Source organism: Rhinichthys klamathensis, unplaced genomic scaffold, assembly GCF_029890125.1.
Source record: "Rhinichthys klamathensis goyatoka isolate OS25496 unplaced genomic scaffold, OSU_Roscu_1.1 h1tg000191l_1, whole genome shotgun sequence".
Lineage (NCBI taxonomy): Eukaryota > Metazoa > Chordata > Actinopteri > Cypriniformes > Leuciscidae > Rhinichthys > Rhinichthys klamathensis.
Genome location: NW_026606717.1, coordinates 5062967 through 5207145, shown reverse-complemented (window position 1 = coordinate 5207145; position 144179 = coordinate 5062967). Strand labels below are relative to the sequence as shown.

The following is a 144179-nucleotide window of genomic DNA, read 5'->3' as shown; positions in this document are numbered from 1 at the left end:
CCCGCGACGATAGATTTGGATCAAGAACCCCGAGAGAACCTTACCATCAAAATTTGAGCGTGCAGCGACTTTCTGTTTTCGAGTTATGAGTGAATTTGTCCTTGGGGGGCGTGGCCCAACGTTATACTTTCGTTTTCAGCCTTCCTGTGACACAATTGTAAATAGTAATAAATAAAATAAATAAATGCAGTCCATAATACTCCAATAGATGAATTTGGACAAAATGTGATTGTAAATGTTGAAATAATGATTTTAGAAATTCTAAATATGAATTATAAAACAATATTAGGGAGTAGTATGATGAAATGACAGCAAGGGGCAGTAAAATACCACTTTGGTATTTTTTTAATAAAAAAATAGCTTTAAGCATTTGTTTGTTAGCCAATGCTGAAAGCTGATTAAAAAAAAGATTAAAAATGTCGGTAACACTTTACAATAAGGTTAATTTATTAAACATTAATGTATTAATTAACATTAACTAACCATGAGCAATACATTTGTTACTGTTTTTGTTCATCTTTGTTAACGTTAGTTAATACAAATCCAGCTGTTCATTGTTAGTTCATGTTAGTTCACAGTGCATTAACTAATGTTAACAAGATTTAAATAAAGTATTTGTAAATGTTGAAATTAACATTAACAAAGATTAACAAATGCTGAAGGAGTATTGTTCATTCTTAGTTAATGTTAACTACATTAGTTAGCATTAACTAAGAATGAACAATACTCCTTCAGCATTTGTATAATACTGCTGCTCCATCTATTGGACAACAGTGGTATTACAGACTATAAACAGTTGTATAAATAAAAACTTTCGTTTTCAGCCTTCCTGTGACACAATTGTAAAGAGTAATAAATAAAATAAATAAATGCAGTCCATAATACTCCAATACATGCATTTTTACAAAATGTGATAGTAAATGTTAAAATAATGATTTTAGAAAGTCTAAATATGAACTATAACAATATTAGGGAGTAGTATGATGAAAATGACAGCAGGGGGCAGTAAAATATCACTTATTGGCTGTTAGCCATGCTTGACCTTTTTTTAAGAAGCTATGAGCATTCATTGAAAAGATATTGGCTTTCGGTCAAGGCTACATATTGAAGTGACCCTATTATAGTCATCCAAATGTTATACATTACAAGTTATACATTTTCTGATAATTATTGTTCTAGAGAGTACAGAGCAATAGATGAATTTGGACAAAATGTGATTGTAAATGTTAAAATAATGATTTAATAAAGTCTAAATTTCAATTATATATAACAATTTTAGGGAGTAGTATGATGAAATGACAGCAGGGGGCAGTAAAATACCACTTATTGGCTGTTATAGCCATCCAAAATGTTATAGCCATCCAATTTACACTATTACAGCCATTCAAATGAAGAAATTACACCTTTTCTGATAATTATTGATCTAGAGAGTCCAGATAATTGTACTGCACTGGTTTTAAACATTAAGATATGAAAATTTTACGATCATAGATGGAAAAGACCATTTACAGCCAATACAGGCAATTTACCATAGGAAATATATGGTTTTAAAGCTTTTTAACAGTTATAGCGCCACCTATGGTCCGATCTCCATGAAACTTTGCATGCTTCCTCACCATGGTATGACACATATGCTCATCAATTTTTGTCAAGTTCTGAGTTTTCATTTATGATTTATAGGCTTTTGAGTGTATTTTGACACGCCCCTTTTCTAAATGACCCTGTTACAGTGAACCAAAGGGCAAAGTTCAACTTTTTTTTGATAATTATTGATCTAGAGAGTCCAGAGAATTGTCCTAGACTGGTCTGGTTTTGATCGGGCAAAAAACCAGGGACTAGTTTGCAAAAGTAGGTTTTTAACATATTCGTGAATATTTAATGAACGATTTGATTGACAGCAATGGTTCTAGAGGCAAAGTTGTTCACCATGAGGATATCTATAAAATGATATGCATTTTGGGGGGATGTGTGCAACACCACGTGATTACAGAGCCGTAAAACTCGTTAGCGCCAACTAGTGGCCGATTTCTTTCAAAACTCTTACAGACCTCTTGGGCCATGAGTCGAACATGCCCATCGAGTTTCGTTCCGATTGGCCTCCGTTAACCTCGTCTCATAGGGGCTCAAACTTCATTGGTCAATGGCGGCCATGTTTTTTGAGATACGCCAATGTCCTCATAGACATACATGGGGCCTTGGACCAAGACACTGCATACCAATTTTCAAGTCAATCGGACTAACGGTCAGTCCTTTATATGTTTTTTTTCATGTTATAGCGCCACCTAGTGTTCGATCGTCGCGATTTTTTTACTGTGACCTCAGATTGAACTCATGCACAACTGTACCAAGTTTGGTGAACCTACCTAATTTACTTCTGGAGTTATAGTCGTTTTAGTAAAATAGGCTCCTCCCACAACGTTCTTTTTGTGCCCCCTAGCGACCGGAAATCGAAATTTCAACTTTTTTACGATTATAATTTATATTCAGACTCCACAGAACATTTGTGCACTGGTTTGGTTCCGATCGGGCAAAAAATCAGGGACTAGTTCGCAAAAGTCGTTTTTTGACAAAATTCAAAATGGCGGAAAATCTATCATGACGGAAATGAAATCGGAGATATACGTTTTTTAAGTCAGGAGTCCAGCTTTCCAATGATATAAGACACTTGAGTCTACGATTTACGGTCTAGGAGTTATGAGCAGTTTTGCGCAATTGGTTGCTATAGCGCCACCTATGGGCCAATTGGGCTCATAATTTGATAAGCTCTCCTCGATTTTTGTACTACCATCTGACAAAGTTTCAAGTCTCTAGCACTTACGGTTTGGTCTGCACGATGCGTTTTACGGCAGAAGAATAATAATAATAACAAGCAGCATTTAGCGGTGTTCAAGCAGTTAAGGCCTTTAAGGCCGTTAAGCACAAAAGCATCAAAAGACATTAAGTTTTATTTAGCATACATTTAAACACTGACATAATAGATGGAAAAGACCATTTACAGCCAATATAGGCAATTTACCATAGGAAATATATGGTTTTAAGGTTTTTAACAGTTATAGCGCCACCTATGGTCCGATCTCCATAAAACTTTGCATGCTTGTTATTGATGTTATGTCACATAAGCTCATCAATTTTTGTGAAGTTCTGAGTTTTCTTGTAGGATTTATAGGCTTTTGAATGTATTTTGCCACGCCCATTTTCTAAATGACCCTGTTACAGTGAACCAAAGGGCAAATTTCAACTTTTTTTTGATAATTATTGATCTAGAGAGTCCAGAAAATTGTCCTAGACTGGTTTGGTTTTGATCGGGCGAAAAACCAGGGACTAGTTCGCAAAAGTAGGTTTTTAACATATTCGTGAATATTTAATGAACGATTTGATTGACAGCAATGGTTCTAGAGGCAAAGTTGTTCACCATGAGGAGATCTATCAAATGATATGCATTTTGGGGGGATGTGTGCAACACCACGTGATTACAGAGCCGTAAAACTCGTTAGCGCCAACTAGTGGCCGATTTCTTTCAAAACTCTTACAGACCTCTTAGGCCATGAGTCGAACATGCCCATCGAGTTTCGTTCCGATTGGCCTCCGTTAACCTCGTCTCAAATTCATTGGTCAATGGCGGCCATGTTTTTTGAGATACGCCAATGTCCTCATACACATACATGGGGCCTTGGACCAAGACACTGCATACCAATTTTCAAGTCAATCGGACTAACGGTCAGCCCTTTATATGTTTTTTTCATGTTATAGCGCCACCTAGTGTTAGATCGACGCGATTTTTTTACTGTGACCTCAGACTGTCCTCATACACATGTGTGTCAAGTTTGCTGAAGATATCTCATTTACTTCTTGAGTTATAGCCATTTTAGTAAAATAGGCTCCTCCCACAACTTTCATTTTGCGCCCCCTAGCGACCGTGAATCGAAATTTCAACTTTTTTTCGATAATTATTGATATTCAGACTCCAGACAACATTTCTGCACTGGTTTGGTTCCGATCTGGCAAAAAACCAGGGACTAGTTCGCAAAAGTAGGTTTTGGACAAAACCGGAAATGACGGACAAATTTGCATACCTACAAAAAAATACTTGGGGCATTTTTTGTTTGGCTTGAGCCAAGGATTCCAAAAATATAAGACACTTGAGTCTGGGACAAAGGGTTACTGAGATTTAAGCAAAATAGTGAATTTTTTTAGTTTTTTGCGCTATAGCGCCACCTATGGGCCAATTTGGCTCATACTTTGATAACCTCTCCTCGATTTTTGTACTACCTACTGGCCAAGTTTCAAGTCTCTAGCACTTACGGTTTGGGCTGCACGATGCGTTTTAGCGGAGAAGAAAAATAATAATAACAAGCAGCATTTTAGCGGTGTTCAAGCAGTTAAGGCCTTTCAGGCCGTTAAGCACAAAAGCATCAAAATACATTAAGTTTTATGTAGCAAGCATGATTTACCATGATATACTACATTTCAGTGTGATTTTTCATGATTTACCATGTTCCAGTATGATTTACCATGAATCTAACATGATTTTCCATAGTTTACCTTGATATACCATGTTATATGATGATTTACCATGATATAGCACATTCTAGAATAATTTACCAGGATTCTAGCATGATTTACCTTTTTTACTATGATTTACCATGTTTCTGGCGTTATTTATCATTATTTACCACGTTGACAGCAATTATATGAAGCATAAGAACAATTGAAGTGATAAACTCTGACAAAATATGAATGTGTTATAATAGTAATTGTTATATAAGTGATTTTATAGTGTCTATATACAAAAAAAGACTATTAATAAGAAGAGTGGCCAGCAGAGGGCAGTAGAAGACCACTTATTGGCTCACTTTCATTTTCAACTACTTTTTTTCTCCAGTATTCTCCACTGAAGCAAACCATTTTTTTCATGTTAACTCCATAATGCATGCTTACACACACACACACACACACACACACACACACACACACACACACACACACACACACACACACACACACACACACACACACACACACACATTTTAGGGATATGTTATTGTGAAAATCTGTTTTAATGGTATATGAGCATTTCACATATTTCTTTGCAATGTAATAATATAAAACTAAATAAAGAAAATGCTTTGAGCATTTGTTTGTTAGCCAATGCTGAAAGCAGATAAAAAAAAGATTAAAAATATCTAATGCTGCTGCTCCATCTAGTGGACAACAGTGCTATTACAGCCTACTTATACAATAGGCCATGTTTTTCATATCATTTAATCTACACACGCTCATTCTGATGTAGATAGAGACATTTGGAACTTCAGGAGCCAATGTGACTCAATTGTCACTTCAATAGACGATTTTTGACTAAATGTTATTGTAAATGTTAAAATAGTGAATTTATAAAGTCTAAATATTACTTATAGTTGAGTAGTGTGACAAAATGACTTTTTTAAACAGCAGGGGGCAGTAAAATACCACTTATTGGCTGTTAGCCTTTTTTAAAGCAGTTATAGCTGTTCTTGACCTTTTTTTAAGAAGCTATGAGCATTTATTGAAAAGATATTGCCTTTCGGTCAAGGTTACATATTGAATTGACCCTATTATAGTCATACAAATGAAGAAGTTATACATTTTTCTATAATTATTGTTTTAGAGAGTACAGAGCACTAGATGAATTTTGACAAAATGTGATTGTAAATGTTAAAATGATTTAATAAAGTCTAAATATCAATTATATATAAAAATATTAGAGAGTAGTATGATGAAATGACAGCAGGGGGCAGTAAAATACCACTTATTGGCTGTTATAGCTATCCAAGCTGTTATAGCCATCCGATTTACACTCTATTATAGCCATCCAAATGAAGTAATTATACCTTTTCTGATAATTATTGATCTAGAGAGTCCAGATAATTGTAATGCACTGGTTTTAAACATTAAGATATGAAAATTATACGATCATAGATGGAAAAGACCATTTACAGCCAATACAGGCAATTTACCATAGGAAATACATGGTTTTAAAGCTTTTCAACAGTTATAGCGCCACCTATTGTCCGATCTCCATGAAACTTTGCATGCTACTTCACCATGGTATGACATATATGCTCATCAATTTTTGTGAAGTTCTGAGTTTTTATTTATGATTTATAGGCTTTTTAGTGTGTTTTGACACACCCCTTTTATAAATGACCCTGTTATAGCGAAGCAAAGGGCAAAGTTCAACTTTTTTTCGATAATTATTGATCTAGAGAGTCCAGAGAATTGTCCTAGACTGGCCTGGTTCCGATAGGGCGAAAAACCAGGGACTAGTTCGCAAAAGTAGGTTTTTAACATATTCGTGAATATTTAATGAACGGTTTGATTGACAGCAATGATTCTAGAGGCAAAGTTGTTCAGCATGAGGAGATCTATCAAATAATATGCATATTGTGGGGATGTATGCAACACCACGTGATTACAGAGCCGTAAAACTCGTTAGCGCCAACTAGTGGCCGATTTCTTTCAAAACTCTTACAGACCTCTTGGGCCATGAGTCGAACATGCCCATAGAGTTTCGTTCCGATTGGCCTCCGTTAACCTCGTCTCACAGGTGCTCAAACTTCATTGGCCGATGGCGGCCATGTTTTTTGAGATACGCCAATATCCTTTTACACATACATGCCACCTTGGACCAAGACACTGCATACCAATTTTCAAGTCAATCGGACTAACGGTCAGGTGGCCACACCCCCTTTTATGTTTTTTTAATGTTATAGCGCCACCTAGTGTTAGATCGACGCGGTTTTTTTACTGTGACCTCGAATTGAGCTCATACACATGTGTACCAAGTTTGGTGAAAATATTTCATTTCTCTCACGAGTTATACCCATTTTAGTAAAATTAGCTCCGCCTCCTTCGAACGTTTGGGCACTCCCTCGCAACCGTGAATCGAAATTTCAACTTTTTTTCGATAATTATTGATATTCAGTGTCCAGAGAATCTTTCTGCACTGGTTTGGTTCCAATCGGGCAAAAAACCAGGGACTAGTTCGCAAAAGTAGGTTTTAGACAAAACCGGAAATAGCGGAAAAATTTGCATACCGGAAATGAAATCCTTGAGGCCTTTTTTGTTCTGCTTGAGCCAAGGATTCCAATGATATAAGACACTTGATGCTGGGACACAGGGTTATTGAGATTTAAGGAAAATAGTGCCATTTTTTTGTTTTTTGCGCTATAGCGCCACCTATGGGCCAATCGGGCTCATATTTTGATAACCTCTCCTCGATTTCTGTGCTACCTTAATCCCAAATATCAAGTCTCTAGCTCTTACGGTTTGGTCTGCACGATGCGTTTTAGGGCGGAATAATAATAATAATAATAATTAAAGCTGCAAGCAGCATTTTAGCGGCGTTCAAGCAGTTAAGGCCTTTCAGGCCGTTAAGCACAAAAGCATGAAAAGACATTAAGTTTTATGTAGCAAGCATGATTTACCATGATATACTACATTTCAGTGTGATTTTTCATGATTTACCATGTTCCAGTATGATTTACCATGAATCTAACATGATTTTCCATAGTTTACCTTGATATACCATGTTATATGATGATTTACAATGATATAGCACATTCTAGAATAATTTACCAGGATTCTAGCATGATTTACCTTTTTTACTATGATTTACCATGTTTCTGGCGTTATTTACCATGATTTATCACGTTGACAGCAATTATATGAAGCATAAGAACAATTGAAGTGATAAACTCTGACAAAATATGAATGTGTTATAATAGTAATTGTTATATAAGTGATTTTATAGTGTCTATATACAAAAAAAGACTATTAATAAGAAGAGTGGCCAGCAGAGGGCAGTAGAAGACCACTTATTGGCTCACTTTCATTTTCAACTACTTTGTTTCTCCAGTATTCTCCACTGAAGCAAACCATTTTTTTCATGTTAACTCCATAATGCATGCTTACACACACACACACACACACACACACACACACACACACACACACACACACACACACACACACACACACACACACACACACACACACACACATTTTTGGGATATGGTATTGTGAAAATCTGTTTTAATGGTATATGAGCATTTCACATATTTCTTTGCAATGTAATAATATAAAACTAAATAAAGAAAATGCTTTGAGCATTTGTTTGTTAGCCAATGCTGAAAGCTGATAAAAAAGATTAAAAATATCTAATGCTGCTGCTCCATCTAGTGGACAACAGTGCTATTACAGCCTACTTATACAATAGGCCATGTTTTTCATATAATTTAATCTACACACTCTCATTCTGATGTAGATAGAGACATTTGGAACTTCAGGAGCCAATGTGACTCAATTGTCACTTCAATAGACGATTTTTGACTAAATGTTATTGTAAATGTTAAAATAGTGAATTTATAAAGTCTAAATATTACTTATAGTTGCGTAGTGTGACAAAATGACTTTTTAAACAGCAGGGGGCAGTAAAATACCACTTATTGGTTGTTAGCCTTTTTTCAAGCAGTTATAGCTGTTCTTGACCTTTTTTTAAGAAGCTATGAGCATTTATTGAAAAGATATTGCCTTTCGGTCAAGGTTACATATTGAATTGACCCTATTATAGTCATACAAATGAAGAAGTTATACATTTTTGTATAATTATTGTTCTAGAGAGTACAGAGCAATAGATGAATTTTGACAAAATGTGATTGTAAATGTTAAAATAATGATTTAATAAAGTCTAAATATCAATTATATATAAAAATATTAGAGAGTAGTATGATGAAATGACAGCAGGGGGCAGTAAAATACCACTTTTTGGCTGTCATAGCCATCCGATTTACACTCTATTATAGCCATCCAAATGAAGTAATTATACCTTTTCTGATAATTATTGATCTAGAGAGTCCAGATAATTGTACTGCACTGGTTTTAAACATTAAGATATGAAAATTATACGATCATAGATGGAAAAGACCATTTACAGCCAATAAAGGCAATTTACCATAGGAAATACATGGTTTTAAAGCTTTTCAACAGTTATAGCGCCACCTATTGTCCGATCTCCATGAAACTTTGCATGCTTCTTCACCATGGTATGACACATATGCTCATCAATTTTTGTGAAGTTCTGAGTTTTTATTTATGATTTATAGGCTTTTGAGTGTGTTTTGACACACCCCTTTTATAAACGACCCTGTTATAGCGAAGCAAAGGGCAAAGTTCAACTTTTTTTCAATAATTATTGATCTAGAGTGTCCAGAGAATTGTCCTAGACTGGTCTGGTTCCAATCGGGCGAAAAACCAGGGACTAGTTTGCAAAAGTAGGTTTTTAACATATTCGTGAATATTTAATGAACGGTTTGATTGACAGCAATGGTTCTAGAGGCAAAGTTGTTCAACATGAGGAGATCTATCAAATGATATGCATATTGTGGGGATGTGTGCAACACCACGTGATTACAGAGCCGTAAAACTCGTTAGCGCCAACTAGTGGCCGATTTCTTTCAAAACTCTTACAGACCTCTTGGGCCATGAGTCGAACATGCCCATAGAGTTTCGTTCTGATTGGCCTCCGTTAACCTTGTCTCACAGGTGCTCAAACTTCATTGGCCGATGGCGGCCATGTTTTTTGAGATACGCCAATATCCTTTTACACATACATGGGGCCTTGGACCAAGACACTGCATACCAATTTTCAAGTCAATCGGACAAACAGTCAGGTGGCCACACCCCCTTTTATGTTTTTTTAATGTTATAGCGCCACCTAGTGTTAGATCGACGCGGTTTTTTTACTGTGACCCCAAACTGTCCTAATACACAAGTGTGTCAAGTTTGGTGAAGATATCTCATTTACTTCTTGAGTTATAGACGTTTTAGTAAAATAGGCTCCTCCCACAACGTTCATTTTGCGCCCCCTAGCAACCGGAAATCGAAATTTCAACTTTTTTTTGATAATTATTGATATTCAGACTCCAGAGAACATTTATGCACTGGTTTGGTTCCGATCGGGCGAAAAACCAGGGACTAGTTTGCAAAAGTAGGTTTTGGACAAAACCGGAAATAGCGGAAAAATTTGCATACCGGAAATGAAATCGGAGATATACGTTTTTTAAGTCAAGAGTCCAGCTTTCCAATGATATAAGACACTTGAGTCTACGACATAGGGTCTAGGAGTTATGATCACTTTCGCGTTTTTGTTGCTATAGCGCCACCTATGGGCCAATCGGGCTCATACTCTCTCAACCTCTCCTCGAATTCTGTGCTACCTTAATCCCAAATATGAAGTCTCTAGCACTTACGGTTTGGTCTGCACGACGCGTTTTACGGCAGAATAATAATAATAATAATAATAATAATTAAAGCTGCAAGCAGCATTTAGCGGTGTTCAAGCAGTTAAGGCCTTTAAGGCCGTTGAGCACAAAAGCATTAGAAGACATTAAGTTGTATGTAGCAAGCATTTAACCACTGAGATCATAGATAGAATAGACCATGTTTTAGCATGATTTACCATGATATACCCCATTTCAGTGTGATTTTTCATTATTTACAATGTTCCAGTATGATTTACCATGAACCTAGCATGATTTACCATAGTTTACCATGATAAACCAAGTTCTAGTATGATTCACCATGATTTATCCTGTTCTAGCATGATTTACCACAATTGAACGTATTCTAGTATGATTTAATATGATTCTAGCATGATTTACCATGTTATAGGATGATTTACCATGATATACCACATTCTAGAATGATTTACCGCAGGATTGTAGCATGATTTGCCATGATACACCATGTAATAGTATTGTTTACAATGATTTACCATGTTTCTATCGTGATTTACCATGAGGCACCATATTGCTAGCATTAATGTGAAGTGTCAATAAAAATGAAGTGATAAACTTTGACAAAATATGATTGTGTTATAATAGTTAACATGGAAAAACTGGTTTGCTTTAGTGCAGAATACTGGTGAAAATCAAGTGTGTCAAAATGAAAGTGAGCCAATAAGTGGTCTTCTACTGCCCTCTGCTGGTCACTCTACTTATTAATAAAGTGTTTTCACAAGTGCTTTTGCATTCATATGCAGACATGTGCTTACACACACACACACACACACACATGGGATATGTTATTGTGAAAATCTCTTTTAATGGTGTATAAGCATGCATTTCACATATTTCTTTGTGATGTAATAATATAAAACTATATTAAAACTAATAAAAAAATAGCTTTAAGCGTTTGTTTGTTAGCCAATGCTGAAAGCTGATAAAAAAGATTAAAAATGTCGGTAACACTTTACAATAAGGTTCATTTATTAAACATTAGTTAATGTATTAATTAACATGAACTAACCATGAGCAATACATTTGTTACTGTTTTTGTTCATCTTTGTTAACACTAGAACGGCCACGACGGTCATTTTGACCGTTTTGAATTTTATATCTGCAATAACTTTGTTGAAAAAAAAAAAAAATCCTGCTGGTACCTGACTTTTCCTAAAAGTGTCTGTATTTTCATTTAAAATGTTTTTAATATAAATTACACATAAGGCAAACAAACAAATGAACATATTTACCTATTTGGGCCATAGACGGTCATATTGACCGCACTGAATTTTGCGGTATTCTTTTGTTACATTTCTCGCGGTTGACCTTTGTCTATTAGGAAATAATCAGAAGATTCAATTGCAAAATGACAGATATGTTTATTGAGAGCTGGTCAGATGCTGGGAGAGTTAAGGTGTGCAAATGTCCGGTATGAAGCCCTTGGCAGCACAGGGACGCTGGAGTGAGTGCTGAACACGGGATGACACACGGAAAACGGATACAGGCAGGGAACAAACACGCAGGAAAAATCCACAACGATCTGACAAAGGGCCTTTCTCAATCTGTGTTCTTGTCTGTACTTGTGTCCTTGTGTTCTTGTGAAACGTCATCTTTTGTGGCCCAAGTACTGTCCCAATACACAAGTTTGCATTTTGGCAAGAACAGTTAAAAATCCCGGATGTGTTCTTGACACGCCCATTTTACCGAGGATGCATCGGCTGGTAACTTGTGTGAACTTGACGGGAGAAATATCCCAGCATTCAATTCGGCATTCGAGGAAGGAGAGGCAGGTCAATACAGTATTTCGTTTTTCTACAATTACGTACACTATTTCATCACTAAATTCACTTCTGAGAACATTTGATGCGAGAAATCAACTGTGTAGATTTCAAATATTGGCATTTTACGAAAATGTATGGCTAATCGAAAATGTGCTCAAACGTTTTCGGAAGTGAGAATCTCCATAAGCGCCTGCGGGTGTAACGTTAGCTATCGAGCCAACCGGCCAGTTTGCTCACAGACTCGTTTTTCCCCACAGTCAAGAGACCATTGCAGCCTGGCTGTTATCGTCAATAATTCTCGTTATGTTTGGGTACTGCAGACGGTGTCTGTGCGGGGGTATTATTGCGCAATACCAGCAAGAACACATCGTCTCAAACTGTCAGCAGCGTTCTGTGTGCTCGTCACCTTGTGAGTTCATTCTTCCAAGAACAACTAGCAAGAGCGTTCTCCCCAAGAACACAAGTCCGTTCTTTGCATTCTTGGTTTTGAGAAACACCCAAAGACTAGGCGAGAACAGTAACACTGAAAAGGGTCGAATCGCTGATCAGTTGCAGCTGGCGCGTTGATCAGAGCGCACGTGCTGATCAGCTGCATTGATCAGCGACCACGCACACACACAACAAGACGAGAAAGGAGACAGCGAATTCATAAACCGTGACATTGTCTCTCTCACTGTCAAAAGAATATCTATATAATATACTTTTAGTTGTTATTATCTTGTTCTGAGTTATGTTGAAGGGATATGGAAATATAGCTCTGTTGTGAATAGGCCCTATGCGATAATTACGGGCTACTGATATTATTATTTATAAATGTATAATTAAACTTTTTAAAATGTACAGTTTGGTGTTGTTTTGTTTTTAAAAGATATCCTAATACAACAAATGCATTAATCTCTCAATTGGGTATTTATCATTAAAGATATAGAGTTTGCAATCTAACGGTCAAAATGACCGCTTGTGGCAGTTCTAGTAGTTATGGAATTCTGGCACTTCTAGTGTTAACGTTAGTTAATACAAATCCAGCTGTTCATTGTTAGTTCAGGCAAAGAACGTATATTGACAAGAAGTGAAAGCCAATAGAACGTTCCATTGCAACACCAGCGCCCAGCAGCAGCCCTACGCGTCCGCCATTTTGGGGTGAAAGCGACTCGGCAGTCATATATTATACATATATTTAGTCCAGTGCAGAGGTCATTTTTAGGTTGAAATAATTAGGTGATTATTTTAATTCACAACAGTTAACGTTATATCCGTTAAAAATTAGTTGCTACTAGGCTTTTCCCCCACATAACTTGAGACAGGGAAGTTCAAGGATTTAATTAATTATATTAATCTCTACATTAAGTGTGACAGGTAAGAAGAATAAAGTGATGTAAGTTCATAAAGTTATAACGTTAGACCGTTTCCCAGGGGGTACACATAACCTTACATACAAAAATAAGTTCAATGAAATAAACGAATTCAGCAAATAAATGTAATTGTAGGCTACTAAAATGTAAATGTTGGACAATAAATATATAACAGCAATAGAATAGCTTTACACTACAGTAAACTGTTTTTTTGCAGTACTATTTTATATTAATTTTCTTCTTCAGAACCGGTGCCCAGTTAACCAATTCCCTGGAACCGTTAGTATGCCTGCTTAACGATTCCGCTTATCGGTTCCGCTCGTTGCAAATGTGTCATGACGTCACACACGCGCTGCGTTATTTTGATTCAGAACGCATCAAACATAACATCGAGGCAGAAGCGCTCGTTTGGTTATATTTCACGCGAAAAGACGACAATATATGAGGTGCCGTCTAGGGCTTAATCAAACTTCATTCACGCACACATATATGAAACACTTGCATATACACGTATACTAAGTAGTCAAACATACATGTATACTGCTGAATGCTCAAACAAATACATATGAAATGCACAGCGACACACCTAAAGTCGCTCACGCATACATGCAAACTCTACACACACGAGATGCGCGAAACTCTCCACACACAAACTCATATGAGACGCGCGCGCACACACAAACTCTCCACGCACATACTCATATGAGACGCGAGCACACACACACTCAAACTCGCGCACATGCGACTTCACGAACGGGTGAACACGCGCACGCACACACACACATCACTTTTGAAGTAAAATTGAGGATGCAGTGCATGTAATGCATCGAGATATCAAATTGAACTGAATCGATGACATGATAATCGGAATCGAACCGAACCGTGAGACCATTGTAGGTTCACACCCCTAATACTCTGTGCTGTGTCAGCGAGTTAATAATAATTAACAAACAAAATAAGTTATAAGTTCAATAAGTTAATACAAACAAACAAATTTGTACTTATTCCCTCACCCAATGAGAATCGATAAGAGAATCGATAAGGAATCGAATCGATAAGCAATATCGATAATGGAATCGGAATCGTTAAATTCTTATCAATTCCCATCCCTAATCAAGTGTGTCAAAATGAAAGTGAGCCAATAAGTGGTCTTCTACTGCCCTCTGCTGGTCACACAAGTGCTTTTCCATTCATATGTAGACATATGCTTACACACACACACACGGGATATGTTATTGTGAAAATCTCTTTTAATGGTGTATAAGCATGCATTTAACATATTTCTTTGTGATGTAATAATATAAAACTATATTAAAAATAATAAAAAAATAGCTTTAAGCGTTTGTTTGTTAGCCAATGCTGAAAGCTGATAAAAAAGATTAAAAATGTCGGTAACACTTTACAATAAGGTTCATTTATTAAACAGTAGTTAATGTATTAATTAACATGAACCATGAGCAATACATTTGTTACTGTTTTTGTTCATCTTTGTTAACATTAGTTAATACAAATCCAGCTGTTCATTGTTAGTTTATGTTAGTTCACAGTGCATTAACTAATGTTAACAAGATTTTAATAAAGTATTTGTAAATGTTGAAATTAACATTAACAAAGATTAACAAATGCTGAAGGAGTATTGTTCATTCTTAGTTAATGTTAACTACATTAGTTAACATTAACTAAGAATTCGTCGCGGGGGGCGTTCCCGAGCCCCGCGACGATAGATTTGGATCAAGAACCCCGAGAGAACCTTACCTAGCGTGCAGAGACTTTCTGTTTTCGAGTTATGAGTGAATTTGTACTTGGGGGGCGTGGCCCAACGTTATACTTTCGTTTTCAGCCTTCCTGTGACACAATTGTAAATAGTAATAAATAAAATAAATAAATGCAGTCCATAATACTCCAATAGATGAATTTGGACAAAATGTGATTGTAAATGTTAAAATAATGATTTAATAAAGTCTACATTTCAATTATATATAACAATATTAGGGAGTAGTATGATGAAATGACAGCAGGGGGCAGTAAAATACCACTTATTGGCTGTTATAGCCATCCAAAATCTTATAGCCATCCAATTTACACTATTATAGCCATTCAAATGAAGAAATGATACCTTTTCTGATAATTATTGATCTAGAGAGTCCAGATAATTGTACTGCACTGGTTTTAAACATTAAGATATGACAATTTTATAATCATAGATGGAAAAGGCCATTTACAGCCAATACAGGCAATTGACCATAGGAAATGCATGGTTTTAAAGCTTTTCAACAGTTATAGCGCCACCTATTGTCCGATCTCCATGAAACTTTGCATGCTTCTTCACCATGGTATGACACATATGCTCATCAATTTTTGTCAAGTTCTGAGTTTTTATTTATGATTTATAGGCTTTTGAGTGTATTTTGACATGCCCCTTTTCTAAATGACCCTATTATAGCCATACGAAAAATGCAAAAGTTCAACTTTTTTTCAATAATTATTGATCTAGAGAGTCCAGAGAATTGACCTAGACTGGTTTGGTTCCGATTGGGCGAAAAACCAGGGACTAGTTCGCAAAAGTAGGTTTTTAACATATTCGTGAATATTTAATGAACGATTTGATTGACAGCAATGGTTCTAGAGGCAAAGTTGTTTAGCATGAGGAGATCTATCAAATGATATGCATATTGTGGGGATGTGTGCAACACCACGTGATTACAGAGCCGTAAAACTCGTTAGCTCCAACTAGTGGCCGATTTCTTTCAAAACTCTTACAGACCTCTTGGGCCATGATTCGAACATGCCCATCGAGTTTCGTTCCGATCGGCCTTCGTTAACCTCGTCTCATAGGTGCTCAAATTCATTGGCCAATGGCGGCCATGTTTTTTGAGTTACGCCAATTTCCTCATACACATACATGGGGCCTTGGACCAAGACACTGCATACCAATTTTCAAGTCAATCGGACTAACGGTCAGGTGGTCATAGCCCTTTTTATGTTTTTTTAATGTTATAGCGCCAACTAGTGTTCGATCGTCGCGATCTTTTTACTGTGACCTCAGACTGTCCTCATACACATGTCTCTTGAGTTTGGTGAAGATATCTCATTTACTTTTCGAGTTATAGCCATTTTAGTAAAATAGGCTCCTCCCACAACGATCATTTTACTCCCCCTAGCGACCGTGAATCGAAAATTCAACTTTTTTTCAATAATTATTGATATTCAGACTCCAGAGAACATGTATGCATTTTTTTTATTTTGATCGGGCGAAAAACCAGGGACTAGTTCGCAAAATTAGGTTTTTGACAAAATTCAAAATGGCGGAAAAATTTGCATACCGGAAATGAAATCGGAGATATACGTTTTTTACTTCAGGCCTCCAGCTTTCCAATGATATAAGACACTTGAGTCTACGACATACGGTTTAGAAGTTATGAGCAGTTTTGCGCAATTGATCGCTGTAGCGCCACCTATAGGCCAATCGGGCTCATACTTTGATAACCTCTCCTCGATTTTTGTACTACCATCTGACAAAGTTTCAACTCTCCAGCACTTACGGTTTGGGCTGCACGATGCGTTTTACAGGAGAATAATAATAATAATAATAATAATAATAATAAAAATCAGTACAAATACAATAGGTTTTCAGCACTTCGTGCTTGAACACCTAATAATAAAAATCAGTACAAATACAATAGGTTTTCAGCACTTCGTGCTTGAACACCTAAAAATCAGCACAATTACAATAGGTTTTCAGCACTTCGTGCTTGAACACCTAATAATAATAATCCTAAGGAAAACAATAGGGCCTTCGCCTTTTCAAGGCTTGGGCCCTAAAAAGAAAAAGCAACCCAGAAAAAAGGGCACTTTCTCCCCAGGAATAAAAAGGGCAGGTGCTCAAGCCTCTTTTGATGTCTATGTGTGCACGTGCCTGAATCACGCTAATGACTGCAAAACAATAATTTGTGGTCCATACCCACCCTAGCTCTCTCAGCACTGGCCTCATCGAGATTGTTCTTTAAATGGTGAATATACCTATTTTAATGAGCACCCACTGTTTATTTGCCATTTGTGTATGTTGTTAAATTATTGTTAACATTTAGAAAGAAAAGAAAGTCAATTGACCACCCAGCACCAGACGTCATTAAGACGTTGTTTTTTGGGCTAAATCAAGTCGGCCAGTCATAGCCTTCATTTAGCCTAAAAATAGACGTTGAAAATTGGGCTTTGTTTGGTCCGTCTGATTTGGTCCAAATTTAGCCCAAACAAAGACGTTGAAAATCGGTCTTTGTTTGGTCCGTCTGATTTGGTCCAAATTTAGCCCGAAAATAGTCGTTGAAAATTGGTCTCTGTTTGGTCTGTCTGATTTGGTCCAAATGTAGCACAAAAAAATAGACTTTTGAAAAATTGACTGTTTGGTCCGTCTGATTTCGTCCCAAAACACGGTCTAGGGCGGCACCAGAGAATTTTAACGCAGGTGCTGAGGGGGTGCTAGATCATTGACAGCTGCGCAATTATATAGCCTATGGTGCGAACTACGGGGGAGCTAGGGGGAGTGATTAACTCAGAAAACTTTGCCTCTTTTGAATCTCAAATGCTTAAAGTGGGCTCTTCTAATGCTTTTTACAGTGTGTTGATTTACCACCCTCCTGGCCCGGCAGGTGTCTTTCTTACTGATTTTACTGACTTTTTATCATCTATCATCAAACTCGAGAAGGTTTTAATTATTGGTGACTTTAACTTTCATATTGATGATTCTACATGCAATACAGCTGCCAACCTTCTTTCTATTACAGACTCTTTTAATTCCATTCAGCACGTTACTGGACCCACGCACATTAAGGGTCACACCCTGCCTGGACCTTGTTTTTTCTCTTGAGCTAGATATTGTAAATACACATGTGGAAGATGTACATGTGAGTGATCATAGTTGTGTGTTTTTTTAATATTAACTTTTCTCAAGATCCTCCGCCCCAGAGAATTATGACGCAAAGGCGGATTATTAATCAAGACACAGAGAGGTTCTCTGCCTTGTTTGACCCATGTTCTCTGTTAGTTGTACTGATGTTGATGAATTTATCCAGTCTTTTAATGGTCAGTGCTTATCGATTCTAGATAAAGTAGCACCAATTAAATTGAGCGCTGTCTCCCACAATAAAACCTGTCCATGGATTGATGAAGCTATCTTAAGTTTTAGGAGAAATTGTAGAAAAGTGGAGCGTCTTTGGAAATCTTCTAAACTCGAGGTTCACAGGCTACATCTTAAAGATCTAATGGTCACCTTGAATAAAATGTTGAAAAAGGCGAGAATGTACTTTTTTCTCAACTTATTTCCTCGAATAAGCACAATCCCAAAATCCTATTCGACACCATTAATACAATAGTTTCTCCAACTAGCTCTCAATCAACTGTGTTATCTAGATCTGACTGTAATGAATTCCTCAACTTTTTTGTTAATAAGATCAGAGATGTTAGGGCTAACATTGAACCACCTATGCCTGCAACTTGTCCCCTCCGAATTGTTGGTCCACGTTTACACCTGTGACATTACTTGACATCACTCTCTGTTACATTCTATGAAACTATCATTTTGTGCTATGGATGTTGTTCCTACTGTGCTATTTGTACAAGTTTTTGATTACATTGGCCCCTGTATTGTTGAGATGCTCAACTCCTCACTCTTAAATGGTGTTGTTCCTGCTTTTTTTAAACATGCCGTTGTTAAGCCTGTACTTAAAAAAACTAATCTGGACCCGCTACAACCGAAAAACTATAGACCAATTTCGAAGCTTCCTTTCATGTCAAAAATTCTAGATAAGATAAAGATAAAGTTGTAGCTGAAAAACTCACTCTTTTTCTAGAGAATCATGATTTATTTGACAAATTCCAGTCTGGTTTTCGCAAAAAACATTCCACAGAAACGGCGTTACTTAAAGTTTCAAGTGATATTATGATGTCAGCTGACTCTAAAAAATACACAGTGTTGGTCTTATTGGACCTCTCATCAGCTTTTGACACAATTGATCATAATATTATGATAAATAGACTTCGTGATCTGGTTGGCATGTCGGGATCAGTTTTAAAATGGTTTTCATCCTACCTGTCTGGTAGAAGCTTTAGTGTTGATATGAATCAGACTATGTCTGAAACTGCAGAGTTGTCGTGTGGGGTACCACAGGGTTCTGTCTTGGGTCCTATCTTGTTCCTCTTGTATATATTTCCTCTCGGTAAGGTTATTAGTCAGTTTAGCGACATATCTTATCAGCTGTATACGGATGATATCCAACTGTATTGCTCCTTTAAGGAAACGGAGTTGTTTAAATTGTCCTCTTTAATTAACTGTCTGGTTAGTATTAAAAAGTGGTTATGTGAGAACTTTTTGCTTCTCAATTCTGACAAAACAGAAACACTAATCATCGCTCCTGAAAGTAAAATCCCAAAGATATTACAACATATTGGTGACTTAGGCTCGTCTGTCCATCCGAGCCTCAGGAGCTTAGGTGTTGTCTTTGAGTCAGCTATGTCCTTGGAGCTTCATTCGAAACAATTAGTTAGAAACTACTTTTTTCAACTGAGGAACATTTCAAAATTAAGATCATCTGTGACTAAAAGTGAGTTAGAGATGATTATTCATGCGTTCATCTCCTCCCGTTTAGACTATTGTAACAGTCTTTTTACGTGTTTGAGTAAGAAGGAGCTTTATCGTCTCCAGGTTGTTCAGAACTCTGCTGCAAGGCTTTTAACCCGTGTTAAAAAAAGAGAACACATCACACCTGTATTAGCATCACTTCACTGGCTACCAGTCCAGTATAGAATTCATTTTAAAATTGTGGTTCTTACTTTTAGAGCCTTGCTTGGCCAAGTCCCTACCTACATCACTGACCTGATACAGCTGCACACTCCTACCCGGAGTCTCAGGTCTTTAGATCAGATGTTATTAGCTGTTCCCCGTACTCATTTTAAAACTAGAGGGGACCAGTCATTCCAGGCAGTTGCTCCCAGGCTGTGGAATGCAACTTGTCTTTCGAAAATCATGTTTCATATGTTACAAGAACAGCCTTTTTCCACCTTAGAAACATTGCTAAGCTACGTAACATGCTATCTGTTTCTCATGCAGAAAAGTTAGTTCATGCATTCATGACCTCGAGACTAGATTACTGTAATGCTTTATTAGCTGGTTGTCCTGCATCCTCAATAAACAAGCTACAGTTAGTGCAAAATGCAGCTGCTAGAGTTCTTACTAGGTCAAGAAAACATGATCATATAACACCAATTTTATCATCTCTACACTGGTAGGGCCCTATGATTTCCGCGATCACGGAATCGCGGACGGAATTACGGAATTGGCTAATTAACGCGGAATCTAGTGTTAACGCGGAATTTCATGGAATTTTACATATTTGGATTGAAATTCTGTTTTTGTGTGGGAGAAGAACGTATGTCTGGTGAAAATGCAGACCGGGGGAAGCAAATCTGGGCGACACACAACCCCTCCCGTCATTTCAGCTCCAATGACGGCATCAAAACAATGAAAGCATGGCGAAGCGGCTCTCCACGGCTCTGCTTTCCTCGGCGAAAAAGTTAAGAAACTCGACGCTATAAGCCCTCAGTACCAAGCCGAGCAGTTCGCACGGGACTTTTATGCAGTGTTTCCCACACATAGAATAATTCGCGGCCACAAAATCAACTTCGGCCGCCACATATTGCGTTTCGTCTCTCTATCACTCACGCGTCTCTCTCACATACACCCACACACACACCCACACAAACACACCGCGTCTGTCTATGAGGCGCCGGACTGGACAAAAGCGAAGCGAACTCCGCGAGCGACATTGGGAGAGAGAGAGACAGAGTGTGACTTTTATTTAAACTTTAAACTAATATAATTTATTTTACTGGACAGTTTAAAGCTCATAACCATATTTTGTTGTTACTTGAAGAGTGCAGTGTCATGTTGCATCATGGAGTATTTGTCCTGAAAAGGCTACTGAGTAAATGTCTGTAATTTAAGGTCATTCCTATTTTATTTGTATACATTTTAATCATTAACTTTAAAAGCACACTCTTTTTATGACTAAAATAACAGTAAAGGGTAAAAAAAATGAATTCCCAAAAATTTAAACGGAAAAAATAAAACGGAATTTGGGAAAAAATAAAACGGATTTCATAGGGCCCTACACTGGTTACCTATTAAGTTCTGTATCAATTACAAAGTATTACTACTGAACTATAAAGCCCAAAAAGCATTTACAGCCAATACAGTCAATTTATAGGATTTACATTTTACATTTAGGAAGTGTATGGTTTTGAAGCTTTTTAACAGTTATAGCGCCACCTATGGTCCGATCTGCATAAAATTTTGCTTGCTTGTTAATGATGTTATGTCACATGTGCTCATCAATTTTTGTGAAGTTCTGAGGCCCTACCACCTGGCCAGGTTTCAAAGGCTCTAGGCCTTATGGTTTGGGCTGCACGATGCGTTTTTTATTTTTTTATTATTTTTTTTTAAATAGCAATTACAATAGGTTTCTTCGTGCTTGAACACCTAATAATGGGCGACCTTTTTGACAGTTATAGCGCCACCTATGGTCCGATCTCCATGAAACTTTGCATGCTTCTTCACAATTTTATGACACATGTGCTCATCAATTTTTGTGAAGTTCTGAGTTTTTATTTATGATTTATAGGCTTTTGAGTGTATTTTGACACGCCCTCTTTTCTAAATGGCCCTGCTACAGTGAACCAAAGGACAAAGTTAAACTTTTTTTCGATAATTATTGATCTAGACGAGAGTCCAGAGAATTGTCCTAGACTGGTCTGGTTCCGATCGGGCGAAAAACCAGGGACTAGTTCGCGAAAGTAGGTTTTGGACAACATTGGCCATAACAATTTTTTTTGCTCAAATCGAGAATCCGAGATATACATCTTGTCCGTCTTGAGCCAAGGAACACAGTGGTGTAAAACGTTTGATTCTAAGTCACATGGTCTAGGAGTTATGAGCAATTTAGTACTTTTGGTTGCTGTAGCGCCACCTATGGGCCAATCGGGGTCATACTCTGATAGGTTCTCCCCGCACTGAGGCCCTACCACCTGGCCAGGTTTCAAGGCTCTAGGCCAGGGGTGCCCAATCCTGCTCCTGGCGATCGACTGTCCTGCACAGTTCATCTCCAACCCTAATCAAACACACCTGCCTTTAATTTTCAAGTGATCCTGACGTGCTCTGAAGACCTTAATTGGTTGCTTCAGGTGTGTTTGATTAGGGTTGGAGATGAACTGTGCAGGACAGTCGATCGCCAGGAGCAGGATTGGGCACCCCTGCTCTAGGCCTTACGGTTTGGGGTGCACGATGCGTTTTAGTTTTTTTTTTCAAATAGCAATTACAATAGGTTTTCAGCACTTCGTGCTTGAACACCTAATCACTCACCAAACCTATCATTTGAAGCAAATATCCATCCCTTCTTAAATATCCGCGCCAGCGAGTGCGTTGGGCCGTTTAGTGAAACTGACGCAGATGAAGTAAAACTTCATTATGAGTCCATCATAAATACAGTGCATGTTCACAATAACAGTTTAAAGGGGCATTATGCAGGAATCCCGTTTTTGTCAAACAGCGACCCCTAGAGTTACTGTGGAGTACTTGAATTTAACGTTACTGTCGTAAATACCACTCACTCAGAGCGTGACATGGCCTGTTACATAGTATACAATAGTACATTGTGTTTAATTTGTCGTTTAATGAGATATAATATATGTTGTTAGTGGTGAGAATTTTCACGTGATTAAATACATAGATCCGACAATTTTAATGGTCCAGAGGCTAGGGGTGTAACGGTACATGTATTCGTATTGAACCGTTTCGGTTCGAGGCTTCCGGTTCGGTACGCATACAAACCGAACGATTCCTTGGACCATTTTTCCTGCCGACAAAATCCGCGCTGGCGCGATCACCACAACGTTGCGCAACATCAAATGGCAAGCGGAACGAAAGCGGAACGAAACTGTGCAACTCATTATGTGCTTCACGGATCGTGTATCAGTTCGGACCAGCAGCATCTGTGCAGCGCGAGCCGATCTCGATCAAGCGACACTGTTATACACAGCGCTAAGAGATCCAGTGAAGAAAACATTTGAGTTCGCCACTGAAGTAATAACATCGCTGCGAGATCTAGTGTGAAGCATTCACATTTCTCCGTTATTAACCGCAGATCTCTATTAGATCAAACAGCGCTGACGTGGGAACCAGGAGAAACATTGTGCCGTGAATGAACTAGTAATACTTGACTTCCACAGACCAGCAACATTCACCATGGGTTTAATATAGTAATAACACTAAATGTAACCAGTTTGGCTGGAATAGTGAAATGCTTTCAAGTACTTCACACATCTTTTTCCAGCACTTCAAAACTCAAATATTATATAAATAAATGTATGAAGAGTTCAGATGCAAAAGATTTTAAGTGCCATTTGAAATTTTCTTCTAGAATTATCATTTTTATGAAGCTTGTATATTTAAGTTCAGTAATTTCACTCAAACGACAATTAATAGGTAATCTTCATTGCCATTTAAGTGAAATTACTGAACTTAAATATACAAGCTTCATAAAAATGATCATTCTAGAAGAAAATTTCAAATGGCTTTTGCATCTGAACTCTACATATATTTAAATGTTATTTTTAATGTGATGACCAAAACATTATTTGTTCATCCTTCAAAGATGACACCCACTTATAAACCTGAACGTTTCAAGATGTAGGAAAACTCACACTTATTTAAAGTAAGTGGCCCACCATTCAACCCGAAAGAAGTTATATAACCATTTCAATAACTCTGAAGCTGTTCAGTTAAGCTAAAAAAGCTGCATAGTGTCCCTTTAAATAAATAAATGAATGATTTAAACTATGTTTTACTTCTGATATAAACATTTAGATTAAATATGGCATTCTCATTAATGGTGTTAAACACTTAAACTACATGAAATCATTACTGAGAAGTTACAACATTTTTATATTCAATAAATATATTTGTTGTGGATGTGATGCTTTTGAACGCTTTTCTTCTGGCATGCTGTCTGTGTTTTAATGTGTTAACTACTTAGATAGTTGCTTATCGTGATAGCAGATTGTCTGAGAAAATGGTTTTGTGCAAATAATGCACAACAAGGTCTATCTGTTTCCATTAAAAATATAAATCAATTAAAATACTATTTGGCCAGTGGAAAACATTGAGAAAAACTTTCTCTGAAATGCATTTTGCACTATTTTATTTTATTTATTTAAAAAACAAGGGAAGGATGGGCTACTAAATGATTTTTATTAATGTAATGTGACGGCACATCCGTATTTCATATTTTCCTAATGTCTTGTACCGTTAAACATGTTATCATGTGGATGAATAATCATATGCAAATGATATGCAGATGAGGATATGCATAGTAAAACTAGGCGTTATAATCTCCATATATGGTTATTTCGGGGTGGAGACGCATGTGCGCACAATCTTCCGCTGTCTGGGATTTATAAAGTGAATTCTGCGCAGGTTCTGGCGTACGCACGGTTTTAAAAGTCTGAATATTTTTTTTCGTACGACATTTTTGACTTTCGGGCGCACGTACACTTTTAGTAAGGATTCTACGCACAGTTTTATAAATGAGGCCCCAGGCGATGCGGCGCTTCCGTTACGGGCAGCTCAGACGTGGGTTGCAGTTCTTTCAGGAAGTGGTTGCAGGGCCACTCCTTCCCCCGGTGGAGGGCCGGGGGAGAATCTCTTCTCCAAAGAGCTGCATCCCATCTCTGAGCCCCCAGAGGGCGCGGATGGCAGTTCGCACCGCTTACGAGCCTCGCCACACTCGTCCCCCTCTGTCCCAGAGCACAGGGACCTAGTGCTCTGGCACCTAGCTCGTCTGGGCATTCGGGTCAACTGGGAGAAGAGCAAACTCTGCCCCGTGCAGAGGATCTCTTTTCTCGGTATGGAAATCGACTCGGTCGCCATGTCCGCGCAGCTTACGAGCGAGCGCACGCAGTCACTGCTGACTTGCCTGAGACAATTCAAGGGCAAGAGTGCGGTTCCACTGAAACTATTTCAGAGGCTCCTGGGGCATATGGCATCTGCAGCCGGGGCAACGCCGCTTGGATTGCTTCATATGAGACCACTTCAGCTCTGGTTTCGCAACCGAGTCCCGAGGTGGGCATGGCAAAACGGCACCCTCCGAGTACCAGTTACTCCGACCTGCCGTCAGACCTTCTCCCCGTGGTCGAACCTCAGTTTTCTACGGGCTGGAGTGCCCCTGGAACGAGCTTCCCGGCATGTTGTTGTCTCAACAGATGCCTCCACCACGGGTTGGGGCACCATGTGCAATGGACATGCTGCCGCGGGCTCCTGGACAGGACCCCAGCGCCTATGGCACGTCAATTGCCTCAAGTTGCTGGCAGTACGTCTTGCTCTGCACCACTTCCGGGCGTTGCTCAAGGGTCAACACGTACTAGTCCGATCAGACAATACCGCCACTGTAGTGTACATCAATGTACATGGTCTACACTCCCGCCGTATGTCGCAACTCGCCCGCCACCTCCTCATATGGAGTCAAAAGCATCTGAGGTCGCTTCGAGCCATTTATATTCCCGGAGCCCTGAACTGTGCAGCCAACGAGCTCTCACCTGCAAGCGCTGCCCCTGGAGGAGGCAGACCCAGCCTTGGCACTGCTCTGTCCAGTACGCGCCCTCCGTGCCTATGTAGACAGAACGCAGTGTTTCAGGACCTCAGACCAGCTCTTTGTCTGTTATGGTGGGAAGCTGAAGGGAATTAATTGCATATTCTCTGAGATATGAGATATGCTCCCCAGTGTACCATGGTATTCCTGTGCTAAATAGGAGTCCTTCGTCCATGCTAGCCTCACAACAGGGATCTCAGATTTATGCAGAGCACTGGAAGACAGCTGTGAAGGTGGCGTGATTAGACTGGTAACCCCATTCGTCGCCATCCGACGTAACTCGGAGTGACAACGAAAGGGAACGTCTCGGTTACGGATGTAATCCTCGTTCCCTGAGTAGGAGTCTTGGCTCCTCAGCGAAGAAACATATCTGCATATTGCCGGCATTCCCCTTTTATACCCACGCGGTGGGGCGGAGTTACGCCATGCAAATTCCGCAGATCCATGGCATTTCCTTGACATTGGCTCGTTTTATTTCTTTCGAAGATAAGAGGCTTCTAAGCGAACCCCATTCGTCGTCATCCGACGTAATGTCTCCGTTCCCTAATCAGGGAACGAGGGTTACATCCGTAACCGAGACGTTTTCCATGACAGTGTATGGTACAATGGTTTGAACGTTTTGACTAGTGACTAGAGCACAATTATGAGACAGCTGTCATTTGCTCATGTGACAGTCAGTTGCCGTCCAGAGATGCTTCCTGACATAATATTCTAAGTCAAGCCACAATATCTAATATGTACAAGCATGTATGTACTCTTTACAAATTTATTTTACAAAGTTATAAATAAAACAAAGATTATTGGAGTATGTTTTACAAGAAAATACTATTTCAGTCTTTTAACTTCAAAATTAATTGAAAAAAATTAATTCAACATGTAGCTTGCTGGGTATTTGTAAATAAAAAGAAAAAAAGACAAGCAATTTCAGAATGAAAATTGTTTGTGTGTGTTTGTATACCTCAAGAGACCCATATGCAGACAGAGTCAGTCTGTCTAGAGCAGGGGTCTCAAACTCAACTTAACTGGGGGCCGCTGGAGGTAGAGTCTGGGTCAGGCTGGGCCGCATCAAGTATTCCACAAAAAATAGTATTCAAGTATTCCAAAAAAGGAGCACAACTGATCCAATCTTCTCAATATTTATTATTAACTTTTCTTCTGAACTGTTCCTCTGAATTTGAACATTCCTTTCTGTACACGATTGGTTCTTCATGAGCTGTCCTTCTGACAGTTGAAGTTCATTTTTACAGTTCATTTTTAACTTTCTTTGTCTATTACACATATTTGTGATATTTATATTTGCTTATGTCCTTTTTATTTTCTTTATACAACACATTAATGATATTGAATGTTTTTTTTTTTGGAAGGCACATTTCCTTTTATTATACTTAGAAAAACAATTATTGCTTTTGAAATACAAATATTTGCAGTCATGTCTGCCCGTCTTATTGAATTCTTTCTACACATGTATAGTGTCTGACTTTGCACAAATCAAAGCAAACCGTCTTATCAACCTGTTGGACACATATTACAAGCTCAAAATGATTATTCTCACATTGTTTTAGAGCAGGGTCTCTCTCCAACACGTCGCTCGCGAGCTACCAGTAGCTCGTGGCCTGATTGGTGGTAGCTCGACAAGGGGCCGTTCACATATCGCGCTCACATATTTTGCGCGCTCAAGTTCGTTATTTCAAATGTAGGCACGCGGCAAGCGCGCTCATAATTGAAGCGACGCGCTCATTTTTTCCAGGCGCAGGATGTTTGTACTTCGTGGTTGTCATTGACAACTATTGACAACAAACCCACCGTAAGCTGTCACGAAACTATCTATGGTAGCCCATAAGGGATAAAAATATATATATTTTTTTTTTAAACGCGGCACACGCAACGACGGGCCGCACTAACATTAAACTTTAATGTCAAGTAGGGGGCCACAAAATATCACCCCGCGGGCCATTTGCGGCCCGAGTTTGAGACCACTGGTCTAGAGCATGCTTCTCAAACCTGTCATGGGGACCCCCACCCAGGGACGTGCACAGGGGGGTTGCTCAGGTTGCCCGGTCAACTGCCCATATGCCCTTCTCGACTCACGTTGCCCTTGCGAGAAAAAAATAAATATATATATATCGTACAATGGATGCAGAATTTCACGTAGGCCTATATTAAAATAACAATAAAATAAAATAAAATCGCAAAGCCTCATTCACTTCCATTCGGGCACCGAAAGTGAAAGTCAGTAAGAGAAGGGCAAACTGTTTACGTGACTGCAGCGCTGCACGCGACCATAGACTGCACGCGACCGGCGTAGGGCCACGCAAATTACTTAAGGCCCCGCCTCCATCTCGTGTCATAGCGCGTCAATTAATGTGTACAACATCCATGACAAAATGAAGCGAAACTATCCTTCTGGTCACGAAAAGAGGAAGAAGAAAAAAACCATGAGAGTGAATTGCGGGAACAACAATCAGGTAAACTTGTGTTCTCTCCTCTCTAAGTTTGATGTTGACCAGCAAAGTTTGATGTTTTTCGGTCTTGCTAACCTAGCTGGGCAGGCAGTGCATCTCTTGCATCACTTTGTGCCTGACAAAAGTGAGAGTAAAATACAATTATTTATTACGTTTGTTTTTGATAAACGACAAAGTGCAACGGTGTTTGTTTACTGCAGCTCGAAAAACATAACCGCGTTGCGTGTGTTATCGTGTGTTCATATGCGCGTGCACGAAATAAAACGCGCATTTTTCAAGCAGAAATATGTGGAGACCAGACATACTGTAGGCCTACAATACACGCACGTGAATGATGGCACTCCCAATCAAAGTACACATTATACTTTTAAAACAAGACACTGATTATCTAGTCTCAGTGTTAAAAACTTTAAACAACTAGGCCTACACTAATTATGCAAGATAGAAAGCAATGTATTGACAATTTGACATTGATTGACTATTGATTTATAGGCTATATTGAATTTAAAATGTTGATTAGCTGGACATACTGGTCAATATGGATGCACATCCCTCAGTAAATAATAACCATAAATCAAGAATTGCTTCAACATGCATAATAATAATAAAAAAATCATACTGATGCCGAAAATGCCCAGGCTGTAGAGAGAACCAAAGTTAATCCCAAAAGCCAAAGCTCAGGGTTATAATTTATTATTTTCTTCTTATTTATGTTTACGTTGATATTCACTTACTTAATAATATTAGCTTGTTATCTTAACATTCTATAGAAAATACTCTATTCAATAAATTTTGTTTGTTTGAACCTCATTCTGTTCTATACTATTGTTGTACCTATTCTTTGACTGTTTTGTTTAAAGGAGGGAGGATTGTATTGGGAGCACTGAAGTGTCAGGTGTGACTGTGTGGCAATGACAAATGGTTTACATAGCTCACGGCGTCACGGGTCAGGTAGAGGGCCCCTTAGCAGGATAGGGCTTAGGGCCCCAGGGGGAGGTCAGGATCGGCACTGGGTTTAGCAGTCGATTCTGTTCCCTACCGGAATTCCTGTTCCCTTTACGCAATCATACTACAAATCATGCTTAGTTGCCCGTAGCCTACCATCACAACTGAATACGAGCAAGAAGCACAACTGAATGTACGGGAAGCCAAAAGGTTAAAAAAGGATTGTATTTTTTCCCGAAATCTAAGCGTTTTTTCATTTTCCCCATCTGTCAATTCAATGCAGATTATTTATTTTCAAATTAAAAAATAAATAAATAATAATAATAAAAAAAGACAATAAACAATAATATGAGGAACTCTTTTTCTCATGTGTATTTTGGTGAAATTTAACATATTGTTAATACATTTTGTATACTGTTTACAAAGTTGTATATCATAAACCTGTCATCTCTGACGTGTTGCAATCTTTATAAATAATAATAAGGCATAAGGCATAAGGCATAAGGCATAATATGAGGCATTGCGTTTGGACATAAACACGATCAGATAAGGCAATTTGTATGGGCAAAATTCAATTTAATATATTCCTTCATATTAGCCCGTGAGTTTTTTTTTGGGGGGGGGGGGGGGGGGTTGTTCCCCTTTTTCAGGTCAGAGCAACTGCCCCACAAACTTCCTGTGCATGTCCCTGCCCCCACCATTGCACATTTTGGATGTCTCCCTCACCAGACAGAGCAATTCAAGTCTTGCAGTCTGTACTAATGAGCTGATGAGTTGTTTCAGGTGTGTTAGATGAGGAACAAATTCAAAATGTGCAGTGGTGTGGGGTCGCCAGAACAGGTTTGAGAGGACAGACACAAGTTCCCACAGTCTTCAGATATCTATTTGTTTACCTGTGGCGCCCTCTAGACTCTTACGCAGTGCATAACATTTTCATAATTTTACTATTCTGAAGCATCTAGCTAAAATCACACAGCTATTGGGCATTAGTGCTATTGGACATAAGTTGCATTACTATTGTATGGTGGGTTCTGAAAGTGACCTGTGGATGAACATTGTTCATTTAAGCATCAATGACGGATCATTAAGATTCTCTCATTTATTTTGTATACTGTAATATTATACGTATATTTAAAATGGTACAGAAATATGTTTGTGATAATTTCAAGATCTTATTTGTCATCATTAATATAACTACCAAAAGTTACAAATAATTTAATAACTATTAATGACTTTTTGCAGGTTGAGGCCTTGTTCTAAATTAGTATGGTGGGCATTGAGTCTAACGGGGCGGGAGTAAGAATTCAAGGTTTTGTGTAGGTGGACAGCTGGAACAGTACAGGGTACACTGGACAAATAAAGTCCATCTGAGGCTTTTGAAACTACACTGTAAAAATAAAAGGTGCCTGGAGGAACCTTTTGGGGTTCTTCACTTTGCCACACCGGCGGAACCGTCTAGATCCTCTAGGCACCCTTTAAAAAGGGGCGGTTCTCTGAGGAACCACACAGGTTTCCTGATGAACTCTTATAAGGCACTGTGTGGGACCGTTTTGGGTGCCTCCAGGAACCAATTTTAATTTATTTATTATTTCATGTTGTTACTATGGTTACCATTAACTTATATTATAATAAACAAACTGAACCAAATACAAAATAAGAATTGTTTATTACATATTTTAGATCCATTTTAATAGATACACTTCCATGCGCTTGGGAAAAGAAGCTAGCAATAGATTCATATCAATGAATAGAATACACAAACAAATAGTATAACCACAGTTCGAATTACGGGGGACCCGTAATACCCGTATTGGGGGGGGGGGGGGTTGGGGGGGGGGGGGGGGGGGGACTAGCCCCCTAGATGAGACTTGGACCCTCCCAAAATGGATGAAAATAATAGTTTGGGGGGTACTGAAAAGAATTGAATAAAATATAATGTAAGCCTATCTAAAATTGAATGTATTTAAATGCAGTATTACCATCACATACCAACAATGCAGGAAATATACGATTTTAAAACATTCTTTCCCGATTGGGCTGTACAATTTCTCTGGTACGTTCAGACTGTGTTATTTGCTATGGTTCTTTGATATCCTACATGTACTCGTCACTGCCCTGAAGTGCGAAAATCAGACTTTTAAATTGTCTCAGTCTTCATCGAGCAAGGATACGTGAGTATTGCGTTTAATTTACCTCAGCTAAATAAGATATGTAATTATTCAAACACAACCTACAACTTTCATTTTCTAATGTGACTAATGTGGCAGTGTCGTGCTATGGAGCCCGGGAAGTCTGTGGGGGAAAAAAAAACAATCCGTGTCGACAGTTTTGGAATCCGTCCGCTCAGTTTATATAAACCGTACTCACGAATTCTCAAACTGTTCCCTCGGTTTAACAAATCGTGCTCACCAGGGGCGGAGCTAGACTCTCAGTACAGTGGGGGCGGAGCTTCATCATGGGCCCTCTGCTACCATTCATTTTAAAATTAAAACTGTAAAAAATAACCTAAAATATCTGATGAATGCATATGAAATAATGTGTCACTTGTTGAGCCAAGTAAGCTTATATGTTAAATAAAACACAAAGACTATCTCCTTCTTTTCAGAGAACAGTCTGTTTTTTTTTTTTCCGTTTTGAATTGTTCTGTAAAAGTACACATTTCAAGCTTTCTATAGATATATTTCTCAGGTGTGTGAGGCAAGTCTTACTCTGTGTTTCGGTTCATTTATGACAAGATGAGCTCCAGTTCACGCGCCGGCGCCTCCGTGTCGTGATTATCTATTGTCTGCTATATTTACTTCTTATTTATTAAATCCAGGCAATTGGTTGATGAAACATTGATTACAATTAAAATACAATTTATACAAAATGCAATTCGCCTTAATGAATGGCTTTGTACTTTATGTTTGATGTCTCTGGGAAAGTTTTAAAGCAGTCTTTCAGTGCCGCTTTCAGAGCGCTCACGTCCGTAACGGGGAACTGCATTGTTTTTCCCTCATAAATCCGAACACGAAAAATAAGACAAAATTAATATTTTATGTTCTGTGGAGAGCCAACCCTCTCCTGAGTCATTCATGAATGAGTCATTCATGAATGAGACAGATGTTTATGGATTGGTCATTGAATCTTTGAGTCAACCGATTCATTCAAAATGCTGAATCATTCAGTAATGAGAAAACACATTGCTGTGAGGTGCGCGATGGTTCTGCTGTGATCTTTGTTTAACTATTTTCGCTGCTGAAACAGAAAAAAGTCAATATTGCATCTAAAATGTAAGTGACTTGACTTGTGTGTGTGTGTGTGTGTGTGTGTGTGTGTGTGTGTGTGTGATTGTGTCTGTTACAGTGACAAGAGTTTAACCCTTGTTAAAGTTTAAGGCCTTGTCTTTTTGGATATATATCTTTTTTTTATTGCAAAATATGCATACAACCCACATATTTTAAATGTATTGTTTGCTTTAAATTAAATTAAGATTGTATGTTTGGTAATTGAACCTGAATAAATTTAAAATGAATGTGCTATATTTCAGATCAATATATTTGTTTTCCTTAAAATTTGAACTAACACTAACTTTATTCTCATCTGAATTATAAATAATTTATTTCTGTATAAAATAAAAACACATTTGATTTTTCTTTTTTAATCAATGTAGAATGTGTAACTGAAAAATAAACAGATTAGGGCTCTGTTCAGGACAAGAAATGAAAACCAATGCAATATGATGTATGTCCAAAAGATGGCACCGACAGACTGTTTTTAAATGAGGTTGGATAAATATTTTTTGATTTTAAACTGTGTGTGTGTGTGTGTGTAAGAGATTTTGGTTGGGTGACAGTTGTAGGTTACAGTTTGACAAGAGTTTATAGTTTGACAAAAGCACAATGTTGTGTTTTATTGTGAGTGTACTCAAATATAAGTAAGCGATGAAAGGGCCAAAGCCGGCGGCACCGCCACCCTTGTGCCTTTAGGTAACTGTTGTGGCAAAAATTCATCTCTAACAAACATCACTGCGTAAGAGACACTCAGAGTCAAATTATATAAAATAGCAACATGACATCATGACTTTGCGTAAACATACACGCCACTTTCAATTCAAGTGGCGTGCTATCTATACGCATTTTGAGCTATCCGCGTGTATGTCCACGCCGAAATCTTTTGCGTGTATGTCTACGCCATTAAATGTCCGAGTGTTTCCGCGTGTATGTGTACGCCGTTAAATGTCCGAGCGAAACGAAGCAAAATCTATATCTACATCTGTGGAGCGATATTTCTTTTCCTAGGATGGTAGGAGAAGACTCATAAATGGTATTAACCCCAGTGACGGGTAGGTTTAGGGACGGGGTTGGGGTAGGTCATATATTTATATATACATAATACAGTAATATAACGTTAAGTCAAAGGCGTTGATAAACACGCTGAAAAGCGATTATGCGTGTTAATAGCACGCCAAAAATGGAAATACGAATTGGCGTGTCATACATACGCCATTTCATGAGATCAGTCTGAAAATAGAAGTATTTATTCTTGCAAGAATAGGAGCAGTCTAATACACAGTTGTTACCCTGTGCAGAAGAGTGACACACCCCCAGACAGACTAAACTAGCTTTTATCTTAGTTTCAAGGCCTTCTTCCCCCAGAGCCTTCCTCCCAGTAGTTTTCCATAGGCGTCCCTAGTTGGCCCACTAAGCTCCCCTGCACCAAATGGCCTTCTGACATCTAGGTCAGAGGTCCTTGTTCGTCTGTTCTCTGGAGTGTCTCCCCCTTCTGCCTCCCCAGGTACATAAACAGAATCTTCTCTCACTACAAGTGAGAGACACACATGTGACATTCTTTGAATCATCTATATTTAACTAAAGATCAATGAATATCATTAAAATTGCCACCACATAACTAAAGGCACCGGGGGTTGCGGTGCCACCGGCTTGGGCCCGTCATCGCTGCTCATCGCTATATTTTTATTCTTGAAATTCAATAAAACTTTCACAATGCCAGTGTGATACAATTAACAAAACTAATATCAGAGAACTCAAAAAGGCTACTATGAATTAAAGAATAAATAGAAAAATAAATAAAACAATCATCTACTTATCAAATATGATTAAATTTGCATAGGCACTGGTGGATCTTTTAAAATTTGCATTGAAGATAAAGCTCTGTATTTATTATGCTCATCTGAGAAATCTAGTGAGCACTTCATTTAAACCAATCCCTCCAGCTAGTATAAGCAGCATGAAGAAAACCGCTAGTCCTCGATGAACAACCAGCTGTTTGGTGGTCAAAACCACCCCAACTGTGTTCTTTGTGCCAGCGTCTGTTACTCTTTCTTCTCCTTTACTGAGTCCTTCCAGGTCTGTGCTTGAATCTGTCTGGCCGCCTTCAGTGTGCTGGGAATCTTCTGGCACTTCTGTACAATAATTGGTCAACATAAGCGAAAGTCCATGATGAAAGAAACGTTTTTTTTTGTTCATCATTAAGGTCATCATATACCACAGACAGAAAGTACCTTCTGTGCAGCCCTTATTTTCCATAGCGTAAGATTCATCTTTGGTCTCAGGGGCTTGAACACCTGCTCTGATCAAGGCCTGAAAATAAGAAGATAAAGACTAAAATAATCATCTGTACAAATAGACTATGGATGAGGAAAAATGGCCCACCTCTTGAGTCGCCTTTTTCCAGTCAAGTTTGTAAATGAGGATGATGAAGAACAAAGACTGCATGAAGAGACACCCAAAAATCCCAATCCACAGACCTAACAACAGAGAGAAAAGACGTGAGGAGATTGATTGACTTGTTCAGTGGGGCACTTGAGTTTTAACTCTCTGGTGCTCCTAACATTTGGGTCACACTTGTACTCCTACATAGGTCGTAAAAAGTGGCTTTGAGTGTTTTTTTCTCAATGAAATGAATGCACTATTTTAGTTGACATAGACTTTTGTTTAATTTACTATTTTATAAGACCACTTAGCCTTTTTGAATCATGTAAATTTTTTTGAGTTCACTTTGCAAGTTCCACAAAAGTTTGTAGCATTCCAATGAAGTAAACTATTTTTTGGTCAAAAGTGGCAGAGTAGCATCAGAGGGTTAATAAAGTGTTTTGGTTATTTCAGCAAAGCTGCTGAGAATGTTTCCATTTCACCACATGTTTGCAAGTCACCTACCAACTATGCCCATGCTGAGAGCAAACATCAGTGACACTCCTATTGGTAATCCCACAAAATAATATCCCACAATGTTACAAAGAGCACCAAGCAGCTGCTTTCCTGCACCTCTGACAATGCCACCTGTAATGCACTTCAGACAGAAAAACAAACCTTAGTTTGACAATTATCAAGAGGACATTGACAGACATTCACAATATCTGAAGTGATCTAAAAGACTGAAAGCACCGCACACTTGTTTATTTTTCTTATCTTTTTCAGTTTATTTAAACTGTTCAAGACTATTGTGTTAAAACGGAATAAAAATTTGTTTTGCTTTTCACCAAAATATTAAAAAACCTTCCCAAAATATAATTAGATTTATGCTTTAAACAAGAGAAAACAATATACCAGTGGGTTAATAGATATGAAGAATGTAGAACATTTTTCTGGAATTAAGTTAATGCAATTTTGCTCCTCAAAGTAATTGTATATTTACAAACGTTCAGATATTTGTATTGGAAAATGATCAATGAAGATTTTTTAAAATGTAGATTTTAGTTAAAAATAAAGACTCTTACCGAAATGGCATCAAATAGATGAAAGAAGCCATACATGATCATGACCTCTGATACTCTGAACACAATTTCCCTGTGTGAGAGAGAGTTCAGTACACAGATCATCAGATATTAATGACTTAAAAGTTTCAACATACATGTTTACATGCACCCAATGTAATAACGATTCATATTTATATAGTTCTTTAATTTTTTATTATTTACTACAGCTGCCATACTGCCCGTTGAAGTTTCTCCCATTCAATAAGTGAATCTTTGTAAATACCCAATCTAAAATGTTGTATTGCTTTTTAGCAAAGTTGATCTACTTTGTAGGTACTTACTCTTCCGTGGTAAATATGTACCCAATAACATCTTTGGTACTTCCAATAATGGTTGCAACCACACAAGAAACAAGTACTAGAAAAAAAAAACACCAGGGAAACCAAATAACATTTAACTTTACAATGATAATAAAACATAGTCATAAGTGAGATTTTTATAATTAATAATGCATGCAAATATTCTTAGAAGCTATTAGGCATCTTATAGCAAAGGTGTTGATGAATAGATCACATACGTCCACAGATTAAAGAAACTTTGGCAGACAGCTTGGCTTGTTCAGTGTTTCCAGCTCCAAGAGCATTTCCCACCCTCACACTGGCTGCCACTGCAAATCCCAGTGGAAACTGAATGACAAAAAGAAAACAATGACTCGTGCTCAAGCTAATTGATCTACTTTGACCAAAGGATTCAAATATAATTTATCTAATAATAATAAACGGCTCTGTGGGGTTAATAAAGGCCTTCTGAAGTGAAGTGGTGTGTTCGTGTAAGAAAATATCCATATTTAAAACTTTAACTTTATGGACTAAAATAACTAGCTTCCGGCAAGTCGACTTGCCCCAAAAGAGTAACACTTTGACGTAACGTCGACGTGGCGACGTAATTGGGATCACTTCAGGGAGCCCTATCATCTTAGAGTGTCTACTCTACAGAACGAGCCAATGAACGTTGGTGTGCGTGAATCGCATCACGCGCCCCGCCCCACAGTGTGTGTATAAACAGGAAGCGGGCGCACGCACACATTGTATTTCGCTTCGGAGCCGAGCTTCCTGTTTGACTGCAGATCTACAAGACTCTAACAACGTTGAAGACTCTGCAGATTCTCTCCCTCAGTGTTGGTGTTGACGGCTCTCAATTGCTGTTTTCACAGCACTGCATTGTGTGTGTGTGTGTGTCGGTTTTGGTGGGCGTTCATACTGAGTGTGTAAACCTCGTTACACCACGGCTATCCCTGGGTGCCTCAGCACTGAAAGAGTTTTTTATTATGTTTTTTTGTTTTCTACTAAAAGAGCAACACACGCGTGACACTGCGTCCTTTTCAGGATGTTATTCCGCCTGTGCGTTTCTGGATGCGGTCGTTCCCTGGCACCAGCAGACGGCCACAATAGTTGCCTCTCGTGTTTGGGCATTCAGCACGCTGAGGCAGCTTTTGTGAATAGCTGATGTTCCCATTGCAGGAATATGACTATGGCAGCGTTGAGATCGAGACTCGCTTACCTTAAGGAAAGTGCAGTCCCCTCACCTATGCCCGATCTAGTGCTTATTCTGGACCTCAGAATAGGCCTACTTCGGTGATTAGCCAGGGTGATCTGAGGGTTACCATGAGGGCTTCCCCGCCGAGGCAATCTCCGCGGGCCCCTCACGCCTCACTAACGCTGCCGCCGACAGAGCCTCGTGCAGGTCTTTCGCATGAACGACCAGTCGTGTCTTTTGGAGCTTCAGTCCTCTGGAGATGAGGATTCGGCTGCGTTCGGGGAGTGTAGTGTTGCCCGAGTCCGATCCAGAATGTCGGGCTTGCGTGGAACCATCCACCACGTCCCGAACCATCCCGGTTGGACGATTGGTTATTCGGCGACGCGGTCTAGAGCTTTGCCCAGCAGTTCTTGGTCGCCCAGAAGTAGACAGAGTCCATCCGGCACATCCTGCCCTGGCGGACCGCTGCTCCTCCCACCCGTCCACCGGCCGCAGACCCTCCGTCCACTCGTCGCCGAGGCCGACCTCCTGCGGCATCCTCCGCTCCCGCTAAGCCTCAGCAGCAGCCTTCACCCTAGGCTTCAGCATGGAGCAAGCCATAGGAAGTCGGCCGCACCCGTCCAGGCCGCTGCCAAACCAGCAGACAAGTGGAGGTGCAAAAGACCCTGAGATGGGCGACCCAGAGGTGTATCAGACTGCTCTTTAGAAGATGGTGAATGCGCCACTCCTTCCCCCGGTGGAGGGCCGGGTGGAGAATCTTTTGCTTCCTTTTGTTTTTGTTCCACTACTGGCCCCCGGGCCAATACAATTTCAATAAAAGAACAGTTTCTGAAACCTCTGGGTCCCAAGAGGGGGAGTTTGGCGGTCGCCAATGCTATGCCTTGTCACCCTCAGGCCCCACTTTCATAGCCAGCTAACAGCAGTGGCTGTGTCCCAGACGCTCTTCCCAGTCCGTCTCGCTGGCTCATCCGTACTATCAGACTCGGCTATGCAATTCAGTTCGCCCGGCGTCCCCCAGCCTTCAGGGGCATTCAGTTCACACATGTTCTGCCGGACAATGCTCAGGGCAGAGATCGCAGTCCTACTCTTTTCTTGGTATGGAGTTGGACTTGATCAACATTACAGCGCGCCTGACAGAGGCCCGTGTCCAGTCAGTGTTGAACTGCGTGAGCTTGCTCAGATGCAGAACAGTGGCAGCACTGAAACTTTTTCAGAGGCTCCTGCAGCATATGGCATCTGCAGCCACGGTACGTCGCTCGGATTGCTTCATATGAGGCCGCTCCAACGCTGGCTCCACGATTGAGTTCCGAGATGGGAGTGGCAGAGTGGCTTGTGGCGGGTCCAAATTACCCCGCACTGTCGCCAAACTCTCAGCCTATGGTCGGACACTTCGTTCCTGCGGGCAGGTGTTACCCTAGAACAAGTATCCAGGCATTCTGTGGTCACCACGGATGCCTCTGCCACTGGCTGGGGGGCCACGTATAATGGGCATGCAGCTTCAGGTCTGTGGACAACTGTTTGAAACACACTGTTACTGGCACACAGCAGGCCATGCAAGTATGCGCTTCCCCCAGTGAGCCTTCTTGCACAGACCTTGTGCAAAGTCAGGGAGGACGAGGAGCAGGTCTTGCTCGTTGCACCATATTGGCCCAACCGGACCTGGTTTCCAGAACTAGTGCTCCTTACGACAGCCCCTCCCTAGCCCATTCCTCTGACAGAGGACCTGCTCTCTCAGAGATGGGGCACCCTATGGCACCCGCGTCCAGACTTCTGGAAACTCCATGTCTGGTCCCTGGATGGGACGCGGAGGTTCTAGGTGACCTACCCCAAGCGGTAGTTGACACCATCATTTTCGCTAGAGCCCCCTCTACGAGGCGTCTCTATGAGTTGAAGTGGAACCTGTTTGTTAAGTAGTGTTTTTCTCACAAGGCGAAACCCCCGAACTTGCTCGATCAGAGCCGTGCTTTCCTTCCTGCAAGATGGATTGGAGCGAACGCTGTCTCCCTCCACCCTTAAAGTGTATGTTGCCGTTATCGCCGCACATCACGATGCAGTTAAAGGTAAGTCACTGGGAAAGCACGACCTGATCGTCAGGTTCCAGAGGGGGGCGATGAGACTAAATCCGCCTAACCCGCTCTCTATACCCTCTTGGGATTTGTCTCTGGTCCTTTCGGCACTTCAGAGACCACCCTTTGAGCCTTTGAAGTCAGCGGAGTTAAAAATTATTTCCTGTAAAACAGTACTCCTGGTTGCATTGGCATCCATCAAGAGGGTAGGGGACCTGCATGCATTTGTGGTCGAAGAATCGTGCTTAGAATTCGGCCCGGCTAACTCTCAAGTGATCCTGAGACCCCGGCCCGGATAAGTGCCCAAGGTTCCCACCACTCCCTTCCGGGACTAGGCCTAGTGCTCCTATGCTTGTGTAACTTGTGCTAGGCTGGGTTCCATATGTGGTGATCCCTGCGGCGATCCAAAATGCGTATTATTCCACGACCAGCTCCCTGCGGTGAGCCCGTGTCTTTCCCTTGGCAGAGTCCCCTCTGCCGTCACTGTCTGGTGTAGCCTCCCCCTTCTCAGGCTGGAGCCACCCCAGTGATATTACATATGTTGCACTGCCCCTACCGGCCAGTCCATATGTGTATTCTCCACATGTTACCTCCCTTCGGGCAGGATGTGGCTTCCGGAGCGTCCCTCTCCCCTGGAAAGGCATGCTTTCCCAGTGTTATCTAAAGAGTTCCACTGTTTGGGGTATATCGGAACAGCAGTTGAACTCCCTCTACGCAGGCCTTCCGCCCCAGCCAGTTGGGGGTCTGAGAGTCTTGCGTAGGGCGCTAGAAGTGGCAGCAACCGTGGCGTTTTCCATAGGGATCCCAATAACGTCGTCACGGTGACGTTACGTCAAACGTGAGCGACTGATAGGGAACGTCTCGGTTACTAATTTAACCCCCGTTCCCTGAAGGAGGAAACGGGAGACGTAACGTCCCGTCGCCACCGTTGCTGACCATCACTGTAATGGCCGTCACGATCTCGACTCTTCAGCGAAAAACAATATGTGTGTGCGCTCTGTAGACACTTGAAGATGATAGGGCTCCCTTAAGTGATCTGTAATGGAAAAATTTGATTTTCATTGATCTTCAGTAGATATTAAAAAGTAATGTGAGTCACATGTTTCTATTGTTTGTATTGTGGTATTTGAACGGGATATATGTGACCAAACACGGAAACTAGGGACACAAGTCGGTTCTGGGGCATTTTGAGGTATTCATAGATTCTAAAAGTGTAGTCTCCAAGCTTTCCAACGATGTGTAACACGTGGAAATCTGATAATATTTGGAGATGTTGTGGCCATTTGAATGTAGGCACTTAAAAAAACTAAAAGGTTAGATAACGGCCTCGAAAGATTGTGCAGTTCTCACCTCTCTCTGCTGCTAGGAGTGACAATAGGGCTCATTAACATCTCATTTAGATAAGCCATACCCCCTGTAATGTCCCCCCCTGTGCTTACAGCTTTTTTTTCTTTCCTGAGCTAGCTAATAACAATAGTTAGGTATGGGAAGGTCTAAACAGACTAAACATGAGATAACTACGCGTTCTTAGAATGAAAACAAAACGACAAACTTTAATGTTTATGGAAACTCACCCCCAGGACCGGCGAATGCACTTCTGCCGCTCTAGGCGAAAAACAATTGTGCTGCCCCTCTATTTGCAACGTATACCAGCAATAACACACAAAGACCAATATGCCATACATATAACGCAAAACCAGCAACAACACACACAAAGACCAATATGCCATACATTTAACGCAAAACCAGCATCAACACAAAAAGACCAATATGCCATATACATATAACGCAAAACGAATCGGTTACCTAACGTAACCTCGGTTCTCTCTAGAAGAGGGAACGAGTATTGCGTAAGCTAGCTTACGCTGCGGGAAAGATTCATCTTTGCTGAGATATTGAAGCCAAAAATTATTTCATAATTTGTATCCATACACAACGCAGTTCCTCTGCGGCAGACCTAGAGCAGGCTAGCTAGCAGCTCATTGGTTCGCTCAGAGAGAACTGCTTAAGCCTATGGGAGAGCGGGGCTGAGCCCGCGCGCTCATTGCGTCATGGCCCGCCAGAATGGGCGTGGCCATGGTGTATATAACAGTCTCTCCCAGGCTTATATGTTGATTTATTTCAGCGTGAAGCGAAACGCTAGTAGCGCAAGCACGGCCGGGAACGCAATACTCGTTCCCTCTTCTAGAGAGAACCGAGGTTACGTTAGGTAACCGATTCGTTCTCTTACGAGAGGCTCTCTCGTATTGCGTAAGCTAGCTTACGCTGCGGGAACACCTGGTCAACGCCGTGCGCGCTATGAATCCACTCATGAATCCCAGGGAGATACCGGGGGATTTTAACGTGGAGTGAATGTATTATGAGGCCGGCAGAGCGGGCACATGAAGTGTATACATAAGCATGTATGAGGCCGGCAGAGCGGGCACATGAAGAGTATAAGCATTTAAAGAGAGCACAAGGGGCGAACCGGTTGTGTGAGGGACTCCCAGTAATGCAGCTTCTTAGGGAGTGGAGTGAATGTATTATGAGGCCGGCAGAGCGGGCACATGAAGTGTATACATAAGCATGTATGAGGCCGGCAGAGCGGGCACATGAAGAGTATAAGCATTTAAAGAGAGCACAAGGGGCGAACCGGTTGTGTGAGGGACTCCCAGTAATGCAGCTTCTTAGGGAGCTGGTCGTTTAGACAGCTAGTAATTTTGCCTGCAAGGCGGGAACTTCCAAGTTGTAAAATCTGACAAAAGTGGACGGGGAGGCCCATCCCTTGGCCACACAAATGTCATGAATGGAAATTCCACAGGACCATGCCCACGATGAGGCCATGCCTCTAGTGGAGTGCGCCCTGATGCCCAGAGGGCAGGGCAGGCATTTAGATGCGTAAGCAGAGGCGATAGCGTCTACTATCCATCTAGACAGTGTCTGTTTAGAGGCGGCCAGACCTTTGGTGCGCCCCCCAAACGACACGAAAAGCTGCTCAGCGCGTCTGAACGCGGCAGCGCGCGTAGTGTACAATCTCAGAGCCCGCACCGGGCAGAGGAGATTGGCGTCGCGCTCACTATCGGATGAAGGCAGAGCCGATAGGGAAATAATCTGAGCCCTGAACGGGGTACCAATCGCCTTCGGGACATAGCCATGTCTAGGTTTGAGAATGACAACAGAATCATTCGGACCAAACTCGAGACACGCGGCGCTGGATGAGAGCGCGTGAAGATCCCCCACGCGTTTTACTGAGGACAGAGCCGTCAGAAAAACGGTTTTGAGCGAGAGGTATTTTAGGTCCACAGACTCGAGCGGTTCGAACGGGGGTGCTTTCATAGCTTCGAGAACTATAGAAAGATCCCAGATAGGAACCGAAGGGGGGCGCGGAGGGTTCATCCTCTTAGCTCCCCTGAGGAAGCGGATGACTAACTCGTCTTTGCCCAGGGACTGAGCGCGTCGGGGTTCAGAGAACGCCGCGACGGCTGCCACGTAAACCTTGAGAGTGGAGGGGGACCTGCCCTTGTCCAGCATCTCTTGAAGGAAAACGAGCAAAGACGGCACCTCGCATGACCGTGGGTCCAGATGTTTGTCGGTGCACCATTTTGAGAACACAGACCATTTAGACGCATAGAGCCTTCTCGTGGAAGGTGCTCTAGCCTGTATGATAGTGTTTCTTACTCCTTCTGGCAAATCAACGAATAGTCGTTGATCACCCATGCATGTAGCGCCCAGCGCCGTGGATGGGGGTGCCAGATCGTGCCGCGAGCCTGAGAGAGGAGATCTGCTCTGACTGGGATGGGCCACGGGGCTGTCTGCGACAGCTGAGTGAGCTCCGGAACCCAATTCTGACTCTCCCAACGCGGGGCTATGAGGAGCACCGAGTGGCGTGTGTCCCTGATCCTCTGAATTACCTGTGGTAGCAGAGCGATCGGAGGGAATGCATAGAGCGGGCGGCGAGGCCATTCCTGGGCTAGCGTATCCTCGCTCCTTGAGAAAAATATTGGGCAGTGAGCGTTCTCTTCTGACGCGAAGAGGTCCACCTCTGCTCTGCCGAATAGCCGCCACAGTATTTGGACCGTTTGTGTGTTCAGTGACCATTCTCCTGAGGAGATGAGGTTCCTGGACAGTATGTCTGGACCGTCGTTCAGATGGCCCGGCACATGCGTCGCTCTGAGCGAGAGCAGGCGGCTCTGAGACCAAACTAAAATGCGGTGTGTCAGTAGGAAGAGATTCCTGGACCTGACACCGCCCTGACGGTTGAGATAGGAGACCACAGCCATGTTGTCCGAACGGATCAGGACGTGGTGTCCCCGAATGAGCGGGAGGAAGCGCGAAAGCGCGTTCTCGACCGCAAGCATTTCCAGACAGTTTATGTGTAAGGGGCTTTCCTGTGTCGACCAATGGCCGAAGGCCGGTGAGCCCTCGCAGACTGCACCCCAACCCGTGTTGGATGCATCTGTCGAGATGACTTTTCGGCGAGAAAAGTTCCCCATCGTGACGCCCTGTCGAAACCATTCTGCTACTGTCCATGGCTGCAGCGCCGTGAGACATGTCTGCGTAACTGATCAGCTGGCGGCCCGTGTTCCACGCGCGGTGGGGTACACGGCTGTTTAACCAAAGCTGAAGCGGACGCATGTGCAGAAGGCCCAGCTGAAGCACAGCGGAGGCTGAGGCCATGTAACCCAGCATCCTCTGAAAAGTTTTCAGAGGTGAGCGGGTGCCCATCTGAAACGAGGCGGCCAGTCACTGTACACTGCGCGCGCGCTGTGTAGACAGGCGAGCCGTCATCGTGACCGAGTTCAAATCTATTCCTAGAAAGGAAATCGATTGACTGGGTTGAAGGGAGCTCTTTGTCCAGTTGACAGAGAGGCCCAGCGTTTTCAGATGGCCGAGGAGAACTGCGCGGTGCGACAGAAGCTCCGTCTGTGATTGGGCCAAAATCAGCCAGTCGTCCAGATAATTCAATATGCGCAGCCCCTGGCTCCGCAGGGGGGCGAGCGCCGTATCCATGCACTTCGTAAATGTGCGGGGCGCCAGAGATAAGCCGAACGGGAGAACGGCGTATTGATAAACATGACCCTCGAAGGCGAAACGTAAGAATGGCCTGTGACAGGGATTTATCTGGATCTGAAAATAGGCGTCTTTCAGGTCTAGAGAGATGAACCAGTCCCCCTGGCGCACATGCGCGAGGAGTTTCCTGGTAGTGAGCATCTTGAACGGTCTCTTCATGAGCACTTTGTTCAAAGACCTGAGATCTAAAATCGGTCTGAGGCCGCCGTCTTTCTTGGGAACCAGAAAATAACGGCCGTAAAACCCCGACTCGGTCATAGATGGTGGGACTCTCTCTATGGCGCCCTTTTGCAACAGCGTCGCAATTTCTGAGCGGAGCGTGCCGGCGGCCAGCGGGCTGACAGTAGATTCGAGCCGCGCGCGCGCACGAGGCGGGCGGTGGCGAATCTGTAGCAGATAGCCGTTCTAATAATGCTTAGTACCCACGGGGAAATGCCTGGAATGGCTTCCCACGCTTTGGAGCATGCGGCTAGTGGCCGAATGGCTATATCGCCCTGATTGCTGCACATAGCGGGCTGGACACAGTGTGTGGGCGCGCTTTGAATGTGTGTGGCAACGGGATTTGCACTCAGAGAGGAGTCTATGGGCCGTGAAACAGAGCGAGCAGAGAGGGGACACGCGCACGAGCTCGTGGGCGTGTTTATGTTCTCTGATATTAGAGCGGGCTGTGCCCGTTTCATGTGATGGGGCTCTGATAGAGACACGGGGTATGTTATGCTTGTGTGTATGGGTGAGCACATGATTGTGGGCACATTTTCTACACAACTGGCAAATTTTCTCTTTTTGAGATTTCTCTGGGTAGCCGTAAAAACGGCTTTTTGTCGCTCGCAAGCGGGCTGGAACACCGGCTTGTTTGTGGCGGTCAACACTACAGCAGTCGGCGAAATAACGGGGACTGGCAGAGGGCGAAGCTTTGACGGCGGTCCGGCCGCAGCGGGAGAGCACCGTCGTTTTCTTGACTTTGCTAGGCAGACTTCTGATGATCAGGCTTCAGCGTGATCTTAGGTCGCGGGCCTCGTGGGGGCGGCGGTCTGCGGCGGCTGTCAGAGCGAGAGCGAGGGCGGCCGTCCTGTCTGCGCTGGGCTGTTTGAGTCTGCGGAGGGGGGCGCTGTGGTGGAGCTCTGGCAGGAGGCTCGCGAGAGCGGCCCGCGGAAGAGCTAGCGCGGCGGGGCAGAAACAAATTCATCGCCTGAGTAGCTTTCTGGACCTCAGAAAAGCGATCGACGATTCCCGTGACAGCAGATCCAAAAAGGCCCGTCGGGGAGAGGGGTGCGTTAAGAAACGCGGCGCGCTCAGAATCTCCCATGTCGGCGAGCGTGAGCCATAAGTGTCTCTCGGCAACACAAAGGCTGGCCATGCATCTCCCCAGAGCTTGTGCGGCGGCTTTAGTGGCGCGAAGGGCGAGGTCCGTAGCACTTCTCAGATCCGTGACAGCGGGGGAGGGGTTTCTACCGCCTTCGGCCCACTCACGGAGAATATCGCTCTGTAATACTTGGAGGACAGACATCGAATGTAGCGCTGCGGCGGCCTGACCGGCGGCGGCGTAGGCGCGAGCATGAAAGCTCGAGGTCGCTCTGCAAGCTTTCGAAGGAAGCGTGGGGGAAGAGCGCCATCTAGCAGAGGGCGGGCAGAGGTGTGCGGCGACCAAGTCCTCGACGGGCGGCATGGCTGAGTAGCCTTTCTCGGCGGCTCCGTCCACCGAGCGCAGCGAGGCGGATATATCAGAGCGGTTTCTAGCCGAGAGCGGGGCATTCCAGGACTTCGTCAGCTCTGCGTGAAGTTCAGGCAGGAATGGAGCGGCCCGGTTGCACGCGGGGGTCGAGCGCCGATGAAAAAAGCTGCCGTCCATCCGGTTCGGGGCCTGCTCGGGTGGAGGAGACCACTCGAGACCGAGGCGTTCGACGGCCTGTGAGAGGAGGCGCATTAGTTCCTCCTCTATCCCGGCGCGGATCCCCGCCGATTCTCTCGTGGATCCGAGAGATGACCATTCTTCACTGTCTGATGCGAGCAGTGAACAGGAGTCCTTCTCCTCCGCGGCGTCATCGGAAGCGACAGAGCGGCCACTCGGCGGCAACTGTATGTCCGGCAGGGGCGGGGAGGGAGAGCGGGAAGCGGGAGGCGGCGGCGGCGGCCCGCATTGTTCCGCTGGGGGCTCCGGCGGCCTCTGGGAGCGGCGTTTTTTCTTACGCGGCGAAGAGGAAGGCGGCGCGGGAGCGGATTTTGCTGCCAGAAGTCGTGCCCGCAGGGACGACAACGGCAGGCTCTCACAGAAGCCGCATCCTCCATCCGCGAGGGCGAGTTCTGCGTGCTCGAGTCCCAGGCAGAGAGCGCAGATGACATGGCGGTCTCCGTCCTCGAGACGAGCGCGGCAAGAGCCGCAGGAAAAACGAGACATCTTTAAAAAGACGCTCGGCTCTTTTAGATATAATAGAGAAGGATACAGTCGTCGGATGGCGCTAGCTTGCAGGGCGGCTGAAGGTGGCGAAGACGGCCGGCTTCTTCAGGGTCCGGGAGCTCGCTAGAGTGATGCCTTCTCGACGGCGACGGCTTTTCTCACGACAGCAGAAGCGTGCAGCTTGCTGAAGATGAAATGAATCAACATATAAGCCTGGGAGAGACTGTTATATACACCATGGCCACGCCCATTCTGGCGGGCCATGACGCAATGAGCGCGCGGGCGCCTCTCATTGGAAGCGGGTTCAGCCCCGCTCTCCCATAGGCTTAAGCAGTTCTCTCTGAGCGAACCAATGAGCTGCTAGCTAGCCTGCTCTAGGTCTGCCGCAGAGAAACTGCGTTGTGTATGGATACAAATTATGAAATAATTTTTGGCTTCAATATCTCAGCAAAGATGAATCTTTCCCGCAGCGTAAGCTAGCTTACGCAATACGAGAGAACCTCTCGTAAGAGAACCAGCAACAACACACAAAGACCAATATAGGCCTACATATAACATACATATAATAGGCCTACATATAACGCAAATAGTGTGCAACGCGCGTGTGCCCAAAATGTCAACAATATTAAAGTTTATGCAGGAGGTAAATGCCTGCTGGCATTTTTCTTTAAGCAGTCATGACAGGAATTTTCCAAATAATCATATTTCACCTCCTCAAATTACTGTTGCAAATCTCTTTACACCACTTTCTTATGTGCGTAACTTATACACACACACAAATGAAAAGTCCGCAAGCACATTATATCATCAGCAGGTTCAGCATCTTAAATAACGACTAAAGAGCAAATGAAGCTTAACTTACGTTACAGAAACGCGCACGGCAGGCCTTCATCGCAGCAAAGGTCTTAACTGCATCCTCTATTTCGATTCTCTGTGCCAGTTCATGTTCTATGGAGATTGTTGCCAGTCCATTAAGTATGTTCCCTGTTCACAAAACGTTCCCCATTCAAAGCAATCGGGACATATTATGCCACCACTGTCAGCGAGCCGAGCCGCCGTATGCAAGCACAGAGGGCGCGCGCGCCGCGCCCATACCTCCGGTTCAGTTTCCCGAGCCCACAAAGTGCGGCGACAACATTTTCAGCTCGTCTGCGACAATCTTTGCGGCGTCCATCTTCATTGAATTTTGATATCATATAGAGCCGACCAGAGCACAGCATAAGTAGCCACGCTGTTGGGGGGCGGGGGCAAAAGCGCCGGCGGCTATTCAGTATGGAAATACACACAGACAATTACACGCCCCTACTGCATGCTAGAATCTCCGAAAAAAAAGCCGATTTCAACCTCAAAATGTACGCTTTTAAATATACCAATACTGTTATCTCAAACATGGAGAGGTTAGGATCTCAACTAACAGATTCTGCAAAAAAGCTGAAATCACCAATTTTGAAAAAAAAAACGCTTCTTTCTCAATTTGCTCGCAAGTTGTGCTGCCGACTTGTGTCCCTGGTTTCTGTGACGGGTCACATATATGTATGTTCGTGTATCTGTGAATGTGCAGGAGTGAGACACCTTGGGAACAGCTGGAAAGGGACCTTTGGTCCTAGAGGTCAGGATACATCTAAATTCGATGGTCCGCTAGTGATGAATAGAAGCATGCAACAGTGTATCCCTTATTTGGCAATGTGCACAGTAAAAAAAACCCTGCTTCATAGGACCTTGAGACGAGTATAAAGGTGGCCCAGCTCTTCCTGTTTTTTTGTCGGAGTCACTCTACAGAGTAATGTCTGTGCAGTGACTGGGCCTTCTTGCAAGAATAAATACCTTTTAAAAGACAATTTGAAATAGAATTTTTTGCCACAACAGATCCCAATTACGTCGTCACATCGACGATACGTCTCCCATTCCCTCCTTCAGGGAACGAGGGTTACATTAGTAACCGAGACGTTTTCACCACCCATGCAGAGACTAACAAAAGACTATTTGCTAATGGAAAATGAGACCAAGTACTGAACGTGGAATAACAGAAATGTAACATTAGTTACACAGTTCTGTCAACAGGTTCCAATTTCAGTTTATCTTTTGTATAAATGTAATGCTAATATCTTGACCTGTTGACCAGCAAACAGCTGGTGCTGCTGGGTCTGAGAAGATCTTGAAACCAGAACATGTGTACAGTTTTGTTTTTGTTACAAGTTAGACCGAATTACCTTTGTAAACCTACCAAATATGCAATAGTGGCCAGCTCACACACAACAGACTGGGCTCCCAGTTCGGCCTCACTGATGAGCCCTACAATGATAAAATACAATACATGAAGATCTTAAATTTATGCCACAAGGCAAATTGAATTACATAAAAACACAGGAAGTTTGCAAACCTGCCAGGAATCCACCAATCTCATATGTCCACCACTCCACACAAAGCATGACCATGCTGGGAAAAGCCAAGCGAATGAAGGCGCCCCATTCCTGCAGACAGTCACTAGACCAGCCTAATGTGAGACAGAGATGGAGATCAGCAGAAAGATATGACAGTTTCAACATTGAGTATCTATGGCAGTATGTTATAAAATTAACTTTAAATTTAAACATTCCTTGAATGTTTTAATGTTTTAATGTAATTTTGTTATTGCGCAGTCTTTGTGTCTCAGAATATAAACAGTACACTCTCTTGAAAACCAAGGGTTCTGTTGACATGGATAGACACTCACCATCCCAGGTGGCTTCATGCAGGCCCTTCCAGCGGATGTAGACATAGAGAAACACAGCCAATGAATACTGGGAAATGGTGTTTGCAGCAGCAGATCCACTGTTAGTAAGAAAGAAGGACTCCATGGAGTCATTTGGACCTTTAATTATTTTTAAGCATTGGGTTCTTTTTTTTAAATTACAACAAACTAAAGGTGTGTCCCAATTTGCATGCGTATGCACTTTATGCCATTTTATAGTATAAATAGTGCAAGTAGTGTTTTCAGACTGATCCGGATGATGCACTTAATTAACTGGGGGAAAAAATCTATTTTAGAATGTTGGACACGTTATGCACTCAATTATCACAGCTTTCCTTACATTGTGTCTATCAGACTCCAAAGCTGGATGACAAAAATCGCATTATAAACTTCATACACTAGATGGTAGAGTACATTGTGCATAGTATAAGTGCAAAGCGTATAGTATGTCATTTGGGACCCAACATAAGATCCCATGAAATGTGATAGACAGAATCTAGACAGGTTCTTACGGCACACCAAGATCTAGCAGATGAAGGAAGATGTAGTTTATTAAAGCGTTGAGGATGTTCCCTGCTACTCCTGTGATGACCTGAGGCCAAATAATACCCTAAACAAATATACAATCAAAAACAGACCCTTGTATATGCTATATGAACAATAAGCTCAGGCAAAATAATAATGGAGACACATTGCTTGGGTTTACCTGATTTTGAAGATACCGTCCCTGCAGCTGATACATAAAGGCAGCCTGAAAAAATATATATTTTTAAAGTTATTACATAGAATAGTTATTTTTACTGTATAGTTACATACAGTAAACACATTTAATGTTTAATGTCACTCACAGGCAGAGCAGGCATGAATATTTTTACATAGAGTTGTGACAGACTGTTGAGAGAGAGACAAATCATTTTTACACTCCTTTAATAACACTTTTTCTTTTAGAAGTCCAACTCTTTTTTTTATTATAACCCATTTACACATTTTTACTCCAAATTAAAAACCTTTTAGAAATAAAAAAAGAAAAGAAAAGAAAAAATTACAAAAGAAAAATAAATGTTCCTCTTCATCAACTCTACACAAAATGTTTCCAATTCCCCAAATTTCATTAAAAAACATGAAATTATTTGTTATTGTATTATAAACAAAGTCTGCTCTAATTTTTGCTGTTATTAGGGCTTTAAAATTCAAATCAGGGTCCACTGAACATTCACCTTTTAATTTCCGCTTTCTTGTCAAACATATTGCCAACTTTGCTTCAGCCACTATACAATTTATCAAATAAATATTATTCCTCTTTGCAGCAATATATTTCAGACCAAATATAAAAATCATTGTGATAAACACTTCTAATTTTTTGAACCAATCTTCCAAGGTCTGAAAAAATCTTCTTAATCCAAAGCAGTGCAAAAAAACCATGATCTATTGACTCCTCAGCACCACTGGAGATCTGCAGTCCTTTCTCTATGGGAGGTTTATATAGGTTCAATTTAATTTGGCTTATTTAAGTTGCTCTGATCAGTGGATCTCTAAAAAAATATTTGAACAATGCTGAAAAAAAGACCATTTAGTCAAATATTGGTAGAATTATCTATAAGGCGATTTAGCAATTTGCTTGATCATGAGGAGGTTTAGATGTGGCGAGTCTGCAAAGAAAAAAGGGTCGAATAAACTAAAACATTTAAACACACTGAGGAGGTGTGACAACCGGTGATTAAAGCGGTTTAAAGTGACGGGTCTGTGCTTTAAGGTAGTGCTGTATAGACAACATGACATCATGACTTTGCGTAAACATACACGCCACTTTCAATTCAAGTGGCGTGTTATCTATACGCATTTTGAGCTATCCGCGTGTATGTCCACGCCGAAATCTTTTGCGTGTATGTCTACGCCATTAAATGTCCGAGTGATTCCGCGTGTATGCGTACGCCGTTAAATGTCCGAGCGAAACGAAGCAAAATCTGTATCTACATCTGTGGAGCGATATTTCTTTTCCTAGGATGGTAGGAGAAGACTCATAAATGGTATTAACCCCAGTGACGGGTAGGTTTAGGGACGAGGTTGGGGTAGGTCATATATTTATATACATAATACAGTAATATAACGTTAAGTCAAAGGCGTTGATAAACACGCTGAAAAGCGATTATGCGTGTTGATAGCACGCCAAAAATGGAAATACGAATTGGCGTGTCATACATACGCCATTTCATGAGATCAGAAGAATCCTAAAACGTTTAAACACGCTGAGGATTTAACCCTTAGAAGAATGGTATCAATGGAATTATAGGAGCTAGAATCGCATGCATTCTGATTTTGACAGTGAAGCTGTTCAATATTTGAGGAAGAATCTGATCTGAGATAAATTGAAAAAAATAATAATAAACTGATCTGAGATAAAATGAATTTTAGAAAAACAACAAAAAAAGACAACAGAAAATATAAGGGTTAACTTTGTTTTTTAACTTTTCTTTTTCTTTTCCTCGAGTTCTTAGAGTGTTTAGAGAAGGGAGAGTGAAGCAGCCCATTCCTTCGGAATCTATACCCTCCTCTACACACACACACACACACACAGCCTGTTGCTTCTCCAATACAAATAGAGAGTGGCAAAAAGTAATAGAATGGCAAAACAATGTCTTCGGTATTTGAAGAGAAACAGAAGCAAGCTAAGCTTTAAAAGCTGCAGTCCGCAGTTTTTCCTCTTTGTCGCCATCTCTGTTCGAAATCTGCAATTGCATTTATTCACGGAATTATCAACTTTACGTGAGTTGTACCTAGGCACGGCACAGCGCGGATGAATCCAATGTTTGAGGAGAATGTGCGGCTGTCAGTCAACGCGTGGATACTGTCATTCAGAATCACAGATTATTCATTTTGGAAGTATGACCAACATAATAATTTTCACCGGAAAATGTCATCTGAACAAGTAAGTAACATACACTTTTGTTCTGGTTCTGACATTGCAGTAAATCGCGCTGATTAACCCTTTCACGCGTACGATCACACCGGTGTGATCAGTCTTGGCTGGTCCCTGGAGCGTACGATCACATCGGTGTGATTAGAACGGTCAGTGCATCACGTGATCAACTGCTAAATTCAAACGTGCTTTCGCGCGTTGGCTGGCGCTGAGCCAGAGACGGACGCACTCAGTGCTGTCATATATCACAACTATTGAGTATTTTAAACCACATAATGTTTATTTTAGGTTTCAGACATTTAAATACACATAAGTACTAGCAAAACAGTGATTTTGAATTAGTAAAATAGACACTGATGTCTATGGAAACGGCTACAATAATCATTTCCATTATAATAAGACAAAACGTTTTATTCATATCAGATACCCATTGTGTAAGTAGCTTTACATTTTACCCTATTCTTCTCCTAGTTCACCGGCCACTTACTTTCATGTATTTCGTGAGAAACAACAGATCCGATTCTCTGAACTGTGAAACAAACTAACATGGCGCCGCCCATCGCACATCCAGCTCAACTAACGCGATCGTTATAAAGACGTTTAAACAACAAAACACATCCACTTGCACATATTTGACAATCGGAATATCAGTGTTTCATGCTATAGCTAATACATGTGTGAATATTTTGAATAGAAAAGGAAAAAAGACATAAAAGCAGATCATCACTCATTCAGCTCTGTGTTGTGATTGCGCTGTGTCACGTGACAAGAAATGACGCGTCACCATGGAAACATTAAAGTGGCAGGTTCTAAATAACGGTCGCCTTGAAAAACTCACGCTGGGGGGTCAGTTAGAATATTTTAAACGTACGTGCGAAAGGGTTAAAACTAACAATCGCTTATCATATCACGTAAAACCGTGCAAATTATACTTTGTTCTCAAATTGTTAATGTTAACAACGTCAGCATTGCGTGACTACATTTAATGTTCTTCCGATATGTATCCTTGTTTTCGCATGGGTCCGGTTGCAGTCTCTTTTTTCTGTAGCCACTCCGAAGTCTGAACGAAGTCTTTTGCATTTTACACCAGGTGAATCTCCAGTTGTCACTGGTGATTGTCGTTTGAACCTTTCTGGATCCGCCATCAAATTGATAAGTTTAATTATATCAAGTGCTGTGAGAAAAGGCTATAAATCTCCACCTCCAACATCCTCACACGCAACATAGCCTACTAGCCGAGACTTCTTCTTTATGTGTACAGATGTGACGTAATGACGCAAAGACATGCTCGAATTTCCCGCGGAAATCCACCAGTACCACTTGAGTTAAAAACATTATTACAAGCTTACCGTTTTGAATCGAGCTAAGGCAAGCAGATAGTTTTAAATTTATTTTGGATCATTTTTAACCCAAAAAAAGCTACGGACTGCAGCTTTAAACTTACATTTCTGGGGCCCTATCTTGCACCCAGCGCAATTGACTTTGTACACCGACGCATGTATCATTCGTATTTTGAATGAACTTGCGCTCCCTGGGCGGTTCAGCGCAAAAAAGGAGGCGTGTTCCGGCGCAAACAATCCTTGGAGCTATTTTGCAGTTCCAGAAAACAATTGTGCCACTGACCAGAAAAAACCTAGTCTAAAGTCAGTGGCGCGTTGCGCTTACATTCAGATGCTATTTTAAGCGCGAATGCTTGGCCATAATACACGGTGTGAACAACGCGCATACACTGTAGATGATTCTCTTATCTACACAGATGCATTTTACTTTTTGCAAATGATACATTATTATAAGGAAAAATATTAAAACACGAGGGAAATCTTTGTTGATTCCATGACGATGGGAAAAATAGGCATAAAGCTTACACATTTACCCAAATTATTATATGCATGTTTAACCGAAGCTAATTTGGGCGGGTTTATCCCTTCCCCAATGTCACTTCTCTTTCTTTTATGGCCCTGACGAGAACATCGATCTCCTTGGCTGTGAATCGATTCTGAAGCGCGCCTAAATGCGCCGGTATAATAGTATTGCGCCATGGAACAAGCGCACCTCGTTCATCGTGCTCTTAAAGGGAATGTGATATGACGCTCTTATTGGGTTGTTTCCCGTTACGCCCAAACCACATCTATGAATAATGAACCTACTTCAGACCAACCCCTTTTAGATTTGCGTCGAGCGCAAGAGTCATTTATCCCGCCGGTTAAATAGCAACAGCGCCCAAGACCCGCCCACAAAGTTACTTGCGATACTCCCGATACTTGCGTTTCAGATCGTCAAAATAGGGCCCCTGGTGTTAATGTGGATTTGAAAGTAGATCATTTATTTTTGTCTGAAAAAGAACAAGATATAAAAATAAGATCATACGATTGAAGTTAAGGAATTCCTTTGAGGAAAGATCTCCCAGGTGCAGGGCCGGATCTACCATATGGGCAATCTGGGCACGTCCCCTGGGGCCCTTGCGCACTTTAGGCCGTCACGTTAGGCCAGCGGTCCGCGAGCTGCTTAAAAGGTAGTCCGTGATAGGAGGTTAGCGGAACGCTGCGCGCCGCCCCCTAGATGATTTTTCGGGGGCCGGCCGACCGCGCCCGGCCGCAGGGGGGGACCGACGGGGCGGGCCAGAGGCGTCGCCTCGGGCCGGGGGGCCTCGGGGGCCCCGCGGGAGCCCGACGAAATTCGGCCCCCTCGCTCGCAATACGGGCATCGGCCACAGGGGGGCGACTCGCCGACCGCCTGCAGTCGTTTCGACGCGCGCCGAACAGGTTGCAGGCGGGCGCCCACGGAGCGCACGCGCCTACCCCTGACCGCCTTTTCGGGAAATTCCCTGACCACACACACCGTCCACTGAGCGCCCTTTCGTCCCAAAGACAGCCTGTGACCGCCCCCTGACCACGCCCACTGACACAAACAGCCTATTCGTCCCCCTGACCGCCTTTGTGACAGCAAACGGCCTGTTCGCCCACGGGCAATCTAAGAGACGGCCCGGGGCCCCGCCCACTGACACGAACAGCTCATTCGTCCCCCTGACCGCCTGTGTGACAGCGAACGGCCTGTTCGCCCACGGGCAATCTAAGAGACGGCCCGGGGCCCCGCCCACTGACACGAACAGCTCATTCGTCCCCCTGACCGCCTGTGTGACAACGAACGGCCTGTTCGCCCACGGGCAATCTAAGAGACGGCCCGGGGCCCCGCCCACTGACACAAACAGCTCATTCGTCCCCCTGACCGCCTGTGTGACAGCGAACGGCCTGTTCGCCCACGGGCAATCTAAGAGACGGCCCGGGGCCCCGCCCACTGACACGAACAGCTCATTCGTCCCCCTGACCTCCTGTGTGACAGCGAACGGCCTGTTGGCCAACGGGCAATCTAAGAGACGGCCCGGGGCCCCACCCACTGACACGAACAGCTCATTCGTCCCCCTGACCACCTGTGTGACAACGAACGGCCTGTTCGTCCACCACCACCACCACCGGGTGTATCTCGGGAACCAAGCCGAGTTGGAGCTCCAAACTCCGGGCCAGAGTATGGAGCCCCAAGTCGGCTTAGCTCCCGAGATACATCCGGTCAAATTCGGCATCCCACCTGTAGCTTGATAAGTTACACACTGGCCTTCAGCACATATGCTGAAATCCCCAATTCCTTACAGGGATTCACCGGCTGAAAATGTCTAACACTATGCACAATTATTGGCTGTAATGTACATGAGTGTGTTGTGGTGTGTCCCCTGAGTTGTGTACAGTAGGTTTGACCACATAAAACCACTGTCCTATAGGGCCTCTGTCAAATAAGTTGAAGGTGGGCAAAGTAAGGGCCCACCTGTAACTGATTTGACAGGGTCCCTTTGTGCACTCCGTGGTCAATGCATTAATAGGTCATATTTCATAATTATACATGTTTTATTACTCTAAACAGCCAGTACAGTGCACAGGGAAGACAATCCAACATGTTGGGGTACTTTACAGTTCACAATTATGCATTATTAGACTTAAATGGACATGTCCACGGAGTGCACAAAGGGGCCCTGTCAAATAAGTTACAGTTGGTATGTTTTTTTATATTTTGAGGTCATGGTTGATAAAAATGAATAAAATTGATTAAATATCAATTTTAGGTTCATCTTTGGGCCCCCCTGAGCAATTAGCAGCCTTCAGAACCCAGAAATTCCACTGTCCATGAACAGCCTGAATTTTTGAATGGTATAAGTTGCAGGTGGAACGTCCAGATCTCAGCCTCTGGACAGAATTGGGAGATGAAACCTGCACTCCTGTGCTCATCTGGGCACGCCCTGTCCATGGTGTGAATTTCAAAGAGATTGGAGAAACTTGAAAATTCGACCCAAAAAATCTCAAAGGGTATCCCTTGGAGAATTTTTCAGTCAGATTTTCAAGTTTCTCCAAACTCCCTGAAATGCACAGCACTGTCGGGGCACGTCCAGACAAGGGCAGGAGTGCAGGTTTCAGCTCCCAATTCTGTCCAGAGGCTGAGATCTGGACGTTCCACCTGCAACTTATACCATTCAAAAATTCAGGCTGTTCATGGACAGTGGAATTTCTGGGTTCTGAAGGCTGCAAATCGCTCAGGGGGGCCCACAGATGAACCTAAAATTGATATTTAATCAATTTTATTCATTTTTATCAACCATGACCTCAAAATATAAAAAAACATACCAACTGTAACTTATTTGACAGGGCCCCTTTGTGCACTCCGTGGTCAATGCATTAATAGGTCATAATTCGTGATTTTTAATGTTTTTATTACTTAAAAATAGAGTACAGTGCACAGGGAATACAATCCAACACATTGGGGTACTTTAGAGTTCACAATTATGCATTATTAGCCTTAAATGGGCATGTCCACGGAGTAAACAAAGGGGCCCTGTCAAATAAGTTACAGGTGTCAGGTCCCACTTGTAACTTGTTTGACAGGGCCCCTTAGCTCCCGAGATACATCCGGTCAAATTCGGCATCCCACCTGTAGCTTGATAAGTTACACACTGGCCTTCAGCACATATGCTGAAATCCCCAATTCCTTACAGGGATTCACCGGCTGAAAATGTCTAACACTATGCACAATTATTGGCTGTAATGTACATGAGTGTGTTGTGGTGTGTCCCCTGAGTTGTGTACAGTAGGTTTGACCACATAAAACCACTGTCCTATAGGGCCTCTGTCAAATAAGTTGAAGGTGGGCAAAGTAAGGGCCCACCTGTAACTGATTTGACAGGGTCCCTTTGTGCACTCCGTGGTCAATGCATTAATAGGTCATATTTCATAATTATACATGTTTTATTACTCTAAACAGCCAGTACAGTGCACAGGGAAGACAATCCAACATGTTGGGGTACTTTACAGTTCACAATTATGCATTATTAGACTTAAATGGACATGTCCACGGAGTGCACAAAGGGGCCCTGTCGAACAAGTTACAGGTGGGCCCTTACTTTGCCCACCTGTAACTTATTCGACAGGGCCCCTTTGTGCACTCCGTGGTCAATGCATTAATAGGTCATGTTTCGTAATTATAAATGTTTTATTACTCTAAACAGCCAGTACAGTGCACAGGGAAGACAATCCAACATGTTGGGGTACTTTACAGTTCACAATTATGCATTATTAGACTTAAATGGACATGTCCACGGAGTGCACAAAGGGGCCCTGTCGAACAAGTCACAGGTGGGCCCTTACTTTGCCCACCTGTAACTTATTCGACAGGGCCCCTTTGTGCACTCCGTGGTCAATGCATTAAAAGGTCATATTTCATAATTATACATGTTTTATTACTCTAAACAGCCAGTACAGTGCACAGGGAAGACAATCCAACATGTTGGGGTACTTTACAGTTCATAATTATGCATTATAAGCCTTAAAACGACATGTCCACGGAGTGCACAAAGGGGCCCTGTCAAATAAGTTACAGTTGGTATGTTTTTTTATATTTTGAGGTCATGGTTGATAAAAATGAATAAAATTGATTAAATATCAATTTTAGGTTCATCTTTGGGCCCCCCTGAGCAATTAGCAGCCTTCAGAACCCAGAAATTCCACTGTCCATGAACAGCCTGAATTTTTGAATGGTATAAGTTGCAGGTGGAACGTCCAGATCTCAGCCTCTGGACAGAATTGGGAGATGAAACCTGCACTCCTGTGCTCATCTGGGCACGCCCTGTCCATGGTGTGAATTTCAAAGAGATTGGAGAAACTTGAAAATTCGACCCAAAAAATCTCAAAGGGGTATATCCCTTGGAGAATTTTTCAGTCAGATTTTCAAGTTTCTCCAAACTCCCTGAAATGCACAGCACTGTCGGGGCACGTCCAGACAAGGGCAGGAGTGCAGGTTTCATCTCCCAATTCTGTCCAGAGGCTGAGATCTGGACGTTCCACCTGCAACTTATACCATTCAAAAATTCAGGCTGTTCATGGACAGTGGAATTTCTGGGTTCTGAAGGCTGCAAATCGCTCAGGGGGGCCCACAGATGAACCTAAAATTGATATTTAATCAATTTTATTCATTTTTATCAACCTTGACCTCAAAATATAAAAAAACATACCAACTGTAACTTATTTGACAGGGCCCCTTTGTGCACTCCGTGGTCAATGCATTAATAGGTCATAATTCGTGATTTTTAATGTTTTTATTACTTAAAAATAGAGTACAGTGCACAGGGAATACAATCCAACACGTTGGGGTACTTTAGAGTTCACAATTATGCATTATTAGCCTTAAATGGGCATGTCCACGGAGTGCACAAAGGGGCCCTGTCGAATAAGTTACAGGTGTCAGGTCCCACTTGTAACTTGTTTGACAGGGCCCCTTAATGCACTCCGTGGTCAATGCATTAATAGGTCATATTTCATAATTATACATGTTTTATTTCTCTAAACAGCCAGTACAGTGCACAGGGAAGACAATCCAACATGTTGGGGTACTTTACAGGGCCAGAGTATGGAGCCCCAAGTCGGCTTAGCTCCCGAGATACATCCGGTCAAATTCGGCATCCCACCTGTAGCTTGATAAGTTACACACTGGCCTTCAGCACATATGCGGAAATCCCCAATTCCTTACAGGGATTCACCGGCTGAAAATGTCTAACACTATGCACAATTATTGGCTGTAATGTACATGAGTGTGTTGTGCTGTGTCCCCTGAGGGGTGTACAGTAGGCTTGACCACAAATAACCACCTTATTTATGAAATATGACCTTTTAACGCAATTTCCACGGGGAGCCTACAGGGGCTCTGTCGAATGAGTTGCAGGTGGGCTCCAAACTTTAAACGGCTATAACTCGGGGACCCAGCCGCCTAGAGACACCAAACTCGGGTCAAAGTAGGGTCCCGAGGGGCCCTCTCCAACGCGCCCTAGCCCGTGCTTCTAGCGCCCCCACGGTCCGAGATATGGGGCCCAACAGGAAAGGGTTCACTTCAGAAGGAAGGGTCCTAGAGGCTCGGGACTCTGGGGTCTGAGAGGGCCCCTAGGGACCCCTCACTGCCCCGAAGTACGATCCGCTGGGGCCCGTCATTTCCGAGATATAGATCGTTTTGTCCAAAAGTCCCTTATGTATAACCGGGTGTATCTCGGGAGTTAAGCCGAGTTGGAGCTCCAAACTCCGGGCATGATGGGGGCCCATTGGGCCCCTTCAGACCCCACCGTCCCCAGCTCGTGGGACCTTCCGTTTCCGAGATACGGCCACTTCCTGTCCAGGTTTGACCGGGTGTATCTCGGAAACCAAGCCGACTTGGAGCTCCATACTCCGGGCATGGGTAGGCACCCATGGGCCCCCCTTCACCCCTGAGAATGGAGCCCAAAGTCGGCTTGGCTTTGGAGTTATGCCCGGTTAAAAATGGGACTTTGACCGGGTGTATCTCGGAAACCAAGCCGACTTGGAGGTCCATACTCCGGGCACGGGGAGGCACCCGTGGGACTTCCACACATGTGTTGAAATCGCCTCGTAATTACGGGGATTCACCCGCAGTCAGATTTTCAAGTTTCTCCAATCTCTTTGAAATTCACACCATGGACAGGGCGTGCCCAGATGAGCACAGGAGTGCAGGTTTCAGCTCCCAATTCTGTCCAGAGGCTGAGATCTGGACGTTCCACCTGCAACTTATACCATTCAAAAATTCAGGCTGTTCATGGACAGTGGAATTTCTGGGTTCTGAAGGCTGCAAATCGCTCAGGGGGGCCCACAGATGAACCTAAAATTGATATTTAATCAATTTTATTCATTTTTATCAACCATGATCTCAAAATATAAAAAAACATACCAACTGTAACTTATTTGACAGGGCCCCTTTGTGCACTCCGTGGTCAATGCATTAATAGGTCATAATTCGTGATTTTTAATGTTTTTATTACTTAAAAATAGAGTACAGTGCACAGGGAATACAATCCAACACGTTGGGGTACTTTAGAGTTCACAATTATGCATTATTAGCCTTAAATGGGCATGTCCACGGAGTGCACAAAGGGGCCCTGTCAAATAAGTTACAGGTGTCAGGTTCCACTTGTAACTTGTTTGACAGGGCCCCTTAATGCACTCCGTGGTCAATGCATTAATAGGTCATATTTCGTAAATATAAATATATTATTACTTACAATATCCAGTAAAGTGCACAGGAAAGACATTCAAACACGTTGGGGTACTTTACAGTTCATAATTATGCATTAATAGCCTTAAAACGACATGTCCACGGAGTGCACAAAGGGGCCCTGTCAAATAAGTTACAGGTGTCAGGTTCCACTTGTAACTTGTTTGACAGGGCCCCTTAATGCACTCCGTGGTCAATGCATTAATAGGTCATATTTCATAATTATACATGTTTTATTTCTCTAAACAGCCAGTACAGTGCACAGGGAAGACAATCCAACATGTTGGGGTACTTTACAGTTTATAATTATGCAATATTAGCCATAAAATGACATGTCCACGGAGTGCACAAAGGGGCCCTGTCAAATAAGTTACAGGTGGAAGGTTCACCAAACGCCTATGAAAATGAATGGGATAAGTTGCACGTGTCAGTGGCTCCCGTGCGGCCCCCGGGGGTCCGAGGGGCCCCAAACTCGTCAAAAAGTTGCGTCACGTGGCCCTCTGCGACATACCGAGCGGGCGAGGTCGAGACGCGCCAAGTTTATTTTTAGCTATTTTTTATGCACCTCTCTGTCTCACATTGATCTCTATAGGAGCACATGTCTGCTAGGGTCAATTCAGCAGTTAGAATCAGAGGGCCTATTAGGCTCAGGAAGCATCTAGAGCCACGAAACTCTGGGGCCCGATTCGGGGGCCCGTGGCGGTCGTCCGTGGCGAATCTCGAGGTCCTGCGACCTTTTGACCCCCTTGAGCGGCTGTTTGTTTGACGTCCCACGTGCGACTTGTTCCATGGGGCTGTTGGTGGCCAATTAGCGTGAAAAAAAGTCAGAGGGACACGGAACTTTAGAACCCGTCCCCGGGGCCCGTGACGAGACGCGTGTGTCAGTTTCGGGCCGATCGGGCCTTTCCAACAAGCCGCTTTGCTGGAACCCACACTTGGAACCGATCTAGAACCACCAAATCCAGGATCTAGAACCGGGGGCCCCCGGACTACCGCCGTGCCGAGTTTGGGGCCGCTGCGACCTTTCGACCCCTTTTGGCCCCCGTTTGTTTGACGGCCCACGTGCAACTTGTTCCATGGGGCTGTTGGTGGCCAATTAGCGCCAAAAAAGGTCAGAGGGACGCGGAACTCTAGGGCCCGTCCCAGGGGCCCGTGACGGGACGCATACGTCAGTTTCGGGCCGATCGGACCTTTCTGTCCACCCTTCGGCGAGCACATGGTCCGATTAATGGCCGCCCTCTCTCACACATAGACATACATGCAGTCAGAGTGAACCAAAGTGAGGAGATTTTTGCACTGCAAAAACACACACTTGGAACCGATCTAGAACCCTGCGACCCGGGATCTAGAACCGGGGGCCCCTCGACTACCAGGGCGGGGAATTTGGAGGCGGTGCGACCTTTCGACCCCTGCATTTCCGCCCGCCCACGTGCAACTTGTTCAATGCAAACTTCACAGGCGCTTCCCGGTCAAGGGGGTCTTTTTTCGGGCAAACGAGCTGTTTCGGACACGGAACTCTAGAACCCGTCCCCGGGGCCCGTGGTGGGACGCATACGTCAGTTTCGGGACAATCGGGCGTTTCCTTCAAACCGTTTGGCCGAAACACATACCTAGAACCGATCTAGAACCGCGCGACCCGTGATCTAGAACCGGGGGCCCCCGGACTAGCGCCGTGCCGAATTTGGGGCCCCTGCGACCTTTCGACCCCTTTTGGCCCCCCTTTGTTTGACGGCCCACGTGCAACTTGTTCCATGGGGCTGTTGGTGGCCAATTAGCGCGAAAAAAGGTCAGAGGGACACGGAACTCTAGAACCCGTCCCAGGGGCCCGTGAGGGGACACATAAGTCAGTTTCGGGTCGATCGGACCTTTCTGTCACACGTTCCACGAAACACCTGTGAAAATGAATGGGATAAGTTGCAAGTGTCAGTGGCCCCTGTTCGGCCCCCGGGGGTCCAACGGGCCCCAAACACTGCGTGCCGGGCCCCCTCGGGCCCCCGAACGACATATCAGGAGGACGGGTCTCTAGAACTCAGGGCTCATTTTTTTTCCACACTTGTTCAAGTTTCTCTCAAAAGCATCTTGCACTCATAGTGAGCTCATAGACTGACATTCCCTCTCGAAGGGTCAAACTGAAAACACACTCGGAACCGATCTAGAACCCGGCGACCCGGGATCTAGAACCGGGGGCCCCCGGACTACCACCGTGTCGAGTTTGGGGCCGCTGCGACCTTTCGACCCCTTTTGGCCCCCGTTTGTTTGACGGCCCACGTGCAACTTGTTCCATGGGGCTGTTCGTGGCCAATTAGCGCGAAAAAAAGTCCGAGGGACGCGGAACTCTAGAACCCGTCCCCGGGGCCCGTGGCGGGACGCATACGTCAGTTTCGGGACAATCGGGCGTTTCCTTCAAACCGTTTGGCCGAAACACATACCTAGAACCGATCTAGAACCGCGCGACCCGTGATCTAGAACCGGGGGCCCCCGGACTAGCGCCGTGCCGAATTTGGGGCCCCTGCGACCTTTCGACCCCTTTTGGCCCCCCTTTGTTTGACGGCCCACGTGCAACTTGTTCCATGGGGCTGTTGGTGGCCAATTAGCGCGAAAAAAGGTCAGAGGGACACGGAACTCTAGAACCCGTCCCAGGGGCCCGTGAGGGGACACATAAGTCAGTTTCGGGTCGATCGGACCTTTCTGTCACACGTTCCACGAAACACCTGTGAAAATGAATGGGATAAGTCGCAAGTGTCAGTGGCCCCTGTTCGGCCCCCCGAGGTCCCACGGGCCCCAAACGCTGCGTGCCGGGCCCCCTCGGGCCCCCGAACGACATATCAGGGGGACGGGTCTCCAGAACTCAGGGCTCATTTTTTTCCCTCCCTTGTTCAAGTTTCTCTCAAAAGCATCTTGCACTCATAGTGAGCTCATAGACTGACATTCCCTCTCGAAGGGTCAAACTGAAAACACACTCGGAACCGATCTAGAACCCGGCGACCCGGGATCTAGAACCGGGGGCCCCCGGACTACCACCGTGTCGAGTTTGGGGCCGCTGCGACCTTTCGACCCCTTTTGGCCCCCGTTTGTTTGACGGCCCACGTGCAACTTGTTCCATGGGGCTGTTGGTGGCCAATTAGCGCGAAAAAAAGTCAGAGGGACGCGGAACTCTAGAACCCGTCCCCGGGGCCCGTGACGAGACGCATGTATCAGTTTCGGGCCGATCGGGCCTTTCCAACAAGCCGTTTTGCTGAAACCCATACTTAGAACCGATCTAGAACCACCAAATCCATTATCTAGAACCGGGGGCCCCCGGACTACCGCCGTGCCGAGTTTGGGGCCGCTGCGACCTTTCGACCCCTTTTGGCCCCCGTTTGTTTGACGGCCCACGTGCAACTTGTTCCATGGGGCTGTTGGTGGCCAATTAGCGCCAAAAAAGGTCAGAGGGACGCGGAACTCTAGGGCCCGTCCCAGGGGCCCGTGACGGGACGCATACGTCAGTTTCGGGCCGATCGGACCTTTCTGTCCACCCTTCAGCGAGCACATGGTCCGATTAATGGCCGCCCTCTCTCACACATAGACATACATGCAGTCAGAGTGAACCAAAGTGAGGAGATTTTTGCACTGCAAAAACACACACTTGGAACCGATCTAGAACCCTGCGACCCGGGATCTAGAACCGGGGGCCCCTCGACTACCAGGGCGGGGAATTTGGAGGCGGTGCGACCTTTCGACCCCTGCATTTCCGCCCGCCCACGTGCAACTTGTTCAATGCAAACTTCACAGGCGCTTCCCGGTCAAGGGGGTCTTTTTTCGGGCAAACGAGCTGTTTCGGACGCGGAACTCTAGAACCCGTCCCCGGGGCCCGTGGCGGGACGCATACGTCAGTTTCGGGACAATCGGGCGTTTCCTTCAAACCGTTTGGCCGAAACACATACCTAGAACCGATCTAGAACCGCGCGACCCGTGATCTAGAACCGGGGGCCCCCGGACTACCGCCGTGCCGAGTTTGGGGCCCCTGCGACCTTTCGACCCCTTTTGGCCCCCCTTTGTTTGACGGCCCACGTGCAACTTGTTCCATGGGGCTGTTGGTGGCCAATTAGCGCGAAAAAAGGTCAGAGGGACACGGAACTCTAGAACCCGTCCCAGGGGCCCGTGAGGGGACACATAAGTCAGTTTCGGGCCGATCGGACCTTTCTGTCACACGTTCCACGAAACACCTGTGAAAATGAATGGGATAAGTCGCACGTGTCAGTGGCCCCTGTTCGGCCCCCCGAGGTCCCACGGGCCCCAAACGCTGCGTGCCGGGCCCCCTCGGGCCCCCGAACGACATATCAGGGGGACGAGTCTCTAGAACTCAGGGCTCATTTTTTTGCCTCCCTTGTTCAAGTTTCTCTCAAAAGCATCTTGCACTCATAGTGAGCTCATAGACTGACATTCCCTCTCGAAGGGTCAAACTGAAAACACACTCGGAACCGATCTAGAACCCTGCGACCCGGGATCTAGAACCGGGGGCCCCCGGACTACCACCGTGTCGAGTTTGGGGCCGCTGCGACCTTTCGACCCCTTTTGGCCCCTGTTTATGTGACTTCCCACGTGCAACTTGTTCCATGGGGCTGTTGGTGGCCAATTAGCGCGAAAAAAGGTCCGAGGGACGCGGAACTTTAGAACCCGTCCCCGGGGCCCGTGACGAGACGCGTGTGTCAGTTTCGGGCCGATCGGGCCTTTCCAACAAGCCGCTTTGCTGGAACCCACACTTAGAACCGATCTAGAACCACCAAATCCAGGATCTAGAACCGGGGGCCCCCGGACTACCGCCGTGCCGAGTTTGGGGCCGCTGCGACCTTTCGACCCCTTTTGGCCCCCGTTTGTTTGACGGCCCACGTGCAACTTGTTCCATGGGGCTGTTGGTGGCCAATTAGCGCGAATAAAGGTCCGAGGGACGCGGAACTTTAGAACCCGTCCCCGGGGCCCGTGACGAGACGCGTGTGTCAGTTTCGGGCCGATCGGGCCTTTCCAACAAGCCGCTTTGCTGGAACCCACACTTAGAACCGATCTAGAACCACCAAATCCAGGATCTAGAACCGGGGGCCCCCGGACTACCGCCGTGCCGAGTTTGGGGCCGCTGCGACCTTTCGACCCCTTTTGGCCCCCGTTTGTTTGACGGCCCACGTGCAACTTGTTCCATGGGGCTGTTGGTGGCCAATTAGCGCGAAAAAAGGTCAGAGGGACGCGGAACTCTAGAACCCGTCCCAGGGGCCCGTGACGGGACGCATACGTCAGTTTCAGGCCGATCGGACCTCTCTGTCCACCCTTCGAGGAGCACGTGGCCTGAGACTAAGACCATGGTGAAGTTCGGGTGGTCAGGGGACCCCCCAGGCACTCCGTGGCAATGAAGAAGAGGATAGGTTGTTAGGGGTCAAAAAAGGCTCCTCGTGGTACTGAGGAAGACTGTGGTGAAGTTCAGGTGGTTAGGGGACCCCCCAGGCACTCCGTGGCAATGAAGAAGAGGACAGGTGGTTAGGGGTCGAAAAAGGCTCCCCGTGGCACTGAGGAAGACTGTGGTGAAGTTCAGGTGGTTAGGGGACCCCATAGGCACTCCGTAGCAATGAAGAAGAGGACAGGCGGTTAGGGGTCGAAACAGGCACTTCGTGGACCACGAGGAAGACTATGGTGAAGTTTGGGTGGTTAGGGGACCCCACAGGCACTTCGTGGCGATGAAGGAGAGAAAAGGTAGTTAGGGGTCGAAATAGGCCCTCCGTGGCACTGAGGAGGACTATGGTGAAGAGCAGGTAGTTGGCGGACCCCAAAAGCACTTGGTGGACCACCCAGTAGTGCACTGGCACCCCTATAGGCTACCACACAGAGCCTATGCTAATTTATGCTGATTTTGGCTACTTTATATGCGATTTCGGAAAGAGTACCACTCACCATCCGAATAAGCAGGATCTGGCGTCCTTTTCGAGCACGCGGACTTCGGAGTGCCTACGATGACAATGGCAACTTAAATGAATGGGAAAATTCCCACAGACAGCCTGGGTTCCCTTACGCAGAGAAGGGCCCTCCGTGATCGGAGTTTTTTTTTTTTTTTTTTGCTATAAAAATAGTATACACAAGGCTTGGCCTCGATCTTAATAATTATCCAATCAGAATAAAAAATAAAGGCCAGCGGGTAGGGATGGGAATCGAGAACCGGTTCTTCTTCAGAAGTGAACCAATTCCTTGGAACCGTTAGAATGCCTGCTTAACGATTCCGCTTATCGGTTCCGCACTTGCAAATGTGTCATGACGTCACACGCGCTGCGTTATATTGATTCAGAACGCAGCAAACATGGCATCGAGGCAGAAGCGCTCGTTTGGTTATATTTCACGCGAAAAGACGACAATATATGAGATGCCGTCTAGGGCTTAAATCAAACTTCATTCACGCACACATATGAAACACTTGCATACACGTATACTAAGTAGTCAAACATACATGTATACTGCTGAATGCTCAAACAAATGCATATGAAATGCACAACGACACACCTAAAGTCGCTCACGCATACACGCAAACTCTACACACACGAGATGCGCGAAACTCTCCACGCACATACTCATATGAGACGCGCGCGCGCACACACAAACTCTCCACGCACATACTTCTATGAGACGCGCGCGCACACACACAAACTCTCCACGCACATAGTCATATGAGACGCGAGCACACACAAACTCTCCAGACACATACTCATATGAGACGCGCGCGCGCACACACAAACTCTCCACGCACATACTTATATGAGACGGGCGCGCGCACACACAAACTCTCCACGCACATACTTATATGAGACGCGCGCGCGCACACACAAACTCTCCACGCACATAGTCATATGAGACGCAAGCACACACAAACTCAAACTCGCGCACATACTCAATGAGAGTGTGACGGCGCCTCATAACAATATGGTCACTTGTTGCAATTCAGTGAGTTCATTTCGTCGGGGGGGTGGGGGACCTCCAATATGCAGAAACATTTGGCCACACATCATGAACAGACTTTAGTCCCATGAAACTTAAACTGGAATGTCTCTGTTTCTGTCACTGCGACTTCACGAACAGGTGAACACGCGCACGCACACATCACTTTTGAAGTAAAATTGAGGATGCAGTGCATGTAATACATCGATATATCGAATTGTACTGAATCAATGACATGATAATCGTAATCGAACCGAACCGTGAGACCAGTGTAGGTTCACACCCCTAATACTCTGTGCTGTGTCAGCGAGTTAATAATAATTAACAAACAAATAAGTTATTCATATAATAAGTTAATACAAACAAACAAATTTGTACTTATTCCCTCACCCAATGAAAATCGATAAGAGAATCGATAAGGAATCGAATCGATAAGCAATATCGATAATGGAATCGGAATCGTTAAATTCTTATCAATTCCCATCCCTACCAGCGGGGCTGCCAAGAGAAAAAAAAGAAGGAAGAGAAAGAATCGGCTGCTATTAAAAATGTCCCGCGAATAAATAGCTTTTTTAAAAGAGCTAAGAATGACGAAGAGGAGGGTGTCAAGGAGCTTACCACCGTTAGCTATGCCGCCTACGCTCAGCCTCAGCTAACGGTAGGAAACGTTAGATTTAGCGAAGAAGTTGTGGAAAAAGACAGAGATGAGGCCGGTCATCATCATCAGCAAACAGAACAAAGTAATGACACCTCAGCAGAGGAGGGTAGTAACGAAGTAGGCCTACATTCCTCTGCCCTGTCTTCAGCTGATGCTAGTTCACACTCTCGTAAACCTTAATGTTCTTTTGGTTCGGAATTCAAGATGGCGGCAGGCAGAACAGGCGCGATCACAACTCTCTTAGTATATGGATTATTTTTTAACGTTGTAAGATCAAATAACATCAATTCACTTAAAAAACCTGTTGGCATCAACCCACTTCCGAACTTTTATAGATACGGAAAGTATGCTAACAATGCTGATCTGTTAGGCCAACAAACAAACAATGGCATGGCAAACTTTGGATATGGAAAACACACTCTGACTGTGACATTCATCTTTCCATCTCTGTACAATCCAGTGAAGAAGCGCAGAAAGACACCAACACGACTTCTATATAGTGACGCACTGATCATGATGATTTGTTTGATGTTATCTGGAGATATTCATCCCTGCCCTGGACCCCTCCATACTAATCCAGGGAAGGAAGTTAACACAACAGTGGATGTAACCCGCAATACATCTATCTCACAGGTACGCACTTATTGTAGTGACAAATCATTATTGGGTCATGTTCAACAATCTAACCTTGCTCGTCGTCTCTCCACGTCGGGCCATGTTGGGGTCTTACCGCCTGCTCGGAGTGTTGTTCTCGGTGCGGGGGTGGCGGCGGCTGGGGTGCTGGGGGCTAACGTTGCCCAGACCGAGGCGGATGGATGCCGGGAGGCCGAGCCGGGGAACTCCGGGGGACGGACTGTGGAGATGGCAAGCCTGCAAGCCGGGCGCGCCGCGGTTGTGTCGGCGGGTCCTCGCACTTTGATTGGTACGGGAGACAGAGCTGCGCTGACCAGAGCGTTGAATGTTCCAGCCATGGTTGATTCTGGGTTAACTAAACCACGATTAATTGAAAAAACTGTGCTCAATGTAAACAGGAAAGTGGTAAATCCAGCGATTTCAAAGAACAGGAAGTGGGATGTATTTCAGACTGTCAATCATTCAAGGACAGTTTGGGATCCTAAAGTTAAACCAAGGGGCATTTTAGGTGGTCATTTGAATATAAGAAGTATTAAAATGAAAAGTCTTCAAGTCCATCTTCTTCTAACGGATTCTAATTTATGCGGAGCTGGTGGAGGAGTGTCGGAGATGGGGGTGGCGTGCTCAGTGCTTGCCCATCGAGGTCGGGGGAAGGGGCTCCCCCTTTTTTTGCAGGAAAGTCACTCTGCAGGGCCTACATCCTCCTGGGAATCACAGGAGCACGCAAGAGAAGAGCCATCAGTGCAGCTTCAGAGGCTGCGGAAAAAGCCTCAAGATGGCTGTGGATCAGGAGGGACAAACTGTGGGCGAACGCTTCTTGGACACAGGCCGGGAACTGATCAATCCCGGTCGGGTCGCCTGGGTGAGGAGGTCTGAAGTTGAAAGACCCGAAACCCCCTATGACCCCAGGTACTATCACTGATGATGTGTCCAAGAGTGCATCACAAGGTGTATGTAACAATCATGTTAGTCTGGATAGGCCAGTGACTGCCAGGAACAGGCTGGTTGACGACCACGAACAGAGTGGCGACAGCTGGAGAGACAGCGGACAGCACGGAGAGACGGCAATCGGGGCGGGAAGGGCCAGCAACCCGACCGGCATCTTCTGTGAGGAAGAACCCAAACATAGCTACGAAGAGTCCCAGAGGAAAATACCCCCAGGGGAGCCTGAGAGGGGGGGGAGAATGAGCACCCCGAACGGACGGTCAACCAGGTAACGAACCATGCAAACGGACAATCGACGACGAACACCATCTGTGTATGTGGAAAGAGCTGCAAAAACCCACGAGGTCTGAAGATCCACCAGACCAAAATGGGATGTTTGGTGAAAGTGCAGCCAGAGCAGCGCTCAAGGAATTACCTCGTTGTGACGCAGGAGGAACTATGCCGGGAGACATCCCAAAGTGCCCAGAACCTTCACACTCCAGAGGAACTTGGTGAGACGCAGGAGGAGCCGAGCCCGGAGTCACCCCACAGCACTCAGAACCTCCATGTTCCGGAAGCCCAAGAACCAGGCATCCCACAACACCAAAGGCGGATTAAGTGGCCTCCAGCCAGCAAAGAAAGTGAGTGGCAGCAATTTGATGATGATGTGGATGGTATCCTGGAAGCTACGATGAAGGGAATGGCAGACAGGAAACTCCAAACAATGACGACCATGATAACCAGCATCGCCACCGAAAGGTTTGGCTTGGCAGAGAAGCACACTGCTACAAACCAGTCCTCCAAGAACCGCAGGGCAGAGAAGATTGCACAGCTGAGACAGGAACTCCGACTCCTGAAGAGGCAGTTCAAGGGGGCAACCGAGGACATGAAGCCAGGGCTGGTAGAACTACGGGGCATCCTCAGGAAGAAGCTGCTGACCCTACGCCGAGCAGAGTGGCATAGGAGGCGGGCTAAGGAGAGAGCCAAAAGACGAGCTGCCTTCCTTGTAAACCCTTTTGGGTTTACCAAACAGCTGCTAGGCCAGAAGCGCAGTGGCCAACTCACTTGCTCGAAAGAGGAGATAGACGCCTATTTGCATGACACCTATAGCGATGCAGCACGGGAAATTGACCTTGGCGAATGCAGACACCTCATTAATCCACCTATACCAACCATTGACTTCAACATCAGAGTACCCAGTTGGAAAGAAATTCAAGCTGTTGTTAAGGCTGCCAGAACCAGCTCAACACCAGGACCTAATGGTGTGCCATATCTTGTGTATAAGAGGTGCCCCAAGCTCTTGCATCGTCTGTGGAAGATCCTGAGGGCCATCTGGAGGAGGGGTAAAGTTGCCCAACAATGGAGATCTGCAGAAGGGGTGTGGGTTCCAAAGGAAGATAAGTCAACCACCATAGAGCAGTTTAGGACCATCTCGCTGCTAAACGTCGAGGGGAAGATATTCTTTAGTATCCTTTCACAACGGCTGTCAGACTACCTCCTAAAGAACCAGTACATCGACCCCTCAGTGCAAAAGGGAGGGATCCCAGGGGTTCCCGGGTGCCTTGAACATAGTGGAGTGGTGACACAACTGATTAGAGAGGCTTGTGAGGGGAAAGGAAACCTGGCTGTACTATGGCTGGACTTAGCCAATGCATATGGCTCCATACCCCACAAGCTAGTGGAGGTGGCATTGGGGAGACATCATGTTCCGAGCAGCATCAAGATCCTCATAATGGATTATTATAACAACTTTAATCTGAGATTCACTTCCGGCAAAGTTACATCTGAGCGTCAACGTCTGGAAAAGGGGATTATCACTGGATGCACTGTTTCAGTGATTCTCTTTTCCTTGGCCATGAACATGCTGGTCAAATCCGCTGAGCCGGAATGCAGAGGCCCCAAAACCAAGTCCGGAATCCGTCAGCCCCCCATTAGGGCATTCATGGACGATCTGACAGTAACAACTGTAACAGTCCCAGGATGCAGATGGATTCTTCAGGGCTTAGAGAGGTTAACCACCTGGGCGAGGATGCGTTTCAAGCCGGAAAAATCCAGATCCATGGTACTGAAGAGAGGGAAGGTAACAGACCAGTTCCACTTCTCCTTAGGAAGTACCCAAATCCCATCAGTCACAGAGAAGCCTGTGAAGAGCCTTGGGAAAACCTTTGACTGCTCTCTAAAGGATGCCGCTTCCATCAGGGCAACAAATGAACAACTGGAGAGCTGGCTAACTACAGTTGACAAGTCAGGCTTACCGGGGAAATTCAAAGCTTGGTTATACCAACATGGAATCTTACCCAGGATATTGTGGCCACTGTTGGTGTATGAATTTCCAATTTCCACCGTGGAAGGATTTGAGAGGAGGGTGAGCAATCACCTGCGACGGTGGTTGGGCTTGCCAAGAAGTCTGAGCAGCATTGCCCTTTACGGGAAAAAGAACAAACTAACGCTACCAATCAACAGCCTTAGCGAGGAGTTCATGGTTACCAGAGCAAGGGAGGTGCTTCAGTACAGGGATTCCAAGGACCTAAGAGTATCTCAAGCTGGTATTGAGGTCAGGACTGGCAGAAAGTGGAGGGCACATGAGGCGGTGGACCAGGCAGAATCACGACTGCGTCTTAAGGAACTGGTGGGTCCTGTAGCTATTGGTCGTGCAGGACTGGGAAGTACTCCAACAACCCATTACAACAAACTGAAGGGTAAGGAAAGGCGGGACCTGGTCCAAAAAGAAGTGAGGGCTGGGATCGAGGAGCAGCGTGCAAGTCAGATGGTGGGAATGAGGCAACAGGGTGCATGGACCAGATGGGAAGATGCCATGGAGAGAAAGATTTCATGGGCAGAGCTGTGGAGGGCTGATCCCTATCGCATCAAATTTCTCATTCAGTCTGTCTATGACACCCTGCCCAGTCCATCCAATCTCTTTTGTTGGGGCAAGGTTGAGACTCCGGCATGTACCTTGTGCCAGGGAAGAGGATCGCTGGAACACATCCTCAGTAGCTGTCCTAAAGCACTTGGGGAAGGTCGCTACCGCTGGCGCCATGACCAGGTGCTGAAGGTGGTTGCTGAGTCCATCACTACTGCCATCAATCAGAGCAACCGTTTAAAACCACCAAGGCGCAAAATTTCATTCTTAAGAGCAGGATAACCTCCCCCTTCCCGACCAACAGTTCAGACAGGCCTGCTGGGAACAACGAATGACTGGCAGCTAAGGGTCGACCTGGGAAAACAACTCAAGTTCCCCCGAGACATCGTGGAGACCAGCCTTAGACCCGACATGGTTCTGTTCTCAGTAACATCGAAACAGGTTATCTTGATGGAGCTAACAGTGCCCTGGGAGGAAAGGATTGAGGAAGCGAGTGAAAGAAAAAGGGAGAAATATGCGGAGCTGGTGGAGGAGTGTCGGAGATGGGGGTGGCGTGCTCAGTGCTTGCCCATCGAGGTTGGGGGAAGGGGCTTTGCAGGAAAGTCACTCTGCAGGGCCTACAGCCTCCTGGGAATCACAGGAGCACGCAAGAGAAGAGCCATCAGTGCAGCTTCAGAGGCTGCGGAAAAAGCCTCACGATGGCTGTGGATCAGGAGGGACAAACTGTGGGCGAACGCTTCTTGGACACAGGCCGGGAACTGATCACTCCCGGTCGGGTCGCCTGGGTGAGGAGGTCTGAAGTTGAAAGACCCGAAACCCCCTATGACCCCAGGTACTATCACTGATGATGTGTCCAAGAGTGCATCACAAGGTGTATGTAACAATCAGACTTTCTTTGTTTATCTGATACATGGCTAAAGAAAAGTGCCTGGTTTCAAAAGTTTCAGGAGGGATAGAGTGGGCTCAAAGGGAGGCGGTGTTATGATTTATGTGAAAGATAATATCCAGTGCAATGAAATCTGTTGGTCAAACTGTAAAGAGCTGGAATGTATTGGTCTAAATATTATTCTCTCACCACAAATGTCATTCGTTCTTATTGTAATCTACCGGCCACCTTCCTCTAATAGTAGTTTCTATGAAAATTTTCAGAACCTTTTAAGAGAATGTAATTTCAATAAAGAGGTCATCATAATGGGAGATTTTAATATAAATTGGATGGATAAAGCAATTAGAAAGAATCTCAAACAGATAACTGATCAGTTTGATCTCACACAGCTTGTAAATGGGCCAACAAAAATAACTAACTCCACTAGGACACAGATTGATTTAATATTTAGTAACAGACCTGAAATAATTTTTAAATCTTTTAATATGTTAACTGGACTGTCTGATCATAATCTGACCCTTGTGGCCAGAAAACTAACCAATAAGCGATTCAGCTCTTTTGACACTGAATATGAATCTTTTAGAATCCCTAAAAACAAACAGGAGGACTTTAAAAATACTGTTCAGCAAATTAAATGGGATGATCTACTGATGGAAATAGATAGTGAGGAAGACAGTCAAACTTTCTCAAAAGTAATGGAGAGCACTATTAAAGATTTTAACGGTACATTTAGGCGCAAAAGAATCAAAAACACTGTTCCTTGGATGAACTCAGATATTTTAAAACTTATGAAGGAAAGGGATCTTGCCTTAAAAAACTGCAGTTAAAACTAAATCCATACATGACAGACAGCACTTTGCTGCATTACGGAACAATGTGGTAAAGATGAGGATATCTAAGGCAAATTTTTTCTTGTCAATAATTGAAAGAGCAAAGGGAAACTCTAAAATCATTTGGAATCAGCTAAAAAAATTAACAGGAAATTACCGTAAAGACGTGAAGCTGCTTGAACTTAAAGTAAATGACAAGCTCACAAATAATCCAGCAGAAGTAGCTCAGGCTTTCAACCACCACTTTATTGATTCTGTAGCTACTATTACACAGTGTTTTTCACCTGAGTACACGGATATATGTCCTGTTAAAACAACGGAGCCGACCTTCAACATAAGAAGTGTTAATGAATCAGACGTTATGAGAATAATTAGATCTCTTAAACCATCTTGTTACCGGTACGTGTGGTGGTTGGAAGCACAAGAAAGCCGGATAATAGGAATTAACAGGATTTAATATAACACTCATTAACACAGGATAACTTTTACACACCATACACAAACGAGAACCGACCAGGAATGAGGGAGAACACAAGGTTAAAATACACAGAGAACAGAATTAGGAAACAAGGCACAGGTGGGGCAAATCAACCCAACACAGGTGAATAAACTGAACACAAACGAGGAGCGGGAAAACTGGAACACAGGACTGAACCAAAAACACTAAGCAGGGGGAAACACAGGACACACATGTAACATTACGCCCCCTCCCAAAAAGGAGTGTCCCCACGCCGTATAAACATCAAATAGGGGCGGGAGGATGACGAGGGCGTGGCTTTCCCGGAACAGGAAGCCTCCAGGGCGGAGCAGGTTGTGCAGGTGGCCAGGGTGGAGACGCCCCTTCAGGTGGCCAGGGTGGAGACGCCCCTTCAGGTGGCCAGGGTGGAGATGCCCCTTCAGGTGGCCAGGGTGGAGACGCCCCTTCAGGTGGGCCAGGGTGGAGACGCCCCTTCGGGTGGCCATGGCGGAGGACCAGCAGTGAAGACCTGGAGCTGGCTGGGACCGGCAGTGAAGACCTGGAGCTGGCTGGGACCGGAAGTGAAGACTTGGAGCTGGGCTGGACCAGCGGTGAAGACTTGGGGCTGGCCGGGGCCAGCAGTGAAGACTCGGGGCTGGCCGGGACCAGCAGTGAAGACTCGGGGCTGGCCGGGACCAGCAGCGAAGACTTAGGGCAGGGCTGGATCAGCGATGATGGCTCAGGGCTGGCCGGGACCAGCAGTGAAGACTTGGAGCTGGGTTGGATCAGCGATGATGACTCGGGGCTGGCTGGGATCAGTGGCGGAAGCTCTGTGTCCCAGTCAATAAGCGCATCCTCCTCTTCAAGCACTACCAAGATCCCCACTGGTACGGTGGGTATGGCGCGATGCATAAGCTTGGGACTGGACGGGACCAGCGGCGTTGGTTCGGAGCTGGATGGGACCAGCGATGAATGCTTGGCCATCTTGGGTGAAGCGGGGGACACGGAGCTCTTGGAGAGGTATGTAGAGAGTTCCGGATCGATGTGAACTGGGCCTACATCGCCTACATACTTCCGGATAGGGACTGAATGATGATTTTGACTATCTTCTGCATAGTCAACGAGGAAATCAGAGCCATGTAATTCAAGGACATAATTAATAAAGTCCGGGACGGACTTATAACAATCATCAACGGAGATGAAACGGAATAAATTATCATCATCCAGTCCAATCCAGAAGCAGGCATTAATTGTGGAATTACCCCAGTTCAATAGATGGGAAACATCCAGGAACTCCTCAACATACCTCTCCAAAGAACGGCCATTCTGCTGAATGGTGAGGAGCTTGTCTTCAGCCATCACGTTCATCTTTTGGTCGGTTCTTCTGTTACCGGTACGTGTGGTGGTTGGAAGCACAAGAATGCCGGAGAATAGGAATTAACAGGATTTAATATAACACTCATTAACACAGGATAACTTTTACACACCATACACAAACGAGAACCGACCAGGAATGAGGGAGAACACAGGGTTAAAATACGCAGAGAACAGAATAGGGAAACAAGGCACAGGTGGGGCAAATCAACTCAACACAGGTGAATAAACTGAACACAAATTAGGGCTGTGCAATATGAACAAAATAATCACATTGCGATTTTTTTATGAATATTGCAATTGCGATTTTATTTGCGATTTTGGCAATTGTTTTTGCTTTTTCAAACATGCTACATTCTAAATGTATTCCGTGCACAAGAAGTGCATGAAAAAACATTTCACAATGAAATAACATTAGTATTAACAGTTTGATAAACAAAACGGTAATATTTAAAACGGGCAACAAAATAAATTAATGTTAACTAACCTAAATTCCAGTCATAAAAATAGAGTTAAATAAATAAAATATTTTTCAGTGCACACATTTCACAATGAATAAACATACTGTGTACAGTAGTATTAACTGCTTGATAAACGAAATTGTCATAAATTGTGTCAGACAACAGACAATTAAGATTAACTAACCTAAACTCCTGTCATAACAATAAATAAAAACTAACAGAATTCAAAACCAAAACCTCTTAAAGGTTTTTTGCAAGGAAAACCAGCATGTCCACCATTTCTGGTTTTAAGCATGAACGGTGACATGTCACCACATTTCCCCCAGTACTAAACACTCTCTCTGAAGGTGAGCTGGTGGCAGGAATACAAAGATACTTTTGTGCAACCCTGCTCATTCTTGGGAAATTTATCTGATGGAGTCTCCACCATTTCAGAGGATCTTCCTCACTGTCAATGGATGGAGAAAGTAGGTAGCTATTTAGCTCAGAGTCTATAGCTTCTTCAAGTTGCAGAGCTGCTGGCATGGCTGATGTCGTTTTAAAGAAGCTTCCTAAGGACTTCCTTGCTTTTTTGCCTGGTGGAGGTAGATCGATGTCAGGATTCTCTCTGCTTGTGCTACTCCCAGAATCAGATTCAGATGTATCCTTTGACATACAGAGCAGAAATAATATTACAGGTAAATATTAAAAAGTCATAAAAAGAGTGTTTATCTTAAGAGATGACAGTTTCATCCAGTTTACATAAATTAACTCACCTTGTGGGAACTCATATCCATATCAGACATGACCCTGGCCTTAATGTTTGGAAGTTTATCCTCATCAGTGTAGCTGGTTTTGAATCTTGGATCCAAAAATGTTGCTATGTCCAGAAGCTCTTGGGTAGTTTCATCCTCATAATGTTTGTTGATGTAGTTAAGAATTTTTGATTTTATAGTCTTTGTCAGGTCAGTATCTTCATCCTTCACTGCAAGTATCTTGGTGTTCAACAGATGAAGAACTGGTTTAACGTAGGATACACTGATGTTGTTTTCACTGGAAAGGGCATCGGTGAACTCCTGAAGTGGACCCAGTGCCTTACTTACAGATTCTAGAACATCTGTGTCTTGCCATTGTGGTACTAGGTGTCTTGTTTTACGGTCAGCTGAAAGGACCTGAGACAATGCCTTCTGTTGCTCCAAAACCCTGTCTATCATTTGTTGCATTGAGTCCAATCTTGTCGGGCATGATGTTATGAGGGCATGTTGGGGGAGCTGAAGTTCTTCCTGGGCTTCGGCTAACATCATCTTTTTTTTCCAACTGTGGGAAAAATTTCCCACAATCTTTTTGCACAAGCCGTTGGCTCGGGAAATGCGAGGTTCATCCTTGATAGCATTTTCTAAAAAGAAATAGTTGCAAAACATGATGAAAATGTGTAATATTGTAAGTATTGCATGCATTTAAATACAACTATTGGGTAATACTTTACAATAAGGTGCTATTTGTCAACAATTAGTTAAAGGTGCAATGTGTATTATTTCTGAGGATCTATTGACAGAAATGCAATATAAGATCCATAACTATGTTTTCAGTGGTGTAGAAAGACCTTACTTAATGAACCGTTATGCTTTTATTACCTTAGAATGAGTCATTTATATCTACATAAGCGCGGGCACCCCCTTAAATGAAGGTCGACGACATATTGTGACGTCATGTTTCTACCGTAGCCGACAGCGAACACACAACGCTACAGAGTTTGCTATGTGGGGAGATATGTGCTGCTGGTTACGTCGGCCACCGTAGCTTCTCCTTAGATTTTGAGAAGGGAGGGATAGGCCGTAAGTGGCTTTCTGTTTGCAATTCGCAAATCTCACCACTAGATAGATGCCGCTAAAAATCACACACTGCACCTTTAATGCATTAGCTAAAATGAACTAACAATGAACAATACTAATACAGCATTTATTAATGTTAATTAATGTTAATTTTAGGATTTACTAATACATTATTAAAATCAAACGTTGTCACTGTTAACATTAGTTAATGCACCATGAACTAACATGAATAACTAGTGTGATTTTGTATTTAATGTATTAGTATGCTAAAATGAACATGAACTAACATTAATAAATGCTGTATTAGTTGTTACATACTATGTATTGACACGAACTAACATTAACAATAATTAATAAATGCTGAAAAACGTCTCGGTTACGTATGGTAACCCTCGTTCCCTGAGTAGGGAACGGAGACGTCTCGTGGGAGTAGTTTCCAACGAATTGGGATCACGCTAGGGAGACCAATTGCCTTCGAGTGAATTAAAACGAGCCAATGAACATTGGCATGCAAGACTTGCATTCCGCGCCCCGCCTGTCAGTGCGGGTAAAAAGCGGAAGCAAGTGCATAGACAAAATGCTTTACGCTGAGGAGCCGAACGGAGTCCAGTCCTCCGCGAGGGTACAGCACGCATGGCGACGGGACGAGACGTCTCCGTTCCCTACTCAGGGAACGAGGGTTACCATACGTAACCGAGACGTTCCCTTTCGTTAGGGAACTCCTACGTCTCGTCGGAGGAGTTTCCAACGAATTGGGATCCCTAATAAAACGCCATGGTGCTGGCCCCTTCCAGCGCCCAGCCTAGCTACCCGCCTAAGCAGTTTCTTAGTTTCTTTACGGCGGGAGCTAGCTAGGAAGAGTCACACTGCTGTTCCGCAAGACCCGCTCAGTGGACTTTGGATAACACTGGGGAAGCGTGCCCCGAAGAAGGGGACGCAGCGGAGCCCCTGCCCGCCCGAAGGGAGGCACTGGAATACACGTATGTACTAACCCGTAGGGTAGTGAAACATACGGCAGTCCTTGTGGTAGTCCCAGCCCGAGGGGTGGGAGCGTACTCACCAAGGACGACAGAACGGGTCTGTCGAGGGGAAGACACGGAGCTAACCCGGAGGGTAGCTGGAACGTGGAAAAAATGGGTCACCGAAGGGACCACTGTAAGATCACCCAGTCTAATAACAACTCACACGAGAGGTAGTAGACCTGGCGCCGGGCGATCCGCCTCGCCTGGCGCCGGAGGGGTGATGGAAGAACTCACGAGGTTAACCGTTGGTTGGGGAACCAACGGAGCAAGAAAGACGCACGTATCCGGCCCCTGGGGCGGGAATGGCGTAGCAAGCCGACATACCTAATTCCTCGCGCTACTGGTCGTAGCGAGTACACGGGAGGAAACTGGTACAACACGGAGGCTATAAAATTTAGCGAACGTGTTAGGTGTCGCCCAGCCCGCAGCTCTACAGATGTCTGTCAGCGAAGCGCCTTGAGCCAAAGCCCAGGAAGCGGCAACACCTCTAGTAGAGTGAGCGCGCAACCTGGGAGGACAAGGCTCACCTAGAGACTCATACGCTCTGGTGATAGCATCCACTAGCCAGTGGGCTAACCTCTGCTTGGAGACGGCCTTCCCCTTCTGCTGGCCTCCGTAACAGACAAAGAGCTGATCTGAGGTTCTGAAGCTTTGCGTTCTGTTGATATAAACCCGCAGAGCGCGGACGGGACAGAGAAAAGCTAGGGCTGGGTCTGCCTCCTCCAGGGGCAGCGCTTGCAGGTTCACTACCTGGTCCGCGAAGGGAGTGGTAGGAACCTTGGGCACATATCCAAGCCGGGGTCTCAATACAACGTGAGAAAAAGCCGGCCCGAACTCCAGGCACGATTCGTCGACCGAAAAAGCATGCAGATCCCCGACCCTCTTGAAAGAAGCCAATGCTAACAGGAGCGCTGTCTTATGGCGCTTTTCCACTGCATAGTACGGTACGGTTCGGTTCGGTACGGCACGTTTTAAATAACACGATTTAAATAACCAGTAGACAACAGCCAACGCGGTAGCATCTGTTTTTTAAACTTTAAAAAGAAATGGCTGAATCGTGGTCAGTGGACGAGGTGCAGACGTTCCTCTCGTTGGTTGCCGAGGAGCGGATCCAGCGAGAGCTATCACCGGACCTACAAACAGTGTAGGGACAAAATAACGATCAGTCCCACCCACTTTGAAGAGGTACTAACTGCGGTGGAAAAGCAACCGAGCTAAAGCGAACCGAACCGTGCCGTACCGAGTCGAGGCGTACCACGCAGTGGAAAAGCGAAGCGAGCCGAACCGTTCCGCGCCGAGTCGAACCGTACCGAGCCGAACCGAGCCGTACCAGCAGTGGAAAAGCGCCATTAATGGACAGGATATTCAGCTCTACTGTCGACAGGGGCTCAAAGGGAGGACTCTGAAGAGCTCTAAGTACCAGAGCTAGGTCCCAAGAGGGTACAGAGTGCAAAACACGAGGTGGATTCAACCTCCTAGCACCCTTAAGGAATCTAATGATCAGGTCGTGCTTTCCCAAAGACTTACCTTCTACTGCATCGTGATGTGCGGCTACTGCGGCGACATACACTTTGAGGGTGGAGGGAGACAGCCTTCGCTCCAACCCATCTTGCAGGAAGGAAAGCACGACTCTGACCGACAAGTTCGGGGGTCCTCCTGACGGGAGGAACACCATTCGACGAACAGGTTCCACTTCAACGCATAGAGGCGCCTCGTAGAGGGGGCTCTAGCGGAAGTGATGGTGTCTACCACTGCCTGTGGTAGCCCACCTAGAACCTCCGCGTCCCGTCCAGGGACCAGACATGGAGTCTCCAGAGGTCTAGACGCGGGTGCCATAGAGTGCCCCGTCTCTGAGAAAGCAAGTCCTTCCTCAGAGGAATGGGCCAAGGAGGTGCTGTCGCGAGGAGCATAAGTTCTGGGAACCAGGTCCGGTTGGGCCAATACGGCGCAACTAGCAAGACCTGCTCCTCGTCCTCCCTGACTTTACACAGTGTCTGTGCGAGAAGGCTCACTGGGGGAAACGCATATTTGCGAAGGCCCCGGGGCCAGCTGTGCGCCAGTGCATCTGTACCGAGAGACCCTTCGGTCAGAGAATAAAACCACTGGCAATGGGTCGTGTCCGGAGAGGCAAACAGATCTATCTGAGCGGCTCCGAAGATTCCCCAAATCAGCTGGACCGCCTGGGGATGGAGTCGCCATTCTCCCGGAAGAGGCGGCTGCCGTGAAAGCTCGTCGGCTGCACGGTTGAGCACACCCGGGATGTGAATGGCCCGAAGCGCCTCAGATGCTTCTGACTCCATAGGAGGAGATGGCGGGCGAGTCGCGACATACGACGGGAGCGTAGACCACCTTGATGGTTGATGTACGCAACAGTCGCAGTGCTGTCCGTACGGACCAGTACATCTTTGTGCAGAAGGAGCCCCTTGAGGCGGCACAAAGCCAAGCGTACTGCTTGCAACTCTAGGCAGTTGATGTGCCAATGCAGTTGAGGCCCCGTCCACAGACCTGAAACTGCATGCCCGTTGTACGTGGCCCCCCATCCGTTGGCAGAGGCATCTGTGAAAACCACAGCGTGCCTGGACACCTGGACTAAGGACACTCCGGCCCGTAGAAACGCAGGGTCCGACCAAGGACCGAAGGTTTGGCGACAGTGCGGGGTAATGTTGACCCGGAACGTGTCGCTCTGCCACGCCCATCTCGGGACTCGATCGTGAAGCCAGCGTTGAAGCGGTCTCATATGTAACAGGCCGAGCGGCGTTACTGTGGCTGCGGCTGCCATATGCCCCAGGAGCCTCTGAAATTGTTTCAGTGGAACCGCTGTCCTGCCTCGAAAAGACCTGAGGCAGGTGAGCACTGACTGGACGTGCTCCTCCGTGAGGCGCGCGGTCTGGGCGACCGAGTCCAACTCCATACCGAGATAAGAGATCCTCTGCATGGGGCAGAGTTTGCTCTTGTCCCAGTTGACCTGAAGCCCCAACCGGCTGAGGTGCTGGAGCACCATGTCCCTGTGATCGCACAACACATCTCGTGAGAGAGCCAGAATGAGCCAGTCGTCGAGATAGTTGAGAATGCGAACGCCTTGTTCTCTCATGGGAACAATGGCCGCCTCCGCGACTTTCGTGAAAACGCGGGGCGACAGGGCCAGCCCGAAGGGTAGGACTTTGTACTGATACGCTCGACCCTCGAAAGCAAACCGTAGAAATGGTCTGTGTCGAGGAAGAATCGAGACGTGAAAGTACGCGTCCTTCAGGTCGATCGCTGCAAACCAATCCTGGGGACGAATGCATTCGAAAATGCGCTTCTGCGTGAGCATTTTGAACGGGAGTTTGTGCAGGGCCCGATTCAAAACTCGCAGGTCCAGGATTGGTCGTAACCCACCGCCTTTCTTGGGTACAATGAAGTAGGGGCTGTAAAACCCAGACCTCATCTCGGCAGGAGGGACCGGCTCGATCGCGTCCTTCGCCAGCAGGACATCGATCTCTTTCCGCAGGACAGGGGCATCCAGGAACGAGGAACGAGGCCCGGGGGCATCGAGTCCTGGTTTCCCCTCACCCAGCGAGAGACGAGAGTGACAAGGCCGCAGCCCTCACTGCCATCTGAGCGCTGGGGCCCGTGAACGACTCAGAGGAAGTGGACTGCTCAAACTTTGGGTACCGCTGATTACAGGATAACCAGCGGCGGAACAGAAACGAAATTCTCCACCCGGCCCTCCCCCGGGGGAAGGAGTGGTGATGACACGCACTCCCAAAGAGCAGATCGACACATACTCTGGGTCGCTCCTCTCAGGGTTGTTTCCCTTCCCTTTGCTGAGGGAAAACAAACTCCGAGCGGGCTGGTTTTGAGGTGCTTCTGGACCACCAGTGTGGACATCGTCTAACCGAGGGCCAGCGCTGTGACTAATCACGGTCAGTCACTAAGCACAGCTCAACCCCGAGTTAGAACTACGCACGTGCAGTGGTAGTGAGAGAGGAAAAACTTCTGCAGATTTAGGCATGTTTGGCTTGCCATATTGGCACCAAAATGCTTCCATACTGCCAAAATTCTTCACACACATCCAGGCACTTTAGAACAGCCCAGGAAAGTGTGGCTGTTAAGTCTGAATCTTCAGCATGAGCACACCCCATTATAGTAGGAACTCAGCATCATTTTCAGAGTATAACAGCCCTCTCTCCGATGTAGCGATCGACATCTGTCCTCCCTGGGGCCCCGAATGAAATGCCTGGTCCCTCATGAGAAGGACCAGAGACCCATCCGAAAGCCTCGACGGCACACGGCACGCTGAACGGCTCCAGCCTTTACGAGAAAGGGGAGACGAACAACGTGCCGATGTGGTCATGCACTCCTGAGAGAACATGAACCACCCACGAACGCAGTCTCAACACACTGATTAGGCATGTGAAACCGTGATCGTGGCCGTCAACCAGGCATGCAAGATAGTGAACGTGGCCATCGCTTTGATGACACACGGCACGCTGGACGCTAAAGCCTTCAGGCAGGCGAACAACGTGCCGACGTGGTCATGCTCTCATAAGAAAGCATATACCACCCACGAACACAATCTCAGCATGTTTGCGATGCGCTAGAGGAGTGAGTGGTTCGTGCTCACTGAAACCCTCAGATCACCAATGTTATTCGCCAAAGCAGCCCTCCTCTGGTGCACCAGAAGAGAAACTAGATCGGGAAATAAGCAAAGGGACTCACCTCATAGAGGCACGCAAGTCTTGATCTTGACCGCGCATCTTGAGCGCCGAATGACGCGCGCTGGGTTGCCGTGACAACCCGCGCTGTCAGCCGGCGCTCGACGGCACACGGCACGCTGAGCGGCTCAAGCCTTTACGAGAAAGGGGAGACGGACAACGTGCCGACGTGGTCATGCACTCCTGAGAGAACATGAACCACCCACGAACGTAGTCTCACACACTGATTAGGCATGTGAAACAATGAACGTGGCCGTCAAATAAGGACAGGAAACGATCGCATCCAGAAACACACAAGTAAAACGTCATCCTGAAAAGGACGCGATCTTCACCCGTGTTGCTCTTTCACAGAAAAACACTCTCTTAATTGTGCTGAAGCACACAGGGATAACCGCGGCAACACAGCGGGGAAACTGCAAGCCCATTGTGCGCACTCAACCGAATACCAGCTGTGACAACAGCTCTTTGAAAAAAAGGCAGATCGCGTGAAGCAGCAGCTGGTACCCGGGAGATCGCAAAGATCGCTGAAGCGCCGTCACACCAACACAGAGAGGTCTCGGAGAAACAGCAGACTCGTTGAGCGTGAAGACAAACACAATCTTGAAGCTCATCACTCAGAGGACACTACCGGTCGGCTCCGAAGGTAAAAGCATTTTGTCTATGCGCTTGCTTCCGCTTTTTACCCGCACTGACAGGCGGGGGCGCGGAATGCAAGTCTTGCATGCCAATGTTCATTGGCTCGTTTTAATTCACTCGAAGGCAATTGGTCTCCCAAGCGTGATCCCAATTCGTTGGAAACTCCTCCGACGAGACGTAGGAGTTCCCTAACGAAAGGGAACTAAAATGTTCATTGTTAGCTAATGTATTTAATTACTACTGTTAACAAATATCACCTTATTGTAAAGTTTTCCCAACTATTGTCAAGTTAAAAATACTACAGTACATAACATTATAATAAATTTTTATATTAAACATCTTTGCACAATTTGTTTCTTAATAAAAAATATGCCCTACAAAGTGTCCTAATATTCTTAATATGTAAAGTATAAATATATAATGTACAATAAACTCTAACTTACCAATTGCCAAATGTAGTCTGTGTCCGAAGCACTGCAATCGTGTCCAGTTGTTCAAAGTGACAGCCTTCACTATATTAGATCCATTGTCTGTGGTGATAGACACTTGTTGATCTTCACAAAGTCCCCATGAGGCTAAAGCTTCTTTTAAACCGTGAGAGATATTTTCTCCAGTGTGATTTTCTGGAAAGTATGCTGTTTGCAAGCATCGACTTTTTATTTCATAGTTGTCATTGATATAATGGACCGTTAATCTCATATACGGCTCCATCGTTCTGCTGGACCACATATCTGTGGTCGTGGCGTAGAATTTCACCTTTTTAAGCTCGTATTCAACGCCCGCCTTACATTTCTCATACATTTCGGGAATAGCAACCCGTGTGAAATGAGTGCGAGACGGCAGCTGGTATCTTTTGTCCAGTGTTTGATTTAGTCTTTGGAAGCCGTCTTTACTGACGATGTACGCAGGCACCATGTCTTTGCATATATGATTTGTGATTGCGTCTGTGATTTCTTTGTGCCGTTTTGATCCTTTCTCATAAGGCGTGACGCTTGCAAATGCTTGAACGATGGATACTTGTTCAGTTGGCTGGCTTTGAGGTGTGCTTTTGTCAGTTTCGCTGGACTTTGTCGACATGCATTGATCATAGAGCTTTTTATGGCTCTGTTTTAAGTGTTGAAACAGGTTTGTAGTATTGCCCCGTTTCGTCGCAATAATCGTTTCACAGGTCTTGCAAATTACCTTGCTCTGTGACACATCCTCTCTCCTGAATCCAAAATACTCCCAAACGATTGATGTTGAATTTCTCTTTGGCACCAAATCATTTTTATTCTGACCCACATCCATATTTTACATTCTTTTCTCCCGCTCGCCTATTCTGTTCTCCTGCTCGCCTATTCTGTTCTCCCGCTCAGCTCAGTCGTAATTTGAGCGGTGCGCTGAGTGGGCTCTGATTGGTTAACATCTTGCGCACAAGAATGTAAATATAAATTAATTAATAAAATCGCAGCCTTATGCGGTTTAGAAATCGCATGTGCTCAAATCGCGATTGTTTTGCGTTTGCGATTAATTGCACAGCCCTAACACAAATGAGGAGCGGGAAAACTGGAACACAGGACTGAACCAAAAACACTAAGCAGGGGGAAACACAGGACACACATGTAACACATCTAGGGCTAAGGACATTTTTGGCATGGATGCAGTCATGCTCAAGGAACTTGGTATAACACTAAATAGTCCCATTACCAGAATTATTAACCTCTTGATTTGCCAGGCAAAGTTCCCGAGTGTTTGGAAGTCGGCTATTGTTATTCCAATTCACAAGAGTGGAGATTCCTTTTCTACCTGTAATTACAGGCCTATCAGTATCCTACCCACAGTGTCCAAGGTTGCAGAGAAACTGGTGGTGGAGCAAATCATTTGTTATTTGAATACTAGTTCTTTTGTCCTGCACCCAATGCAGTTCGGCTCCAGATCTAATTATTCAACTGAAACAGCTAACTACTTTTTTTTTGTTGAAAAAATCAAATCCTTATTAGATAAAGGTGGTGTTGTTGGAGCTGTATTTCTTGACCTTAAGAAGGCTTTGACACTGTCAATCACAAAATTCTCATGTCCAAGTTATGCAGCATCAATTTTTCTTCAACGGCACTCAAGTGGTTAGAATCTTATCTATTAAATCGATCTCAGTCCGTCCAAGTACAGAATCATCGCTCAGCTCCCCTTCATTTGTCGACGGGTGTCCCACAAGGATCTATTTTGGGTCCATTACTATTTACATTATATATTAATGATCTTCCATCTGTATGTTCTGACACCAACATCAAAATGTATGCGGATGATACTGTAATTTATTTATATGGTAGCAGTAGGACACAAGTAGCTAATGGACTTACAAATTCCATGGCTCATGTAACAGCGGGGTTGCAGCGATGCTGTTTGCAGCTAAATGTGGAAAAAACAATGTGCATGTTTTTCTCTAAGACAAACAGTGCATGTGAAGAGCCAGATGTCTTCGTTTTAGGGGAAAGACTACAGGTTGCATCTAAATACAAGTATCTTGAAATTCTGATTGATTCCACACTATCCTTCAAACCTCAAGTGAAAAGGGTATGTAACAGGGTCAAATTCAATCTTTCTGATTTTAGGTTCATAAGAGATCACGTCAACAGAGGCGGCTAAAATGTACATGTACTCCATGGTCATTTCACACATTACTTATTGTCTAACAACTTGGTCACAGGCTAGCGCCACTACGCTACTACCATTACAGTCACTGTATAAAAAAACACTTAAAGTTCTGGACAAAAAATCAGTACATTTTCATCATTGCCCAATATTAGTAAAATATAACTTGCTTAGCTGGAAAAATCTGATTAAATATGTTAAAGGGGTCATATAATGCCATTTTTCTACAAGCTAATATGATTCTTTAGGGTCTAAATTAAAAGTTTGTAACATACTTTAATTAAAAATTCTCATTAGTATTGTAAGAAAACACTTATTTTACCTGGTCAAAAACAGCTCTGTTTTCAGCACGCCGTTTCAGTGCATATGACTTTAAATGATAATGAGCTTTGCTCACCCCGCCTCTCTGTGCTGTGCGTACACCGTTTGTAACACAATAACAGAATAACCATAACGCGTTGTTCATTATAAACGTGGGATTATGAATTATATTGAGAACGTCGTACATAGAAAACATGCCGTAATGTACCCTGAGTGTTATCCTTAGACGCATTCATCGTGAAGCATGCAAGCGATTTGCAAAGATTAATATAAATATTAATATAAAGGTTGAAAAAACGTTACACTAACTTCAGTTCTTATGGAGGGTCAGTAGGAAACACGAATAGTTGGTACCGATCCTTTATTCAGGAGCAGCTTCTTAGCAAAACCAGCTTAATACTGACCCTCCTTTATAAAGCAGTCTGGTAGTGAGAAATGATTCGCGCAAACATGAGAGCATTGACGTTGCTCGTGGGGAATATTCCCTTCGAAAACAAAACTCAGCCACTGCGTCTTCAGCGGTTTGGATTTAGGAACATTAAAATGACTGCTGTGTTCGTTATTACACCCAAGAACAGAACACCACAATCGCTTAGACGCCATTCTGCTCATAGACAGTGCTCCAGCATATCAACAATGACCGCGCCGGTCCGCGCGGACTATGATTGACAGCTCGCTCACGAGCGAGGGCAGGTCTGTGTTGAAACGCTGCTGTCAATTAACAATCGTGGGAGGGGCGTCCGACCGTGTGACGTCACATGGTCGAACAGCTTGATTTGAGACGGGGGAAAACATATAAGGAGATAAAAAAAAACACTGGATGGATTTTTTATCATTATATGATGGTTGTGTACAGGCACTGCCAACACACATTTCAGTACAATCAACTTGTAAAAGTGCATGTACACACATTTCAGTACAATCAACTTGTATAAGTGCACTGGATGGATTATGACCCCTTTAATGCTTGTCTTATGTACAAGATTATACAGGGACTGACTTCTCCCCACTCAGTTTGTTACTACAAGAAGTTCACAATTGCTTATCATCGTACAAGAGGGCCAGCAAGAGGGGATTGTATCCCTTTTAGAAAAAGCAATTTCAGTCAGTCTGCATTTTCAGTTAGAGCTGCATCAGAATGGAATTCCATCCCAATTGCTATCAGATAATTTGATAGGCCTACATACAGCTCATTTAAAATTAATTTAAAGATATGGTTAATTAGTACACAGCTCTGTCAACACTGAAATTGAAATTGCATGTTGCTGGCATAAAAATGTCTGATGTTACTAGTGGCATTCTTACTGCTAGTCTGCGTTTTTATCGTTGTATGTATATCTGTTATCTGTGACCTTGTTGTTCTTTTTTTTTTTATGTTTTTTTTTTTTATGTATGTATTCATTATGAGCTACGTTGTACGTTATCTCTTTTATTTATTTAATTTAATTGTAGTAACAGTATGAGATGTCCATGAAAAGCATTTCAGTATAATGTTTGTGTTACTTCTAGCTCATTTTAATGCATGTATTCATAATGTATGACTTCATTTTAAAAGATTGTTAAATTAATTTTATAATTGTTTTTTAAGTTTTATAGGTTGACTATGTAACAACTGTCCAGGGACTACAGATGAAAAATAGTATCTTGGCTAATTCTGGCGCATTTGTATTTATGCTTATTAATGTGCATTGTCCCTGCTAAATTAAACTGTTTAAATAAAATAAATAAATTTACTTCATTACATTTACTTGAGTATTTTTTTTTTTTTTTTTTTTTTTTTTTAAGAGTAACATTAGATTTAAATGTGGGTACTTTTACTTAGTTTAACTGGAGTAGGCCTACCTTTCAAATGAAAAAAACGTCTCAGGTTACGTATGTAACCCTGGTTCCCTGAGAGGGAACGAGACGCTGCATTCGAGACGCGGTGGGAACGCTCTGCGTGATTGCGTCGTAAAGCCTCTGTACAATCAATCCAATAAGAGAGCAGGACGGGATGTGACGTCATAGACCAGGAAACTATAAAGCACCCCTGAAAGCAGACCGCGACAGCTTCTGAAAAAGTCCTGAAGCAAGTCGATCAGGGCATGCAGGAGGTATGGCAGGCGAACGCAGCGTCTCGTTCCCTCTCAGGGAACCAGGGTTACATACGTAACCTGAGACGTTCCCTTTCAAGCGAACTCGAGCTGCGTTCGAGACGCCGTGGGAACCCCATACCCACTACGCCATACTGAGAAATGCCAGCCGCATTACAAACGTCCTGAAGGGAAACACCCGAAATTAAAGCCCTTTGAGGCAGCCATACTCCTAGTAGAATGGGCGCGGACGTCCATAGGTGAGGACCGTCCGACCATCTTATAAGCAATGGAGATAGTCTCAACTATCCATTTGCTCATCACTTGTCTCGATGCAGGGCAACCTTTCTTGGTTGAACCAAAGCAGACAAACAACTGCTCTGATCTACGCCACAGGGCAGCTCTGTGCACGTAAGCATCCAATGCCCGAACTGGACATAGCAGATTGAGACTTTCCTGATCTGGGGTACAAAAAGGTGGAGGACAGAAGGCCTGCAGCACAATAGGACCCATCACATTAGTAGGGACCTTAGGAATGTAACCCGGCCTAGGGTGTAGAAATGCCTTAACTATACCAGGTGCAAATTCCAGACATGAAGGAGCAACCGACAGAGCTTGTAAATCTCCCATTCTCCTCGGCTGAGTCTGCTCGGACTTAATAAAAGTTCTACGTCCGGCAGTCTCAGAAACGTTTTCAAATCGTCGAGGAAGGAACCTTTGGAACGCAGCCGACTGCTTTTTTGCATCTTGAAACCTATCGACGACACAGTTGATAGCGTCGCCGAATAAACTGGAAGGCGAAAGCGGAGCGTCCAACAGAACAGACCTATCCTTATCTTTGATATCTGACAGATTTAGGAGCTCCACCACCTCGGGGTGAAGTCTCCACTCCCCGGGCCTCAGCCCCTGTCTTGACAGGATATCTGCCCCTACATTCAGACACCCTGGGATGTATACTGCCCTGAGCGACAGCAACTTCCCCTGGGCCCATAGGAGGATCTGTTGAGCCAACTTGCACAATAATCGGGACCTCAGACCCCCCTGATGGTTGATGTAAAAGACCACCGATGTGTTGTCCGTGCGGACAAGCACATGGCGGCCTCTCAGGTCTGGCAGGAAGTACTTGAGAGCCCGAAATACTGCCATCATCTCTAGTTGGTTTATATGCCAAGACTGCTGATGGTCCTGCCATAGACCTGTCGCCGAGCGGCCACTCATGACCGCCCCCCAGCCTGTAAGGGAAGCACCCGTCGATAGTGTGACGCGTCGACAAGGAACTCCCAAAACTGGGCCCTGGGCGAGGAACCAAGGTTTCTTCCACATGACCAAGGCACGTAGGCATTGCCGCGTGACCTTGATCGTGCGAAACGGATTTCCCGTCGGAGAAAACCCCTTGGTTCTGAGCCACCACTGCAGGGGTCCCATGTACAGAAGGCCAAGAGTGATAACGTTGGACGCAGCTGCCATGAGGCCCAGCAGTCTCTGAAACTGTTTCACAGTGAGTGACTGGCCTAGTTTCACATTCTTTACTGCTGTGAGAATTGCAGAAATACGTGCTGGAGACAATCGTGCTTGCATAGTTGTCGAATCCCACACTACCCCTAGAAAAGTGGTCCTCTGTGCTGGGAGGAGCACACTCTTCTTGGTGTTTAGCCGTAACCCCAACTTCTTTATGTGTGACAGAACGACATCTCGATGCCAAACCGCCAACTGCTCGGACTGAGCTAGAATCAACCTAATCGTCGATATAATTTAATACGCGGATGCCCTGGAGTCTGAGAGGAGCCAGTGCTGCATCCACGCATTTCGTAAAAGTGCGGGGTGATAGACCTAGGCCAAATGGAAGAACCCGATATTGGTACGCTTCGCCCCCGAAAGCGAACCTCAGGAACCTCCTGTGATGAGGATGGATGGATATATGAAAATAAGCATCCTTCAAGTCTACTGTGACAAACCAGTCCTCGGACTGAATCTGTGATACGATCTGTTTGAGTGTAAGCATCTTGAACTTGAGTTTCTGGACTCTGCCGTTTAGCTGACGCAGATCTAGAAAAGGACGCAACCCCCCATCCTTCTTGGGAACGATGAAGTATCGGCTGTAAAACCCTGACTCTCTGCTGGTAGGAGGAACCCTTTCTATAGCCCCTTTTTGCAGAAGCGTCAGCACTTCCTGCTCCATAACCCGATCCTGCTCGGGGACCACCACCGTGGGGAGGACCCCGAGAAATCTGGGCGGACAAGAACTGAACTGAATTCTGTAACCCTTTTCTATCACATGCAGGACCCACTGAGAAATATCTGGCAGTAGTTTCCACGCTGCCATGAATTCCACTAAGGGAACCAGTCTCTCGAGACTGGCCTCGGGATTTGGTTGAACGGACACTTCGGCGCCCTGAAGCGGCGAACCGGCAGGGAACAACGGAACTGACCATTCTACGGCCCTCCTCGGAGGACCGTAAGGGGACGCTGACACCTCGATGCCCTGAAATGGCGAACCGGCAGGGAACAACCGATGTGGCAGCGCTGAGATACCCCTCAGAGTATCGCCCCCCTAGAGGGCGCCGAGGAGGAACGATTTCTCGAAACCGTCCCTCCCCGGAGGGGACCACCCTCAGAAGTCTGACCCCTTGCGAGTCAGGACTTCTTCTTAGTCCAGACTTTTTTAGAGATGACAGTCCTCAGATCTTGCCTACCCCTAGCTGGCCTGGACTGCGACCGCCACCCAGGTTCCCCAGATTGTGGAGGAGCCCGGGCGGCGACGCTTTTTTTTTGGCGCACTCTGCGCTGTGAGGAGCTGGTACTCGGCTGAGGCTGCTCGGACTTAATAAAAGTTCTACGTCCGGCAGTCTCAGAAACGTTTTCAAATCGTCGAGGAAGGAACCTTTGGAACGCAGCCGACTGCTTTTTTGCATCTTGAAACCTATCGACGACACAGTTGATAGCGTCGCCGAATAAACTGGAAGGCGAAAGCGGAGCGTCCAACAGAACAGACCTATCCTTATCTTTGATATCTGACAGATTTAACCATAGGTGGCGCTCCGTGGCCACCAGGGCTGCCATAGAACGGCCCACTGACTTGGCCGTCTCCTTAGTGGCCCGGAGCGATAGGTCTGTTGCACAACGTAATTCTCGAATTACATCTGCACTCACTTCCTCACGATCATCAATATCTTTCAGCAGATCAGCCTGGTACACCTGCAGGATAGACATAGGCCCTGTCCCATTTCTCCCCCCTTAAAACTTCCACTTGGTTTTGAGTGCCCTCGAAAGTAAAGTCCCCTCAACGAGGGAAGTGGAGTTGAAGATCTTTCCCTATGAAATGGGACACCACTATATGCAAATTAGCGCGGCAATCCTCAATACGTCACGCGCAGCGTCAAAGTGTCTACTACTTCTACTACTATTTTCATTCATAAAATTGCCGGTTCCAGTTGTTGTGTTGCCTGTTGTGTGGGCTGTTTTCGTTTATCTACATCTGATGAATCAACAGAGAAGACATGTGGAATATAGAAGACGCATTTCCGGTAATTTTGCCATATATTTGTTTGTATCTGATCGTTTAGAAGCGCACACAAAACCCAAAGTTTGCTTGTAACGTTAGTTGCAATCCATTTCCGAACGCGCGCGCGCCGCCATGGGAACCGGGTTTTTACCACCAACGTCCCGCAATTTAGAAACCGCAGACACTGCACTTTACAACAATCACCGATTGTGCTCAGTGCTGATTCTGACGTTAGGTTTGGGTTTAGAGAGAAATGACAGCACGCTGTGAAGGGAAGATGATGCGCTAGACGAACGCGGCTAGTTTTGAATAATTTTACCTCACATATCTTCTTTTTATAATCCTTGGAAGCCAAAATCGAAAATAAAATTAGATTAACTAACTTACCCAGATCAGATGTATATTTGATTTGCTTTTGAAGCACTCGGCAGATATCATATGAACATCGTCAGATAGCTTCGTGAAATATTTTCTAACATTAGTGTTGAAAACTCAACAGTCCATTGGATGGGCATCAAACTAACATATTCCAACATATTTCGACATTTTAACATGCGTATTTGCGAAAATATACTTAAAATAAAATTGTTCCTTTCCAGCGGTGTCCGCCATCTTAGTTGAAAAATTTGACCGGCTCGCTGAGTTCGCAAGGTATCCTGGGTAATTTCATCTTCCACTTCGTTTTAAGCCTGCATCGGACCACACTATGTTTTGAGGGTTGATTTTAAGGGGAGAATAGCACTCCCCCTTGCTCTTTGGAGTATTGGGACACCCTACCCCTACACGAGAACGCGCAAAAACAAGGGTTAGGGCAGAAATCTAGGGTAAGGGGAGGTATTGGGACGCAGCCTTAGTGTGCAGGCATGACGCAGCCTGACCTGCTGCCGAGTACGCTTTACCCACCAGAGATGATGTAGACTTTAGAGGTCTGGTGGGTAACGTCGGGGCTTTTAATGATGACGCTGACTCGGGAGAGATAGCTCGCGAGCGTCTCTTCAGCCCGAGGCACCGTCACATAACCATAATAAGCAGCACCTAACACATTGCTATAGTTAGATGTATGGGGATTAAATACTCTGAATGAAGCCGGTCTATTCCACGATCTCGACACCTCAGTGTGGAGATCAGGAAAGAACGGTAGTCCCCGACGTGGAGGTAGTGTTCTAGATTGTAGAAATCTTTCATCTAACAAACTCTTTTTAGTAACACTCTCAGATTCATCGGCTGGCCAATCGATCTTTAATCTAGCTACAGCACGAGATAATACCTCCAAAAGCTCCTCATCACCGGAGGTATGAGCTGGCGAAGACTCATAATCCCCCATGTCAACACTAGCGACATCCAGTTCCTCAGAACTGGATAGTCTCAGCATTGGTGCCTCGACCTGGGAAGGAGAAGCCGCAGCGCGGGCTCCTTCCTGGGCAGAGGCACTGGATCCAGTAGGTAAGGGCTGAGAAGCCGCACCTCGGGGACTGCAAACCGAACCGTCCTCCTCAAAGAACGCCCGGCGGGAGCAGAGCGTTCTCATAGATAGCTTCTCACAATGCTCACAGTCAGCTCCCTCGAGAACTGACTGGGCATGCTCCACTCCCAAACAAGCCACACAAAGCTGATGTGTGTCCCCACCCGTGAGAAAACGAGGGCAAGGAACAACACAACGCTTAAACTCTTGTTTCGCCATAATAATGATATATATAGTGTGCTTGACAGACAACAATAAATGGACAAAGACAGAGTACAGAGATCGCTTGCTGAAGGCAACAGAAGCTGTTGCGGTCTGCTTTCAGGGGTGCTTTATAGTTTCCTGGTCTATGACGTCACATGACGTCCTGCTCTCTCATTGGACTGATTGTACAGAGGCTTCACGACGCAATCACGCAGAGCGTTCCAACCGCGTCTCGAACGCAGCGTCTCGTTCCCCTGAAAGGGAACTGTACTTTTACCTTGTTATGTTGGGCGACGTTCCTCTCGTTATTTAATTTTAATGTAATATGTTGTTTAAATGCGCAGTTTATTCCAAGCGCGCTGTATCTTTTTTCTGGGCATGAGCGATGCTCAATTCACAAAATGAATCACTCTTTTGAGTCGATTTCAACAGGAAGATTTAAGAACATCATGAGCGTTGGATGAAGTGGCCGTGTTCAGCTGTCATGAGCGTGAGCACATGTGAAGAGTTTTAACTCTTTCTTCTCTGTGTCAATATTTCCCTTTACATGCATTTGAATGCAACACTCTGCAGATTTACTTTATTTCGACATTGATTAATAATCCAAATGTAGTTGTATAAGTTACTATTATACAAACCAAAGGACAGGCAATGATTTGTGGGCTACAGATGGCAGAAATAATGCTAGTCTCTTCTGTTTTTGTGGTAAAGATAGCCTAAATGATAATAGTAATTTAAATAAAAACAAAATCTAAATAATATGATAGATAGATAGATAGATAGATAGATAGATAGATAGATAGATAGATAGATAGATAGATGGGCCTATGATACTTGTAGCCTACTTGAACAGTTTTTGAATACTACCCACCTCTGCACCTCAGGTACCATCACCATTTGGTGAGTTTAAGTGAACACTATATTGCCATATAAATAGTCTCTTGAGCCATATACTGCCTTGGGATAATTATATGCATTGTATGTGTCTTGTGAACTAGTCATTCAGTTTTTGACCAATAGTGATTTGGCATGTCAAATCCAACACCCGGTGGGCCCTTGTGTGTGTGTGTGTGTGTGTGTGTGTGTGTTTGCATTTGTGGAGTGGGTCTGGTGGTGCGAAGGTCAGCTGTCTTTTCTGGTTGTCACTATATTTTTTATCGCCTCCTTTAGAGGGTGTGGTTGTCAGGTAGGGGAGTGGGGCCCATGAGCTTCGGTGCCCAGGGGTCCCTGGGGGTACTAATCCGGCTCTGCCCAGGTGATAAAGACGTCGTATTAAATGTATTCAAAATATACTTGAAATTCAAGTAGTATGTTTATAATACATTTGAATTTCCAACATGCTTATTTGAAGTGCATTAAAAATATATAGAAATGCATTTTTTATATATTTCTAAAAAGTACAATTGGTAATACATACTTAGTTGCACTTTTAAGAAAAATGCTTAAAACAAGCATACTTTTAATATATTTCTAAAAAGTGTACTATAAATACTTTGATAATAAATATATGCTTAGTTACACTTTTAAGAAATATGCTAAACACAAGCATACTTATAGTATACTTTTTAAAAAATATATTAAAGTACTTTGGTAATAAATATATGCTTAGTTACACTTTTAAGAAATATGCTAAACACAAACATACTTTTAGTGAAGTTGTAGTGTATTTACAGAAAACTTAAGTTACTCTTACTTTGTGTAAGAACATAGCAAAATGATTTTAGTGGGTTTAAATTATGTGTACTTTATAAACGCTTAGGCCTACAGCAATATATTTTAAATATTTATGTATTTCTCATTTTAATATTTTGAGAAACATTTTTTACATTTACAATGTACCAAAACTTAGAATGTATTATAAACATTTGTCAACTATTGTTAAGCACCGCAACAAGCATACTTAAAATTAATATGTTGTTCACTTTTGTCCATTATACGTTTGTACTACTGAAATTCCCACAAGAATTTTGTTGAACGGCTCTGATTGGTTCTTATGATAATGAGATCGCCTGGCACCTCAGAGCTTCCATTTATCAGATATGCTGTGCGTGCGTATGTTACTTGAATGTGATTAGATTTAGAAGTATCAAGGTATCAGTTAAGTGAAGGGTCAACTGGGAGAATAAAAGGGTCAACTGGGAGAAGAGCAAACTTTGGCATATGGGGCATATGGCATCCGCAGCCACCGCTACGCCACACGTCTGCTTCATATGAGACCGTTTAGCTCTGGCTTCGCAATCGAGTCCCGAGGTGGGCATGGCAACAAGGCACGCTACGCTCCGAGTACCAGTAACTCCGACCTGCCGTCAGACCTTCACCCCGTGGTCGAACCTCAGTTTTCTACGGGCCGGAGTGCCCTTAGAACCGGTTTCCAGGCATGTTGTTTTCTCAACAGATGCCTCCGCCACAGGCTTGGGTGCCATGTGCAATGGACATACCGCCGTGGGCTCCTGGACAGGACCCCAGCGCCTTTGGCACGTCAATTGCCTCGAGTTACTGGCAGTACACCTTGCTCTGCACTGCTTCCTTGCGTTGCTCAAGAACCAACACGTACTAGTCCGCTCAGACAATACCGCAACAGTAGCGTACATCAACCAACAAGGTGGTCTACGCTCTTTGCTGTATGTCGCATATCGCCCGCTACCTCCTCCTATGGAGTCAGAAGCATCTGAGGTCGCTTCGAGCCATTTATATTACGGGAATCCTGAATTCTGCAGCCGATGAGGTCTCATGGTTTCAGCCTCTTCCTGGAGAATGGCGACTCCATCCCCAGTCGGTTCAGCTGATTTGGGAACAGTTTGGCGACGCACAGATAGATCGGTTTGCCTCCCGCGACTCTTCCAACTGCAGACTGTTTATTCCCTGACCGAGGGAACGCTCGGCACAGATGCACTGGCGCACAGCTGGCCGTGGGGCCTCCGCAAGTATGCGTTTCCCCCAGTGAACCTTCTCGCACAGACCCGGTGCAAGATCAGGGAGGACGAGGAGCAGGTAACTTTGGTTGCGCCTCATTGGCCAACCCGGACCTGGTTCTCCAAACTAGTACTCCTCACGACAGCACCTCCCTGGCCAATTTCTCAGAGACGGGTCACCCTCTGGCACCCTCGTCTTCACGTGTGGTCCCTGGACGGGACGAGATAGGTTTGAGTACCCTACCAAAGGTGATAGCTGGCTACTATCACTTCTGGCAGAGCACTGTCCACTCGACAGGCCTATGCTTTGAAGTGGAAATGGAACCTCTTCGTCACCTGGTGCTCTTCTCGCCGAGAAGACCCCAGAAAATGCCCGTTCAACGTTGTGCTTTCCAAGAAGGGTTGGAGTTGCAAAACTGGAAGTCCAAGAACTGTATACATATCAATCACTGGACAAATCTTCTAATAGAGTACATCACATTAGAAAAAATAACATACACTAACAAGAATATTATATCTACATTTCTTGATATCTGGAAACCATTCCTAACTTATCTTCATATAAATCAATAACCTGGAACCGGACCAACGCATTCTCCAAACTACACGTTTATAGACAAATAATGAATAATCTCTGAGTATTACTGTACAAGTACTATAATTATTCAGTATAGATGTCCTTTATATATATATATATATAATATATATATGTAGGTACATGTATCTATTTGTATGTATGTATGTGTATGTATATTTGTATATATGTGTAGATGTATGCATGCGTGTGTATATGTATGTGTGTGTGTATGTATGTATACCTGTATATGTTCGATAAGTTGTACTTTTATTTTATTTCTGCATACTATTGCTATTTTTATTTTTATTAAAGATGGTGGTAGTAGGGATGATGATATTGACATTATTATTATTATTATTATTATAGAATGATTAGTCTTCCCTTCCTCCCTCGTTCTATATAAATGACAATTCAGAAAATATTACGTATAAATATGTATAAAATTTTGTTCAAAACATAAATGGTCTGGGTCGGGCGTCTGTTCTAGGTGCTGGTGGTGGGTACAACTGGCATATCCTGTTGGCATAATCATTACAGACTTAGTGATTGGACTGACTGGCCCCTCCCTTTCACTGCCTCTGGCCAGATCCCTCCCTCATGTTAAAGAATAATATTGATTTGATACCTGGGTTGGATGTGGTGTCTCTGGCTGGGGAGCTAACCAGTGCACACCTTGCTCAAAGCCATGAAAAAAAAAAAAAAAAAAAAAAAAGGGGGCAAGAGGGCCAACCACCCATAACATTTGGTTATGTCAGGTCACAAACAAACTAAGGGAGCTTGGTTTGGAGGTGCCTGTTATGGTGCCCCGGCGCACTTTTTAGAGGAAACCTCAATGGAGCCTTAAAACATAACTACGGGGGTTGGGTGTCGCTGGCGGCGGTGAGGGGGAATCGGATTATTGAATAGAGGAGAGGTGTCGGTGTTTGTGTGGGTAGGGGGGTGGGGATGTCTGTTGGTTGTGCTCACTGGCAGCTGTGGATCAGCCCCCTGACCTAGAGTTTAGAGCAGGTACGGTGACATCTTTTTGACTGACCTAAATGTATTGTTATTAGTACTATTGTTACTATTATTATAGATTTCTAGAGCTAATGCTCCTATTATTGTCATGAATTATCATTATAAATATTATCATTGATACTATCACCACTAATATTAATATATTGCTGTTGTTGTTGTGATTGTTGGGATAATTAATACTTCACTAAAACTATACTGATACCACCGGACTGTCCCTATCCATACTTGCATCACAGAAAGGATCTCATGTCCCTACATACACCACTTTATCGATGACTGTACTGGGCTGTTTTGTATTTTGTTGTTTTTGTTTTGTTTTTGTGCTTTTTCTCTCTTATGTATTGTATATGTGTCTCACTACCTTGTATGTATTATTCCTTTGTTAATTTGCAATAAAAAAAAAAAAAAAAAAAAAAAAAAACAAAAAAAAAACAAAAAAAACAAGAAGGGTTGGAGTGAAGGCTGTCTCCCTCCACCCTCAAAGTGTATGTTGCCGCTATCGCCACACATCATGACGCAGTTGAAGGTACCCAGCTGGCATATGACCGACCTTCAACGTTGAAATATGGTTGAAATAATGTCAGTTGTTGTTTCAACGTTGAAACAACGTTGATATAACGTTTAATGCTAAATGGTTGAAAAATGTTAACAAAACACTTCTAAATCAACGTTGAAATTTTTACAAGATCTGTACGTTGAAACAACGTAATGTTTTCAACAACATACAACAGAAATATCTGCCTTATAAAGTATTATTATGATCATTATTAGCATTTAATGATATTCTGATAATACAGCCTTTCAATGAATATGTTAAAATATAATTATTATCATCAAGACAACTCTCCAATAATTTCAACCTCAAGAGTGCAGCAGAAACTTTTTGCTTTATGTCATTTTGTGTGGATTTACAATACTTTGTGCTTACCTAACAGTTTACCATGCATTATTAATTTTTTTTATTCATACACTGTCATGAAAACACCATTTGACCAATTAATTAAATAAATACAGACTGCAAATAAAACTAAATACACTATACACATTTCACTACGTTGCCACGCTGAAACTACTGTTATTGGTTGTTTCACTGGTTTACTTTGATCATGATTGGTTAATCTTTCTGTCTTCCAGGAAACTAGCCAATGACAATATTCGCGCCTATTTTAAGTTTGAAAATAAGTCCGTTACTGTTTGAGTCGGTGTGTGAGGTGAGCAGCTGCTGATTATTACCCGGTCGGACACGGATTATTTTATAAATTCTTGTTAAATTCTTATTTTGAGCGAATGTGAGTTGTGATATGTCAATGAAGGACAAAACTTGAAATGTGAACAGAGGAAGGGGTTGTAACGTTACGTGGTCTGTAAAAATACTGGCGATATCACTTCAGGTGAGAACACATTTTTCATTCTTTAACAGTCTAACGTTAACGTTAAACGTTATGTTCCTGTCCTTAATGTATGTACGTTACCACAGTTTCATTTTAGATAAATAAATATGTTAACAAATATCAATACATGTTTAAAAGGTATTAACGTTACATTGAAATCTGTTGAATAGAGTGTAAATTTAGTTTGTGGGTAACGTTAGATTAAATAATGCTATAAGCAGATAATCACCCGTTAATGAAGATCATTATCTTCTTTTTTTTTTACTGTCTGTACACAATAGTTTTACAAACTGGTAACGGACATGGGCCTAATGCAGCCTGCAAATAAGTTACCTCTGTGAGTGTTTTTGTACTGCTTTAGTGAAGCGCGCTAGAGATATTATTAGCACTTATTCATGTATCTTAACGTTACCATCTGACACTGCTGTGTGTTGTTGTTGGTGGTTTGTGTTAGCTCAAACGCATGAGAGGTAATTAGTCTCGGAATGAATAAAGTGATAAAATCGTAATTTATTCGTTAGAACTAGAAGTACATAACCTCTTCGAACACTGATAACTGCCAATGATTATATTTGTTTACATTTTTTAGGTCAAGCATTGGAATAAGATTTTTTTGGGGGGAGAACACCCAAATAGAGACAAATCCACCAACTACAGTAAGTTGTTTTTGTTTTGTTTTGTTTGTTTGTTAATTTTACCCACTCTTTCGAAAACCTACACTGGAATTAATATAAAGTATTAAGTATGATTCTCATCATCAAAGTAAGACATTTACTGATAGAAAGTCTGAGTAACTTTTTGTACTTTTGTCTTTCTTCCTCTGAAGTGGCGCAGTGAAAGGTCATGTCACCTTCATCAGTCCTTTATTTAATTCACTGGAAAACATTAAGGGAAAGACCCTCAGACATGTCATAACAGGATAAAGGCTGCAGGTAACATTATATTATGGCTTGATTTTGGTGTACCAATTGGCTTTTTTGTGTGCTTCCCTTTCTATGATACACATTTTTCTGATGGGATTGCCATGCTTTAAGTGTACGTTTACATTTTAATCATGTAATAACTAACAGTCTCAAAGATGACAGTACTCTGTTCATGTTGTGTGAATGTGTTATAATGGCAAACGTTTGTAGTATTAAATACATTTTAAGATTGTTTATGGAATGGTAAAAAAAAAAGTGAATCATTTCTTGTTTCCCCTTCCAGACTCACCAAGGATCCAGATGATTCCTGGCAATTTGGTGGAGGATTTTTCTTCAGCTGCTGTCACTTCTGGTGGATTCATTGACCTTTTGTGATATGATTTGATTTTACTCAATTTAATAAAAATGTACACTACCATTCAAAAGTTTGGGGTCAATATGATTTTTTTTTTTTTAAGAAATTAGAAATACTTTTCTTCAGAAAGGATGCATTAAATTGATCAAAAGTGACAGTAAAGACATTTATAATAATGCAAAATATATATTTTTAAATTAAATGCTTTTCTCTTGAACTTTCAACGAATCCTGAAAAAATGAATCACAGTTTAATATTAAGCAGCAATCAATTCCACCTTGGGGCTCTGAAGAACTGCTTGTGAATAATGGTTGATATTGTAAATTTACATCTGAATACATAAGATATGTGTTTTAGAATGGATAGTGTTGTATACTTTGTTTTCAACTCGACTGTAATTGAACAGTAAAGTGAAAATCTTGTACATTATTTTGTAATCAGTTTTAACTGTTTTTGCTTTTATTTATAGGCTACAGGATCGTACAGAGAGCGGACAAGAAGTGAAGAGGGAACGAGAGGAAGCGTTGGCATCGAAACGGACCGCGAGCTGGGACTCTGCTAGAGCAATGCACAAGGCTGTCGCATTTTATTGAGATGCTAAGCTTTTTCTACTGTTACTGTACATTTTAAATATTAAATGTATTTCATCTAAGTTTTACTGTAATTGAACAAAAACTGTCTTTTAAATATTCCATTCAGATTTGTACTTTACTTTAACATTACGTTGAAAACACTGCAAGTTAAAGTTTGAGATGTAGAAAGTATTTTTAGACTTTTTTGTTTTGTTTTCCAAAATAAAACTTGTTTTACAATCTTGAGCATGTGCTAACTCTTTATTAAATGTGTTTGTAATTAAGCCATTGCTGTCAGTCATTTGACATTAAACAATTTTTTAGTGTAGGCTACAGTATGTACAGTTAATCACTAAATCAGTTAGCACTGGCATGATCGTGTTCCAAATTCAAACTACATTGTAATTGAATGTACAATTGTATTCTCCCATGTTGAAAGGTAAGACAGTGAAAAAATGTCATGATAGCAACGTTGATTCAATTTGAAAAATCGAAGCATAATTCAACGTTAGTTCAACTTCGATATACAACCTTTATTCACCCATATTGAAAGAAGAGACCGTGAAACAACGTCGCGACATCAACGGTGAAACAACATAATGATGTCAACGGTGAAACAACGTCGCAAAATCAACGTTGATTCGATTTGCAAAATCAAAACATAATTCAATGTTGATTCAACTTTGGTCCCTGACGTTGATTCACTGGTGAATCAACGTTAAAATGCCAGCTGGGTAAGTCCTTGGGGAAGAATGACCTGGTCATCAGGTTCCTGAGGGGAGCCACGAGATTAAATTCACCTCGCTCTCCCCTCGTACCCTCTTGGGACCTTGCAGTTGTCTTATCTGCCCAGTAGAGAGCTCCCTTTGAGCCTTTGCAATCAGCCGAGCTTAAGATCCTGTCCATGAAGACAGCGCTCCTGGTTGCTTTGGCCTCCATCAAGAGGGTAGGGGACCTGCAGGCATTTTCGGTTGACGAAGCGACAGGGAGCTCAGACTTACGCAGGGCACTGGAAGACAGCCGAGGTGGCGGGATTAGACTGGGAACCCTATTCGTCGTCACGGCATAACTCGTAGTGACTACGAAAGGGAATGTCTCGGTTACGTATGTAACCCTCGCATAGCGTAACTCGTTCCCTGAGTTACGTCTCCCTGCTGTACCGCGGGAATCGTCTGAGTTCAGTCTCGGCTCCTCAGCGAAGAAACATATCTGCATGTTGCCAGCGTCCTTCCTTTTATACCCACGAGGTGGGGCGGAGTTACGCTATGCAGATTCCGCAGACCCATGGCATTTTCTTGCCATTGGCTCATTTTATATTCTCGAAGTTAAGCGAAACCCCATTCGTTGTCATGACGTAATGGGATCACGCTTAGGGAGCCTGCCATCTTCAAGTACTGTTAAAACGAGCCAATGCACATTGGCGTGCAAGATCTGCATCTCACACTCCGCCCCGCGGCCCGGGTATAAATACGGAAGTGGGTGCACGCACCAGTTGTCTTTCGCTTCTGAGCCGATCGATCTTCATGTACGCAACGTGCTCATGGTGTTTTCAGCATCTCACAAACAATATGAGGACATGAATACATGAACATTTCCAGAGAGAACACCTAATGAGCATTTTCATATTTTTATTTGAGTAAAACCATTGTCAAATACACTCTGAAACAGGACTTCACAACCCGTCAAAATAAAAGTTCGGTTTAACTAGAAGTAATTATGACAGATATATATTACTATTGTAGGCCTACAATAGAATGTACTTCTTATAATAATATTAACAACAACAATAGTAATACTACAATTTATCTAAACATTATTTTAGGAATATATATTGTTTGTCCATGGTTTAATTGAGTAAATCTGTTTTGCAGCACTTTGCCAAAAAATAAAAGGATAAAATGTTTGCTAAACTTTTATTTGATTACCACCGTTTTTGAGAACAAATGTTTCTTTTATTTAACTGTCATTTTAACTGATGATAATAATAACCATAATTTAATAATACAGTTTGTATAAACCGTGATATTTTCTGAGACGGTTATCATACTCTGAAACTCTCATACCGTTACAACCCTACATGGGAGAGTCCCCCACCCCCGCTGTTAAACAAGTAACTCAGCTACTTTTACTATGAGTAAATTTTAAATTAGCTACTTTTTACTTTTACTTGAGTAGATTTTTAGACCTGTACTTTTACTTGTACTTAAGTACAATTTTATTGAAGTAATAGTACTTTTACTTGAGTCCACCTCTGCTGAAGAGTGTTGTCATATTACAACGAGCGAGTGTGTCGGCGCTTCTTCAAGAAGTCTCTCCCCGTGCTGGTGGTTCTACAGCACGAGTGCAGCGGTGGTCGTGAGCCTTCTGAGCTCTCAACTGCTTTTTTAATAGCATCACAATTGTGTTTGTGTTTGTTTGTCTGATGGCCTATTGAGGGCGAAGAAAGTGAGTTCTTCACTGGTACAGGCTGCACCATCCCTGTCAGTGTTGCCGCGATTATTCCCCTGTGTGCTCCTGCAATGCTGAGAGTTTTTCATTTCCTGAAAGAGCAACACAGGTGTGTTTGCGTCTTTTTCAAGATGTCATTCCACCCGTGCGCTTCTGGATGCTGTCATTCCCTGTCCCCCTCTGACGGTCACAATTGTTGCATCACGTGTTTGGGCTGAAGCAGCTTTTGTGGATGGTTCATGTTCCCATTGCGGGCTTGGTGTTGAGATCAAGACTCGCCTTCGTCCGCCAAGGTGGAGTCCCCATTACCATGCCCCACCCTAGAGTGCCGTGTGGGATAGGTGATCGGAGGATAGTGATGGAATACCTGCCCTGTAACCATTCCCTGTCGGCTCCTCACTCCTCCATCACACCACAGCCTGTGGAGTCCCCCGTTGAGCGTGCTGGTCCCTCTGTAATAGACCGACCAGCCGTTTCATTTGGGGCCCCTCCAGAGGAAAGGATGCCGATTCCAGCATCGGAGGGTGAGCTGGCCTCTGGAGATGATGACTCGGCTGTGTTATCTGCCTCTGGGATTGTAACGTTGTTCTTGCGGGCAGAGCTTACAAAGCCAGTGGGCAAGCCGCTTCCTCTTTGCATGCCATGGCGTTGCTACAGGTCTATCAGGCCAAGGCACTCATGGACATGCACGGGGATAGCCTCGACCGTGCACTCTTGAGTGAGCTCCGCATCGCAACCGAGTCGGCCCTTTGGGGCACGAGCGTACCGGTTGCGCGATCGATTTAGCGATGTCCACCCTGGTGGTCCAGGAGCGCCATCTTTGGCATACACATAGAAAAATTAGGTAACGCTTCCTTTCACAGTCCTTGTCACGGTTCACGAATTCATTGTGTTCTTCGTGTCTCGTGTCTTTGTTGTTATACGTGTGTGGGTGTGTGAGTAGAGGGCGTGGTCAGCCCGTCAACGCTGATCAGCGCGCAGCTGGTTTCACTTTCTGTCACCAGCTGCAGCTCATTCACTTACCTATTTATACTCACTGTTTTGTCTTCTCCTTTGTCAGATCGTTGTTTGGTGTTCTTGTTGTGTGTTCCTGAGTTCCGGTTGACGTCCCGTTCTTGTGCCTTGATTCTCGTTCCTGATTCTGGTCGTGTCTTCGTCTCCGTGTCTGGATTACCACTCAAGTCATCATCTTCACCATCTACCTTCCATCTTCACTCTGTTGGCCATCGACGTCCCTGCGCTACACCCTGTGTCTCTCCTTGTTCTGACCAATATTATTAATAAACTGAGTTACTTGCATATTGCTTCCTTGCCGTGATTGTCGTGACAGAACGATCTGACCACCTATGGAAGCAGCAGGTGAATCGCCAGCGTCTCTTCAAGACTTTGTCGACAGCAGCATGCAGAGGATGGAGTCCTGCGAGAAGAATATCAACGACACAGGGAGAGCAGTTCAAGCACTAGTAGCGCAGGTGTCCGAGCTCACCCAGCAGTTCCAACTTTTGCGTGTCCCCACTGCGCCCCCCACGCCGCCTGTTCCCCTCACACCACCAGCGAATCCTTCCCAGACGGAGCCTCGACTACCTGTGCCCGAATTATATTCAGGTGAGCCCAGTTTCTGCAGGGCGTTTCTCACTCGGTGTTCCATGCACTTTGCACTTCAACCCAGAACCTTCAGTACTGAACAGTCGAAGGTAGCGTTTGTCCTGACGCTGTTATCTGGGAAGGCGGCGCTATGGGGGACGGCGGTGTGGGAGAACCAGGATCCATGCTGTTCTTCGTTCCAGACACTCACCGCTGAAATGAGGCGAGTTTTTGATCGGGCGGTGGCCGGGAGAGAAGCGGCTAGAATTCTTGCTGATTTACGTCAAGGAGAGAGGTCCGTATCCGATTTCTCCATCGAATTCAGGACATTAGCGGCTGAGTGTCACTGGAACGAAGAGGCGCAGTGGGACATGTTCCTGCATGAGCTGGCTGACCGCATCCAGAGAGAGATTTACACGCTGGAGCTACCCACATCTCTCAACGGACTTATTGATCTGGCGTTAAGAGTTGACGCTCGTGTGACCAGAGCTGAGAGGAGAGTTCTGCCCAGTCGGTTGTCCAGTGCTGCTGAGGGTCAGCGTTTCAGCGGAGCGGATGCGGTCAGCGCCACTTACGATCATGAGCCCATGCAGGTAGGGCGAGCTCGGCTTTCCCGGGAGGAGAAGGAGAGGCGGAGATCCCAAGGACTATGCCTTTACTGTGGAGGGACTGGTCATCGTGCTTACAGCTGCCCGGTAAAAGGCCAAGCCCGATAGTAACTATGAGGCTACTATCGGGTGGGATCTCCGCCGAGAAGACCTCATCAACATCTACGCTCCTCCCGGTAAGACTTAGATGGTCAACTCACACCCAGGACTGTCGTGCACTGGTGGACTCGGGAGCCGAAGGTAATTTTATGGATTATTCGTTTGCACTTAAGTTTCATGTTCCCATCAAACCCCTCACACACAAGATATCAGTTAATGCACTCAACGGTCAGGATCTCCCCACTATCGAATTCACCACTGAGATCATCACTCTCATCACTTCTGGAAATCACACGGAAAGACTGTCATTTTACATCATGGACTCACCCCTGGCACCTATCGTTCTCGGACACCCGTGGCTCGTTCAACACAACCCCCGTGTGGATTGGCAGCAGTGCACTGTCGTGTCATGGAGCAGTCAATGTCATGAGTCTTGTCTTGTGTCTGCCTGTTCGTCTGTTTCTGTTCCTATGTTTCAGGAGGAGACAGTGGATTTGTCAAACGTGCCCGCAGAGTACCAAGACCTGAAGGAAGTTTTCAGTAAGTCTCGTGCTGCTTCTCTCCCCCCGCATCGTCCCTATGACTGTGCAATAGATTTATTGCCAGGTAAGTCTCCGCCTAAGGGCAAGTTATATTCGCTTTCTGTTCCAGAAAGGGAGGCTATGGAGAAATATATTTCTGATTCTCTAGCAGCCGAATTCATCTGCCCTTCCTCTTCTCCAGCGGGGGCGGGGTTCTTTTTTGTGGGGAAGACGGACGGATCTCTGCGACCTTGTATTGATTACCGAGGGTTGAACAGCATCACGGTAAAGAATACTTATCCTTTGCCGTTGATGTCTTCAGCTTTCGAGAGGTTGCAGGGAGCGTCGGTCTTCACAAAGTTGGACTTACGTAATGCTTATCATTTGGTCCGCATCAGGAAGGGGGATGAATGGAAAACCGCTTTTAACACCCCAAGGGGGCACTTTGAATATTTGGTTATGCCGTTCGGGCTTTCCAACTCCCCAGCGGTTTTCCAGGCACTGGTCAATGACGTGCTGCGAGATATGGTCGATCAGTTCATATATGTTTACCTGGATGACATATTGATATTTTCTTCTTCTCTCCAGGAACATGTGCAGCATGTCAGACGAGTGCTTCAGAGGCTGCTAGAGAATGGGCTTTTTGTTAAGGCGGAGAAATGCGCTTTTCATGCACAGTCTGTCCCTTTTCAAGGGTACATCGTTTCGTCTGAGGGAGTACGTATGGATCCTGAGAAGGTTAAGGCTGTGGTAGAGTGGCCAAGTCCAGATTCCCGTAAGGCCCTACAGAGCTTTCTGGGGTTCGCTAACTTTTACCGGCGTTTCATTCGCAATTTCAGCCAACTAGCCGCGCCTCTGACCGCCTTGACCTCCCCCCGAACTCCGTTCAGGTGGTCAGACGCAGCCCAGACTGCGTTTGCCAAACTCAAAGGCCGCTTTGTTTCAGCCCCAATCCTTGTTACCCCTGATTCTTCACGGCAGTTCGTGGTGGAGGTCGATGCGTCAGAGGTGGGGGTAGGTGCAGTGTTATCCCAGCGTTCTCCCTTAGACGACAGGATGCACCCATGCGCGTTTTTGTCTCATCGTTTATCTCCTGCTGAACGTAACTATGACATTGGTAACAGAGAGTTGTTGGCAGTCAAGCTAGCATTGGAGGAATGGCGTCATTGGTTGGAAGGGTCGGGGATACCTTTCATTGTCTGGACTGATCACAAGAATCTGGAATACATTCAAACTGCCAAAAGATTGAACTCCAGGCAGGCTCGGTGGGCACTTTTTTTCGGTCGTTTTGATTTTTCTCTCTCGTTCCGCCCGGGTTCCAAAAATATAAAACCCGATTCTTTGTCGCGCATTTTTGACCGTTCCGAACGCCCGTCTACTCCCGAGTGCATTTTACCCGAGACCCTATTTGTCTCCACACTCACATGGGAGCTCGAGTCGAAGGTCAGGACGGCCTTAGAAGGGGTAACGCCTCCGCCCGGGTGTCCACCAAACCGCTTATTTGTGCCGGAGGGATTACGGTCCGACGTCGTCCAGTGGGGGCATTGTTCCAATGTGGCTTGTCATCCAGGAGTCAGTCGTACTAAGTTTTTAGTCAAGCAACGATTCTGGTGGCCACTTATGGCTCGTGACATTCACAGTTTTGTTTTGGCTTGCTCAGTTTGTGCCACTGGTAAGACTTCCAATCGACCCCCTGATGGGTTACTTCAACCGCTGCCGGTCCCTTCGAGACCCTGGTCCCATATATCGCTAGATTTTATTACCGCCCTCCCACCCTCCCAGGGTAATACAGTCGTTTTGACCGTGGTGGACCGGTTCTCGAAGGCGGCCCATTTTATTCCCTTGCCCAAATTACCCTCAGCCAAGGAGACAGCGTTGACCGTCGTAAACCACGTCTTTCGCTTACATGGCCTCCCGATAGACGTGGTTTCCGACAGAGGACCCCAATTTGTGTCCAAATTTTGGCGAGAGTTTTGTAAGTTACTGGGGGCGACTGTCAGTCTGTCCTCAGGGTTTCACCCCCAGAGCAATGGTCAAACTGAGAGAGCCAACCAAGATTTGGAAAGAACGTTGCGATGTTTGGTTTCCAAGAATCCTTCTTCGTGGAGTCAGCAACTGTCAATGGTGGAGTACGCCCACAATACGTTACCAGTGTCATCCATGGGCCTATCTCCGTTTGAGTGTAGTGTAGGTTACCAGCCACCAATTTTTCCTAGTCTGGAGTCCGAAGTCGCGGTCCCCTCCGCCCACGCCTTCGTCCAGAGGTGTCACCGCACTTGGACTAGAGCCCGCGAGACTCTAATCCAAGTGAGGGCACGCACCAAGGCCAAAGCCGATCGCCACCGGCGGAGGCCTCCCGTATACGTCGTCGGTTCCAAAGTGTGGCTTTCAACCAAGAACATTCCTCTCCGATCCGTCTCGAATAAACTCGCTCCCAAATTTATTGGCCCATTTGCTGTCACCAAGATCGTTAGCCCGGTGGCAGTCCGCCTCAAACTTCCTCCTGCGTACAGGAGAATTCATCCCGTGTTCCATGTATCCAAAATCAAGCCTGTGTTTTATTCTCACATTAATCCGCCAGTCCCGGTTCCCCCACCGCCGCGACTCGTAGATGGGGAACCATCTTATTCGGTCAATCGTATTCTGGACTCTAGACGGAGGGGACGCGGAGTCCAGTACTTGGTGGACTGGGAAGGTTACGGTCCGGAGGAGAGAAGTTGGGTACCTGCTAGAGACATTCTGGATCACTCTCTTATTGATGATTACAATCACCAGGTAAGAGAGTCTGGGGACGCCAGGAGGCGTTCCTAGGAGGGAGGGTACTGTCACGGTTCACGAATTCATTGTGTTCTTCGTGTCTCGTGTCTTTGTTGTTATACGTGTGTGGGTGTGTGAGTAGAGGGCGTGGTCAGCCCGTCAACGCTGATCAGCGCGCAGCTGGTTTCACTTTCTGTCACCAGCTGCAGCTCATTCACTTACCTATTTATACTCACTGTTTTGTCTTCTCCTTTGTCAGATCGTTGTTTGGTGTTCTTGTTGTGTGTTCCTGAGTTCCGGTTGACATCCCGTTCTTGTGCCTTGATTCTCGTTCCTGATTCTGGTCGTGTCTTCGTCTCCGTGTCTGGATTACCACTCAAGTCATCATCTTCACCATCTACCTTCCATCTTCACTCTGTTGGCCATCGACGTCCCTGCGCTACACCCTGTGTCTCTCCTTGTTCTGACAAATATTATTAATAAACTGAGTTACTTGCATATTGCTTCCTTGCCATGATTGTCGTGACAGTCCTGTTACCCATGTACATACTATGTATTTATTATAGTAATTACAATTACTGGGTAATAACTAGGTACTAACCCTGAACCTACCCCTAAACCTACCCCTAACCCATGTACTTACCTTATATTAGCCAGTACTTTCTAGGTAAGTACACTGTAAGTACACATAAGTACTGTACTGTAAAAGGAAGCGTTACCGAAAATTATACATTCCTATTATTCAAATTAGTTAAATGATTATTAGGCTGCATAAATTAGGTCAGCCAGAATCGGGAACACTTCCAATAACATCCAATGTACTCGTTACATGAGAAGAATGGTATCTACGTTAATGTTAGTTTTTCTGTTTATTCTGAGGTTCACTGTAATCAGCCGGATCTGGAGCCTCATTTATAACCGTTGTGTACTCACAAAACAGGCCCTGTGAGGGGGGAGGAGCTACTCAGGTGATTTTTGGCAGAGAAAGGTGCCGTCCATGCCCTTGTCAACTCCTCATGCACTTCAGGAAAGAAAGGTACCGGAGCGGTGGGCTGAGAACCAGACCGACCCGCTCCGAGAAACCAATCATCCAACCGAGATGGTTCGGTACACGGTGGAAGGTTCCACTCGAGCCCTACTCCTTTGTTTGCACTGCACTGCACTGTAGAACAACCAGCACGGATATTCTTTTCCAGGAGAACACCGACAGTCGACATGTCGACTACGTCGAATGTGAGCAACTGAAAGGGAACCGTAAATCTTCATTATGAGTCCTAATCATAAATACAGTGCATGTTTACAATAATAGTTAAAATAAATAAAATAATGATTTAAATCGTGTTTTACTTCTGATATAAACATTTAGATTAAATATGCCATTCTCATTAATGGAATTAAACACTTAAACTACATGAAATCCTTACTGAGAAGTTACAACATTTTTTAAATTCAATAAATAGAAATATTTGTTGTGGATGCAATGCTTTTGAAAACTTGTTTTAATGTTTTAACAACAGAGATAATTGCTTATGATAATAGCAGATTGTCAGAAAAAAATGTTCGTGCAAATAATGCACAACAAGATCTATTTGTTTCCATTAACAATATAAATCAATTAAAAATACTATTTGGCCAGTGGAAAAGATTGAGAAAACTGTCTCTGAAATGTATTTTACACTATTTGATTTATTTATTCAAAAACAAGGCAAGGATAGGCTACTAAATTTTTTTTTATTAATGTAATGTGACGGCACATCCATATTTCATATTTTCCAAATGTCTTGTACAGTTAAACATGTTATCACGTGGATGAATAATCATATGCAAATGATATGCAGATGAGGACATGCATAGTAAAACTAGGCTTTGTTAGCTCCATATATGGTTATTTCGGGGAGAAGACGCATGTGCGCAAAATCTTCCGCTGACTGGGATTTATAAAGTGAATTCTGCGCAGGTTCTGTTCTTTTTTTTTTTTTTTTTACAGAACATATAACGCGGATAAAATGCTTGTTAATTGTGTAACTACGTAGTTTGTGCAACAATGCGTGCTCCATTGTTTGCTACGGGTAACCCATGTCACTGTATTGACACCAGCCAACCCTTTCACTTCAGCAAAAGGAGGTCTCTTCTTCAGACACGATGTAAGATGTGCAGATATTAGCTGTACCAGTCAAAAGTTTGTACACACGAATGGGAAAGTGTGTCCAAACATTTGCCTGGTACTGTAATATACACATAAATAAGATTTCTACTGTATTATAATATAGTACACATAAATAATATTGGCCGATATATCGATATCTGGCTTTTTTTTACTCCCTAATATCGGTATCGCCCCCCAATAATCCAATATACATCTCTAATCTCTAATCTTAACTCCACAAAAAATCCTAAAAACGGTCTTAACTTTAAGACAACCCCAATGGTGTCCTAACTTCAAAAGTATTTGAAAGCCAACTATAAAAATCTCACAACAATAGCCCTGTCTGAGAATGGCGTCACATTTATTAATGATACAAGATGAAGAAACAACGATGTTTGATGGTGGAAAGTCTTTGTGAACACCCAAATGATGTGCTGCACTTTGACGACAAAACTCTGACAAATAATTAAAGACTCCTATGAAATAAAAGGATTGGGCTTTGCCTTTTCTACTAAGCTTATCAAAACTTAATTTAATGAAAAGCATCACTGTGGCAAGCAGGGCGCGGTCGAGGGCGTTGAGAAGAACGGCGCGAGGCTGGTGCTGTGATTACTGTTGAGCGACACCTGCTCGACGCACCGCTCTCGTATCTCTCACGGAGAAGAAGCATAAAAGGAGGAGCGACGAGAGAGGACCAGGCTTGGACTATGTGACAGGTCGGGGTGGTCGACTGAGACCGCGCCCACCCCTAGGACCCAGTACCACCTCAAGGAGCTGACAGAGACCAGACAGACGAAGCAACAGACCGAGTGAAGTGCAAAGTAATCTTTTATTTATTAAAAAGGAAAAGATCCTAACTAAAATTCTCTTGGGTCTTCCAGGTCTCCTGACCAGCAGCGAAAACAGGGGGGGGGGCAGCGAAAACACACCAGCAGCGAAAACACACTCGAGCCAGACAAGGTGAGTAGGCCGGAATGGTTCCTCTTCAGACGAACTTCAAGTGACAGGACAGGGGCGTACAGCTGGATGGACACACTCAAGCCAGACAAGGTGAGTAGGCCGGTATGGTTCCTCTTCAGACGAACTTCAAGTGACAGGACAGGGGCGTACAGCTGGATGGACACACTGAAGCCAGACAAGGTGAGTAGGCCGGTATGGTTCCTCTTTAGACGAACTTCAAGTGACAGGACAGGGGCGTACAGCTGGATGGACACACTCAAGCCAGACAAGGTGAGTAGGCCGGTATGGTTCCTCTTCAGACGAACTTCAAGTGACAGGACAGGGGCGTACAGCTGGATGGACACACTGAAGCCAGACAAGGTGAGTAGGCCGGTATGGTTCCTCTTTAGACGAACTTCAAGTGACAGGACAGGGGCGTACAGCTGGATGGACACACTCAAGCCAGACGAGGTGAGTAGGCCGGTATGGTTCCTCTTTAGACGAACTTCAAGTGACAGGACAGGGGCGTACAGCTGGATAGACACACTCAAGCCAGACGAGATGAGTAGGCCGGTATGGTTCCTCTTTAGACGAACTTCAAGTGACAGGACAGGGGCGTACAGCTGGATGGACACACTCAAGCCAGACGAGGTGAGTAGGCCGGTATGGTTCCTCTTCAGACGAACTTCAAGTGACAGGACAGGGGCGTACAGCTGGATGGACACACTGAAGCCAGACAAGGTGAGTAGGCCGGTATGGTTCCTCTTTAGACGAACTTCAAGTGACAGGACAGGGGCGTACAGCTGGATGGACACACTCAAGCCAGACGAGGTGAGTAGGCCGGTATGGTTCCTCTTTAGACGAACTTCAAGTGACAGGACAGGGGCGTACAGCTGGATGGACACACTCAAGCCAGACGAGGTGAGTAGGCCGGTATGGTTCCTCTTCAGACGAACTTCAAGTGACAGGACAGGGGCGTACAGCTGGATGGACACACTGAAGCCAGACAAGGTGAGTAGGCCGGTATGGTTCCTCTTTAGACGAACTTCAAGTGACAGGACAGGGGCGTACAGCTGGATGGACACACTCAAGCCAGACGAGGTGAGTAGGCCGGTATGGTTCCTCTTTAGACGAACTTCAAGTGACAGGACAGGGGCGTACAGCTGGATAGACACACTCAAGCCAGACGAGGTGAGTAGGCCGGTATGGTTCCTCTTTAGATGAACTTCAAGTGACAGGACAGGGGCGTACAGCTGGATGGACACACTCAAGCCAGACGAGGTGAGTAGGCCGGTATGGTTCCTCTTCGGAAGAACTCCAAGTGACAGGACAGGGGCGTACAGCTGGATGGACACACTCAAGCCAGACCGAGGTGAGTAGGCCGGTATGGTTCCTCTTTAGACGAACTTCAAGTGACAGGACAGGGGCGTACAGCTGGATAGACACACTCAAGCCAGACGAGGTGAGTAGGCCGGTATGGTTCCTCTTCGGAAGAACTTCAAGTGACAGGACAGGGGCGTACAGCTGGATGGACACACTCAAGCCAGACGAGGTGAGTAGGCCTGTATGGTTCCTCTTTAGACGAACTTCAAGTGACAGGACAGGGGCGTACAGCTGAATGGACAGAGACTTACAATTGAATGGATCCGCTCCGGTCAGTGAAGGGTGGGCATTACATTGATCCTCAGCGGACACACCCTCAAGCTGGGCTGGTCCTCTCCATTCCCCTTTGACTGGACAGCACCGTAAGGGTCAGAACTGTGAGCAACAGCAAGGTTATGTTCCACACTCAATAATTCTTCACTTCAACAAAACTTCCGTGATACACATCAACTTCAACACTGCACTTCGCACACTGGGTGAAATAAGGCTGTCGCTCACGCTCTAACCTGACTCCTCTGCCACAATCCTGAACGGGGTCTGGGTGTCAGAGGGATGAACTGGAGACCCGGGAGACACACGATTAACGGGTTAATTTTCAGCACTTTGTCCAAGCACACTGAGACAGCGATCTGGGCTAGAGGTGATGCACACACATAAATACTGGGAGAAGTGAGCAAAAGATCATGAGCCAGTTATCCTCAAGACTGGATTTTACACAGTATTTCTTTCTCCATTAACACATCTTCCATTCCTCATATCCATATAACAGCAGTACTGAAGGCTTGAATAAAGTCAATGAGTACTTATCTTCCTCAAGTGCATCGATGTTTTCCAGTTCACCCAATTTCTCTCCCTCTAGTTGGAACAACACTCCTCAATTATCTTCCTTGGATGCAATGAATAAAAAGTCCAATAGCCCGCCCGTGAACAACAACTCCGACCGTATCGCCCTGTCTCTCCAGCTGAATTGAACACCCTTCAGTCTCATCGATCCCTTTTTATCAGCCGGATTCCTCATACGTGTCCCAATCATTGATCGCGGGGCTCTCGTGCACACCTGTTGTGTATTTCCTCATCAACGGCCGCTCTTCCGATGACTCGCAAGCGGCCGGAACCAGCCTGGTGTTACACCGGGGCCGTTCCGATGGGGAAACATTTGCCGCGAAATTTTAGTTCCGCTTGTTTCGGGTCACCCCGTGACAACTATTTATGTTATGTTATTTTATGTTTTGTTTAGTTTATGTGTGTGCGGCAGTCGGCTGCGATGGGCTCCCGCCTTTACTTTCGTTTTGTGTTTAATTATTTTATGATTATTAAAGCTGCAGTCCGTAGCTTTTTTGGGGTTAAAAATTATCCAAAATACATATTTGAGAAAATACATAACCAGCCAGTGTTCAAAACTATCTGCTTGCCTTAGCTCGAATCAAAACGGTAAGCTTGTAATAATGTTTTTAATTCCAGTGGTACTGGTGGATTTCCGCGGGAGATTCGAGCATGTCTTTGCGTCATTACGTCCCATCTGTACACATAAAGAAGAAGTCTCGGCTAGTAGGCTATATTGGTGTGAGGATGTTGGAGGTGGAGATTTATAGCCTTTTCTCACAGCACTTGATATAATTAAACTTATCAATTTGATGGCGGATCCAGAAAGGTTCAAACGACAATCACCAGTGACAACTGGAGATTCACCTGGTGTAAAATCCAAAAGACTTTGTTTGGAAGTGGCTACAGAAAAAAAGAGACTGCAACCGGACCCATGCGAAAACAAGGATACATATTGGAAGGACATTACATGTAGTCACGCAATGCTGACGTTGTTAACATTAACAATTTGAGAACAAAGTATAATTTGCACGGTTTTACGTGATATGATAAGCGATTTTTAGATTTAATCAGCGTGATTTACTGCAATGTCAGAACCAGAACAAAAGTGGATGTTACTTGTTCAGATGAGATTTTCCGGTTAAAATTATTATGTTGGTCATACTTCCAAAAAGAATAATCTGTGATTGTGAATGCCAGTATCCACACCGGCACGGTGATTGACAGCTGCACACTATCCTCACACATTGTGTTCATCCACGCTGTGTCATGTCAAAGTACAACCTACGTAAAGTTGATAATTCCGCGAATGACTGCAATTGCAGATTTCGAACAGAGATGGCGACAAAGAGGAAAAACTGCGGACTGCAGCTTTATAGTTGTTAAATGTTCGCCGGTTCCCGCCTATTTCTTCCCAAAACAACATACGTCTCGGTTACGTATGTAACCCTCGTTCCCTGAGTAGGGAACGGAGACGTTACGTTGAATGACGACGAAATGGGGGTTTCGCTTATAAGCCTATCACCTTCGAGTGTTAAAAAACGAGCCAATGGCAAAGAAATGCCATGGGTCTGCGGAATTTGCATAGCGTAACTCCGCCCCACCACGATGGTATATAAGGAAGAACGCTGGCAGAATGCAGACATGTTTCCCTGCTGAGGAGCCAAGACTGAGCTTGGCGTTCCAGCGGAACAGCGGAGGTGGCAGGAAGACATAACGTCTCTGTTCCCTACTCAGGGAACAAGGGTTACATACGTAACCGAGACGTTCCCTTTCGTAGTCACTTCGAGTTACGTTGAATGACGATGAAATGGGGGTACCAGTCTAATCGCGCCACCTCTCGGCTGTCTTCCAGTGCCCTGCGTAAGTGTGAGCTCCCTGTCGTGAGACTGGCACGGACGAAGGACTCCCACTTAACACAGGAATACCAAGGTACACTGGGAAGCATATCTCAGTAGAGACAAGCAACCATGCCCACCTGAAGGGAGGTCTTAGGAATACACGTATGGCCCGAGAGGGGGTAGCATACGGAAGAACACTGGAGTTTCCAGCCCGTAGGGTGGAATCTTTCAACTCCAGGAGTGGCAAGGAGGCTTACAGTGGAAATACACACGTGGGGGTAACCCATCGAGGGGACCATGCACATGGAGGCACCTAGCCAACTGCGAAAGCTGCCGGGGGCATAACCTTGGCGTTGACGTCAACAGTGCGGGAAGAACTAAGGGCTTATCAGGGAAGCTCACCTGAGGAGAATATCGCACGTATCCAGTCCATGGAGTGGAATGGCGAGCAAGCAAAGAGTCAAGTCAAGTCAAGTCATCTTCATTTATATAGCGCCTTTAACAATGGATTGTTTCAAAGCAGCTTTACAGAGATAAACATATAATTTAAGGTAACAGATTGTTTTGGCGTTATAGCGGTTCTTGAATAATGTTACTTCCAGCTAAAGTTAACTTTGATTGATTCACCTCCGTCGAAATGATCAGACTTTAAACGCGAACCTGTGATTAACGCTGACGGCGTTCACATGCTCATTCAGAATTCTATAGTTATGTGCTTTTTAAAATATGTGCGCAGGTTTGTAATTCATACAACCCAGCCTAAACAAACTACTTTTCTTGCCTATACATTTTGATACAGAATTTTGTTTTATTTTATCACTTCGGGGTACGCGAGCCGGAATTCCCAACGCTTTATCTGTAGAGTGGGAAAGGGATCCTCCATAGGGAGAGGATAGTGGATACTTCAGCACTGCATTGTCATCGGGTCCAGGCAAAGCTCCCTCGTCAGATCTGGACATGGCCCGGATCCGGCAGGCTGCGGGAAAACCTCGGGATAAACAAAGACACTAATATTAGCGTAGATGCCATTCTTCTTATGATGTAGCGAGTACATCAAGATTTAAGGGAAGTGTTCCCAGTTCCGGCTGACCTAATCTATGCAGCCTAACATTGAATTTATAGAAGTCTATAATGTATTATGTGTATGCTAGGTCAAAGAGATGTGTTTTTAGTCTAGCTTTGAACTGACAGAGTGTGTCTGCTTCCCGGACAATGGTAGGAAGACTATTCCAGAGTTTTGGTGCTAAATAGGAAAAGGATCTACCGCCTGCAGTCGATTTTGATATTCTAGGTATTATCAACTGGCCGGAATTTTGAGATCGCAATAGACGTGAAGGACTATAATGCGTTAAGAGCTCGCTCAAGTACTGCGGAGCTAAACCATTTAGTGCTTTGTAGGTAATCAACAATATTTTAAAATTAATACGATGTTTAATAGGGAGCCAATGCAGTGTTGACAGAACCGGGCTAATATGGTCATATTTCCTGGTTCTGGTAAGAACTCGAGCTGCGGCGTTTTGAACTAGCTGTAGTTTATTTATTAAGCGTGCAGGGCAACCACCCAGTAGAGCATTACAATAATCTAGCCTTGAGGTCATGAACGCATGGACTAATTGTTCCGCATTTCCCAATGAGAGCATATGGCGTATTTTAGATATATTTTTAAGATGGAAAAATGCAGTTTTACAGATACTAGACACGTGGCTTTCAAAAGAAAGGTTGGTATCAAATAGCACACCCAGGTTCCTAACCGACGACGAAGACTTGACAGAGCAGCCATTAAGTGTTAGACAGTATTCTGGGTTATTACGTGTGGAAGTTTTTTGTCCAATAATTAGAATCTCTGCCTTTTCAGAATTTAGTAGTAGGAAATTACTAGTCATCCAATTTTTTATATCAGCTATGCATTCCGTTAATTTTGTGAATTGGTAAGTTTCGTTGGGTTTTGAAGAAATATACAGCTGAGTATCATCGGCATAACAGTGAAAGCTAACTCCATGTTTCCTAATGATATCTCCTAATGGTAGCATGTACAGAGTGAACAGCAGCGGTCCTAGTACTGAGCCTTGTGGTACGCCATACTGAACTTGTGATCGATAAGACATCTCTTCATTTACTGCTACAAACTGATAACGGTCAGTTAAGTATGATTTAAACCATGCTAATGCAATTCCACTAATGCCAACATAGTTTTCTAGTTTAATAGGGAGACACCTGAGCGGATCCTGGTTACTGGCTAGTTGAAGCGAGTACACGAGAGGACACTGGCTCCCCTCTGAGATTATAGAATCTCGCGAATGTGTTAGGTGTCGCCCAGCCTGCAGCTCTGCAGATGTCTGTTAGCAAGGCGCCATACGCTAGAGTGCGCCATGCCGGGTGGAGTGGGCTTTCACACCAAGGGGGCACGGTCGACCTTGCTGCTGGTATGCAAAGCAATGGCGTCCACTATCCAGTGAGACAACCTTTGCTTGGAGAGAGCCATTCCCTTCATCTTCCCACCATGACAGACAAAGAGCTGGTCTGAGGTCCTGAAACACTGCGTCCTGTCTACGTAGGCACAGAGAGCGCATACTGGACAAAGCAGTGCCAAGGCTGGGTCTGCCTCCTCCGAGGGCAGCGCTTGCAGGTTCACCACCTGGTCCCGAAAGGGAGTGGTAGGAACCTTGGGCACATATCCAGGCCGGGGTCTCAGGATCACGTGAGAGTTAGCCGGCCCGAAATCCAGGCGCGCTTCGTCAACGGAAAATGCCTGCAGGTCCCCTACCCTCTTGATGGATGCCAATGCAACCAGGAGCGCTATCTTCATCGACAGGAACTTAAGCTCCACTGATTGCAAGGGCTCGAAGGGAGAGGGTTCGAGAGGAGGACGAGGAGGATTCAGTCTCCTCGCTCCTCTCAGGAACCTGATGACCAGGTTGTGCTTCCCAATGGACTTACCCTCAACTGCAACATGATGTGCGGCGATAGCGGCAACATAAACTTTCAGGGTGGAGGGAGACAGCCTTCGCTCCAACCCTTCTTGCAGGAAGGAAAGCTCGACACTGATCGGGCATATCGTGGGGTCTTCTCGGTGAGAAGAGCACCAGTTGACGAAGAGGTTCCACTTCAACACATAGGCATGTCTCGTGGACGATGCTCTAGCGGAAGTGATGGTAGCCACCACCGCTGGTGGTAGGGTACTCAAACCTACCTCGCCCCGTCCAGGAGCCACACGTGGAGGTTCCAAAGATCGGGACGAGGGTGCCATAGGGTGACCCGTCCCTGAGAAAGGAGGTCCTTCTTTTGGCCAATTGGCCAGGGAGGTGCTGTCGCGAGGAGTACAAGTTCGGAGAACCAGGTTTGGGTGGCCCAGTGGGGCGCAACCAAAATGACCTGCTCCTCGTCCTCCCTGATCTTGCACAGGGTCTGTGCGAGGAGGCTCACTGGGGGAAAAGCATACTTGCGGAGGCCCTGCGGCCAGCTGTTCCTCTGGACTCGATCGCGAAGCCAGTGCTGAAGCGGTCTCATATGAAGCAACCCGAGCGGTGTGGCTGCCGCTGCGGATGCCATATGCCCAAGGAGCCTCTGAAATAGTTTCAGTGGAACCGCATTCTTGCTCTGGATTTGACGCAGGCAAGTCAGCAGTGACTGCGCGCACTCGCTCGTAAGCTGCGCGGACTAGGGATGGGCGATATTATCGTTTGCGATATATCGTTAAAATTTTTCCTCACGATAAGAATTAGTCTTCCCGCGATAATAACGATAAAGCCTATGACGGGACGCATTCGCAGCTCACGCACATGGCGGAAGGCGGACGTGAAGCTGAGGTGAAGTTTATCGCTAGACGAGTAACTAACTACCTCTATGATCTGGAACTGGTACACACAGATTTTCATCCGCCCATCTCGCCGAACACTGACTGAGCGCTTGAGACTGTCGCTCTCCGTCAAGTGATCCGTAAAGCCCACTATATCAGTTCATCTCTGATATTCTGATATTATTCAGCTTTGAGCAAGCAGAAACTAATGCGCAAACGCAGACGTGATGATATTCATGAACCCAGCAGCTCATCAATCCTTAGTGTGGTTTATATTGTTATTAGTATCAGAATTCGTTGTAGTATTAGTATAACTATTCGTTGTTAGATTTTTTATATTTCAAACTTGTAAATGATTTGAATTATTACTGTGTGATGTTTTTCAGTATAGTTGCACTATTTAAACATTATCTGCACTTTTACAGAAGAAATGTGTGCAACTGTTCCATTTCTGCAAGGGATGGTGTTTACTGTTTTACTGTTTTTTTTATTATTATTTTATGTAAGGTAATTGGTATTTTAAAGGAGCCTATTTGGTGAAGGGTACATTTTACTTTGCATGCAGCTATCACTTGTAGCCAAAAACAGTGGTGAATATGGTATTGTATTTATATCGTCATTGATATCGTTATCGCAATAAATGCCAGAAAATATCGTGATATATTTTTAAGTCCATATCCCCCATCCCTAGCGCGGACATGGCGACCGAGTCGATTTCCATACCGAGAAAAGAGATCCTCTGCACAGGGCAAAGTTTGCTCTTCTCCCAATTGACCCGAAGGCCCAGACGAGCTAGGTGCCGAAGCACTAGGTCCCTGTGTTCGCAAACCTGGTCTCGAGAGTGAGTTAGGATTAGCCAGTCGTCGACATAGTTCAGGACGCGAACCCCGTGTAGCCGAAGTGGCACACGGTGAAAATGTTCACAAAAGAAAGCATACTGCAACAATTTTACATTAAAATGCCAGTAATAACTATGACATCTTGTCTTTTGTAAATTTAAAAAATCATACATAAATTATGATCTGAAAAACCACTGGGGTAAATACAGGCTTTTAAAATTCTATTACACCAGTCCTTACTAATATACGATCTAACCTGGCAAAGCTGATGTGGTCACTTTAAGACTTCGACCAAGTATATTACCTTTCTACCGGATGTTGTAATCTCCAAACATCATACAAATCAAAATGGCTTTTTAAATTATTTAAACACGTAGCAGAAAGAGGACATGGTTCTTCTCCATTCCTGTCTAAGGTCTAATCTGATGTACAATTCCAGTCACCACACAAAACTAGACATGCATTTTTTATCATAATTCCCAATTATATTTTGGCAATTTTTAAAAACCTTTATCCTTTCTGCACCATTATTGGGTGCATAGACATTAACAAACACAAATGAAAAACCCATCAAATTAGCATGAACAGCCAAAATTCGACCCTTCTCTACTTGATTCAAGAGTTATGCTAATTTTCTTCGAGAACAAAATAGCAACACCACCCCTTAGTATTAGTCCCATGACATGAAAATATGGCTTCCTCAGTCCCCACCACTTTTTCCATTCTATCTCATTAGCTACGTCATCTCTTGTAAAACTTATTTTCAATACTAAATTTTGGGCATCATTTGTCACAACCTTTGGTAACTTCGTATGCAGACTCTCTTCGTCCTAATTATCACCATCATTAAAGGGTAACTAATTAAAGGGGCGTGGTGAGCTGTTACCTGCTTACGTCATGCAATACCACAACATCCAATAGGAAAATTCAACTGCAGTAGCCACCATTTAACCTGAAGAGGGCAGCACTCAGACGTTTTTACACCATATATTGTAGAATTAAAACACTTTATACCCAAATATCAAAAAATTTACTTGAATCAATGAACAGCATTAATAAAGCGCCAGTCTTACAAATCATTACCCTTTAACTTTACCCCACACATGGATTTTCTCTCTTTTCTGTATTACTGCCAGTTGAGTTTCTTTTCTTCTGAGATTGTTCGTCCCATTTGTATTTCCAAAAACCAAATCACCTTCAAATACCAACAAAAGTGATAAGAGAGAGAGAGACTTTATTTTACAAACATAAAAAAAAAATAATAATAATAATAATACCAATACTTATTACCAATTACCAGGTTCCCTGATTCACTTATAGTCACCAAAGACACTCCAACACCCCCATCTCCATTAACAATAAGGAACATTATTAGTGTGCCGATAATAGGTATATTCAATGACCACTCTTGACTTCACCAAATACTTAAAAAGGTGCACCATACTTACATCCTCACCAGCATTTTTACACTGATGTGCCTTAAAAAATGCTAAGTTTCACATGCCCTATTAAAAAATTGGCAAGTGTACACTGTTGCTTCCAAGACTTCTTATTTCGGAAACCCAATATAAATCGATTATTAAATATACAAGAAACCCAATTTTACAATGAGAGAGAGAGACCTGGCCACAGTGGGACTCTGTCGGACAGCCAGCAGGATCGGCTCTGTGTTGATGAGAAGCGCCCAGACGGGGAAACAGGCCAACAGGAGGATGAGAATCCCTCTCTGCAGTATCACACCCACCCGCTTAGGATTATTACCCCCAAACGTCTGCAGGACACAATTCACTTCAAATGACAACTGAGCACAAATGACACTTACATTACTGAACATTGACTATCATACCTGAGAGATGAGTGTATCACATGCAGACGCCAATCCAGATCCGATGGAGATGCCAGACACATTGATAACCTGTGAGCAAAAGGGACGTATTTATAAAGGTGATGGTTTTTTTAATTAATGCCGCTATAATGAAGTTATTTTGTGAACTCACAGCAATAGCCAGAGCCACACCGGCCAGTTCATCGTTCCCCAAGTGTCCACAGAACACAGTGCTGATGAAGCTGATCAGAAAGATCATCAGCTGAGATATAAACTGCAAAAAAAGGGGAAATGTTTTTAGGATCCGATAAAAAACCACAAGCCATTTCCACTCTTCTAAGTTAAAGCTAATTTTGTATGTTTGATTTGTCATGTACAATATTCTTGAGACAAACCTAAAGAACTAAGAAGTTGACAATTAATTATTGTAGATTATTCTGCTAAACTAAACATATTAAGAGGCATTCCAACATGACATCATGACTTTGCGTAAACATACACGCCACTTTCAATTCAAGTGGCGTGTTATCTATACGCATTTTGAGCTATCCGCGTGTATGTCCACGCCGAAATCTTTTGCGTGTATGTCTACGCCATTAAACGTCCGAGTGATTCCGCGTGTATGTGTACGCCGTTAAATGTCCGAGCGAAACGAAGCAAAATCTATATTCTACATCTGTGGAGCGATATTTCTTTTCCTAGGATGGTAGGATAAGACTCATAAATGGTATTAACCCCAGTGACGGGTAGGTTTAGGGACGGGGTTGGGGTAGGTCATATATTTATATGTACATAATACAGTAATATAACGTTAAGTCAAAGGCGTTGATAAACACGCTGAAAAGCGATTATGCGTGTTGATAGCACCCCAAAAATGGAAATACGAATTGGCGTGTCATACATACGCCATTTCATGAGATCAGTCTGGGCATTCAACTACGGTTTGCTGCAACTTCCAGATTTTTTTTTTTTTTCAATTTCTCAGGAGTCTCAGAAAGTGTGTCAATAATTATAGGTCAAATATCAACCCGTCTGCCAGAAAATAATGTTTCTTTTAAAGATTCATATTCATGTGTTAATCTTCTCTACAAAATGTCCATTATTCTTTTTCTCTTGTCAATCAACAATGAATAAAATCTTAACGATATTTGGTTATGATTGCTATAAGCAAAGTTTAAAATCCTTCATAAATCAATTCACACGATTCAAACTTACCACTGGTCCAGCCAGTTTCACCTGCTCTACAATTTCTTCTTTATAATTCACTGGTAACAAACTCAGAAGTTTCTTTCGACACCCTCCACAAATAACCTGTGAACTTGACGTTGACTGAGCATCATCACTTTTCTCCTGTTTTGAGTCTCCGTTTATCTGATTCACTGTGGTAATACTGTCCATTTTCGTTATTCCTGAAGTCTTTAATTCTCACAATGCAGCTTATTTGGTTACAGTACAGAACTACATCTGCATAAAAGACATTTCGCTAAACATTGCAGGGAGACATCTGGGTGGATCTCAAAGGGAGACACTTATTAAACTGTCAGGTAGTAAGTTTAGCCCTGCCTGCTGCTGTACTCCATGAGGTCATTACATAAACAGAAGTCACTTTGTGCTCGGGTCAGGTTTCATTAAAGGAACCCCATCATTCAAGCAGAAATGTCAATAGAGACATCATAAGTTGTGGAACTTCACTCATATCTTTTTTAACATGCTGTAAAGCCTTTTAACAAGGTCTCTGAAGTTAATGAGTCATGAGAGATTCAGCTCAATATACTGCTGATTTCATTTACAGCTGATTTGTGCTTATACAAGCCATTTTCTTACCAACAAAGCCCATATTGAGAGCAAACATCAGGGGAACTCTGTTGCGGAATCCCATAAAATAGTATCCATATGATATAATGTTCACAATTTTGAAAAAGAGAGAAAAATTTAAATAAATTCAGGAACGCATGAAGCATCTGCATCAAATACTTTTATGTTTACACCTTTGCCATAATGTTTATTCTGTAGTATTTACAGCTTTTGGGGTAAAATGCCCCTTAAGAACAATGTGGATTTACTTTTAAATTGTAACATATTTATATATTTTATGTGCTGGATGATGATGCATCAGCCAATGTCCCAGCTAGCAGGGAACGTTCTCAGAACTTTGGCTAACATTCCCTACAAGTTTGTAGCCTGGGAAAACCCAGACAACTTCTGGCAAATTTAGATTTGCTCTGAAAGTTAGTCTGGCAAAGAGCTCATTCAAGCCCATTTCCAATCCGTCGAAATCGAGGCACCAATCAGAAATGTTGGGGCGGGCTTTACACGAACGAACATCACTCGTTCGAATCAGCTATCGCGTCTGTTTTAAGCGATTTGAATGTTTAATTTTCGTTAAAAACCGAGCAAAGAACAACACTCGGAGATGTTTCTCCGCCGCTCTGCATACGTCATCTCCTTCATCGCTCTGATTGGTTTTAGGTCTATCCGCGACGTCCGTTGGTGACGCCCCTCTGGAAATGATTTGTCTATGACGCTTTGCCAGACCATAACTCAGTTACATCTGAGAATGGTCTGGTTTTAACCAGGCTAACAAGTTTGGTTAATGTTTTAAAGAAAACATTTGAATGTAATGTTCAAAGAATGTTTTAAGGATGTTTTCACATTTCAAAAAATGTTCCTATAAGGTTAAATGTAAACTAAGAAGATATAACGTTTTAACTGTAACATTTTGAGGATGTTTTGGGAATGTTGTTGAGATAACAGATTATACAATCTTCTCAATAAAACATTAGCACAATGTTCCATAATAACAGAGGAGAAACATTATCAAATTAACGTTCGTAAAATGTTTTGAGGATATCATTGAGGCCTGAGATGACAAATGTTTTTTATAAAACGTTCTTGTAATGTGAAGTATTAACAAAACTAGAACATTATAACTGTAACATTTTGAGGATGTTTTGCGAATGTTTTTGAGATAACAGATTATACAATGTTCTCAATTAAACATTGGTACAATGTTCCATAATAACAGAGGAGGAACATTATCAAATTAACATTTGTAAAATGTTTTGAGGATATCATTGAGGCCTGAGATGACGAATGTTTTTTATAAAACGTTCTTGTAATGTGACGTGTTAACAAAACTAGAACATTTTAAATGTAACATTTTGAGCATGTTGTTGAGATAACAGATTATACAATGTTCTCAAAAAAACATTGGGACAATGTTCCATAATAACAGAGGAGGAGCATTATCAAATAAACGTTCGTAAAATGTTTTGAGGATATTATTTAGTCCTGAGATGATAAAATGTTTTTAATAAAACATTCCTTTCAATAGGCTTTATGCACAGCTTCACTACTTCCTGAACTTCAGCCAGCCCTTTGTTTCCTGTCTGTCATTATTGGACAAACTGATTAATCCAGGTGTGCCTGATTATTGTTACTGAGGCCAGGCACACCTGGTAATAAACTTCCTGAACTTCAGCCAGCCCTTTGTTTCCTGTCTGTCATTATTGGACAAACTGATTAATCCAGGTGTGCCTGATTATTGTTACTGAGGCCAGGCACACCTGGATTAATCAGTTTGTCCAATAATGACAGACAGGAAACAAAGGGCTGGCTGAAGTTCAGGAAGTAGTGAAGCTGTGGCATAAAGCCAATAGAGGGTATGCGCATGACGTCACCGTCGGCCGGAGTGAATGCGGTCACGCCCACAAGTGGCAAAAAGACTGAGCGGCAGCATTTGTTTTCAGCGTGAATGCCGTGAAAATCACACAAAACACATCTAAAACGGGAAAGAGCTTTGCAATTGACTGTACAACTAGATTTGACCAGAAATCTGAGGTACTGTATATTTTTACAGACTGCAAAAAGCTACAGAACAGACTATATTCTGCATAATTGGATGTTTTTAAATAAACACTGACAAAAAACTATACAAGTTTTAGGGCTGGACGATATGATGATATACAGTATAACATTAATGTAAGTGATCACTCGGATTTAGACCTATCTATATTGTATTTATATAAAACGTTTACAGGCAAATTGTCTTCATTTATTTCCCTGGCGTCGAAATCAGGCACATATAAATGTCAGGAAACACGATTCCTGGCTGCATGTCAATATCCATGGATCACTGGATCTTTGATAAGTTGTAAGGAACACTATATCGAGTCCAACTTTTAGTTTAAACTGATAATAGTTTGTTTTACTCGCGTTAACGCAGTTTCCCCTATTAACTCCAGTCACGCAGCAGCTCTTCTGCCACTCAGTCCCGCTGAGGGTGGCGTGTTCCGGCGGGGAAGTGACGTTAATGCATTCCCTCTATTGACTTTTTAACAAAATGTGGAGGTATTCAAGGACTTTTATTTTGAAAGTTTTTCTCGGAAGATACGGCAACCGCGAGGAAGAGCGCAAAGGAGAAAAATTCGGAGAGCACGAGTGAGGCGATCGGGAGCGCGAGTAAAGCTGAGTGAAAGACGAAATAAACAGTTTACTAGTGATTTATTTTCTTTTACGTGAACCGCAGTTGACAAGTGTCGAGGTGAGCGGACGAGAAGCTGTACCTGTGTTGTTGTTGTTGATGGAGAATAAAGCCGATTCAGAACGAGTGGTTTTTCCTGTTTTTCGAGAAAAATCCTCGCTAGCCTTTTTGACACATTAGCGCCGCTCTGTGGACGCAAGCGGCATTACAGACTCTTTGAAATTCTTTTGATTTAATTTTTTCCTCCCTATTTTTGAGTATATAGCCTCTTTCCTGAGAATTGCTTTTCATTTTTCTATATTTTCTCTATAATACATTTTTGGACGCTTTGCAGTATTTTTGTTTAACAACTTTGTAATTCTACAACAATTTAACACTTGCATGGACTTGTGTACGGACAATTTAGTTTGCACAAGTGAGTGAATCTGCATTTGAAGACTGCCTCTTCGTGGAAAATAATATTTTTCCTTTTTTTTTTTTTGAAAAACCATTCATTTCCTGTGTTTGAAGAAGGAAAAGACTTGCTATCTTTGAACAAGTTCCGTATAGCTGTTCTGATTTCCCTGCCATACCTGGACAGTCCAACGCCAGCCCAGTTCTGTGGTGAGGTAAACTTTAAACATTGAGTTGTGAATATTACTCAGGTATTTTGTTTGACAGAGACAAATATCTGATGTGAAATGTAATATTCATTATGTACTGCTGACTGAACTGGTTCTCACCTGAATATTCTGTTGGAGCTGTTGTTTATTTTATTTTGTTTGACTTGAGTATTCCTGCATAAAGGAAAGAGACTGAACTTAAGCTTGAAGCTAAGTGAAGCTTTAATTCTGATATTGTTTATTTTTCATTCATACGTGATGTGAAACAAAAGTTTATTTTTTGCACTTACAATCATTTCCTTTATTTTATTTGATTTAGAATAAATACATCTACAATCTCTGTCATCTTGGAGTAGGGGCATTCCTCCTGTCTTGTAGGCTGGTAGTAGAGAAAAAGGAGTTAATTAATTTTATTACACTCTGGGAAAGCTACCGTGTACACTTTAAGTCCTGGAGTCGCCTTCTCACCAGTCATTGCTAAAAAAGCACAGTTGATCAAGACAGATTAAAACATACTTATTTATAATAAGTAAAGGAGTTAATTGTCCTAGGGGTGGGGATTTAGATCCTGCCATTTCCCTAGGCGTCCAAGATATTCAGAATAGATACATACCCCTACATTGTAGTGAAATTTCCCGCTACAAAAAGTAGAACATTTTGCATGAAGCATCGTTGTTATCTTTTATAAATCATTGGCACAATAACAAAGGAGGAACATTATCAAAGCAACATTCATCAAATGTTTTGAGGACATTATAGGCCTGAGATGACAAAATCAAAAGCTCATAACATTTTAAGGATATTTTAGGGAAGCTGTTTAGATAACAGATTGTAGAATTATTTTAACGTATAAAATATTGGCATAATGTTCCATAATAAAAGAGGAACATTATAAAAACATGCAGCATTCGTGAAGTGTTTTGAGGATATTACTCTAAACTGTGTGAACTGTTGCGCGAAATGTGTTTACAAGAGAAGCTGATTGGGGGCTACTGTAGATCGACGTTTAAAACCACCAATCACAGCATGATTTTCCCATGACGTAAGACAATTTGAAATCGACAAACAGCGCAAAGAAAGTAACGTTTTTGATGAAGAAATCGGCGCAAAATGTCCGGTGTCTAAATTGGCTATTTGACTCTCTCTTCGGTTGTCCATCGAGATCCGATGATGACGTCCACGCCTTTAACGGTGAGATCTTTGATGGCTAAACAGTCCTATCCTGGACCCACAAGCTCTATTGCAGGTGGGGCATATGTATGTGATGGTGGTGGTGGTCACATTGGCAGCTATGGCTGCATTTCTCCTGGCTCGCTTCTGCTGTTTTCTGGTTGTCCTCTCCATCTCTAGTGTACAAACCGCCTCTTCACATAGCTGTCGCCAGATGGTGCGGTCAGCAGCAACATCCTCCAGATCCTCAGGTCTGATCTTACACTTTTTCAAGGCGTTCTTCATCTGATCTTTATAGCGCTTCTTCGGACCCCCAGCTGAGCGTCGACCATGATGTAACTGGCCATATAGTACTCAGGGGGCAGACGACATGGGGACATCCTTATCACATACCCCAACCACTGCAGTTGGCGCTGGGTAATAATGGCCTCAATACTTCTGCAGTTCGTCTTTTTAAGTATTTCAGTGTGAGGTACCTGATTACGCCAGGTAATTCCCAGAATGCGCTGAAGGCAGCTTATGTGGAATTGCTCTAAGGACTTGATGTGACGGCAGTAGGTTACCCATGGTTCACAGCTATAGAGGAGGGTGGTGACACAGACCGCTTGGTATACGGCGACCTTTGTGGAGGGATGAAGGTTCTTATTTTGAAAGACTCTGCATCGAAGTCTCCCAAAGGCAGCTGATACCTGTTTAATTCGGCTCTGGATTTCATTGTCAATGCTGCTATCCTCAGAGAGAAAACTCCCCAGATATTTGAAAGATGGCACTACTGACAGCTGTTCATCTCCAACAGTGAAGGCAGGAGATGTGGGTGGGACATTGGCACTCCATTGGCAGACCACTTCTGTCTTGGTGGTGTTGACAGTCAGCCCCATCCTGCTGTACGCCCTCACCGCCACAGCAAGGACAGTTTGAAGATCCTCCGGAGTATGGGCCACAAAAGCACAATCGTCTGCATACTGTAGCTCCAGGACCTGCTCTCTGCTGATTTTTGTTGTTGCATGTAGCCTCCTAATGTTAAAGAGGTTGCCATCTAATCTGAAGTCCACTGCTGTTTTCAATCTCATTGTGGAGAAGCTTGGTGACACACAGGAGGAAGATGTTAAAGAGCACTGGCGCTAACACACACCCCTGCCTCACCCCTGTGCGTACAGGGAACGGCTCAGACTATTGTGCGCCTACGGTCACCCGAGCAGTCATCCCATCATGGAATTGGCGGAGGATGTTAACAAACTTATCTGGACATCCAAACCTGAGGAGGACATCCCATAAGAGCTCTCTTTGCACAGTGTCGAATGCTTTCGAGAGATCGACAAAGTCCATAAACATGTCCTGATGTTGCTCCCGGCACTTTTCCTGAAGCTGCCGGGCTGTGAAGATCATGTCGATCGTGCTCCTGTTCTTTCTAAACCCACACTGTGATTCTGGCAGCATTGACTCAGTGATGTTGTTAATAAGCCTCTGATGCAGCACTTTGGCCATGACCTTACCACCAACTGAAAGGAGTGATATGCCCCTGCTATTGCCGCATACGGCCTTGTCACCCTTGTTCTTGTAGATGACTACAATGTTTGCATCTCTCCATTGCTGTGGGATGTTCTCATCAGTCCAGGCCTTGGTGATGTACTGGTAGAGGGTACGCATACATATGTACCCTCCCTCCTTCAGTAGCTCAGCAGGGATGTTATCAGCGCCAGGGGACTTGTTGTTCTTAAGGGAACGGACAGATGATAGAACCTCCTGGGAGGTTGGTGGTAGACTGAGATCGTGGATGGGAGGAAGTTCAGGCAGTTCGTCCAGGATGGTGGGGTCTGCATCAGAGTCCTGCTTAAGCAGGGTGTCAAAATGGTCAGCCCACCTCAGTAGGATACTATTCTGGTCCTTCAGAAGTGTTTGACCATCAGCTGTTTTCAGGGAAGTGACACAGCGATTTGTTGGACCGTAGATGGATTTGATAGCATTATAAAAATTATGCATGTAATTTTTATCTGCAAAGGATTGGATTTCATGTGCCTTTTCAGTCCACCACTCATTTTGTATGGCCCGTATATCCTTTTGCACTTTCCCCCGAGCTGCCTGCCAATCCGGTCTAGCCTTAATGGATGAAGGGTTGTCTAATGTTTCCCGGTGTGCTTTCCACATATCCTTAAGCAGGTTGTGGAGGATGTCTGAGTTATCGTCAAACCAGTCTTGGTGGTTCTTGCTCTTATAGCCGATGGATTTGGCTGCTGCCTCATAGAGCACAGAGCTAATATAGTTCCACTGTTGTTCCATTGTGTTTTCTGAGCTCAGACAAGTTTCAGACTCCATAAGCTTCTCAGCTAGGAGACGTCGAAACTCACTTCTTGCATCTATGTTTCCAAAGCGGCTACAATTTAGCCTCTTATTTTTGGACTTTTGCCGTCGCAAAGGGGAACGCACTTCCATATTGAGCTTGGCCACAATCATACGATGGTCAGTCCAGCACTCTGCACCTCTCATGGCACGAGTGATGAAAACATTCTTGATGTCATTTCTCCTCACCATGATGAAGTCAATCATGTGCCAATGTTTAGAGCGAGGGTGCATCCACAAGGTCTTATATTTTGCCTTCTGCTGGAAGATGGTGTCAGTTATGGTAAGGTTATGCTCAGAGCAAAGAGTAAGTACCCTCATACCATTTGCATTCTCCCTGCCAATTAGGGATGGGACGAAATATCGTTTGACAAAATACCGCGATACAAAACGTGACGAAACGCATCGAGGTCGAAAAAAATGGATCACGAAATAAAGATAGATGGCACTGCTGCATGATTTGCGTAGTATATAAATAATTTAGTGTATTATATGTGTGTGTGTGTATGTATATGGGGCAGACATACAGTCTATGGTGGCAAGCTGGCAGCACCATCTGCTGATCAAGCAGGGTAAAACTAAATGAAAAAAAAATGTATATCCGGGGAACGGTGCGGTACGTCATCACGTCAAGACAGCGCATGTTGCAACAACAACACTGCAGTCTACAGCGAGCTAACAAATATTAGCATTAGCACCAACTGCCTTGCCCCCAAACAGCCGACCATGGAGTCAAATGTATATATATACCGTAAAACTTCAAATAATAGCCCGGGCTTTTATTTTCCCAAATCGTCGAACTGCACCGGCTTGTATTTGAGACAGGCGTCTATATGAGACCGGCCTTTTATAATTTAGTGTTGAGATGTTGTTCATTGAGTGTAGGCCTAGAGTCTCTAATCTCTAAAAATCTCCAAATGCTCCACGTGAAACTGCGGTCTTCCGACCTTTTACTATCGTGTCAATTGATTTTGATTAATATGCGCGAGGGAGAGAGAGCAAGACAGCGCTCGTTTTGTTTGAAGACGTGAGAGTGCGCACGCGCGGCTGGGGCGCTCTCTCTCTCTCGCGCTCTCTCTCTCTCTCTCTGCTCGTTATGCGCCCTGTCAAGCGCAGCAGTCAATTCTACATCACTCGCCGATCAAAAAAGGCTTTGGCGGGACACACATTTGCTTTGGCGGCCGCCAAAAAGCGGACGATCTGACGGGTTTTAGAAGGTTAAATACAACCCGAAACTAAAAAAACACCAGGCGTGTAAAAGAGACAGGCGTCTATTTGGGACTCGGCTATTATTTGAAGTTTTACGGTATGCTACATCAGTGCCCAGTGAGCGTGTCTTTCACGAGTTCACACTTACATACAATTAAAGGGAATAAAGTATAATGCGTATTTGGCGTGCTGTCCGGGGGGAGGGCTCCGAGCTCGGAATTCGGCCCGAACGCAGAGTACTCCCCCCCTCCCCCCCCCCGGTCCGTATGTAAAGTGGTTTTGGACTAGAAGAGTTGAAAAGGGGTGGTGGAGGGACGCTGCTAAACTGTCAGAGAAATGAGGTGAGACTGCTGAGTCTATATATACACGTTTTAATCATGATTGCTGAGTGCTCTCCACCCGTGTTAATTATCTGAACGTGCTTCTCCCGAACTTGTTAATAAAACATCATTTTAATCATGATTGCTGAGTGCTCTCCACTAGGGCTGTTTTCGACTAAGGATTTTCATAGTCGAATCTGATTCGTTAGATTTTGCCGTAGTCGACTGATAGTCGGACCTTTTTTTTTTTTTAGATAGCAGCTAGACGTTCGTTTGAATAACTGTTCGTCTGTTATAGGACAACTCGCTCTACGTTTATTTAAAAAATAAACAGCAAGACAACTAGAAGTGAATGTGCTTTCCATTAAATGAATCCTTAACAAAAAAAAAAAAAACGTTGCAATGAACGTGCTTTGTTTTAAATAAATCACACACAGTAAACAAAACCTTAACAAAAAAACTTTGCAATGAACTTTGCAAACTGCGAGCCGGTGCGGTGAGACGTAGCCTACATGCTCGGGCAGATTCGGCTTGAAGTCGTTCATCCTCGGATGCGGCGTCGCGCGCGCTGTTACAAAAAAAGCCGTGCACACAGCCAAGCGAAATGGGGTCTTGCCGGTCTTGCGCACCCAACGCGTCATTTTTTGCCGTGCGCACCTTCGCGCTCGTGCGGACGCGTCGAGGATAAACAAGGCTTTACTCCGTGTCAGCGCGTGCTCTGATCGGTAGGTGCACAGACCTCTCCCGAATCATCTCCAGCACTCAGCCTCCGACGCACCACTAACTCCGCCTCCGCTTCCCTCATAAGATGATATTAGTTTTTAAACATTCTCTATGATAAAAAATGTTTGTAAAAAATATTTGAATAGCACGGTTTTGGCGGTTATAGAGTTCTAATGACGGTGTTCACCTATAACCGTCGTCTCACGATAATATAATACACCCCTATTGGTTACGTAACATAACACTTCCCTATTATTCGACTATGAGGTTCACAGTCGAATCAGACCTCTCCGAATCGAATCGTCGAATCCTCGACTATTAGAAGTCAGCCCTTCTCTCCACCCGTGTTAATTATCTGAACGTGCTTCTCCCGAACTTTGTTAATAAAACATCATTTTCTACAGCAGGAGACATTGTGTCTGCTCAAAGATCACTGATTACACCAGAACATGTTGATATGTTAGTTTTTTTTTAAGAAGAACCAGCCATGAGATAACTTAACCTAGGATTAGAGCAGCACTAAGGGAGTGTTCTTGTTTGTGTTTGGCCAGTTAGGCCTTGTGTTTCCCTGTGTGCAGCAAAAAAAAAAAAAAAAAAGTTGTTATACAGTAATATTTTTTTCTTTTTTTTCCTTTTTTGATATCGTATCATGACGTATCGTATCGTGACCCTGGCCTATCGAGGTGCATCGTATCGTGAGTTAAAGTGTATCGTCCCATCCCTACTGCCAATGCCATGTCTACCTAGTACTCCACTCCATATCCTGTAGTTCTGTCCCACCCTAGCGTTAAAATCCCCAAGCAAGAGGATCTTATCACTCTTAGGGATCTGGCGAAGAGTTTCATCCAGTGCTTGATAAAAGCATTCCTTGGCTTCATTTTCAGATGGCAAAGTTGGTGCATAGGCACTGAGAAGTGTGGCATAACGCTTTTTTTGCCAGGGGGATACGGAGGGTCATTAGCCTTTCACTAATGCCAATAGGTGTTTCTGTGAGACTTGGTAGAAGCGTGTTTTTGATGGCCAGTCCTACTCCATAAAGATGTTTTCCACCTGGGGGGAAACTTTTCCAGAAGAAGGTATAGCCCGATCCTTCATCCAGAAGCCTAGTCTCACTCAGGGCAGCAATGTCGATGTTGTAGCGGCTCAGCTCAGCAGCGATCAGGGCTGTTCTCCTGTGTGGTCTGTCAGAGATGCCATGCGAGTCCAGGAGAGTCCTTACATTCCATGTTGCCAATTTTATATTGTATTGTTTCTTATTTTTCTTATTTCGACCTCAGTAGTGGAATAACCCGATAGGCGCGGTAATCTATCCAGGTAAACGGTTGAATGGGCAATTTTTAGTGCTATTTGACACATTGGCCCAAACAACAGAACTCCTGGTCAACGGAACTGAACTCTTTCACAACTGTAAGTTTTTTTGTGTGTGTATTTTTCAGTTTACATATAGCTTTTTCTTATCCTTGATAGCAATGTCTTTCAGTGTTAGATCTTACTTTCTTAGAATTATATGACAGTCGCATTAAATCTGAGTGTATGTTACTTTTGAATAACAGCTTTGTTTTAATGCAGACTCCAAACTGCCTGTTTCAAGATGATTATAACACCGATGACGCAATAAAGTCTTCATTTACAACAAAGGTAGCTTACTATAATATTGTGTTCTATGCATACGAATGCTCTATTTTTGCTACTTAAAAGTGTTAATCTTAATGTCTTTTGAAAGTAAAAGTTAATAATATTTCAGTAATTCATATGGGAAAATTGGAAAGAGCAATTTTAAAACGTTTTAAAACGCAAAGTCTAAAACGTTTTCAGTCTTTTGTGTTTCTAGCAAATATGGTATGTGCTTGTAATATCGTCGTATGTTGACAGACCATGTTTTAAAATATTTCAGGTAATAGGGTTATGCACAACATTCTTCTGGGTTCTACAAAACAGGTTTAACTACTTCCGGCCATCAGCTACTGAGGTAAACACAGCTTAGTAATGACGACCTTCTTTAGCCAGTGTTTACAGGAGCTACCCCTAATATCAATTTCATATGTACACCGTATTGCCAAATGGATGTCCAGAGCCCCGAGTACTTTGTTAGATAAAGGATTTAAGTTTTACGCCTTCATAATTCATAATTATGAAGGTATATAAGTTAGTAGCTTTTGCTAATGGCATCCGATATAGCGATAGCTAACTATCAGTAGTTCGTTTAGACTTGTATGCTATCAGTAGTTTAGCCTTTTATTTTTACTCGCTGACAATTAACGTTAAAACAATCAAATGAAGACTACATTTTAGCGACTGGGTTATTGTACCAACAGTATAATTACTACGATGTCCTGTGTGTTTATGCTGGTCAACCTTCAGTTATGTTAGGTAACCCATCTGACTGTAGGTCTAATGTCGACTGCTGTTCTGGCAGGTTTCTGATTTCTAAAACATTGTTAGAATAATGACAAATGTGATTGTCACGGTTTGGGTTTTGTTTCTTGTTTTTGTCTGTCATGTGATCCCCTGTTCTTGTCATGTGATCTTGCCTTGTGTTCCCTTGTCTGTTGTGTGTTGTCATTGGTTGATTGTTTAAATGTTCACAGGTGTCCCTTGTCTCGTCGTTAGTCTTGTATGTATTTAAACTCTCATGTTTGCCCTGTGTCTTTGTCGAGTATTGTTTGTTCTATGACCCAGCTCCAGTATCTTGTTCTCTAGTCTTGGTTTGTGTTCCTGTTTTAGTTTAGAGTTTTCCATGCCTTGTTATGCTTTTGTTTTGTGTTTGTCTTGTTTTGTAATAAATTGCGTTTGGGTTCTCACCTCAACTTGCTTCCAGTGGACTTAGTTATTCGTTACAGAATACTCTACCAAAATATGGACCCAGCAATCCGTCTCTTTCGCCTCAGCCAAGGTGACCGCCCGATTGAGAGGTATGTAGAATAGTTTTGCGAGCTCTGCTATGGGACATTGACGATGGTGTCTTGAAAGACATGTTCCGCTATGGCCTTATGGACCTCCTGGAATACCTTATGCCTGACAACACCCCGCAATGGACGTTAACCCAGTATATTGACATTGCCATTTGGATAAGTGGCTCGATATCTACCAGGGGTTTTGCAGAGCAGGAGCCCCGCAACCCCACAATACCTGCCAAGCCTGAGTCTCTTCACGTCATGCCTGCCAAGCCTGAGTCTCTTCACGTCTCGCCTGACCAGCCTGATCTTCACGTCACGCCTGCCCATCCTGAGAATCTTCACGTCATGCCAGCCATCATGCCTATCACCAAATCGATCTCTGGGTGTCCAAGACTGATGTCCATCGTGACAAAACCACTGCTCATGTCAGTGTGACTGGCCAGAATGGTGATGACCACCCAACCAGTGATTCGTTCCACCGAGACCACCATTTCAGACCCACATTATAAGATGGCCGCCACTCCCAAGTCTCTTCACGTCATGCCTGTTCAGCCTGATCTTCACGTCATGCCTATTCAGCCTGATCTTCACGTCGGCCCTGCCGAGCCTGAGTTTCTTCACGCCAGGCCTGCCGAGCCTCTTCACGTCAGTCCTGCCGAGCCTGAGACTGCTCACGTCGTGCCCGCCACACAAGAGACTGCTCACGTCGTGCCCGCCGCACAAGAGACTGCTCACGTCGTGCCCGCCGCACAAGAGACTGCTCACGTCGTGCCCGCCGCACAAGAGACTGCTCACGTCGTGCCCGCCGCACAAGAGACTGCTCACGTCGTGCCCGCCGCACAAGAGACTGCTCACGTCGTGCCCGCCGCACAAGAGACTGTTCACGAGCCGTTGTCTGTTCCTGAGCCGGGGTCTGTTCCAGTTCTTGTGACAGTCCCTGTGTGATTGTTAATCATCTTTGTTCTGTTGAGGTGATTGCTGATTGGGTGCACCTGGAACCTGTGAGTGGTGCACCTGGAACCTGTGAGCCAGGGGAGATAAAGCTCCACTTGGTCAAACTACATTCTCTCGCTCCCTTCTCTGCAATCCAGACGTCAACCATGGCCTGATCACGCCGACTGCTATATCTTGTTTTGGGTTTATTTATGTTATAGAGATCTACTTTCCACATTTAAATAGTTATGTTTATTTACTCTTTTGTTAAATAAATCACTTTTGACCATTCATGCTGCCTCGTTCAAATGTGAGCCAGGTTGTGACAAAATGGGGCTCGTGCCGGTCTTAAATTCTAGCAATTTAATAAGATATGGGATTAGTGTGGCCATAGTATTGTTGCAGCCTGGTAAGTTGAAAAAATATGAGTTCAGTCCGTTGTTTTTGTAAGAATGTGGTAGTTATTAAATGTGAGCTCATTCATCTGGGTAAGGAGCAACAAACTGTGAGATTGTGTAGCTTGTTATTTGTTGATATAATATCAATATGTTTGATGCGTAGGCCTATGTATTACAGTCCAGTTTGTTGGGAGCGGGGCAGCTCGTTGGAATGGTAAGAAGCTTGTTTTACTTTGGTAATTGTTTCTTTGTTTGTTCATTCGGCGTGGAGATATACAGTAGGTTGGTTGAGCAGGGTATGTGAAGGTTTGTTTACTGGCATTTGAAATAAATTTGTAGGTGACTTGTTTTCTTACAAATTATTTATTGTTCTGCAGTTAACAGATAATCCAGGTGACTGTTTTTGGTCCTTGTATGCGTTTTGCTGATTAAAGTGGTTTTCTCTTGTAGGCTGTAGCGACGGTCCACTTTTGGGCTTGTTGAGTGGATCCTTGGTAGTGTTGTGGTGAACGTGGGTGAAGCTTTTAGCTTGGGAGCATGTCTGTGGTTTTGGGAGGGTCGCTAGTGTGCTAGTTGCTCTTCCAAGCCACCACAAGTAGCTGCAAGAAGACTAGGGATGAGTTAGTTAGCTGGGTTGATCAAGATAGTGGGTAAACTCCATACCATGTGAGGTTCAGTCCTTTTAGGTACGCATGAGGAAGCTACACTGTATTGCTGGGTCTGTTGCTGTGGTTTTGATGTGCCAGTTGTAATTTGTTGTAATGGCAGATTGTGATGCGTTTATTGCAGCTCCGTCTGAAGAGGCGTTGGAACGTTGTACTAGGGAGCAGCTACTGAAGATTGCGGAGCACTTCTCTGTAGTGGTAGGTGACAAATGCCTTAAAGAGAACATCAGGGTAGTTTTGAAGTCTGAGTTGAGAGAGAAAGGTGTGTTGCCTGTAGATGTGAACATTGATTCTCCCGTTTCTGTTGGTGCATTTATTCAGACTCAGGGCTTAACATTTGACCAGCAAAAGGAATTGTTATGGATTCAACTTGAGCATGACAAACATAAACATGAGTTACAAATTAAAAAGCAGATTGAGGTGGAGAGGATTTGGCAAGAAGTAGAGCAGGCCAAATTAGATCTGGAAGGGCACCGCTTATCATTGGCAAAAGATAGTAAGGGGTCCAGTGAAGATCAGAGTAGGCAGTTCTCTAGATCTGGGTGTTCCTTTGATATTAATAATTTAAGATTACTGCCACCGTTTAATGAAAAGGACCCAGGGGTTTAGAAAGCTAAAATTGCTTTTTTTAATTAAACAGTGCTTTAATGAACAAATTGTGTCCTTGTCTTTAAATTAATTAAATTACAAGTAAACGTTTCGCAAGGATAAAAAAATGATCTGCTAATGCTGTAAACTATATAGGAGCCCTTACTTGCATATTACTATAACATTAAAGCTGAACAACAGAGGCTAGACTTTTAGCCTAAATTCAGTTGATATTTATTTTTAGGTCCATTGAGCCAGGGCAGGGCAGCAGGGGGCGGGGCGTGTTCGGTACGCCATGAGAGTATCGCGATACGTATCGTGGGTGGTGTATCGCGTTTTTTCGGTTCGGTTCGAATATCGTTACACCCCTACGTACTGGTCAAACTTATATGGAGTTTGCTCGGGACGTAACTGGTCATTTTAAACGTTGGTTTGATGCGCTAGAGGTCACTACTTTTGAGGATCTGTGTGACCTTGTTGTTTTGGAACAGTTCAAAGATATGCTTCCTAGCTACATTGCAACATATGTTAGTGAGAGAAAATGTGTCACGGCGGCAAGTGCGGCTGCATCAATGGATGAGTATTTGTTGCTCCATAAAGGGAGTTTTAGAGAGCGTGCTATAACAAGTGAGTGTTCTTGGAGAGTTGGTGCACCAAAGTTAGAAGCAGTATCGTGAGGTAATGTTGATAACACTAACTGTAACTACTGTCATGAAGAGGGTCATTGGAAGGCTGAGTGTCCGCTGCTGCATTTGAGAAACAAAACTGTAATATCTAAGGTTAACCCTCTGGGGACCAAGGGGTTTTTGGGGCCCTTGGGATGTTTTGACATGCACTGACATTTGTGCTTTTTTTCAGTTATTTATAAACCTGTTAATGGCAAAGGTGTAAATTCACTCTATATAGCACAAACGGGGCTACCATAATCTGTGCGCAACATGTATGTACATGTTTGTATTTTTGAGAGAATATTATTTATGCATGGTTTTTGAAAAACTTACAAATAAAAGTTTCTGAAATAAGGCCACAAAACACATATTGATTATTTCTTCACAAGACTTTTGAAAATTGTATCACATAGTCTAGAATGTTTGCTCCAAAACTATGTGAGAATCATCCTGACTACTCATTCAGATAAGTCAAAGTATTTTAGAATGTGTATGACGTGTTTAGTGTGAGAAAGCTTTATGCGAGGAGGCGTGATCTCTCATTAATATGTATGGCATTTCACACCTGAGAAAGACAAAGACCCTCCCAAAATGACCCTATTAGGTGCTATCAGGCCGCATCAGTATGAAGAGCCTTGCACAAAGAATGAGGAGATTTTAAAAAGAATGGCTTTTAGATTGTTTGGATTTATTTACAACACAACATAATCCAAAGATACACAACAAAGGACAAAAAAGCACATTAGTAAACACACTGATCTAAAGACAGAGGCTTGCACAGTCACACAGCATTGTCCCATTCCTGAAACATAGTACATACCTGTCATTTCCAAGTTGTTTGATTTTTCATTACAGTCTCCTGTGAATGTTGAAGTCAGCAGGACTGATATCAAGGGAAACTATATGGCTCCACGACTTTGGGCATGCATTGTAGATTTTTCTGGTTAAAATAGCTTTTTAATATTATATATATATATATATATTGTTATGAGCCTGAGTCATTTTAATGTTTACTCACTGATTCCATTCTGTCCTGTGTATTATTGTCTGTGTATGTGCATGTGCTTGTTTGTGTTACAGGTGGGCGGATCTGGTGATAATTTGTTGGAGGCTCTGATTGGTTCTCCTCCACACCTGATTGGTTCTCCTCCACACCTGATCCACATATAAGAACCACCCCAAACACTCAACAAGAGGCCCCACTATTGTGCCATCTTTGATTGTTACCACTTTGCTATTGTTTTATTGTCTATTCTAGAGTGTATCAGAGAGTTTGTCAGTGTTTATTTGAGATTGAGCTGTGAGTGATATTTGGAGATTGTGATTTTGAACCTTTTTTTCATCCTTGTTAACTGACCCATGCCTGTTTGACTACGATTTTGGATTCTGGATTATTTTGTTTGCTACGGACTTGTACATTTAGGTACTGTAAATATTTTTGTCAAAATAAGGGAGGTAGGGGGTTTGACGCCATTTTATTTTGTACATCTTTTCACATTGTTTTGGTTTAGGGAGGTAGGTAAGTTTAAATTGTATTTTGTTTTCTTTTGTTTTAGGAATGGTAGAGGTTTAACAAAAGATTGTTTTGTTTGTTATTTTGGCCTTGTCTGCCCCTGACGCTAAAACCCTTTCGCGAAATAAACGCATGTTATTTTTGATATCTCTCTGGTAGTTTGACTTATTCCTTTTCCTGTTACGGCTGACCCCTAGCGGTCGTAACAGAAATTGGGGGCTCGTCTAAAAAGAAATTTTCCAAAACCTAGTTGGAGTTTCGTCATCGCGTGACTAAGAGCTCATGAAATTTGCTTTGTTTGTTGTTGTTGTTTGGCTACTGGTTTTCACTTTGAGGGGAAGGGAATTTGGAATGGCCTCTAAATTTGAACTAGATAAATTTGCGATTCAACCAACGTCTGAACA

At 44.1% G+C, this 144179-nt stretch overlaps 2 protein-coding genes and 1 long non-coding RNA gene across 3 annotated transcripts; 1 reads left to right on the top strand and 2 right to left on the bottom strand.

The window, feature by feature from the left end:
• Positions 1-34675: 34675 nt before the first annotated feature.
• LOC130095434 (multidrug and toxin extrusion protein 1-like) lies at positions 34676-126704 on the bottom strand. The gene is made up of 17 exons (XM_056262171.1): positions 126485-126704; positions 125442-125543; positions 125291-125359; positions 125067-125215; positions 50871-50913; positions 50729-50773; positions 50535-50632; positions 50005-50102; positions 49672-49785; positions 49516-49583; positions 36823-36931; positions 36587-36662; positions 36267-36336; positions 35707-35839; positions 35203-35297; positions 35052-35130; positions 34676-34952 (listed from the first exon to the last, which is right to left on the bottom strand). The coding sequence occupies exons 1-17, from the start codon at positions 126665-126667 to the stop codon at positions 34717-34719; spliced, it is 1767 nt and encodes a 588-aa protein (XP_056118146.1). The 5' UTR covers positions 126668-126704; the 3' UTR covers positions 34676-34716.
• Positions 77597-87242, bottom strand: LOC130095430 (E3 SUMO-protein ligase ZBED1-like). Its single transcript, XM_056262168.1, has 3 exons — positions 86169-87242; positions 78315-78934; positions 77597-78204 (listed from the first exon to the last, which is right to left on the bottom strand). Exons 1-3 carry the CDS (start codon positions 87010-87012, stop codon positions 77800-77802), a joined length of 1869 nt encoding a protein of 622 aa, XP_056118143.1. The 5' UTR covers positions 87013-87242; the 3' UTR covers positions 77597-77799.
• Positions 101602-103907, top strand: LOC130095445 (uncharacterized). Its single transcript, XR_008808111.1, has 5 exons — positions 101602-101811; positions 102401-102467; positions 102646-102743; positions 103018-103086; positions 103566-103907. It is a non-coding gene; the product is annotated as an uncharacterized LOC130095445 (long non-coding RNA).
• Positions 126705-144179: the final 17475 nt, after the last annotated feature.

Bases quoted from the DNA above. Each gene is read 5' to 3' on its own strand.
- LOC130095430 (XM_056262168.1), bottom strand. From the start codon at position 87,012: ATGGATGTGGGTCAGAATAAAAATGATTTGGTGCCAAAGAGAAATTCA. The intron at 78,935-86,168 runs GTAAGTTAGAGT...ATTTCTTTTTAG, and splicing joins CAGACTACATTTGGCAATTG to AAAATGCTATCAAGGATGAA. The intron at 78,205-78,314 runs GTGAGTTAATTT...TGTATGTCAAAG, and splicing joins TGGATATGAGTTCCCACAAG to GATACATCTGAATCTGATTC.
- LOC130095434 (XM_056262171.1), bottom strand. From the start codon at position 126,667: ATGGACAGTATTACCACAGTGAATCAGATAAACGGAGACTCAAAACAG. The intron at 35,298-35,706 runs GTAGGTGACTTG...CTCTGTTGTTAG, and splicing joins TCTCAGCATGGGCATAGTTG to GTCTGTGGATTGGGATTTTT. The intron at 34,953-35,051 runs GTACTTTCTGTC...ATTATTGTACAG, and splicing joins AAATAAGGGCTGCACAGAAG to AAGTGCCAGAAGATTCCCAG.